The 144,179-nt window shown below is 51.6% G+C and overlaps 1 pseudogene; it reads right to left on the minus strand.

Moving 5' to 3' along the window:
- Positions 1-10,287: 10,287 nt before the first annotated feature.
- LOC142440119 (protein MIX23-like) lies at positions 10,288-90,056 on the minus strand (annotated as a pseudogene).
- Between the last annotated feature and the right edge of the window lie 54,123 nt (positions 90,057-144,179).

Below are 144,179 nucleotides of genomic sequence, written 5' to 3' on the forward strand. Positions count from 1 at the left end.
AACCCGTAGGGCCCTTCTGTCCTGTCCTGTAGGGTCGCTGGGAGCCCGCGTTGCCTGTGTGTTTGGTTATGAGTTTGGGTTGGAACGAACAGTGAACGTGCTCAGCTACCAAAGTCAAGGCTGGAGCTCCCAGTGTACCCAGGGTTGCCTTGACCTAAAGGCAATCTACTTCCCCCAAACAACTGATTGCAAACCTTGTGGAGTACAAGTCTACCTGGACACACGCCTGCCTCGGGTCAGGCTCGCCTCAACCAATTGGCTTATCTTATTCATGACAACAAGGAAGATCACCACTCCTCATGCGCCATGCCTCCTGCTTCCCACCCCCGCGCACGCCTTCCTGTGATGCCCAGGGAGAACTCGGCAGGAAAGTGGACACACATTACTCTGCTTAACCCTCCACGAAACCAGACCATAGAGCAAGACTGCCGAGTCTCCACAGGAGCTCATGCTCTCTGCACTGCCACCAGGGGGCCCCAGCCACATCTACCCTGGGCATGGCAGTGACCCCTGCCTTCACCCCTACAGCCTCCATCCACACAGTAGCCCAAGGGCTCCTTGATTCACACATCAGTGCGATGCTCTCCTCTGCTCAGAGCTACAGCCCAGCCCGTGTGGGCCCACCATCTGCCCCGCCCCTGGCCTGTGCCCTCTCTCCTCTCCTCTGGCTCCTTCTACTTCATCGAGGCACTCTGTGCTTGCAGGCCTTCCCGTTGCTCAGTAACTTACCACTTGCCGCTGCCTGCTCCCCAAAGATTGGCTGGCTGGCTAGCTCCCTGGCTTCCTCCAAGGAGTGCTGCCCGCCTCCCCCGTGAGGGCCCCTGGCTTCCCTCCTCCCACCCAGCACCCACTGCCAGGACCTCCTGTCTGCTCCGTCTTTCCCTCGGCTGGAGTCCAAGCCCCCCGACGCCAGGGAGTCACCTACACTGTTGGCAGTGACCCCTGTGGCCAGCATGTGGTCAACCACACCAAACTCACTGCCATCCAGTCCATTCTGACTCATCGCTGGCCTCTAGGGCAGGGCAGAGCTGCGTGGGTCTCTGAAGCGGCAACACTCTTTATGGGAGTAGAAAGCCTGGCTTTTCTCCTGTGGAGCCAGTTGTTTTGAACTGCTGACCTTGCAGATAGCAGCCCAACCCACAACCAGTCTGCCAACCAGGGCTTATAGCACAGAGCAGACTCTCAGGAAACCTTTTCTGGATGGACTGTTCATGGCACAGAGCCAGCTTCCTCTAGGGACTGCATTCTATTTCTGGGTCTTTGGGCTCGGCCACCAAGGTGCTGACTTCTCACCTTTCCATCCTCCCAAAGGCCGCCCAGCCACCCGGGGTCAAAATGCTGTGGCGGATGGGAAAGGCCTCAGATCCTCTCCTGCCTCCCCACCCTGCCTGCCTCCTCCACAGTGTAGTACTAGGGGAGTCGGGGACTGAGGCCACTCTCTGCAGGCCCACTGGTGTTCCTCTGGCAAGGGCCAAAGAGAAGGCTCAGCCTGAGCAGCAGGCAGAGGATGGACTGGTCCAGGCGTTTCCTCCCAGACATAGTGCGCCCCTTAGAGAGTCACCGAACCCCTCCATCTGCTGCTCTCTCCTGCCAGTGCAGGTCTCGGGCCCTCCCCGGTGGCAGAGGCATCACTCTGGGTAATCACTTAGGAGCCGAGGGACATGCAGGAGTACTTCAAGGACACTTGGGACTGCAGGCTGCAGGCTGGCTCTTCTTTAAGTTCCTAACTCATTATCAGCCTGTGACTTAGGCTCTGGGGAGAACCGGACTTGGTAATAAATAAAACCATGTCTCTGGGCTAAAAAAATAGGCATTGTGTAATTATAGAACAAAGTGCATATTGTTTTCTGGAACACGAATACTGGCTACAGAAATCAAATGTACTTCATTGGATGTGAGAAAATTACTTAAAAATTGATTTATAAGATACTACATAAAACGCAACCTGCAATCCTTCCTCTCCTGAACGTTCTTTGAGATGCGTCTGAATGCTGCTATCAATGCTTGATTGCCTCTCTGTAATTGTCTTTTTATGGATGGCTTTCCCCCTTCCCTTCCTCTAATGCATAGAAATGTATTAGCAAAATCAAGGTTCCTTCCAGAAATAAACAGATGCCAGATTAGACTATTCTTTGTGTTGATGCACACTCGTTTTGGGGTAAGAGACAATTTTACTTAAAGACATGGTATTCGACTTTTAAAAAGCTATTTTCTAAGTACCTGCCTTTAATAAAGAACGTAATTAGATGAGACTTGAGCATTAAACAACCTTTAAGCAGAGGCGGCATGGGGGTGTTGTCATAGTGACGCATCTGTGTCAGGCGTGAGTAATATGAAAAGGAGCCATCCGTTCTGAATATTTAGTGACGCAATGTGAAGCACAAGGGTTTCAAGTTTACGTTAAGGATACTATCTATGTTAGGAGTTAACATTGCATTCAGACGCGTTTCTTCAGAGCTTTCCTGACTCGAAGGGAGCCCTGGCGGTGCAGTGGTTACACTTTGGGCTGCTAACTGCGAGGTCAGTGGTTTGAAACCACCAGGCTTTCTACTCCCACAGAGAGTGACAGTCCCACAAACCCACAGGGCAGTTCTGTTCTCTGCCCTGTCCTACAGGGTCGCCATGGTGGGCATCGACTTGATGGCAGTGAGTTGTTTTGAGTTTTCCTAACTCTGTCTTCTCAGGAGATCTCCGGCTCTCATTGGGGAGGAAAGAGACAGGGCGGACACGTGTCCAGTTCCCTGGAACAAAGAAACCAAACTCTCTGTGGAGTAGAAAGCCCCGTCTTTTCCCCGAGGAGTTGCTGGTGATTTCAAGGTGCTGTGAGCAGTCCAACGAGCAACCACGATGCCACCAGGGCTCCTGGCACGTGCCCCAGAATCCTAAACACTTGGACACAGTGGACCCCACATCGAGCCATTCACAGAGCCTGTAGCGCCAGTCCTCAGAGGCAGTGCTCCGGTGAGCATACATGCCCACATCCTGACCCAAGCAAAGACCACATACATGATGCACAGAGCCACATGGGCAGGCACAAACTTTTGCCTAGACTCACGGTAAAGGTGAGCTTGCCCAGGCACACCTGTACCGATTCCCTGGTTCTCTATAGCTGGCCTCTCTGCCTGACACAGGCCACCCCCCCCCACCCCCCCCCCCCGCTGGTCCCTTCCTTCCAGCCCCTCCTGAAAGGGCTGCAGGACGGATCCTCTTCCTCAGAGCCCTCCACAAACCTTGCCTCTGCAGCTCGAGGCCCGGCCACACACCAACAGGTTTCATGTCAGCAGCAGTGGGGCTGTCCTCCCGCTGGGCCCCCTGATGGCGCCACAGGGAGGGGCCTGGGTTCTCTGGGGCCCGGGGAGCCTGTGGGTGTCCGCTGGCTTAGCCGACTGTCACAGGGGAACACCTTCATCTTCTGTGACGCCCGTGACACTCCCCTTGGGGCCCTTGCCGTGTGAATCCCCCAGCTGAGGGCCTCGCGGAGGGCCCCGGTTCCTTCCTCTATGCTGGCCCACACGCACAGCTGAGACAGCCAACTGGCATTCCTGCCGTTCTGGGAACACTCCAGGGAGGACTTCATTAAGTTCCCTTCCACAGCTCATTTCAGGAACCAAGAAGGCTTGCAATGAGGGATTTCCTCCGGACATGGTGTTTAAAACCTGCAGACGCTGTCGGAGGTGGGAGGGGAGGGGTTCACCACTTTGGAGGGAGGGAGAATGGACCATTTCCATCAAAGCCCAAACGGGCCCAGCCCTTCTGAGAACTGATCTTACAGACAAGCCTGTGGGTAAGGCTTGCCCTGCAGTGTGGTCTGCAGGAGGTGAAGTGGAGGGGAGGCCCACGTGAGCCCAGACAAGGCAGGACGAGCTGGTGTAGAGATCCCACGACTGTGGGGCGTCCTGTGACTGCCTTCCACTGGTCAGTGAGGGCTCCTTGGAGGGAAGGACTTGGCTCCGCGGTGGCCCAGGCACACGGCTGCCTCCACCGATGGGGCATCTGCAGGGAGGCAGCGAGTTCTTCTGGGGCTCCATCTAGGAGCTGCAGTAGAACCTCCCTGAGACCTTAAGCTTTTGAAAGAGGACCGCCATTGACCCCGGGTCATTCTTTGGCACTGATACTAAGCAGGGTGGGTGGTATTCCTGAGGAGGTCAGTGGAAAAGCAAAGGCCAGGAGTGAGTCACCCCCCTGGGTTGGTGTACCCCCGGGACTGGGCTCCCATCTCTGTGAGCAGTTCCCGGCCACGTTCATGACCAATGAGGTTCATCCAAAGGGCGAGGAAACAGGAGAGTGAGAGGCAAACAGAGGTTTTGACACATGCCGGAGAGAATTGGTCAAAGCCTCCGAGTGCTTCAAGTACAGTGTTTTCCAAGATTTTAAAGTAAAATGTACCCAAGCCTTTAATGAGATTATTTTAATGCAGAACCTCCATCCACTGTCTATCGTGTTGCAGCCAGCTCTCCATGCTAATCAGACGCCTCTCATCTTCTCACAATGGATTCATGACTGGTTCAGATAAAGACAATAAAAACTAAATGAGTCATGAGCTCTTAAATCATTTTCTTTTGGTCTTTTTAATAACTTGCTTTTAAAGAAGAGCCGGCTGAGAGTATATGCTTCATTAGAATTATTTGTTCCTGGTTTTACACCATTTAGGCATGGGAAAGAGAAAGAAAAAAGAGCGAACCTTTTAACACATCCTTCAAACACTGCCACAAATACTTTCTTCTAATGGGTTTTGTTTTTCTGCTTTTATCATGTACTCTGCCTGGCGACATTTCAAAGTAGGGAGGTTGGGGGTGGGGGGGACAAAAAGAGCGACTCTTTCAAGTCATTAAAAATATACTGGGTTTGTTGTAAGCCGTAAAAAAAAAAAAAACTGAATAGAAAAATGTTTCTTTTCCCCCGAGATGATTTGTGGCCAGGCAGGCCCATGTTGGTCACAGCGCTCAGCTCCTCTGGGCACAGGCCAGTGGCTGCTGAGACGCACAGTGCCATCAGTGCCCAGTCTCCATTCAGAGAGAGGTCTGGGCTATGTCATGCACCTGCATCAGTCACCCTGTCCTGGGGCTTGACTCTTTCTAGCTGAGCCCAGGGAGCTCCAGCAGGGCCCACGGGCTGGCTGCAGGCCTGAGGGCCAGTTCCTACCTTTCTGAGGTACTTGGCACCCCTACTACCCACAGACCAGCCAGGGGCCTGGCGCGCCGCCTGGGGGCTGCTTAGTGTGTGTGGCAAGAATGGCAGCAGCCACACCAGTGTTGCCCCGGGGCAGCCTTTTCCTGAGGTCTTTGGGATGTCTCCTTCCTGCTTCTGCCCGCCTCCCGGGTCGGCCCCGAGGGTCATGTGGAACAGGGAGAAGGACAGCTATGAGGGGACATCGCTAGTACAGATGAGGGGGACACACAGGCCAGGTTTGGGGACAGTCACCACTCCACCCAGAATGGCTAAGTGGCTTGCGTGGTCTGAGAACTGGGCCTCTTCATGACCAGATCCCCGAACTGAGGATGGAGGCCAGGGCAGGTGGGCAGTGTGTGCATCTGCCACCCCTGCCCCCCGCCCAAAGCTTGGCTCTTAGCCTGAAGGAGCTAGGGGCTCTAGGGAGGCCCTGTTCTGCAGGGCAGGCTGAGCGAGGGTGGACGTGTGAAAAGTGAGGGGCCGGGGGCATTCTCTGACTTCTGTGAGACCTCCCTCCCTGGACAAGGCTGCTGCTGTTTCCAAAATGCCTGGCTTCTGCTGGGATACCTGCAGCCACCAGCCTCTCGCTGCCCACTAAGACCGCACTGGGGGTGGCAAGTCCTTCCTGAGGATCAACTTTCCTCGCAGCTCTGTGTGGCAGACACCTGCCCCCTTTCCCCTCCTCCACATGGCACTGAGTTATCGGAGAGAGCAGGGCCAGGCTGGACTTTCTGGAAGCTCAGATGGCGCCATGAATTGAGCCACAGTCACAAAGAGGGAGGGCCCCCCCTTTCCCCTGATAGATGGCTGCCCTGGGCAGCTCGGGGCACAGTTAAGGAGAAAGACTCCCAGAGTCCCAGCAGGGCTCCCCTCACGTCTGTGCTCCACTTTATTTGGAGACTCCTGGCCCTCCTTGAGGGGCATTTGGAATCCTACCCTGGCAGTGGCTGGAGAGTCCTCAGGACACACATCTGGCCCGAAGCCAAATTTATGGCTCCGCACTGCTTACAAGCCGACGGCCAAGACCCTTGAATGGAAAGCTTTCAAGGCCCTCATGGTCAGGTCTCAAGCTGCCCCTCCAGTCTCCCCACTCTCTCGTTTATCAAGCACCCCAGGCGGGAAGGCTTCCTCCTCGCCAGCCTGGAGGACCACACTGGCGCTTGTGTGTGGCTCCCTGCTCCCACCACCTCACGCGTAGGAAGTGCGGCCGAAGGCCAGGTTCCCGGAGCTCCATCCGGACTGGCTTCCATGCACACCAGTCATAGTGCGTCTGACAGGGACGTCTGTGGGCTCGGGCCCCTCCCCATGCCCGCCCCCATCAGCTCCTTCCCACTAGGCTTCGACCTAGTGGGGAGGGGAGCACAGTCACTTTTTGATCAAATATTATTCTGCCGTGCAAGGCGCCCTCAGTGTTTGCAAGTCAGAAAAGTTTAATTACATGTGTCATTAGCATGGCATTCTGTAACAGCGCTGTGACTGAGTTCATTAACAGAATTCTTAACAGATAAGACAAGACAAATTAATATTTTGTTGCCCATGAAAGCTTCTCATTAAGAGAGGAGCAGGAAAGTGATTAATATTTTGTTGCCAATCAAGATGTCTCACACACTAACAAAGCAAGAAGCCCCCGCCTCGCCCTGCAGTGCGCGCTAAGCCCCCTGCCTTGAGATTTGTGGGTTGGCCTGCTTCTTGTCTGTGGCATGTTCCCATGCCAGTGGCTAGTCACTGTGCCCTGATAGTTGAGCTCGGAGAGGCCTGGGCAATCCCGAAACCTCTGCTCTAGCAGTGTTGCTCAGAGCCGGTCTCCTCTCTGACAAATTCTTGTTACAAACCTGCCTCATGACTCCTGCTGCCTTGGCTCGGGCCCAATCCAGGCTCCTGCCCCTGCTCCCAGGGTGGGGCGACCTCTCACGAACACCTGTGTGCCAGGCACGGAGCTGGTCACATCGAGCACGTACCCAGCCTGAGACTGCCCATGCACAGAGGTGTGCTAACTCGCCCTCCCTCAGCCCCCCTGCCCACAGGGCTCAGGAAGTTGCCGCAGGTGGTTGTCCCTGGGGGTCCCTGCTGGCATGGACAGTGGTGGCCCTGATCGTGGGCTGCAGGGCTACCTTGGTCCCATCTGGTGGGGGAGCCTCCCTGGAGACACTGGCAGGGAGGGGCTAGAGCGATGCAGCACTAGCAGCGGCGACAGTAAGGAGAGTGACTGTGAGGAACACGAGCTGTACACGCCTCTTCTAATGCGCCCCTCGCGATCGTGTGCTGAGAGGAGCCCAGGTGCACAGTGGCCACTCGCTGGGCTGCTAGTAAAAGGTCAGCAGGTCGAAGCCACCAGCAGCTTGGCAGGAGGAAGACAGGGCTTTCTACTCCTAGAAAGAGTTAAAGTCTTAGAACCCCCCAGGGGAGTGCTACCCTGTCCTCAGTGTCAGTGAGGTTGGGGTGGCTGACTCATGTTCTATAGGCCCCTGGTGGCACCCTAAGATAGGCGTTAAGCTGCTAACCACAAGGTTGGTGGTTCAAAGCGCAGGAGATATATGTTTTTCAAGATTTTCCACCTTGGAAGCCCTACGTGGGGTCAATATAAGCCTGAACCAAATTGACAGCAGTGGGTTTTATAATCCTATGAATGGAGGTATGGTGGCACAGCGGGTTAAGCACTGGGCTGCTAACTAAAAGGTCAGGAGTTCAAATCCACCAACCACTCCTTGGAAGTAAGATGAGGCTGTCTGCTTCTGAAAACAACAACAACAACAACAACAACAACAACAAACCATGTAGCCTTGAAAACCTTACATAAGGTTGCTATGACTCCGAATCTAATCGTACGATTGAGACACTATTATCTATCCCATTACACGGATGAGCAAACTGAAAAGCTAAGGATCCTCTCCAAGGTCACTCACTAGCAAGTAGCACAGCAGGGACTTCAGCCCAGTCCCCTTCGACTTCCTTGCCTGCGCTGCAGACCAGCTGCCTTCCTCTCTGAGAGTGTGCGTGTGCATGTGAGCTGGCTTGTGAACACGCAGGTCCACACAGGCTGGAGCCCAGCAGGGATGGCTCGGACCGGCGCCCTCTCGTGGGGGTTGCTAAGAAGCACCAAGCCCTCCTGTTTGTGGGCTGCTGACTTGACCACAAGCAGCAAGTGTTTTGTAATGAGGGGCCATTAATCTCTTGTTGCACCCACAATTACCCAAATTGCTAACCTTATTGAGAAAAGCAGAAATGCAATTGAGTTGGCGCTCGAGGCATGTACGAGGGAGGGGAAGAACACTCATGATAATTTAATTAACTGATGGCAAGTACATTAGGGGGCCTTCTGCTGCCGCCTTTATTTCTCACAGCTTCTAAGAGGAGCACCAAGTAGTGCGCAGGGGTGCTCAGACAGGCACGGCGCCTCGTCTTGGCTCCCATTCACTCCCTCTGACCAGATGGCTCTGTAGCTGATGTCCCCATGTCAGAAACATGTGCCGAGAACCTTTGTGACACAAACCTGTGCACCCGGTGTACACACAGGCCTACTCGTTAGACAGCTACCCGTACCTGCTTGCTAAGATCTCAGACAAACCCTGGCTGTTTCAGGCTCAGAGGACGAGGATTCCGCACACTCAGGCCCCCACCAGGGTTGTGCTGGCACGGCCAGTCAGAGATGTGCATGACACAGACCCATTCACCATGGTGGGGCAACTGCAAGGAAATCATCCTGCCCGGTATGACCAGTGGGGAGCAGGAGCACAACCTCCGGAGCGGCTCTTCTTCCCAGATGTGCGCCCCAGGATCTCCAGGCTCAGTTAGGCAGGGGTCCTGGCTCCAGGCTAGCCTGCAGAACTCCTGCTGGGCCTGTCTCCCCAGTCTCAGAATCAGAGGGACCATCAAAGGCATGGAGTTTAGTTGCCTTTGGTGGCTAGCAGTCACCTCACAGCATTGCTGGCTACAGTCCCTGGCTCAGCTTGAATGACTCTAAGAATGGGGAGCTCATTGCCTCCTGTGGTAGTTCACTCCATTGCAGGGAAGTTCTGATGGTTGGAATGGGGTTCCAGCTATGAAGCTCTCCTTTTGGGGGTGTATCTTGCTCCTTGGTGGTAGTTCAACACATGGGACCACACAGAGAGCTCCCTTGGCCCCAGTGCCTATACCAGCCTCTTAGAGATGCTAGCAGAACTGACCACTCAACCAATGCACTCGTCTTCCTCCTCTGGGTCAAGCATTCCATGGCACAGCAGCTGTCCCGAGCCAAGGAGGGGGTCCCTCTCCTGCCTGAGACCTGTCAGCTACCTTGGCAGCTCCCTACATGGGCGACGCTGTCTCTCACATGAACTTCTGGGAAGCCACTCCACCCCTGGGCCAATCAATGCACCTGCATTATTCCTTCTAACCCTCACTGGCCAATAGGCGGCGATCATGCAAATGCTTGACAAGGAGAATGTTTTCTCACAGGTTAATTCACTGAGGGTTAAGTGAGTTAACAACCTGCTCAAAGCTAGTGCAGCAGGAGGGATGGGGGTGGGGAGGTGGATGCTGGGGCCCCCAACCCAAGCTGGCTGTCTCCCCAAAGAACAGAAATACTCCACCTGCTTATTATGTCAGGTTATATGGGCTCAGCTGCCCTCTTCTTCGACACAGAACCACTCAATTCAGCAAACCCACGCCCTCACCCAGCGCATGAGGCCATCAAGGCAAGGTGCCTTGACCTGCTTTCCCTCCACCTACTCACCTGGCACCTTACCTCCAACCAACCTGGCCAAAGAGTCAGCTCACCTCTGCCTTCCATGGAGCATGCCTCTGCCCTCATGGGCAGAGTCCACATCCCACCCAGCATTAAGGCCCAGCATCCCCTCTGAAGCTCCCCAGCCAGATGGGCTCTTCCTTGCTCTAGAGAACCCCACCTCCTGCAGGGCCATACCTCTCTCCCGGCCATTCCACTAAAGTCACATAGCTCCCCACACACAGACCATTCCTCTCCAAGCCCTCCCCTCCAACCTTTCCTAAAGCAGGCCCCTCCCAGAGGCCTCCTGACCCAGCACGGCATCTCTGGTCAACTCCCCTTTAGCTTATCCTGGGCATGGCCACCCGTCATATGGCTACCCCGCCACTGCTCTCTGCATATGGGGGGCTTGGGTTTCAGGCCTGAGAGGCAGCAGGGATGGGGCGTTACGACGAGAGAACTGCCCCTGTCACTGCGAGTAGTACGGCCTTCTTTCACCCAGAGAGGCCCTCAGCTTAGAACAAATGACAGGTGACTTACATTGATGTCTTCTAAGTCCAGGAAGTTCAGGGTCAGTCCGTTGCGCTTCCAGACGATGGGTGGCCGCAGGTCTCCGCGGACAGCACAGGTCAGCACCGTGCTCAGCCCCACCGTCACTGTGGTCACTCTGACCCGCTCCTCAGGGGCCAAGCTAAGCTGAATCACTTCTGCGGAGAAGGAGAAGACAATCAGCTGCAGACCCAGGGCGATTGGCTCATGGGGAGGAGCCCAGGTGGGGCTTCCAAGTTACCGTATATACTCATGTATAAGCCGAGTTTTTCAGCACATTTTTAATGCAATTTTGTGGTAAAATTAGGTGCCTTGGCTGGTACTCAGGTTGGCTTATACTAGAGAATATATGGTATCCACAAACCAACTAACCTGCCCCGTTGAATTGACTTGTTCTCAGTGTCCCTTTAGGACAAACGGACTTGCTCAGAGGGACTCCAAGGCTGTAACCTTTATGGAAGTAGACTGTCTCCTTGTTCTCCCATGAAGCAGCTAGTGGGTTTGAACTACTGACCTTGTGGTTAGCAACCTCATTTTGACCACAAGCGCCACCAGGCCTCCTTTGTTTACAGCATTCACATGGAATTTATAGATACACATTTTTTTCCTGTCAGATCCTTTAAGGGCTCATGAGTCTCAACAGGCCACGAGCCACCGCTCTAGGGTATAGGAGACAGCTGGGTTATGACTCTGAGCCGAGATGTGAGCTGCTGGGGTCTCATGGGCCATCGCAAGAGACCAGAGAGCCAGCTGTGTGCCCCTGCTCAGAGCCCCCCCAGGCTTAATGAAGTGCAGTCAAGGTCTGCTGGGTGGGCCGACAGGCTTCTCATCCATCTGGGGCAATTTAAAGGTTGCACTGTCTGAAGTCTGGGAATGAACTAGCTGACCTTTGAAGGTTCGTTCCTGTCTGATGATTCTGGGGACTTGGGCTTGGACTTGTGCTCTTCGACCGCGTGTGGCAGCCTTTGGTTTTTGGAAGTGAACTCCAGGCTGCACAAATGATTAACCCTTGCCGTTTCACACTTGATACCTGGCATTCAGACTGATCATTCTTCAGGCAAAAAGGGAAGGGCCTAAATATGCCCCTGTTCTCATGTTTTAAAAAAATGCTCAGGATTTATGGGGGGGGGGGGGGAGAAAAGAGAACTCACCAAACTCAGGCTGTTCAACTGTCAAGATGAAACCAGGCTTGGGGAGCAGTCTCCAGCTTGCTGATGGCCCCTGTCTCCCCTGTTCTGGGCATGGGGCATTAGCAGAGATGAGGTTTGCTAGCGCCGCATGCTTGGGAGCTGGTAGCTATTCAGGTATGCCAGCAAGCATGCTGAGAGCTCTCTTTGAACTGGGAGACCCTGACAGGTGTGTCCCCACAAACTGGAGTTGGGTATTGGGCGCTGTGATTCAGGGGTTCCCTAGGAAGCAGTGGTTGGTTTGTTACCACAAGAGGCAGCTGTGCACTGTACCTTCAGGGGCAGGGCAGGCCAGAGTCAAGACCATGGGGGTGGGAAAGGAAAGGGGTCACTAGGCCAGGGGGAGGGTGCAAGGGCAGGAAGCAGATTTGACTGTCGGGAAGGAGCGCAGTACAGACCAGCTTGGTGAGATGGACATGGCCGAGGCCAGCCTAACATTTCACCAACATCAGCGTGAGGCCTCTCAGGTCCTCTCTTCGAGCATGAGTCCTGCGGCTTACTGGAGAGCAGGATCCAGGTGAGGAGAGGGGGAAGGGAGAAGGAAGTCACTAAATGGCCTAGCTCCCAGAGTCCTCTGCTGGGGTCGGCCCTCTGCTCAGAGCCCAGAGTCTCCTTTCTGGGAGTCTCCACGCGGGTGGGTGTAGGAGGAGAGGAGGCCGGTCAGCCAGGAAGATGAGGAAGGATAAGGAGTGAGACACTGGGGTGGAGGAGAGGAAGATCGAGGTTGGGTGGGGGGGGCTCTTCTTCTACCTGTGAGACTGCATGTGGTGGGCAGAATTATGGGCTCAAGTTATGCCCGGGGACTTAAAATCTGCCTCTGGGTGGGGGCTCTGCACTTCGGCATTCTAGGTCTGCAGACCCGACCACCGGCCCGGGACTGACGGAACTGCGTGGTGTGGGGTGCCCGTGGGGCGGATAGCGGCATTCCCAGCTAAAAGGACCCGGGCAGCCTGCGGCCGCCTGGCACAAGAGTGCACAGGCCTCACCTCGGCGAAGAAAGGCAACCAGAAGCTCTCAGAGCAGAAAGCAGAGACCGCCAGCCTGGAGAGGTGCTGGGGCCACGGGGTGGGATACCTGGCATGCTACAACTCCCGGCTCAGACTGGGCATTTCGTTGCATCTTTCTCTCAGTGGCCAGTGGATGACGCCGGTGAAGAAGTCAGGTTAGCGACCCAAGACTAGTCAGTTGCCAGGATGGCCACAATAAAAAGACCAAATTGACAATCAGGGTGGTGCACCTGGAGGAGGCACAGCTTGCCCTGGGTCCTAGAGCTGCTGTTTTCAAACGTGGCTCCCAATCAGCAGCATCACATTGAGCAAGTGTGAAAAAAAACAAAACACCCAACTCCTGCCCAGCACTGATAGACACTAGATTCTAACGAGTATTCCAGGGGCTTCCATGGTACCCTGAGACCTGAGAACCAGTACCTTAGAGCAGTGGGTCTCCACCTTCCTGATGCCGCGGCCATCTCATAAAGTTCCTCATGTTGTGGTGACCCACTCCCCCAACCATAAAATTATTTTCATTGCTACTTCCTGTCATTTTGCTACTGTTATGAATCAGAGGACCCCTGTGAAAGGGTTGTTTGACCCCCTAAAGGAGTCTCGACCCACAGGTCGCTGCTTTAGAGGTTCTGGAAGATGGAAAAGGGGGTAGGGTGGGGCTGGGCAGGCAGGTGGGGTCTTCCAACTCACTGCCATGGGGTTTATTCCAATGCATAGCAACCCTATATGGCAGGGTGGAACGGCCCCTGTGGGTTCCAAAACGGCAACTCCTTCCCGGGGTGGAAAGCTCCTCCTTTCTCCTGAAGAGCCCTCGTGGTAGTGCGTCACCACCACACCAGCAGGCTGCGGGAGCACGGCCCCTTCTCTTGGAGGCCCAAATTATATTTTTAGAGAAAAGGGTTGGAAAGGGCCTATGTGGGTAAAAAAATTCTATGAACAAACCAAAGGCCAAACAGATAAAGAAAAAGGTGGGCCCGTGGGCCCCCTATGTGAGTGCTGGGTGTGCATGTGTCCTGAGTGCACCCCGTCTGTCTGTGTGAAGACCGGCACTTTACACGGCAACACCCAAGCAAAATTAGAATGCATGGATACGGACAGAACCATCATAATTCTGCTCCTGTCAGCTACACAAATATTAACCAAACAGCAAATATTTGGATCATTTAAAGTTTAATTAAATGAATGTTTTATTGGATTTAACTCATGTCAATATTCCCCAGTTCCTTTTAAAAATCTGAAGAGATTTATGGCTCCCAAGCCTCCTTTTTCAGCCTCAGCCCCTGCTGTTGATTATTCAGCAAGCCTTTGGTGGGCGGCCCTCCTGGCCCACTAAGTGGGGGTGATGGGTAGGCGACCTCCTGGGAGAGGGAGGACGAGACAATAGAAGGACGTGGGTGTCCAGTGATCAGGGCAGAACACTGGCGTAGGAGACATGCTGAGTGGCTTTTGTCCCTGCCTGTCCTTGGCCTTCAGTCTCATCATCTGTAAATTGAGGGGTTGGGCTTGGTGGATCCAGTGGGGGGCCCATCTCACTTTTGGGCTCTGGGACTCTGAATGGGTGATCCTCAATGGACGTCCTGTGGACACCCTACTTGGCTGCTGCCAACTGTGCCTCCACACGCCCCCAGGGCCATCTGCCTCTGCTCTTTGCCTCTGGAGGGACAAGCGCCTTCTCCAGGGGCGGCACCAGCAGATGCTCCTCCCACTGAAGCTTCCTTCCGGAATCTTCCTCCGCCTCAACAGCCAGAGTGCAGTGCTGGCCTCACCCCCACCCCCAGTTAGGCTCTGCTGCCTGTAAGTAAGGCTGCTTGTCCCCGCCTGCCTGTCAGTACATGGTTTGTCACTGCCCTGCTCCAAAGCCACCAGTGGCTCCCTGTGGCCCTTAGACTGGCCAAGTACAGCTCCACAGCCCTGCTCTGGCTTCCACGACTCGTCCTGTTCACAGGCCTGCTCCACACAGCTGAAGCCCTGTGCTATGACAACTGGCATTGAGAAGCTGCTTGCCAATTGGGTCTTCAGGATGGGCAAGGGAGTTGGGGGTTCTCACAGTTTGGGGAACCCTTGCTTGTGGGCCAGTACTCTTGATATCGGTGACCTGGACACTCAGGATCAGCACTGCCCAGCCCCCTCCTCTAGCTCCAAGATCCCAGCTTCATGCTCACATCTGTCCACAGGGATGGCCTCCTGTTTACTCCCACCTGCACCCAGCTGTCTCTGCAGCCTCGACTCCCCTTCTCTACTGGAGCGGGTCTGAGAAGCTCGAGACCCATCAGCCGACAGCAGCCAGGTGTATTTCCCTCCTAGCCTACCACCTGGCTGCTGTGCTTGCTTAGGTCTCCATGCTGGAGCCCCTCTGTGAGTTCTTGTGAAGGTGGGCTGGGGAAATGGCCCTGTCTCCAGGAGGCATCCATCTCCCCTTAGCTTTTGGGACGTGGCACACCAGGTCCCCCAGCAGACCTGGGTCAGCCCAGCAGTGGTTACAAAACACGAGTTATTGGCGCGGCAGCTCCTCCCACTAAGCGCTTGTTTCCTCAGGGTCACACGGCTATGATGTCACTCAGGTTGGGCTGCTTAATACAAGGCAGACCTGGAGGGAGGGATCAATTCAGGGAGCTTGAATAAGGTGGCATGTCGGGCAGTGGGAGTGCAGGTAGGACTGCAGGATCCTCAGGCCCGAGCTTAGGGGTCTAGCAGGCAGTAGGCCTGCTGAGGCCAAGTCTGGCCAGCAGCCGGCCCCTGGGTGGCTCAGCCTCTCTCTGTTCACTTCAGACGTGAGCAGTTGCACACCCCATTTCCCAGACACAACCTTGGGCCTCCTCCAGCAGACATGCGGATGTCCCCCCTCTTCCTTGGAGCTGGGTGAGAAGGGGTGGCAGCCACGGGGATTAATGGGATGACCACGAGCAGGCAAACAAACATCCTTCCTGAGGCCCGTTACAAGGGCAATCGCTGGAGAACTGGGCTTTAGTTTCTATTACCAAGCTCCCTTAATCTCAGGTGCTATTTCTCACACTGACTTGAACTCAATGAGACACTCATAGACTCATCAGCACCCTGGCAGGCCGGACTCTGGCGCTGTATAGCCATAGAAATCAAATTCCGCCAACTTCCTTTACAGCAGTTGATTTCCTTGGGTCAGAAACATTCCTGGGGCACATCTCCACCTGGACTTCTGTCATTTTCCACACAGTGTCCTGGGTGGAAAAGACCCTGCTCAAAGGCTCCATCATGCTGCCAGCACATAGTTTTTGACAGAGCTTCAAAGGCCAGACTCAGGCTTGGGGCCTGTTTGGAATTCAGGCAGTTTGGAGAGGGGACCCCAGACCAGGCCCTCACATACTCCTGTAGTGGCAGCCCCATCTCCCCGTGTTCTAGCTGGAACACAGGCACTGAGGCTTCGGGGGAAGAGTGCTTATCTTGCTTAAAGTAGGACTGGGCTGGAAGGCAGCTTGTGTCATTGGAGGCTAGCGTGTTGCTATGGTGTGAAATAGGTTCCACGGAACTTCCAGACTAAGCCTAGGGGGAAAGGGCTGGCAATCTACTTCTGAGCACCAATCAGTGAAAAACCTACTGATCACACTGCTCTGATCTGCAACTGATCATCGGATGGGTGGAGGGGAGGGGGCTAGCACGGGACTGGGCAGTGTTTTGTTCCACTGTGTATGACATGGTGGCAGTGAGAAGCAACAAGTCTGAAACAGCCCCCTCAGGTGACCTGAGATCCGTCAGAGGAGCTGTGACAAACCCCTAGGTCTGGGCTTGCCGGGTGTCTGGGCCGCACTGTGACGGTGCCTCATGTGAGAAACAGGCAGAGTGCATGTGTGCCTGGTGCCTGATGGCCTGCGGGGGCGCAGGCACCACCTCACCCTGTCCTGGACCTCGGACGTCACCTGGTGTTGGCAGAGCCGATGAGGTGGTGCCCTGCAGTCACCGGAGGGGGCAGCTGCAGGAGGAGCTGGTGCTTTCTGTCACCCTCCCTGCCTCCTGCAAACCGGCAGACTTCCTCGGAAACTCCCGGGTGTCAGCCTGCAGCGGTGGCTCTGGACCGGCCTTCTCGTTGCTCCCTTTCACATCGGAAGAGACACACGTGGGCCCCAAACTTCCAGGAGCTTGATGCCTCATTGGATTCTCATGTTCTTCCCTCGTTCTAGTCCACCTGCTAGGTTCATTTGGGGGCTAGTTAATTACCCACAGATTTGTAATGCACTCCTTTCAGCCGGCTTCTGTTCACTGTGGTCCTGTAGCCGGCGGTACGGTTTACTTACCAAGTAAAAGCGTGCAAGCTGCAGGACGGCACAGGTGGGATGGTTGCATTCCTTTTATATCCCCGGCACGTCACAGTCTTCTCAGTGCACACAGGGACGTAAATAGGTTTGATCAAATGAACAGTTGGACAGTATCCCTGCGATAATTGTGTATGCGCGTTTGCTATGTGCCAGGAGGCAGCGGGAATACACTGCTCAGCCCAATGGACCCAAGGCCTGGCAATCTGGGGTCCGCCCTGCGGAGGGGGTGTAGGGACCTGCAGCTGTCCCCAGTTCCCTGGCCAGGAGTCCAGACTCCTTCAGTGGCTGGTTCCCTTCTCCGGGGAGAGCCCAGCGGTGGTCCAGTGCTGGGTCCTGAAGGGTAGGCGTAGAAGGCAGGGCCAGGTCCCCAGCTCAACAAGTGTCAGCCTGGGACTCAAATCATGAGGGGCTAGCTAACTAGCTGGATGAGACTGGCGAGGCCCCTGAGACTGTGGCCCTTGGTGACTCTTCAGGTCAGGAACTGGCCTCACCCCCGCTGGCTCAATTATCTGTCAAACAACAGATGAGTTTACAACACGCCCTCTGGGATGGAAAGGGCAGCATGTACCCCAGGACAGAGCGCAGAAGGGCTGGGCAGGAGGAAGGGATGGAACCAGGAAGCACAGGGAGGGAGGAGGTGGAATAGCTGACGTTACATGGAGGGGACCGCAGTGGAATCAGGTGTGTGCGGATGGCTGGAGAGAAAACTGAAGATGGCCTCTGTGAACCTCACCCAAGTCGTGGTCAAAGTTGAAGAGAAAGGAAAGCCAGCCTGGTCTAGTGCTGTTTTGTGACTGCTGTGTAGAGGAGAGGGAGGTCAGAGCTGGGCTTGGTGGACATCACTTTCCCAGGATGCCCTGAGGTGTCACAAGGGAGCAGGCAGAAGAGGGGGATGGGTGTCCAAGCTTGGGAAGGAACAAAGAAGCGTTCAGTATCAAGGTGGCAATCCCAGAGTCCCCTAGTCAGCAGGGTGTGGGGGTCTCATATCCTGCACCCTTGGCCCGCTGTTAGCCTGGCTCAGCCACATGTCTCTCACACAGCCCACGTCTCTCCCCAGCCCGGCGCTTTCTCAGAGCTGGGACCTGGCTGTCCATCCTAACGCGATCCCGAATCTACGCCCAAAGGCGATGGTACACTTCTGTGCAGGATGGAAGAGCATCCTCGTCGCTGGCTTTACCTTGGAGACAGTGCACTATTGGCTGTGCAAAGACACCGTTGTTCATTGCCACTGAGTCAATTCCTGCTTCTGGCGGCCCCTTGAATACGCGCAAAGCTGCTTCTCAGGCTTCGCCAGACTGTGGCCCCGCGGGAGCTAGGTTTGTCTTCCTTGGTGCCTCGGGGTGGGCTCAACGTGCCAGCCTTTCGGTGAGGAGTGGAGGTCTGATCTGTTTGCACCACTCAGGGGCTCCAGCTATACCCTGGCTGCTCAGAACATACACAGACAGAGGAGCTCACAGGCTGAACCCAGAAGCTTCCGGACAAGCTGTCAATGACGATGGCTATTCTCCAACCAGCAAGAAGATGTCACGCTGTGCGTTCCCAAAGGCTGTTCCTTTTCCTCTTTGCTGCATCCTCATTAAGAGTGTCACTCACCCTCCCGTGGAGCCAGGAGGGGCCAAGTGATGGAGCTGACCAATGGCATGGGAATATGCCTGGCCACACCACCCACGCTTTCCCCTCCCCTCTCCAAGAGATCCTGCGGTCGGGAGTTCAGTTGGCAGACAGAACATGGTACCCTCATTGATGTTGGGAAGAGCTGCCCGCCAAACAGACCTGGGGGGATGAGGCATACATCTTAACTGTGAATGTGCCTCTTTGGGAGACAAAGAAGACACTTTATATTTTTACTGAAGAAATTAAGTGGAAGCAGCCTCATAGAGGCCAAGTCACCCAATCAGAATCCTCTGAACTTCTTGACAAGAGGAAATCCAACTTCTGCCTCAATTCTTCCCACACACCCCACTGCCTTTTCTTCTTTCACTATTGTCTGGGTCCAGACTCCCTGCCTATTAGGGAAGGGGTCTCAGAGTAGGCGGTGAGAAAATATACATTGAACAGTAAAATTAGTACTAAGGATGGAAAAATCAAGATGCCAAGAGAGAACTAGCAGGGGAGGCCAACTAACATGTGGTAGGAAGTGGAGGTGGAAGTCAGGGGCAGTCTCTCCGAGGAGGAGACACTTAGGTAGAGATCAGAACCACATGAAGAAACAACCCGTCCACAGATGGGGAGATAGAACATTCTAGGCAGAGAGAATGGCTGGTGCAAAGGCCCTGGGGTAGAGCAAGGGCTGCTAACTCCAACACGAGCAGTTTGAAATCTCCAGCCACTGTTGGGGAGAAAGACGGGACTTTTTACTCCTGTAAAGAGTTACAGTCTCAGAAATGCACACGGCAGGTCTGCCCTGTCCTATGGGGTGGCTACGAATCGGCATCAAGTCGATGGCAGTGAGTTTGTATTTTAGTTTGGGAACTGGAGAAAGCAGCCGCTCAGATAAGACAAAGGGATACTGCACGGTATAAAATCAGGAAGGTGTATGTCAGCGCTGCAGTCTTTCACCACACGTGTTCAAGCTGCATGCTGAGCAAATACTCCTAGGAGCCAGACAATAGGAAGAACTCGGCTTCAGGGCCAGAGGAGCCTTCTCAACAGCCGGTGATAGGAAGATGGCACAACCTTGCTTCCTGAAAGGTGAAAATCAAGGACTGCAGCCACCAGCATGGAGTACAACTCCACGTAAAGACAAGAAAATCACAACTGGACCAATAACCAACATCACGGTAAACGGGGATGAGACGGAAGCGGTCCCGGAGTTCCTTTTACTTGCTCACGGAAGCCGTCATTAAGAAGCCACACGATGGGTGGCACTGGGCAAATCTGCTGCGCAGGCCCTCTTTACCACATGGTCGAGCACCGGATGCCACCCGGAGGGCTGAGGTGGGCCTGACCTTAGCCACGGTATTTTCCACCTCCTCATGTGTAGAAGAAAGTGGCCGGTGGATCCGGAAGACTGCCGAGGAACGGGTAGGCTTGAATGATGACGCTGGAGTGGGGGGTGAAAGCACCGTGGATGCCAGGAGGACACACAGAGCTCTCTTGGAAGAAGCGCAGCCAGAGGGCTCCCTTAGAAAGCCAACGTTCCCTCGCATACAGTTTGGACATGTTATGGGGAGAGACCAGTCCCCGGAGAAAGGCATCATGCTTGGAGAGTGGAGGGTCGGAGAAAAGAGGAAGAGCGTCGAAGAGATGGATTGACAGAGTGGGGCAATGACTGGCTCTAGCCAGACGACTGTGGGGACTGGGCAGGTCACCGCGAGTCGGAGCAGATAGCATCTAAGAACCGCTTTTGATCAGAAACGGAGGTTAGACAGAGTTCTGTTTGCTGGTCTCTTCAGTGACTAGCTATGGCCTACGAGTGACTGACCAGGAAGAGGCGCACACACGTCTTCTCTCTAGGCCATTCTTGAAAGTTCTCTGGGTGGGGTGTGTGCAGTGGAGGGGCAGCCTGGGCAGTGCAGCGAGCCACCCAGTACCTTGTTCCATTGCCCCCTGCCCTCAGAATGGGGGGCACGGCTTCACACATGCAAAGGAGAGAAGCCACTTGGGAGGTCTGCCAGCGCAGGCTCGAATGGAAGGCACGTTCTGTTTAATTGCTCTTTCTCTCGAGAACGCCAAGTCAGGGCCTGCTTTGTCAACAGGCAGCAGCAGACTTTTGGGGAGACGGTTTTACATGTTTTTGTTTTCAATTCCAATTTCCTGCTCGCTCCACTGGTCGGATTAATTCCCGAGGAGGAATTCCGTGCCCCGGAGCTCCTGCCAGCTACCTTCTTCTAAGAGAGACGCCCATTGCTCAGGCCCCCTGGTCCTTTTGGAGCACGTCCCCTCTGCCTCACCCCACCCCAGGGCCTTAGCAGGGGGGTCTCCGCACCCAGGGTCCCTGCTCTCCCCCAGTGCCCCTAGGGGCCCCCTCCTCACAAAGTAAACCGGTAATGTGTCAGGGAGCTCAGCTGCACCCACTTGATGGATAGGGAGGTGGTCGGGGAGGATGCATCCCTGGCGGAAGTGAGGCAGGGCTGTCATTTGCTGATATGGGCATGAGCTAGGAAAGGCAGGGTGGGGAAGGGCAGAGGTGAGAACAAGGTTTGTAAAGGAAAACTACTATGTGACCACTACCACTCCCCGGACCAGCTCCAGGGGTCCTCAAACGCGGCCCGCGGAGGACATTTGTCCAGGCCGCAGGGTGTTTGTTTTACTTCAAAATAAGAGATGTGCAGTGTGCATAGGAATTTGTTCATAGTTTTTTTTTTTTATAAAAGTATAGTCCGGCCCTCCAACGGGTCTGAGGGACAGTGACCTGGCCCCTGGTTAAAAAGTTCGAGGACCCCTGATGCTAGAGCAAACAAACGCACTGAGAGCCAGGCAGGTGTGGTTACCAGGGCTGGGGGAGGGGGCAGTGGAGATTATGGGCTCCGAGTACTGGGTTTCTATGCGCGGGTGATGTGATGAAAACGTCTACAGATCACCAGTGGTGACAGTTATGTAACACTGGGCGAGGGTGGGGCGGCTGCAAGGATAAGTTCTGGAAATCACAGCTGGAGAAGAAGGCGATGAGCTGGGGCTGTGTGTGGGCAGGAGTTGGGCTCGGGAGGCCCGCTGCCGTGTGGAGTCTGGATGTTAGTCTAGGCGCCATTGCGGGAGGGGTTTAAGCTGAAGACTAAAGTGACTCCCACCTCTGGGCATTGGCTGAGCCAAACCCCCTCCCTGGAAACGGAGAAGGCCTGGGGTGGGTGGTGGTGGGGAGGGGTGGCCCAGGTGGCTCCATCCTCCCCGAGACTGTCCTGTGCAGTTCCAGGCCGGGGGTGGGGTAGGGTGGGGAGGCACCGCTCTTCATGTGTGGGCTTTCAGGACAAGGAAAGCATTCTCAGACACCCCACGCCAGCTTCCCTCTCGTTTCTTTAAGCAGGTGTGCGCCACGCGCTCACTCCAACAGCGCTTCCGGACTAGGGGACTCAGGAGTGCTACTGGGGCTCTTGGCGAGGGGAGGAGGGGGGCAGGCAGAGGGGTGGCACACAGGCTGGCACTGGGGCGGGGCTACCTGGAGGAGTCAGTTTCAGAGATCCAGGTGTGGCCAAGAGGCCAGCAGATTTGGGGTAGCAGTCGGGTGTGGGATACAGGCTCATATTGACTGAATGAGGAGCGTTGGGGTCTGGTCAAGTAGGTAGGCTGGGGGAGTAAACCCCTAAGCACTATTGTTATTGAAGCCCTGGGCAGAGGGGTTGAATTGTGTGGGTCTGAAGCAGGGGTGGGGTTTGGCCTGGAGGGCCAACTTCTAATTTCATCAATGTGTAAATGGCATGTAGAGCCATGGGGCCAGCGGAGGTCAGTGGGGCATGTGTGCATGCAGAGTGGACCTGAGCCCCAGCACTGCCAGTGTTTAGAGGGGGGGTGGGGGTGAGAGAAACCACTGCTGAGGAGGATGCATCTCTGCTCTGTGCTGCGAAGGGTTCAGGTCAGAGCCCTTTCAGGCAGGACCACAGGCGGTGGCAACACGTCTGGCCCCTCGCATGTCTCACCGCATGTTGGGGAGAGAAAGCCTCACCAGACAGAGAGAGTGGGAGGCAAAGAGGCAGAGAGGAGCTGCTTAACGGCGTTTTGCAGCGAAGGGGAAGAGAACACGGAGGAGATGGTGGTAGATGGACGATCAAACAACAATAACCTGGCTTGTTTTATCGAGGATGGGGTTCTTAAGTCAAGGAGAGAAGGGGTCATTTCAGAGAGCAGAGTGAGTGGGCTGGGGCAACCCCCTGGGGGATGTGGAGGTGCTGAGGCTTGTAACAGAAGGTGGACAGAGAGTGTGGGGTCAGGCGGGGATGTCAGGGAGTGGCCTGGTGGTGCAAAGAGGCCTTTTCTGGTTCTCAGTCCCTGCCATCGAGTTGTTGCCAACTCAGCGACCCCACAGGACACGGTGGCGCTGCCCCTGGGGGTTTCTGAGATGGTCTCTCTTTACGGGAATCGGAAGCCGCCTTTGTTTCCTGAGGGAGGAGCAGTGGGTAGTTTTGAACGGCTGCCCTTTCTGTTGGTAGCCTGACATGTGACACTGTGCCACGTGAGTGCATCTTCAGTGGGTGTGGCTTTGTTACAACGGGGCAGGAACCGATGCTGCTTAACACCTGACAAGGCCCAGGCCAGCCCCACCACACAGACTTATCTGGTCCAGTTTGTCCGTACTGTAGTCATGGGGAAACTGGAATCAAAGAGCACCACGCGGGCAGTAAGAATCCTCACTTGGATCCTCCCTCCACCCTTCTTGTTCCTTAGGATGAATGACCTTCCCACTGCCCTGGGCACATCTGGGTCAGGACTGGGCAGAGCCCTGTGTTAACTCACTCATGTCTCTAAGGCCAGAGTCAGGGGCTGGGCATCCCCCTGCTGCTGTTCCTCACTTCCCAGGTTGACACCTTGTCCCAGGGCCTTGCTGCAGGAGGGAGGGAAGGAGGTGCTATCATAGATCAGCACCCTTTTACCCAGGGCTTGGGGGTGGGGAGAACTTCCCAGCAGAGCGCAAGATGCAAGATGTGAGGGAGTGGCGTTCCAAATCCTGGGGTGTGCAAAATTCCCGTCTTGTATGGGCTGTTTCTCTCTTGGACTTGTGGAGCTGCTCGACATGATCTTTCAGACAGAACCCTATCATGGATGCGTTGTCCAAGGACAGATCTTTGCGAGACAAGCCTCGCCTGCTTCCTCTCCACAGGCTCCCCGCATCTGTCAGTGAGGACTCTCCACATCTTGACCCATGGCAAATTGCTTCTTGCCTGCTCCCGCCTGCAGAGCACGTGCAGCGGAGTCTGCCTGTGGGCTGAGTGAGCGGTCCATTTTAAGGACGAATGGGCCAGAATCGCGGCCAACTTCTCCCTGTGCTGACAATGACAGCCAAGCCACCATCACACCCAACTAAATCCACCCCTTTCTCTCCACACACCCAGCCGCTGCTCAGGGTCACAACCTCCTTCCTGGCACCAAGGCGCCACCAGCAGCTGTCAGGTCCGCCCCTCCCTTACAAACAAGAAAGGAGCCTTCCAGGCCCCGGGTTCTCACTCACAGACCAAGAAGTGCTTGTTCCACTGAACATGGGGTCCCCATAGGGGGAGGGAGGTCTACTCCATGACCACTACCAACAACAACCAAGTTTTAGTTATCTGCCTCTCTGCCCTGCCCTTGGCCCAGCCTGCCTCTCGGGGTAGCCCAGGTGAGGAAACTGACTGCCCTGGACACAGTCCAGGATGCAGCTAGGGTTGGCATGGGGCACAAATCCCCGACTGGGAGGAAGTGCCACCATTAAAGAGTCCAGGTGAAACTGAAAGGATGGCAGAAAGGTCTTCCAGGACTGGACACATTTGTCGTTTGGTGAGTTTTGGACAAGTGCACTTGAGAGGGACTCTGGGGGTGGGGTGGGGGATGCAGGCCACCCAGCAGCACAGTAGGGCGGCAGGTCTGGATCGGATGCTGTTGGGAAGGAACATGGCAGGCCAGAAGGTTATGGTGGCAGGTTCAGCATCTGGGTAGGATTTGGGGTTCTTCTCAAAGCATTGGCTTTTCTTTTGTACATTGTGAAAACAGGCTCAGGCTCAAAGGCAGCAGGAGAGTGGCTTGTTTGTAAACAACAAACACATCAATGAATCATGCAGATGCCCAAGACCCCCACTGCCCAGCCCCCTCCTCAATCCCAGGGCCCTTGCTTCCTGCTCATATCTGGCTGTGAAGGTGTCCTCCCTGGCCACTCTTACCCCATCTGCATCAGGATGACCCTCTGAGACTTTTCCTCTCTGCAGGCTCTGAACCCCTTCTCCACGTTGCCCCATCAGGAGGAGAGGGTCTGAGGAACTTGAGGGAGTTGGGAGCTCAGCCGACAGCATCAAGTGTGTTACCCTTCTTGCCCACCACCTGGCTGCTGTGCCCACTCAACTCTCCATGTTGAAGTCCCTCTGCAGGGTCTTGTGAAGGAGAGCTAGAGAAATGGCCCTGTCTCCAGAAGGCGTCCACCTCCCCTCAGTTGCACACCAGGCTCCCGGCAGACCTGGGCCATGGTTACAAAGCACAGAGCCATTTGCGAGACAGCTCCTCTTACGGCTGTAATTCTTCCAGGGCTAAGCATGGAGCCCAGTAACGCCCTCCCTGGTGAGACAAACATGGCGAGATTGGAAAGCAATCATGCCTGTGTACACAGCTTCTCACTCTCCCCCAGTGTCTGAAGGCCAACTGCCACTGGGCCCTGTGTAGCCCTGGGGGAACCCGCAGCAATCAAACCCTGGCATTCCTAGCTGGGCTCTCTGAGACCCGGCGCTCTGATGGTTACTGGATGGACTGTCCCACCTGAATATAGTTCTTTCCTGGACCCAGCCTCACTGGCTTTTCTGAGGCCTTCCGCTGCTTGCTCACCTGGGGCTCTCCAAGTCTGGTCACCTCCACTTCCCATTCCTATTGACCCAGCCTTTCCTCCACTTCCATAGCCACAGGCCAGAGTCTCACCACCGACCCTGCCTCTTCCCCACTCCTCACATCACCTGACAACTGTTGTGTGTGGGGTGTGTGTGTGTGTATGGGGGGTGTGGCTCAGGGGAAGGTGACCTGGAGTCAGCTGTAAGCATGGCTCAGCCTCCACTTCCATCCTAATTCACCTTCCCATACTTTCTGCGCCCCCCGCCCCCCACCTTCCCACTGGCTGCCTCCTCACTCAACATCCTCTTCCTTCTCTTAAAAGCATGTCAGTGGCGTAAATACCTGCACCAAACATTGCATTTTAACCACTTTCCAGTGAACGGGCCAGTGATGTCAATGACATTGGTCATGTTTTACAACCATTACCACATTCCCAAAGTTTTACACCACCTCCAACAAGAACTTGGGGCTCCCTGAGCAGCTCTTCTCTAGTCTTCCTCCCTCCCCGCCTCCAGCTCCCGCCAACCATGGATTCACTTTGGTCTCTGTGCATCTACCTATTCCAGAGGCCTCATAGACATGGGAGCACATGCGTGCCCCTTTGAGCCTGACTTCTTTCACTCAACAGGATGCTTTCAAGGTTCATCCGTGTGCCTTCCTCTTTAAGTTGGACGACGTGCCCATTGTCAGTATGGACCATGTTTTGTTGGTTCGATTGTTTAACTCTGGGTAGACATGCATGCTGCTTCCACCTTTTGGCTGTCAGGAATAATTCTGCAATCTGCCTCAGCTCCTGCTTTACAGTCTTTGGAGTGGAGTCGTGATCTTTCAGTGCGAGGCCACGTGACCATTCCACCAGGAAACCTGGGGGAGCTAGGGGTACACAAACAGCTGCTAACAGAAAGGCATTCTCTGCCACCCCAAGCTGCTCCTCATTTGGGTGCTGCAAAGATTGCCACCTTGGACCCCCCAAGAGGCAGTCCTCCTCTGTCCTCAGGGTTGCTGTGAGTCAGAATCGGCTTGGTGGCGCACAGTGACAGGGCAATGGTCAACTCCTGGCCTGAAGGGCCACCATTTCAACCTACCTAGAGGCACCTTGGGAGGTAAGTCTGGTGATCTGCTACCAAGAGGTCATGACCTTGAGAACCTCAAGAGCACAGCAACAAACACTGAAGAGGAGGGCTTGCCGATGGCTTGCGTTTCAGTAAGTGGTGTTTCCAATCCATTCAGTGCCGTAGAAGAAAGGCCTGGTGATCTACTTCTGTACCCAGGGACCATCCTGGGACTGAGGTTGCAGTCTGAACATGTGGGGTTGTCGGGCCACTGGGATCAGCTAGATGGATTTAATGACTAAAACCCAACCCAGCCCATTACCATCAAGCCATTTTGTCTCATAGCAATCCTCAAAAAACAAATAAACATACCCCCCCCCCAAAAAAACCCCCTCACTGCCATGAAGTCGATTCCCACTCATACTGACCCTGTAGGGCAGAGAAGAAATAATGTGGGTTCTGAGACTGTAACTCTCTACAGGAGTAGGTAGCCTCATTTGTCTCCCTTGGAGCAGCTGGTGATTTCAAACTTCTGACCTTGTGGTTAACAGCCTAATTAATAAGCCACTATGCCACCAGGACTTCTCCAGAAACTGGATAGGATTGAAGAGAATTACCCCATAGCTTGGTCAAGGCTGTCAGTCTTCCTGGCAGCGGACTGCCACATCTTTGCCCTTCAGGGCCTGGACCAGGGCCAGGGTCTGTGGCGATTAGGTGAGCAAGGTATAGTGGGCGCACACTCTCTTAGAGGAGGAGAGAGAACAAGAACAGGAACTGGGACTCACCACGAGGACGGGCCAACTGAGAGAGGAGTCCCTGAAAGGACACGCTGGGTTGGGGGCGGCATGGGTAGGGCCCAGAGAGGGAGGTGTCTCTGCTGCTTTCTATTGCCTCCTCAGCACCTCTCGTGGATGCCTGGCACCCTGCTGACCTCAATAACTACATTGACTTACAGGATAAATGAGCTTGCTAACAGAGGGGGAGGAGGGCAGAAGGACACGACTGAGGCACTGAGGGGAGCTGATGCCGTTGGCATGTGGGTGGGAATAGGGCCCAAACAGGGGCTTCCTCAGTGGTCTTGTGCAAGCTCCACTGCGCTGGCCCCCAGGGGGACCTGTCATTGCAGCTCAGCTCTGAGGGGTGGAGGAGACTCTCCCTCAGGGCAGCAGAGTAGGGAGTGGGGAGCTCAGCTGCCCTTGCATAAGCATGCCACTCCCAGCAGTGAGGCGGGCCAGTAACCACTGCCTTTCTCAAAGGATCCAACTCATTGCCATTGAGTTGCTGTCGACTCATAGCGACCCCATAGGCCAGGGCAGACCTGCCCCCATGGGACTCTGAGACGGTAACTCTACAGGAGCAGAAAGCCGCATCTTTCTGATGAGCGGCTGGTGGTTTCGAACTGCAGACCTTGAGGTTGGCAGTCCAACACTATACCACCCGGGGGCTTTCTTTTGCTGTGATGATTTGGCTGGGACTTTACATACTCCCCCCCCTCTCACCCCCACCCCATTCATAGCTACACACCCAACAGGGGATAATTTATAGTAGTGACTCCAACCAAAACACCAAGTCTTGGTCATTCCCCTCCCCCCCACTCCCATCACCAACCAACCAGGTCTATACTAGGGTGACTGGACCCTTATTAGTGTGAGCTCACCATGTCTACCTGCCATGGCGGCCCCCTGGTTCTCCCTTGACGGACGGGCATTGGGAGCCTGGCCAATGCATGCGCCCTGGCAAAGCCCAGGCATGGGGCCTCTGCCTGTAAACATGGGTGCAACCACGGCAGATGCAGCCAACGTGTCTGTGACCTACCACTGCTCCAGGACACTGGCCTTGGAGGCTGCTAGCCAGTTTCCTTTCTCCGGGCGGAACTGCACACAAGCCAGGAAGTCTTTGTGCTGCCCCAAACAACCTTCTGTTTTAATGAGCCTCCTGTGCTTGTGGGTGGGAGGGGGAACGGGGAACGGGCAATGGCCAGTGAAATGGGCCCATTAGAATGGATGCCCATCAGAACGACGCCTGGCCCTCTCCGTGCGGAGGGTACAGCTGAAGGCAGGGCAGGCAGAAGTCCTGGGGGTGGGGTGGGAGGAGGAGGGTGTGTGCACGCATGCGTGTTAGGACACAAGAGAGGGTCATTGAGCAGAGTCCCTGAGGTCACCCCTAGTCCAAGCCCCTCCCTCCTCATTCCAGAGGGGAGCCACGAGGACAAGGGAGTGATGGCACTCAGGGCACGAGCAAGCACGACGGGTCTTGTATTCCGGTAAAGAGTCAGTCTCTGAACGTCACAGGGACAGTTCTGCCCTGTGCTGTAGGGTTGCTAGGAGTCGGCACTGACGTGAGGACAGTGAGTTTGGCTTTGGTTTGACCTCATTGCTCTCCTCCAAACCCACTCTCAGCACTGACTTCCCCACCCTGGAAGAGAAGGCGGTGACCCAGGTCCCCACACATTAGCAGAGCCTAGGCAGTTTGGGAGGCCCAGGACCTGGGAGCCTCAGTCCTCCTGGGGGCAGAGGGCCAGGCCACCTACTCCGGCCAGGCTCTCTCTGGCTGAGAGTGGGGCCGTCCCTGAAGATGCGCAATTACTGCTGTCCACCTGGCCCTCTGCTCACCATGCAGGCAGGGACACAGACATGCTGTGACTGGGCAGCCCCTGCCCTGAGATAGCTGTGGCCGACTGCACTCTTGGGCATGGCAGCCCCTGCCCCGAGGGAAGCTGGGCCCAGAGCTGTGACCCGAGCTCCCCCGTGGGTCCTGGATCCTTGCTGTGTCTCCGCCTCTGGGAAGGTCAGAACCCTGTTCTATGGGGTGGGGGGATACCTCCCTTTCTACCAGAGGAACCAAAAAGGGGGCCTAGTGTGCCCACCCCCAAAGCTCTCTGAGAGAATGGAGGCCCAATAGCTCATGTAGATGGAGGACTCAGGCAGCTTGTCCTTACCACTGGGAGCTTCCCTGTCCCTACTTCTCAGGACCAATTTTCTGGGGAGGAAGAACCGTAGCAGTAAGAAACCGGGAGATTTTGATTCAGCAGGTCCTGGTGGAGTGGGGAAGTGGGGGTGAAAGAAAGGAAAACAGAGTGTGGGAAGGGGGTGGGGGTGCAGGTGGGGATGGGACAGGGCACAGTGGCTCAGGTACCAAGTGGTCTAAACGCTTTCTGATGGGCATGGGGTGGGGCGGGGTGAGTAGGTGGGCGTGGGGCAAGCATAGAATCAGCAGGTGTTGCCTTTCTGCTAATGGGTATCTGAGCTCTTTGCTGAAGACTGGTTTCCGCCATTGACACAGGCCACCCTCTCTGGCAGGCGTTTGCAGCGGGTGGGGAGTACGGTTGGCACGGAGTGGAGAACAGAATAGGTGTTCACAGCAAGAAGGCTGTTGGGTAGCAGGCAAACCTCCTCAACCTCCGTGTTTCACTGGCCTGGCCGCGGTGCCTTCTCCCAGCAAGCAACTCCTTTCTGGCCCTGGGGCCTATTTCCTGGGAACGATGCTAGCAGCTCACTGGCACCTCCAATGTCCTCAGTAAACCTTTCTTAGGTGGGGTCACCCAGACACAGCTTTGAGGGGGGTCAGGGATGAATGACGGAGCCTCCCAGGTGAAGGGCTCGGGAAACTTCGTCTGTAATTTTAAAAGCCACTTTTGTCTGTCAACTGTGGACCAACTGGTTAAATGCTAGAAGCACCCAATCAAACGGCACTCTCATCCTCCAGACACCACTTAAATTCCTCTGCTGTGCTTGTCTCCGGAGCCAGGAACCCTCCTGACTATTGTAAAGGTCACACCGCCCTGGCCTTTCCAATTCACTGCCCAGTCCTCGGCCCAGCCTCCCTCCCACCTCTCCCTCTGCACATGGAGGGCTACTGCCAGCAGCTGAGGAGCCAAAGCTGGCTGGGGAGGACCAGGGCCTTGCTCTTCCCCCCCACTCACAGGTGGACTACCCAAAAGGCAAGGTAAGCATGGGCTTCCTTGTGTTTAGTATCTATGGCGAACAATTTCACATGGGGTTTACCACCAACACACGTGAAGCTGTTCATCCCAGATGAGTAAGCACAAGGAAGCTCATGCTTACCTTGCTTTATTGGGTATGCTGTCCCAGCCAAGGATCGTAAATTTGAAGAGGCTTTGATTCTGTAGGAAGTTGCTGTGGGGTTGGGAGGGGTGCCAGCCGTACCTAGAAGCTGAACCTTTGATGTGGTGAAAATATGAAATTGTTCACTACACACTAGAGAGTAAGCACAAGTAATGGCAAAGAATTCAATGGCAAGGAATTTGGTTTGAGTTTCCACTGACAAGTGAAGCCGAGGATGTGCCCGCCGGTCTGCGCAGAGCTGGGGGATCTAGCTGAAGGACGCCCTGGTGTTTCTCTCCAGGTGTGGCATCCACGTCAAACACTCACCCATGGGCTCACGCCATGTCATGAGAAGTGTCATGGGAAGGTTGTCACTGGCATCCCCTTTATCTGAAAGTATTGTCCTCTCTCACATGTTTTTATTTTCTATGTGGGGTTTATGTGCTAGTCAATGGCACTAATCTTTACTTGGCCAAATGACTGGTTGACAATCCGAGGTGAGGTCTCTTATGTTTTAGTTTTGTTTGGTCAGTGTTTTGAAATTGTACTGGTTCATCAAAGCCTCAGGTCTGGGGCACAAGTGTTGGCCATGACGTTGTGCTTCTAGGCGGCACTTCTCTGTGTTCAGCCATCTGGACCTGGGGGACCAGGCTGGCAGGGACCCAGGGCTCACAGTTGAGTAGTCTGAGACATAGGGGCATCATGGAGGGGAGGCACTGGGTCTGTCCCTGATCTGGGTGGGTGGGTGGGGACTTGTTTTCACTAGAATCAACCCTCTCAATGAGAAGGTGCGATTTTGTATTTCAAACAAAAGCTAAAACCAGTTTAATGGACTCCACATTTTTGCCAATATGCACTCGTTTCTGATCACCACTCAAGTTTAAAGGGGCTTCATTTGACACTGGACTCTCCTGGGCTGGCGACTAGGTACCTAGGACATAACTGACAAATCCACTTAATTGGCCCCAGAAGAGCTCTTTTCACCAAGAATGGAGGCTGGAGCCCCTGCTGGGGAACATGACCTACTGGGGCTGGAGTTCCAAGGTCAGAGGACAGTGGTGCAGAAGATGTGCTTTAAACTCGGGGCTGCCAACACTGTGCTTCCCCATGCAGGCATTGGCTTGAGAGGCTGGGCTGATGCACATTTGAGCTTCTGGCTGACTTGAGTCCCCGGGAAGTTCAAGGCCTTTGCAGGTTCAACTGGAGGCTGTGTGGACACGGCTCATTCGTCTTTGTAGCCCAACCTCCTCAGTGGAAAATTTCAACTGCAATCTCAGCTGCCTCCCTCCTCATCTGGAGACAGGGAGGAGGGAGGGGCAAGGGTTGCATTTTTCTTAACTTTAGAAACTATAAGACATAAATCTGCCACTTTTATAGTAACACCAATCTGTAATGTTTGGGTAGTGAAAAAACAAAGAGTCATTTGCATGTCCATTAGCAGGAGATTGGTTAAACCGTATATCCTCAAGTATAAACTAAGTTTTTCAGCACATTTTTAACACAGTTTATGTGGTAAAATTAGGTGCCTGGGAAGAAGCACACCAGCCTGCATGATCACGAGGTGCCAAAGGGATCAGTTATCAGGCATCAAAGAACAAAAAATCATATCATTGTGGGCTCACCTCCCTGATACGATCGCTGAAGACAAATGGGTGCATAAGCAAATGTGTTGAAGAAAGCTGATGGTGCCCAGCTATCAAAAGATATAGCGTCTGGGGTCTTAAAGGCTTGAAGGTAAACAAGCGGCCATCTAGCTCAGAAGCAACAAAGCCCACATGGAAGAAGCACACCAATCTGTGTGATCACGAGGTATTGAAGGGATCATATATCAGGCATCATCAGAACAAAAAACCATATCATAGTGAATGAGGTGGGGAGTGCGGAGTGGAGACCCAAAATCCATTTGTTGGCTACTGGACATCCCCTTACAGAAGGGTCTCAGGGAGGAGACGAACCAATCAGGGTGCGACATAGCAACGATGAAACATACAACTTTCCTCAAGTTCCTAAATGCTTCCCCCCCGCACCCCCCATCATGATCCCAATTCTACCTTACAAATCTGGCTAGACCAGAGGATGTACACTGGTACAGATAGGAACTGGAAACAGGGAATCCAGGGCAGATGATCCCTTCAGGACCAGTGGTGTGAGTGGCTATACTGGGAGGGTGGAGGGAGGGTGAGTTGGAAAGGGGGAATCGATTACAAGGACCTACATGTGACTTTCTCCTTGGGGGACGGACAACAGAAAAGTGGTGAGGGGAGACATCAGACAGGGTAAGATATGACAAAAATAACAACTTATAAATTATCAAGGGTTCATGAGAGAAGGGGGAATGGGGAGGGAAGGGAGAAAATGAGGAGCTGATGCCAGGGGCTTACGTGGAGAGCGAATGTTTTGAGAATGCTGAAGGCAATGAATGTACAAATGTGCTTTACACAATTTTGATGCATGTATGGATTGTGATAAGAGTTGTATGAGCCCCTAATAAAACGATAAAAAAAACCCAACTAGGTACAACGGCTGATATTTGGGTTGGCTTATACACGAGTATATATGGTATATTTTATTTTAGCCCCAAATAGAATATTATAAGCCTTGGTGGCCTTGTCAGGAAAGTGCTGGACTGTAACTGAAAGCACCGTGTTTCAAACCCACCAGCTGCCCTTCAGGAGAAAAAGGAGGCTGTCTGCTCCTGTACACAGTGCCAGCCTTAGGAACCCAGCATGGGTCGCTGCGTCAGAGTGGGCTGGAGTGGCAGCGGGCTGTTATGGAGAGCCAGGGAAAGTTGTCTGTATGGACTTGCCATGGTTTGAGGTGAGAGGAGCATCTTGCAGACCATGTATAGTCTTATCCCATCCCTGAGTCGATGAGGTCTTGGAGGGGTTTCTTTGAACTTTGTGTGCATAATTGTGTACAAGTAGTATATCTTCCAGCACCAGCCTGTCAGTTTGTGCTGGGTCAGCTTATGTGTTGCTGTGTTTCAAATGCCAGAGAGACATCCGTGGTGAATGGGTCCTGGGGATTCCAGACTAAGGCAGGCTAGGAAGAAAGCTCCAGAGAGCTACTTCCCCAAAGTAGCCAATGACAACCTTATGGAGCGCAACACAACAGACACGGTCTGGCTCCCTTGCTTTAGACATGATACCCCGAGGAACTGCTCACCAGAAGAGGACAATGTGTTTGGTGAAGCAAAGGGCCAGTGAGGACACAGGGCCCCCCTGGTGAGATGGACTGTCACCGTAGCCTTAATGACGGACTGGAGAATACTGGTGGTCGTGAGGCTAAGGCATGAGTGGGCAACGCTTCACTCTGTTGTACATGAGGCCCCTATGAGCCAGAGTCAACTCAACAGAGCAGACTCAATGACAACTAACAGCAAGCACATAGTACTTTGAAACGAAGGGTATTTTTAATGAAGACAAAAGCAAGCCCCCAGGAGCATCTCTCTCTCTGGGCTGCTTGGGGACCAGACAGAAGCAGCTGTAATTGAGAGATGCCCTTTGAACTTTATGCTCACTGGGTTCTGAGACTTCATGAATCAGACTGGGACACTCATCCAAGCTTTCCCTCGAGGGAAAGCTTGCTCTTAGGCTGGCTGGACTTCGTAGTCCCCAGCATGGGAGTTGGATGACATTATATTTACTTGAACATGGATGGAACTGTAGGGGTAGAATCTAACCTGTCAGCCAGGTTGCAGCCTGAGGATGCCTCCCTGGGGGTGTGGCTGTCCGATAAAGAGGAAACTGGGACGTTCCCTTTCTCTCTGCCCCTCTACCTTCCTGATTGTTGGGATGCTGCCAGTCTCCAGGGGCTGCCCCATGAGAGCTGCCCAACCCTGAGAACTGCCCATGCCAGCCATAAGCCACCACCCCTGGGTCCACATGACTCTCTACCCACTGGCCTATGAGCTTCCTGCGTCCCACATTACCTTTCTGCATCCTTGGCCGGCAGCTTGGTGAGTCTGAATTGGGCCTCAGCTTGCCCCGGGCTCATGGACTTGAGTTGGACTGGGCTACATGCCTTCTTGATACAAGACTGCTTCTTGATCTGAAGTCCTTTCTTACACATACATGAGTGTCCCTGGTTTCGCTTCTCTAGGCAACCCAGCCCAACACATGTACTCCGCATGTGAGCTGACCTGGGGTCTGGGAAGTTCTAGGACGCAGAATAGCGCGCCCCTTATTTCACCGGGCAGCTGCCTCCGGAGCCTGCTGTCGCTTGGGCTTTCGTGGCTATTGGGATGGGAACACTGAGGTTGTGAAACTGAAGGGGAGGAGGGAGTGCAGGGGAGGGGTCTGGAACTAACCACTTGTGGTGGAAACCTCAATGCCCACACACCCATTCTTCTCTCTCAAAGTTCTGAATTCAAGCTAACAGCCCCTCAGAGCCGCTATCTGCAGCAAGAGTGTGTGCCTGGGCCCTCTCAGCAGGACTCGACTTCGTTATCTGCCACATCCAGCGTGGAGATGGGGACGGAGAACACAGCCACTCTCAGTGATTTAGTGGGACGCTTTAATGATGTATTGAAAGCGAACATTGACCCCAGGTAAGAGGTGCTAAACTGATACTTTGAAAGCACACCATCCATTTTGCCCTGATGGGCTCTCCCCCTTAAATCACGCCGGTGTCATTTTATGATGCTGCTCCAGCTACTGAGGTACAGGACTGTGAAATGTCATATAAAAAAGGCAATAAGGAAAAAAATAAAATTAAGTTGTGGGGAGCATGCATTAGCATTTCAAAAATGTTCTGTTGCATTATGCTAGCCTTCTCTCTCTGTCAAGGGGCACCGAGCTCCCACGCTCCCCATAAAGAGGCTGAGCCACAGAACGCAGCCATCCCAGAACCGGCGTGGCAGCTGAAGGGCACAGAGACGGTAATGGCGAAATACATTCCAGACCGAATGTGACAGGACACTAGGGCCACCCGCTTCCTCCAATAGCGGAGACTGGATTGCTTCTCTCCTGGTTGGTTCAGGCCAGTGGTTTTCAGCATTTTGACAAACGGATGTTTTCAGCGTTTCTGCCCCGGAGAAGAAGGGGAGCACAATATCTGCTGAAGGGGCGGTTCTGACTGCAGGTGGCCGTGCAGAGGCGGGTCACTGTGAGCGGGGGGTGGGGGGTGTCACTGCCGTGCTCTGCTCCATTTGCCTCAGAAACTCACTGCCATCAGCTGATTCTGACACATAGTGAACCTAGAGGTAGCAGAACTGCCCCCATGGGTTTCCAATACTGTAATTCTTCACGGCAGTGGTTCTCAACACTTCCTCATGCCGCGACGCTTTCATACAGTTCCTCATGTGGTGGTGACCCCCCAACCATAAAGTTATTTTCGTTGATACTTCATCACTGTAATTTTACTAGTTATGAATCAGGTGACCCCTGTGAAAGGGTTGTGAGACCCCCAAAGGGTCACGACCCACAGGTTGAGAGCCGCTGTTTTACAGGGATAGAAAGCTTAATCTTTCTCCCACAGAGTGGCTGGTGGTTTGGAACTGCTGACCTTGTGGTTTGCAGCCCACCCAAGATGTCACCCAGTGTGCCACTACACCTCCTTTCCCCGCTTGCCTGTGAAACACCCCACATGACTCAAGGCCCAGAGTCACTCGGGTTTCTGGGAGAGGGATGAGCACTCATGCCAACTGGTCCGCCTGGGAAGGGCTTTTCTGAGTTCAACTCCTTGGCTCTTTGAGGTGCACCTTGCATTCTAACTTGGAGTCCCTGTAGAACTGCGGGGTGAGCTCAGCTTTTGGGGTGGTCTGGGAGGACCCTGGACAGGACAGTGACTCCAGAGGGAGGAAGCCCCTGTGGCCAACACTGACCCTGAAAAGTCCTCTTTCCTTCCTGGGGAATTATGGGAACAAGATACCTTTCTAGGCCCGAGTTGGCCGCGTTGGGGGCGGTGTTTAGTTTATAGCACGGAACTCTGGAGACAATTCAGGGCTTTATCTGGAGCTTCGCAGAACGCTGACTTGTTTTTTAAGTGCCCCAGGCTTGATGGAATTCCACTGCATTATTTTCCAATGTGATGCAGAGCAAAACAGGTTCGGTCAGCGTTTTAGTTTGGGGAATATATTTTCATTTGAGGAGATGCCTCAGCTGGCTTCCCCAAAGCACGGGTTTAGGAAGCTCAGGATCTTAGGGCAGCAGAGGGAAGGAGGCTACAGAGGCTGCCCTGACAGCTCAGGGCAGGGGGAGCAAAGACCTCCTTCATGGTCCCACCTGGCTGGATTCATTTATTTAAAAAATAATATATTCCCCTCCAGCCCAGCAAGTGGGATTCTTCCCTGAATTGAATTTTACCCTTAATGAGATGCCACATCCCTTCTGGTCTCGTAACAGAGACCTTGAGAGCTCACTTTTAGTATTTTATTAGAGAGCAAAACCAAACTTTATACTGTTTTCATGCTTCCTAATAATGGCCTGAGTTGTAACCTGAATTTTTATGCAGCTAATTATGACTGCGACACGGGCATGAAAGATTTATATGATCAGAAGAGAAATTACCTGTGTTATCTCTGGGCAGGCAGGGAGGGGGAGTTAATCAGTTTTCTAGGTCACACAGAAGGCACCTGCGAGATGCTGGCCAGTGGCTGGGGTGTGGGTGTGGGCAGGGATGTGGAGGCACACCTAGTGGAGCCTCCCTGGAACTGCAGCCAGCGTTGTCCACAAGGCCTTTGGAAGCAGGGTTTGCTCCCAACAAACCATTCCCCACTTCTGCTTCCTCTGACCCTGTTGTCTACCTCAACAACCAAAAACTCATCGCCACTGAGTCAATGCCAACTTGTACTGACCCTGGAGGACAGGGCAGAACTGCCCCTGTGGGTTTCCTAGATGGTAACTCTTTACGGGAGTAGAAAGCCCTGGCTTCCTCCCACAGACTGGCTGGTGGTTTTGAACTGCTGACCTTGTGGTTAGCAGTCCAACATGCCATCCTATGTGGCACCCGGGCTTCCCTACCTCAGCAGTTCCAAGGAAATGAAAGCACATGGCGGCGACTGGCTTCCCAAGAAGCAAAAGGCAGCTCAACCCAGAGGAAGGGCTAGCAACCTCCATCCCTCCCAACGACAGTAGTCTTTGCCCCGGAAGGTTGTTGGTCAGTTGCCACGGGGTGATTGCAACTCATGACTGTATGCAGTGGCCACCAGGGGTGGCTTCCAAGGTGCCTGTTGGGCAGGTAACTTCGAATCAGCAACCGTTGAGCCCGTCTTTGAGTGCCGAATGATTTGTGCCACCCAGGAACTCCTTCCCTGGAAATGAAGCAAGAATTTGCTTCTCTGTGTACCTTGAAAGCTTCCGTGAGAAGCAAGACTGAACAGGAATGCTATGGCCATTACTTGAGCCCATAGCTGCAGGAACGAATGTTTGCTAAGAGGCAACAGCTCTTGGAAGCATGCCCCCGCGGCGGTGAGGAGGGCAGGCTGGAAAGGAACTTGGAGCGAGTGGTATGCTCTCATGTGCGTTAGGGGCCATGACGTGCGTTCAGGTACCTGGCCGTTTGCCAGGCCCATAGCTGATTAATATACACAGGCTTGCTCATTTGCTCAGCATTATGTTTAATCATTTAATTTCGCAGGAGTTTTCAGATCTTTTAATCATCCTAATATTCTTCTTACTGCAACATATTACTAAGCTGTTAATTCAATTCAATTAAAAAGTGTCATCCACAGTAATTTATTCCATGTGCGTCGTTCAGTGGATACCCCAGATAGTCCTGCATGTTCAAGGAATGATAACTCTTTGGGTTTTATTAGTTGGCAAATGATCTTTAGCATGTAGGGCAGGCCTGGGAAGGAGCGGGGAAGGTCTCCGAGTACCCACATGGCTGCAGCTCTGGGTCAGTTCCCCCATGTGTTGTGCTGAGACCCGGTAGCGAGGAGGAGAACTCGGATACTCTGCCAATACTTGTGATTCCCAGTACTTGAAAACCTACTTGGATCTTCTCATCCTGACAATACTGATTTGGAACCAAGTAGCCTCTACGACCCTCCCTTTTCAGGAGCAGGATGCATGAGGCCTGGGGGTCTTTGAGGGTGGGCAGGGCCTCCCTTGTTTAGTTAGCCATGTACTCTTGTCAGAAGTTTAACCTCCCTGGCTGTCTTTTGGGTTCCTGGGTGGCACAGAGTGGGCTCAAGTGCCAACCTCCGGGCTGGCTGTTGGGACCCACCCTGTGGCACCATGAAAGAAGGTTCTCTGCCTCCATAAAGGGTAGAGCCGGCCACTGGCCATGCACGCAGTGCCGCTGGTCAGCACTGAGTCCGGAGCAGTGGGGTGGCATGCATGGTTGGGCTGCCTTGGGGGATGTCTTCTTTGTTCTCCAGGCCCTCTCAGGCCACTGGCAAGGTCATTTGAGCTGAATATCCACTTTAAGTCTTCTAGGAGGCCCCACCCACAAAAGATGCACAACCAACTAATCCAGGTAATACTAGTTTTAATTATGCACTTTAACCCACTATGTCCCCCGAATTATCATTATAACATGTAAGCAACGCGAAAGTTGTTTAATGTGAATTTTGCATCCTGTGTCCACGGAAGGCTTGGTGATCTGGTGTGGACTTGATACTTGTGGCACATGCCCGCGTGGACTCCCCCCAGTACAGGTGCTCTGTGGCCACATGTGGCTCCCATGATGGACACTTACTCATGCTCTTTGCCTTCCAGTCAATTCTGAGACTCGGAGGCCCTACAGGAGAGCAGAATCTTCTGAAGGGTTTCCAAGAGGAAATCTTTCTTGGAGCAGACAACCTCGGCTTCATCTTGTGCAGGGGCTGGTGGGTTTGAACGGCTAACGTTTGATTAGCAGCACCCAAGCCTTCCTCCACTGCTTATTGGACTGCACAGCTCTCTGTCCTTGGGCTCTGGGGTGCTGTGCGGCCAGGCTGTGTGTGTCCCAATGGTTCCTATGTCTCCTCGGCAGCGAGGAGGGAGATCTTGGAATCAGGGTGACTGACCTCAGGGGCTTTGATTTCAGAAGTTGGTGGCCCTGTTCCCAGAGGTGGTCCCAAAGGGGTTCAGGATAAGGACTGCTGGCAGCTGTTGATCTCCGAGGGTCACTGTACTTTGTGTTTTCAGGGACCCAGCAGGCCCTGGCAGGAGGGGCCAGTGGGAGGAAACCACCATCACAAAGATGCTGCTGCCCCTGACCTTGCCCACCTGCCTCCCTGTTGGTGGGGGAAGGAGGAAGAACTCTTTTATGGTAGCAAGGAGCTCTCGCGAGGAGCGTTCACAGCTACCTTCAGCCATCTGCCTGGGTGCACAGGGCCTCACTCTGGTGTGCGTGTGGTGGTGGTGGGGTGTCCCTGCCGCCCCTCCCCTGGGAAGCCAGTCTGCATAGCTGTTTACCAAGCTCAAAGAATACACTTGTATCCCGGCCTGCTGGGCCCCACAAGAAAAGAAGGGCTCTGCGTGGGAACTCCTCTGTGATGAGGACACTTGGGGGTCTTAGTGGGTCCACTTGGAGAGGGCTGAGTGCCCACTTTTCTTTGGCAAAGGCCTGCGTTACAGCCGTGGTCAGGGCTGAGGCAGGTGTTTGCAGAGATGCCCTTGAGGCAGGCAGCGGAGGGTGTTATTTGGGTCTCACGAGAGTGGCCAAGTGCCACTAGCACATCTTCCAACATGCAGCTGAGAGTCTCCTGAGTGAGAAGCCAGGGACAAATAGAGAGACCTTGCACAATCTTAATGTCCTTCCCTGGTCTCGGGGAATGCGGTGTGCGGTTATTAACACCCCACTCCAGGAAAAGGGCTATCTGTGCTGTTTTTTAAGAGAATAGTAATAAAAAAGGGAAATTAAATTAGCAGCTCAGTCTGAGCTTCAAGTCCATTAAGGTGTCTTCAACTCCATAACCTGTTAAACTCGGGCCACATCCTTAAAGTAGTTTCAAGAGAATAACAGTCCTCTGCCTGCTCCCATTTTGTAGCAGCAGTGATAAACGGGCTTGACTCTTTCCCTCAGGGATGTGAATCCAGGCTCGGAGGGGCCTGTTATGCCAGAGGGCTGGGAGGGCGTGTGCTCAGCCTGCACTGAACTGAGGGTGCTAGTGTTTCCATCTACCCCCACCCCCACTCCTCTCTGCCGAGCACACACTGAAGCCCGGGAATTAGCCAAGTGCAATTGCACGTGCGAGGTAGCCTCTCCAACCCCCATTACATCACGGGAAGATCACAGTGTCTTCCGAGGAAACAGCCCCGAGGGGCTGGCCTTAGGAACACAGACAGGGCTAGCCGTCATCCAGGGCCTGCTGCTTGCCACGGGTGCCCTGGTGACACTGTGGGTTCAGCATGGGGCTGCTAACCACGAGGTCATTGGTTAAAGCCCACCAGCCACCCCAAGGAGAAAGAGAAGGCTGTCTGCTCCTGGCAGATTTTCAGTCTCTGAAATCCTATATTGATCTGGCAGCTATGAGTCAGACCGGGTGGCTGGCAGTGGGCTTGGGTTGGTGCGTGTAGTTTGTAGGTCGATCATGGGTGGGGCCCGCTGTAAAATGGACACAAAGGGCCTCGTGTTCCAAACGGAGGCCCTGGGCGGAGCCAGTGGTTAACGTGCGGGCTGCTAAGGGGAAGGCCGTGAGAGCTCCCCCTGTCTGACCCCCCATCACAGGGGCACCTCCGAAGGAAGGCCTGAGGGTCCACATACAATGGCGTTGCCGTGAGTCAGAGTCTACGCAGTGGCATTAAGTTTCTATTCTCGACGTTGCTCAGAAATAGGAGGCAGGCTTCCGGGCTGAGGACAAAGGAGCTTGAAACAGATTGGAGCCCTTCTTCCTGAGTCTGTGTCCCTGGCCAAGTCCACACCGTGTAGCCAGCGGGGCTCAGCGCCTCATGCGAATCACCTGCCCAGCTCCCACACCACGCCTGGGAGGCAGCTGCTGCTGCTGCTGTTGGTGTAAGTTGCGTGGACCAGGAGTCTCCCCAGGTGTGTTCGAACACACGGAGGTCAACCCGAGGATGGGATCTATTGCAGAGCAACCAAGCAGTTGTGAGGAGACTGCTGTTAAGTGTGGCTGAGTCGGTTCTGACTCATAACCAACTAAGGCACAACAGCCCGGAACACTGCCTGCTCCTCACCATCCACACGCTTGTTTGAAATTTGAGCCCACTGTTGCAGCCATCTCTGTGAGGGCTTTGCTCTTGTTTGCCTCACCTCCATTTGGCCAAACGATGTCCTTTCCTAGGGGCATGCTCCTCCTGACAACACGTCCAAAGTACGTGAGACAAAGTCGCACCATCTTTGTCTCTAAGAAGCCTGCTGGCTGCGCTTCGTCCGAGGCAGATTTGCTTGTTCTGTTGGAACTTTAGTAGTCTCTGCCAGCAACACGCTGCAAACGTATCCACTCTTCTTCGGTCTTCCTTGCTCAGTGTTCCATCGTCATACACATATGAGGTGACTGGAAATAGCATGGTGCACTGAGTCCTCCAAGTAACCTTCTTGCTTCTCAACACTTTAAAGAGGTCTTGTGCAGCAGATTGACCCAATGCAACGTGTTGTTTGATCTCTTGACTGCTGCTTCCATGAGGACCGTCTGTGGATCCAAGCAAGACGAAATCCTTGACACCTTCAACCGTTTCTCCGTTTCTCATGATGTTGCCCATTGGTGCGGGTGGGAAGATGGTTGTTTTCTTCACATTGAGTTGTAGTCCATATTGAAGGCTGACATCCTACAGTCTTGATACAGTTGAGGGAGGCTGCATTGAGGGTGTGACCCATTGTCAGTATAAATTAACAGTACGTGAAAGCTAGCTCACTCCTCCTGCCAGATCTAGACCCTGCATCTGGTTTGTCCGCTTCCTATTACAGCTCCTGCTGATGCCAGGAGCTGTCGGCAGACTGTCAACCTTGGCTTCATTCAGCTTGGCATCTACCGGCAGGAGTAGGCATCCTGCTTCATCTTCCTGCTTCCTGCAGCTATAGGAGTCAGGAGAAGCCTTCAGCTTACATTTGACCCATGGGCTAGAACTGGACAGATCCCCTTCTACAACTGTGCGAGTAATTTCTTGACATACATCTCTTCTATGCATACAAGCATGGCTGTTTTTGCTTCTCCCGAGAACCCAGACTACCACACTCTATGAGTAGGCTGAAGCTGAGAGGCCAGGAGGCTGCAGGAATGAAGGCTTCGTTGGCTGGGCAAACAGGGCAGTGGTGGTGGGTGGGGCTGAGCTCTCACCAAGCACTTGATGAAGTCGGGGAGCCACTGTGTCAGCAGCGCCACGGGCATGCTGTGAGCATTGATGTAGTCCCAGGAAAACACTATCATTTGTCCCATACAATTAATGTTGTTCATTTGAAGTTTATTGGCTTTGCAGTTTGTTTTTTATTTCATTTATAAATTTGTTTTAGCTTTATGGTTGTAAAGAGAGCTCTGTGCACAAGGAGCAGATATCTAGTTTATGTTTGCACACATTTAACTAACATTACACTAAATATAATTTAAGTCAACCTCAAGAAGCCATGATTTTCCCCTCTGTGTGGGGTCTGCATACTGCTCGAGAAGACACTGTCCATGGCCCTGACTCTGGGCTGGCTGAGAACGGGCCACACTGGCATGCTTGAGGCAACAGCCACCATCCTGGCTGGTTTAGGGCCCACAGAGGGAGAGAGCAGGGAACAAGGGAGGGACAGGCAGGTGGCCCTCTGAGCAGGGGGCTGATAGTTGAAAAGCCACAAAAGACCCGTCTGGCTCTGGTTCCCCTTCTTTTACCTTGACCCAGGGAGTCCTTGACCTGATGGGACAGATTCCCAGAGAGGGGCCCTGCCTCAAAGACAGGGAGGCCCCTGCACCCAGGCCTCACAGCCCCAGTGAGGGAACAGCGAGGACACCTAAAGCTGTGTCCCTAATGGCATTGGGCTCCTTCCTCTGCATGGCCTGGGTCCCACACGCCCATAAGAGGAGCATGTTGAAGACTAGGTCCTAGGAGTCAGTATCTCATTACTCTATGCACCATTTCACCCCAAGAAACACACGACCCGACAGGAATGCGAGCCGGAGGCATGTGTAAGTACACATGTTTATAGACGGGTGATTTACAACCGGCCCCCACTGGAAACAGCTCAGGCCCATCGAGTGGGGCACGCTTGTCTCATCATGTAAGGAGCGTTTGCTACAGAGGGGTTTGCAAGAGAGGGCGAGTCTCACAAACCGTTTCGAGGAAGCAGTCAGAGACAGCAGAGTAGATAGTGAGTGATGCCATTGACAGGCAGCTCAAAGCCACGTATGGTTTCTCTGCAGAGTTAGATGGGAGGGAGGCCGTCTGGGGGGGTGGTTGTTGGAGGGCATGTTCCCTTTCTCCCAAAGTACGCTCACGTGCTCGTTCGCTGAGCCGTGCATACCATGCTGCCACGTGAAAAGCAGCTGAAACACTATTACACGGGCAGGGCTATCCCACACAAGGACTAGATGAAGAAGAACAAATACTACTTCGCCCCAGCGACTCCATCTAGCTTCCTAGGAGATCAGACCGCCCTGCCTTAGCCCAGCTTGTCTCCTGGGGAAAGCCTCACTCAGAGCTCCTGGAAAGTAACCTCAGGAAAGTAGCTGGCTTGCAGGGGACTCTCGTTCTCTGGTTCTCCCCACTGTGATTTAAGAGAGAACCCCAGTTCTGAACTGCTACTTCTGTGACGCAGAAGAGGAAAGGCAGGCTGTCTGCAGTGGGGAAGCCATGTGATGAGGCTTCAGTGCCCCCCCCCCCCCAGCCCTCTACGCTCCTCGTGGCCCTTCCCACAGCAGCAGGAGTGTGTGTGTGTGTTTTCTTAAGAGACTTGTGTGGGCACCCCCGTGGGCACTCCTGGGAGCCTGGCGGCGAGCCCAGGCTGGCTGATGCCCAGTTATATGGCCTAGTCAAAGTGCAGCTGAGAAGCTCAGAGAGGTCTTACAGCCACTGGCTAAAACGAACAGTCCACGGGAGATGCCCATGCCTGTCCAACGGCTGGCCTGCATAGGGCTCCCGCATCTGACGTGGCACGTATGTTGAGGACAAAGGGATCTTGCAACTCCTGGCTACCTCTTGTCGCTTGGACGGAGCCTGGCTCTTGGGATGGTCCAGACTCTCCCCTTCAGCTCATTGGCCTCCCTTCTCCCTGGCTCTGCTCCAGTCTCACACCCTGCTCTACGCTCCCTGACAGCAGAGGGTGGTCAGAGAGGGGAGACACCAGGCGGCCTGTTCCAGGCCAGAAGATTCTCCTTGCCCTTCTCCTCCCACTGGTCACGCCTACACATTGTAGCTCCCGCCTTGTCACCCCTTCCTGATTAGGTCACCACATGGTCATTCTCCTGGCGGCCACTCAGGAGGTCCCTGAACCTCCTTTCCTTCATTGCCACCTGCCAATACCCACTGCCTCCCCCCCTCCACCCCCCAGCCTTCCTCAGCGGCTTGGGCACAGCAAGCCCTTCCCACCCCTCCGCCCTTGCATGGGTTGTGTCCATGGGCTGGATGTGTGGCCGGCTCCTTCAAATCCAGAGGCCTCGTAGAGAGACCCTCATCCCTCCACCCCCATCCCACAAGGAGACTGTCTCAAGGAGACTCTCTCTCCCAGGGACTGTGAGCTCTCAAAGACACCACTTCTGGTTTCACTCACCAGTGCCTCCCAGTGGCCAGACTGGTGCCCGGTGTCCCTGCCTGGTGCGTGCCTGCCGAGCAGTGGGGCATGCACTCTGGCCTTGCCTTGGGGTGCTGAGTGCGGGAGTCTTCCCTCCTTCCAGGCTGTCCCCTCTGACTGGGACCCTGAGCCTGGCATTGTGATCTGGGGGGTCACATGAAGTCATGGGCTCACAGTCCTCAAGTCCTTCTAAGCCTCTGGTGACTGTTGTCTAAATCTCCCCTCTCCCAAGAGCTTTTATTTAGGAAGCAAATAATAGTAGTAATAAAAGCAAACATTCCCCGAGCAGCCTGCTGGGCACTCTGCTAAGCTCTCTACATTCACGGTCTTCTGGAATGCTCATACAACCCTAGGATGCAGGTGAGACTGCTGTTCATGGTGTACAGGTGGCTCAGCGAGGTGAGGCAGCCAACTCTGCAGGATGCCTGAGCTGAGCTTCCTAGAGACCGCGGCAGTCCTGGCCCAGGCTCCCTGGAGACCGAATAACGACAGCAAGCGTGAAAAGGGGTTAAGCAAGATGAGACTGCGGCAGCTGCTTTTCCCTCAGCTGCAACTGAGGGCTGGCACCAGGCCCCGTGCTAGTATTTGGCTTGTCCAGGGCTGGGCTGGCTCTCCCCGTAGCAGGCCAGAGGCAGGCATGGCCATGCGGGTGAGCCAGGACTTCCTGTATTAGATACTAGAGCCAGGACTAGTATTTCCCTACTCACAAATCACTGCCAGTGAGTTGGTTCTGACGCATAACAGCCATTAAAGGACAGAGGAACTGGCCCTGTGGGTTTCTGAGACTAAAGCTTTCTGATCTTCCCCCTTGGAGAGGCTGGTCGCTTCAAAGGGCACCACCAGAGCGCTCCTGGTTTCCTTACCCAGTCTGGTTCTCAGCGCCACGGTTCTGGGCCCCCAGGGAGTGAGTGCTACATTTTCCAGTGGTCTGACTGTGTGCAGCCACTGGGGAGTGGGGGCTAAATGAGCCACGACAGGAAGCTGAGAGAATTGGGAGGCAAGGAACAAGTCAGAGGGGCACCTGCTTTGCACGCTTCCAGAACCTTCTCTGCAGTGTCCAAGGGGCTTCTTGATCAGATTTAGGGAGAACCTGGCCTGGGGAGGGGGTCCCAGCAGAGGAGGGGGTCTGAGAAGGCAGGGTCCCTGCTGTGGGGACCACGAGCACTGACAAGCCTTAGCGCATGCTGAGAGCGACGTAAATGCCTCTTAAACATGGGGGACCCGCAAGTGTCTCCCCACCTACCCCGTGTGTCCTGGGCAGGGAAACAACACTATCAGGGGAGAAGCTGTCATCTGTGGATTCCTGCCAGATCAGAGCTGCGTTGTCAAGTTCCAACCCACGTTCACAGAGCAACTGAAATAGCAATGAGAAAACTAAAAGTGCCTTTTGGTCCCGTTAGCGGTACGGCCACTTTCTTCCTCCAGCGGGAAGGTGTAGCAGTGGCCCCAGGGTCAGGAGTAGAGGCCTTCGGGCAGGATGACAGATGGAACCTCTTCATGTCCCTAGGGTCACTTCTGCCCCTGCTCAGCTTGCTCATTCCGCCTTGCCAGTGGGGCCTGCTCTGTACTCCCGATCCGGCTCGCAGTTACGTGGCTTACGTACGCCGGCGGGGGAGGTGGGGGTGGTATGTTACGTTATGTGCTGCTGGGGCTACGTTCTGGTCTAGCCCATTCGCTTCGACTTCTAAAGAGACTGTGCCGATCTTGTTGAGACCAGCAGAACCAAGACCGTTTTCTCAAAGCAAACACCACAGGCCACAAGCTCATCTGACATTTGTCTCTTCTCAGAGACAGCTGTTGACAGGTGTCAAATTCTGAGAAATAGATTTGGGGGCGGAGGGGCTTCGGGCGGCTGTTAGCACAATGTGGAGGCTCTGGGTCCTGGGCAGGGGTGGTGTGTACCCATCAACAGGAATGCCCTGCTCTGTTCTCACCAGGCCGCAAGAGGAGCTGACCGGCTTCCCTCCAAGGACAAGCTCCTCGATCACAGAGACTTCAGCGAGTCGGAGTGCATGTCGTGTGGGAGTGGGAGACCTTTTGCGCCCCCCAGGAGTGGTACAGGAGACCTTCCCTGGGGTCTTCAGCCCCTGAGCCTAGCTGGGGAGGGTGTGGGAGAGAAGTTCTTCAAGGTTCTACCAGGGCCTTGCTGTACTTTATAGAGCCCAACTCTGGGGACTGGCCCTTGGCTGTCCAAATGCCACGGAGAGCTGTGTCCCGACACTGTCTGTAACAACTCCATTGCGGTGGACGGATAGCCTCTCCTTACTTTCCTTCTTTATGAGCTGGGGACCATAAAGGACCTACCTCCTACAGTTTCTGTGAGGATTTAATATGTGTAAGGCATTTCCCATGGTGCCCGGTTTACACAGAAGACTTAACACCTGCTAGTTCTATTGCTGCTAAAGAGGGTCAACGGACCCTAGAATGTCGGGAGAGCTCCAAAGTCACACAAGTAAAGACACCTATTTGGAGAGTTAGCTCCCCCTCCCCCAACGTGATCTCACTTGGGCAGGCGGCGTTTTCCATGCACAGCCACGCCATCCCAGCGAGTCCCCTCTTCAATCAGGGCGACACCTTCCTTCTCCCAAGTGGCCATGATTCCCAAAGGCTGTGCAGAAGTTCAGAGAGGTTGCTGTGTGAGAAGAGAGGATCAGCCTGGCCCTGGGGGAGGTGGGGCCCGTAGTGCTCATGAGCCACACATTGCTCCGGATCCCCTTGTGGTCCCACAGCTTGGGGTCCCGCCACGCAGACGCCCTCTGCTCGACACACAAAGTAGGAAGGGCAGTGGACAGGCGATTCCTAGGAGAGTTTGCAGGACCGAGGAGCCCTGCTGGTGGATGGGGGTACATGGAGGGCTGCTAAATATAACTTTGTTGGTTCAAACCCACCATCTGCTCCTCGGGGTAAAGACGAGGCTGATGCTCAGGTGAAAGACAGCCTCGGCAGCCCTTGGAAGTGGTTCTTCCCTGCCGTAGAGGGTGGCTGTGAGTCAGAATCCACGTGAAGGCAGTAGGTTTGTGAAGGAAGGGCTGGAGGGGTCCTGGTGGTGCTGCGGGTTAAACACTGAGCTGCTGACCCAAAGCTTGGTGGTTTGAAGATACCCGTCGTCCCTCGGGAGAAGGTGTGGACGTCAAGAATGATAGCCTTGGAAACTGCTTGGAGGGGAGCGGCTCTCCTCTGTCCTGCAGGGTGGCGGTCCATTGAACCGACTGGCAGGCCCTGGTGTGAAGGGCTGGGAGGATTCTGCCGAGCAGGCGGGCCTTCCAGACTTTCGGGAGATTTGGGCTTTTGAATCTGTTTGTTTTTACTCTAAGTGCTTGCAGGCTCCCAGAAGTTCTAAGGCACACTAATCACCTCTCTGCCGCCCTCAGACCACATTCCTCCCGGGGGCTTGGGTTAAACATTTTTAGTCCCATAAAAGGAAAATCTAATTTGAGGAGTATTGATTCTAAGTATCTTTCTGTCTCTGTCACTTAAAGACACTGCCACTGCTCTGGACGGCCCCTGCCCTGCTGGGGCGAGGCCTGGACATCACATTCCACACCCAGAGGCCCAGCACAGTGCTGTTCAGCCGGGATCCCTTAGCTTCAAGGGCTCCACAGCTTTAGCTGGCAAATAGATGGCACAGTGGTGAAGCGCTCCGCTGCTCGCAGAAAGCCTGGCACTTAAAAGCTACCCGGTGGCTCTGAGTGCGGGAGAAGGGCTGGTGGTGTCTGGAAAGGTGACATCCAAGAAAACACTGTGGGGAAGGTCCACTGCCCTAGAAGGACATCATGAGTCAGAATTGACCTGAGAGCTCCCCGCAATGATGACTACAGACAGCGGAGCCCCCTCCCTGATGGCGCAGTGGGTTAGGGGCGTGGCTGCCAACCAGAAGGCAGGCGGTTCAAATCTTCGAGGGAGGAAGGCTGGGCGACCTACTCGTTGAAGGACCGCTGCCTAGAAAGCCCTATGCGATGGTTCGGCTCAGTCCTGCGGGATTGCTCTGAGTCAGAATCTACTCGAAGGTCCTTACAAAGGAAACGAAGGATGGGAATGCAAAGCCCTGCAGCACTGGCCGGGCTCTGTCCTGTGGGGAGGCACCGGTGTGGGGTTCTCCCCTGCCCAGGGCGACTGACCCTGGGCTGGCTAGCAGCCGAGGCCTCTGTGCTCCGGCCCACCTCACTACCAAAGCCCCACTTCCCCCGTCACGCCCAATGAGCATGCCCCATTTCATGGCCGTCAGCCTCAGTGCCTCTGCTCACCTAGTTCCTCCTGCCATTTACTCTCAATGCCAAATGCCACCCCTTCCAAGGGACCTTCCATGACTGCCTTACGCAGGCACTCCGAGTCTCTCCCTCACTCTGACCTCCAGGGAAGCAGGATAGTGCTGTGGGAAGCCTTTATGTTTTAGAGTGAAATTTGTCAGGTTTAATGCAAGCTCTCAGACCAGGAATCTGTAGAGTGGAACCAATAACTATACCTGTGATGAGGACAAAAGTATCCCCAAATGGCAAATACAGAAACAGAACTCAAACTCACTGCTAGAGTCAATTCTGACTCACAGTAACTTGACCAGACAGAGCAGAGGTGTCCCTGCGGGCTTCCAAGACTGTAACTCTTTACAGGAGTAGAAAGCCTCATCTCTCTCCCCGCCGAGAAGCTGGTAGTTTTGAACTGTTGACTTTATGGTTCGCAGCCCAGTATGTAACCACGATGCCACCAGGGCTCCTGTTGCAAGGCCTGTGCTACCTACAGTGAAAAATGATTCAGCACCGTACTGGCCCAGAGCAATGACCCAGTAAACAATAGTCACTGCTGTGGTTTGTTTTGTTTTTAAAGTTCATCTTATAATTACATTTAGTGTCCCAGCTCTACCTTTTACCGGCTCCATTGCCCTGGCAAACCTCCACTTCTCTGAGAGTCTGGAGGATACCCTGTGCAAATTCATGAGAGGACAGCGGTCCCTGCCATCCCTGGAACCCCCCCGGGGTAGGCCCCTGGGTATCTTCAGCAGGGCAGCCTGGCGAGGCCTTTGTCTGCCACTCACTGTACTGAGGCCATGCCGCTGCACGTCTGGAAACAGTACCACATCCTGAACTCACAAGACCATGCACAGAACGTGCCCAGCCCCATGTGACTCAGAGCCTGCCACAGCCACAGTGCTCTCAGCCCCACAGCAAGGATCTCGGTAAGCCAACCCTTCTCCGGCACAGAGCATGAGACAGGGTTCCCTTGGCCCTGGATGCTGGGACAGGATCTGCCCAAGAGCTGAGGTGGCCTGAGGCCGGGTGGCCCCTGAGACAGGGCTGAGGTCTAGCTCTGTGGACTTACCCAAATGGAAGTTCCTGGCAGGGGTTTGTGGGGACTGAAGCCCACTCCTCTTCTCTGGGTCTCAAGGCACCTTGCTAACTGTGGATGGAACAGCTGTCAGCCTGGTGTGGGGTCTGTCCGAGATGCTGGTTCTCTGGCCTGGGCTCAGGGATGCACAGCAGGGTTGGTGGGGGGTGCTTTCATGGGGAGCCCCATGTGCTGTCTCTACTCCCCTCTCCCCCAAACAGAGTATCTCTCAGGAGCAAGGCCAGCTTGGTGGCACTGGCCTCCCAGCTGCTGTGAATATCAGAGCAGTCCCAGGAATCCCAGTGAGCCTGAGTGTGGGGCTCCCAGTGACCTCCCTGCTCCTGGGCAGGCAGCCACCCATTCCACTCCAGGTTGATAGGAGAACCGTGGGAGACGAGTGACAGGCCTTCAGCCTGGCCTTGGAGAGAGGCCTGCTGTGCCTGTCCCACCAGACCTTTCACAGGAGGGTGGAATCCATGCACAGTGAATGAGTAAGCCCCACCATGAACCTGACTCTCACCTTCAAGGGGGGCCCTATCCCTTCTCCCTCTGCCTGCCCACAGCGACCTCCCTGCCTGCTCACTGAGGCCCTGCTCAAGCCCATTTCCCCTTTGAAGTCCCAAGGCTCCCTGCTGTTCCCACAGCACCCCTTATCGAAGAACTTAGTATCAGCAATGGAGACATGTGCTTTTCCTTCCTGCGCAGGGCCAGCTCCACATGCCCGCCCCTCCCGAACGAATGGCCTGCGGGGTTCCCTTCCCCAGGAGCCTCACATTTCCGAAGGGTCCACAGGGGTTAAGCCAAAGGACATTATCAATCTCTCAGACTGCATGCTGGCACCAGGAGTGGATAGGAGACCATGCCCCTGCTGCAGTGGGTGGGGGCTCTCTCCACCTGGCGCGGACTGCACGAATTTGTTTATTTCCACTCGCTTTTCCTGTCAGTTTATTTGATGAGAAACACAAAGGGCGCGATAGCTCCAGGAACAGAAAGGATTTTGTCTCAATTGCATTTATATTCAAATAGGCGAAATACATTCCAATGGGGCCAGAGAGCAGCCCGGATGGAAAAGGCCTGGGAACAAACCCTCAGCACGCAGGCGCGGGAGCGCAGGCACCTTTCTTCCTGAGTTGGCCCCCGAAAAAGGAGGCAGCTTGGCGATTAGTTATGGTCGCTCACGGCTCAGGAGGGAGAGGGGTGAATGACTCAGATGGAATTTTATCGCGTGGGAAGGGCGGGGGCAGATGAGACTAGTCACTGTTCTAAGGGATCAGATTGTTTAGGGCTGCTTCCCTCGAGGTGCATTCAGCACCCACACTGGCGCCTTAGCCCCCTGCTGCCCGGAGGAAGGAGGGCACCCAGTAAACCATGCATGGGCTGTGGGGCTGGAGGGCAGAGCGCCAGAGGGACCCCAGGGAGCCTCCCACTGAGCAGATACAGGAAAAGCCCCATGTCTTGAGTTTGCCCACCTTAGGCAGCACACCGGCTTCCTTGGGAGGCTGTCCTCATGCTTGACTCCGGTTCTAATGGACTCATGCTTGCTGCAGGCTCTGTGGACCCACAGCCCTGGAATTTTACAGGATGAAGGGAGGCCTTGCCAGGTAGGCTGGCTGGCTGAGGCAAACCAGAGACCACAGGAACCACAGGAAGGGGGCATGTGGGTCTCACACGGGACCTGCCAATGGCACTCCCAGAGGGCTCCAAGGTGGCCTCCCCGATCCGCAGCTTTGCCCCAGCTACAGGCATGGAGATGGAGAGTCCAGAGGCAGACCTCCCTGTCCGCAGAGTTCCTGTCCTCCACCTCTGGTAACTCCTGTCTTCTTTTGGGAATTTAAAAAAATGTTGTTGTTAAGAAAAAGAACACAACAAAACATAACACTTATTCAACAGTCCTCTATGTACTGTTTAGGGACAGTCACTGCATTATTCAAGCGTGTGCCCCTTCTAGCCCACCTGTCCTGAGACACTGCCTGCCCTGCAAGGTTCCCACTGCTGTTGTCAATTTAACGCCATATAGAGCTGAACTTTTTAAGCACATTAAACTAAAATCATCGCTTGATTTTTAAGAAAACTTCAGAGATATTTTGGGGTTAAGGTTTAAAAATTATCTCAGAGCAATAGTTTCAGGGTCCAGTCAACTTTTGTGGCCCAAGAAAGTCTGGGGCCATGGGAATTTGAAGTTCTGCATTTCCACCCTTCTGATCAGGATACTTTTTAGAATCTTTGATCACAGTGGAGCTCAGCACCACCCAGTTCTGATCTCTGGCAAAGGAGGCAGTTGCTCATGGAAGCAATCAGCCACAATTCCATTTCCTCCTTCCATTCCTGACTCTCTTTCTTCCTATTACTCCAAGCAAACAGAGGTGGATGATTGTGTTGCGAGGCAACAACTTGGGAGATAGAACAGAAGCAGTATATTGGGCCAGTTAGCTAGGAAACCACAACCCAAACCTCCAAACAAGAAACCAAATCCCATGAAGTGGAGGCTGTATATCAACAGCCCGAGCAAGCTGAACTCCTCCACCTTTATGGGGTCATTGTTGTTATAAATATATCTATCATACATGTTTGTCAATTTAGAATTTTACAGGAGTACAACTTATTAACAGTGATTACAGTAATTGGTTGTACAGCCCTTCTCTTAATAAACATGGTTTTTCTATCGCTGTTAACCTCCCCATTCCCCTAGTGCAAGAAAGATGGAGCATTCTACTCCTGGGAAGTGTGACAGTCTTGGAAACCCCCAAGGGCAGTTCTGTCTTGTTGTACTGGGTCCCTGAGAGTCAGCATGGACTCAGTGGCAGTGAGCTGAATTAAGTTGAGATTTCCCCTGCTACCCACTAATAAACTTACTCCTGCAACATTTGCCTTTTCTCGACTTTTTATATAAGCGAGACCATACAATATTCTTACCTGTGGTCTCATACTTGCACCTAGTCCATCCACCCATGGATGTTTCCCTTTCAACATCACTCCCTGTGAGACCCTACTGAAAGGCAAAGATATCAGCAGGCAGCCTCACTGCCTGACAAGCCCACTTAATGAGCTGCCCTCTTCAGGTGTGAGCCCCTCTCCATGGCACCCTTTCTTCCTCTCCCATCTACCTCCTACTCCTCTCACCAACACATGCAACTTCCCAAAGACTCAACCACCCATTCAGAAGCCCTTCACCATTGAATGACAAATGCAGGAAGTACTGTGTTTGGGAAGGAACACGGTGAAAGGGCTGGGAGAAGAGAAGATGCAGTAGGAGTGGTGGTTTGGGGGGAAGGTGGGGAGTTTGGTTCCACTAAGAGTGTCGGTCCCCTCTACTCAAGTACTCCCTCAATACAAGAATACTTTCTTCTATTAAATTGGCTTTCTATGATGCTCACCCTCCCGACACAACCGCTGAAGACAAAGTGGGTGAATAAGCAAATGTGGTGAAGAAAGCTGATGGTGCCCGGTTATCAAAAGATATAGCTTCTGAGGTTTTAAAGACTTGAAGATAAGTAAGCGGCCATCTGGCTCAGAAGCAACAAAGCCCACATGGAAGAACACACTAGCCTGTGTGATCACAAGGTTCTGAAGGGATCAGTTATTAGGCATCAAAGAACAATAAACCATATCATTGGGTGCACACCTCCATGATATGATTGCTGAAGACAAAGGGGTACATAAGCAAATGTGGCGAAGAAAGCTGATGGTGCCCACCTATCAAAAGAGATAGCGTCTGAGGTCTTAAAGGCTTGAAGGTGAATAAGCGGCCATCTAGCTCAGAAGCAACAAAGCCCACATGGAAGAAGCACACCAGCCTGTGCAATCACGAGGTGTAGAAGGGATCAGGTATAAAGCATCATCAGAACAAAAAAAAAATCTTACCACAGTGAATGAAGGGGGAAGTGCACAGTGGAGACCCAGAGCCCATTTGTTGGCCACTGGAGATCCCCTTGCAGAGGCAGGCGTCTAGGGGAGGAGATGAGTCAGTCAGGGTGCGATGTACCACCGATGAAGAATACAGCTTTCCTCTAGCTCCCCCCCCCCCTCTCATCACGATCCGAATTCTACCTTGCAAGTCTGGATAGAGCAGAGGATGTACACTGGTGCAGATAGAAGCTGGAGGCACAGGGAATCCAGGGTAGATGATCCCTTCAGGACCAGGGGTGTGAGTGGTGATACTAGGAGGGTAGAGGAAGAGTGGGTTGGAAAGAGGGAACCGATTATAAGGATCTACATGTGACTTCTTCCCTGGGGGACGGACAACAGAAAGGGGGGTGAAAGGAGACGCCAGATAGGGCAAGATATGACAAAATAATAATTTAAAAATTATCAAGGGCTCATGAGAAAGGGGGGAGCGGGGAGGGAGGGGACAAAAAGAGGACCTGATGTAAAGGGCTTAAGTGGAGAACAAATGCTTTGAAAAAGATGAGGGCCATGAATGTACAGATGTGCTTTATACAATTGATGTATGCATGGGTTGTGATAAGAGTTGTATGAGCCCCTAATAAAACGTTAAAAAAAAAAAGAGTGTTGGTCCCATATGCAATGGCTGGGGGTGATGGTGGCGGTAGTTCAGAGGGCTGTTAAAGACCTGGAGCTGAAAATTTGGTGGCTGGAGTCTCAAGGTGGGACAGGATCCTCCTGAGAGGCGTGTAGAGAGAGGAAAGCTAGAATCAAGGCAGAGCCTCCACGTCCAGGGTAGGTCCTTAACCTGGCTTTGTAAATAAAGTCGTTGTACCACAGCCAGCCATTCCAGCGCCACACCTCAAATGTATCAATTCTTCTTCAGTCTTCCTTACTGAATGCCTAACTTTTGCATACGAGGTCCTGGAAAATACCACGGCCACAGTGCTCCTGAGAGGCAAGGATGGCAAGACTTCATCTTACCTACTTTGGACACACTGTCAGGAGAGACCGGTCCCCGGAGAGGAGGCAGAAAGGAGGCAGGCCCTCGAGGAGCTGGACTGACACTGTGCCTGCAACAATGGGCTCAGGCACGGGGACAATGAATGGGTGTTCGTTGGTGCAGGACCAGCTGTGTTCGTTTTGTTTTGCGTAAGGTTGCTATGGGTCAGAACTGACTCAATGGTACCCAACCACCAGCACCACACAGCCACACTCAAGGGTTTACATATTGCCTATGGCTCTTCCCAGGGAATTGGGTCGTTGCAACAGACTGGTCCACAAGCCTAAAAAAACTGGCCCTTTCCAGAAAGCCTCATGAATTGTCAGATGAGAGAAGACTTCTCCCAAAGGACAGAGGGCAGTAGCTAATGAGGTGGAAGGAACACGAGTGAGCGTTTCAAGGCGGCCGAGGCCAGGAGGGCCTGCTGCTGTAGAGGCTGGGCGTGGATACTGGCGGCAGCAGTAGGGACTGGGGGAAGCCTCTCTTGTTTCACCAGGTGTGAAAGGACGTGTTGGAGTGGGTGACGGGAATGGAAAGGCTGCCCGGAAGGAGCAGGGTTAGGGCTTAGGACCACCTTTTAAGGTGTTTCATGGGATGGGTGGGGAGAAAGAGCTGCCAGTAGCAGGGTCGATGGAACAACCAGGAAACCCTTTGTTTTCCAGACAAAAACCCTAAAAAAAAGTCCCTAAAATAGCTTCCCCTTGCGTTTCCAAATTATAAGTCAGTTCTCATGGCCTCATCAACTCCACAGGTTCACCCTTGGGTCTCCAACTAAGCCAGCGGAGCTGGGAGCTGGGGTGGTGGGGGAGATGAGAAGCAGACTCAGTGCAGAGACTTGGGGTTCACACTGTGCTGTAACTGCCCTTACCTGGGCTGATGACCAACTGCCCCCTGCCTCCCTGTTTCTCCCACCTGGTCCACACCAGGGTCCAGAAAGCAAGTTGTCTAAAGTTTGGCTTTACTGTGTAGCCTTCTGTAACCTAGGGCTCCCTTCTCTTCCTACTGTGATCTCTGGGGGCGTCGCTGGGGCCCAGGCAGCCAGGCCTGGCTAGGGGCAGGCAGTGGGTGTGGAATTTGCCTTCTCCTACAGCCCCCAGCTCTCCTCCCTCATGGGGCCCCTCCTCACCCTCGGGGGTTACTGCCCCACCTCGCACAGCAGGAGGCTGGTGGCCCACTCTAGGAAGGGTTGAGGTAGCCTCGACCATTCCACCTGCCGCCCATCACAACTCATCACGGAGAGCCGGGCCTGGGGCCAGCTGTGACTCCAGGAAAAATGAGTGTGAAGTTAAGTAGCAAACTCATCACTGGAAACACTCATGTTTCCTGAGATGAGATGATTCCCATTAACCAAACACCTTCATTTTCAGAAAATCCATGTTTACAGCTTGCACTGTGGAGCCTGCCCCCACAAGTTATGACTTATATTTTATTACAAGGTGAAAAGAGACAAAAAAATTCTCACATGTTAAAAAAAAAGTCCACGTACTTGTTACAGCAACTCCCAGGGTGTTTGATTTAAAGGGACATTGTCATCTTTAATGTTTTCATCCAGAGGAATTAGAGAGCGCCACCACGATAAGTTAGAAGCTGCTGATTTAAGGGGCAGCGTCCATGGTCTGGCTTCACTGTATTTCCCTTTTTATGGTTCCAGAGAGCATTTTCTGAGAGATAATAATGGTGGGTGATATTTCTCCTTTGTCACATGGAGGCCTGAGAAGAAAATTAAAATAGATCCTCCCTCCCCCCCCAACCCTTTCTGAGGCCATGCCGAGGATCAGGGACGACTGTCCTGGGCCACCTGCAGCCACTTCATCTTCTCAAGACCTGAGCCTGCCTTCCAGTGCCCCTACCCCCTCAGCCAGGGAATGGGCGGCCATCTTATCCTGGTTCAGTTCCGTCACTCTCCGATGCCCACCCGAGCCAATGACCACGGAGTCTCTCATCCTTACTTCCTGGCTGGCCTTTGTCTGCTCCGACCCCTGCCTTCACAGTCAGATCCTCATTCTCCTCCCAGTTCTTTCGCCCTCACTTCCTCCAGCGAGTGTCTTCAGGGCAGTCTTTATCCCGCTCCTTGCTCCCCTGGCTTTCCAGACAAGCCCCAATGCTATAGCTGGTGGCCAACAACCTTCTAAATCTCCCAAACTTGCTTCTCCTCTTGGGGCCACAGCTAGACCATTTCCCAGCTTCCCCTGCAGTCAGGTGTGGCAATGTGACTGATGGGATTTGGCAGAAGGTACGCCCAAGAGTCCTTGCTGGCTTACGAAAGTCTCCCACAAGATATTCTACTCCGCATTCTCCTAGCTAGTGGTCAGATGCAGAATATACAACGAAGGAGCCGGAGGTCCCAGGTGACGGCCTTCCCTCTCTACCTTCGAGATGATGGGAAAGTTACTTGAGTGCTTGAAATTTCCAAAAAAGTAGGATATATATTAAAAAGAGGATGACAACAACTCATCCCTCATAGCATTGCTGTAAGGATTAAGGAATTAATTTAGAACAGCGCCTGGCACATGGTAAGCATGAGAATTCATTAGAAATATTATTACCTAAAATTAATTATGTGACTTGAAAATGAAAGCGCTGCCATGCATCATGGGCTCTGTGGTGCATTACAGGCCCTGCAATGCATCATGGGTCCTGCAATGCACTGTGGGTCATGTACTACATCATGCCCTGAAATACTCTACCTCAGTTATCAGTGCTTTTAAGTGTCATGTGTTGGGTACCAGGTCCTGCCTGCACAGCGGACACCTCCATCACGGATGAGCTCCTGCCCTGTGGGCTTTGAATGATTTTCTCAATTTGCAGTCAGGAACAGGTCTTCCAGGGCCAGTACTGTGTTCTCAGAGTTTGGCCCAGAATTTGCCAGGGGCCAGGTACTTGCTTGGGGCATGAATGAATACATGAAAGCGTTTGCTTCAATTTGGGGCATTTCTGGAAAGTCATCTTTATTCTGTGCTGAAACCCATCTTTACTCTGAGCCAGCAGAAGCTTCCTGACCTTTTCCCTGTGACTTCAAAGACCACAGAGGCTGTCTGTCTCTTCTGAAACACCCTCCAGCACTCTGAGCCATGGTTGTGAGCCATGGCGGGAGGACAGCCCTGGTGCTACAATGCTTACAGAACTTGACTGCTAACTAAAAGGTGGGTGGTTTCTACCTACCAACTGGACCGTGGGAGCAGATATGGCAGTTTGCTTTCTTCAAGATTTACAATCTTGGAAACTCTCTGGAGCAGTTTATTCTACCCTATAGGTTTGCTAGGAACCAGACTCGGCTTCATTAAAGTTGGTTTGATTTGGGTAGGGGTGGTGGCACAGCAATTATGTATTCAGTTGCTAACCAACAGGATAGAAGTTCAAATCCACCAGCCACTCTGTGGAAGAAAAATATATGGCAGGCTGCTCTGTAAAAGGTATGGTCTTGGAAGCATTGGGGCAGTTGAACTCTGTCCTGTAGGGTCACTATGAGTCAGAATTGACTCAATGGCAACAAGAACAGGTGTTTCATTTGACTCTGGAAGCTTGCTGTCCTCTGATGGAGACCCAGGTACAGCTGCTTACCAGGCCACTCACACTGGAATCTTCCATGACATCTGACTGCTAGGATCAGTGACTGGAGTCCAGGAGATGTCCTTCTGTATCCAAGAGACTGAGGCTTGTGCCAGGCTGTGCCACTGTAAGGGGCAAATATTCTCCTCTGATGAAGACCACCTCTGGCATCCTGAGCATCTCAGCGGGCATTGTTTTTGTAGACTATAGAGTGCCTGTAAGGGTCTCCATTTTCTGAGATGCCATTTTTCAAAGGAGCATTCTTGGTGCCAACAGACTAGCCTTTAAAAACCAAACAACTCAGCCTGGGACCATGGGAGGCTGGCTTGGGCTTAGTCCCCAGTCCCCAGTAGCCGCTCCTGACTTCAGTGGAAGAGTGGCACACCACTGTAGAGGTTTCGGCAAGGCCGGGGATGGAGTACCCAAGGTGAATGTGTGCTTGTGCTTAGGACATCAACAAAGCAGGTGACCATTGTCCAAAGGAAAGATCCACAGATGGCATGTGTTTAGGACACAAAAATAAACAAATGCCACCCACAGTGGAAGGAAACTGGCTAATACCAGCTCCAGTGGTTGAGAAGATGGCAGCTGGAAATAAAGTACATGCTGGGTCATGAAGATCTCACATACAAAGTTGCTTAAGCTACGAGGCCCTTGCTGTTTCAACACCTTTGCAGAGGTCTATCCCCTATAATTGATGTCTCTTCCATTATTCTGTATATACGCATGTATTAACCGAGTTTTGTAGCACATTTTAAACTTAGGTGCGTTGGCTGATATTCGGGTCAGTTTATACTTGAATATATATGGCAATTGAAATTCCTTATTTTGGCAGGTCTCTTGGGGTATACTATTTGTAACAAACAAAAAGTGGGAGTGTGTTGTTTAGTCTAATTTTCGCTGCAGCCACCTATTCTGCAATTGGATCCAATATGAGAAATTATTGGACAAGAATACATTACATTAATAGATAGCAACACCACTTTGAAAGAACTTTCTTGTATGTCCATGTCTTCCTCTCCAACACCTTCAGCCAGAAGAACCAGCAACACTCCTAATCATGTTACAAACATAAGGGTATGTGCTTGCAGATATCCTAGGAAACAGCCAATAGATACACTAGTCCCCGATGATGTGCACAAGTGAGGAAACATGAACAAACCAACCACTGCAATGATTTACGTCGTTATTTCTAATTTATATACAGTTATTGCCTAAGTTTTGTAAACAATAATATTTATGACTTTTACTTTAAAATACGTTTGGCATACATGTGGATGCAATCTAGCATGCATTTTCTAGGGTACTAATGCAGATAATAATTTAATATTAGCATAGAAAATGACCAAAAAAGTACTGGAAATATTAATAGTTATTAAACCTGCCAAGTTTTAATTTATTCACAAAGTGCATTTTTTAGTTGTCTTTTGCATGGGACACAACAACATGACTGAATAAGTATATACTAATGAATGAGGTAATAGGTATGTTATGAGAAAGTACAAGCCAATGTTTACTTATCATGCAAAATGCTTCTGCTTGGTAATAATGCATGTGTTTCTATATTTGTCTTCCAAGAAAACAACAAAAGGCATTTATCAAAACCTTGCATTTATATTTGATTAGAATATGGACATATTTCTGCACAAGAAAAGTGAATGATCTTTCTAGGTAATAAATGAACACTGAGATAATAAGTACTGTATACATGCATTTTATTCTCCATTCCCTTGAGGGCTGACTTTCTTTTAAGAAATTGCTATTGCTATGACTCATAAAATGAACTTACTCATCTGAGACTCAATTATGAACATATCTCTGAAAGTGGAATTTGAACAACTCCACAAATAAAGTGTATAATTAAAAGTTTTTTATATGTCACTGATAGTTTCCTTTCCTTTACACTTTGTCCAATTGGCTAGAAGCTCACATTCAGTTCTCTCCACTAAACCACATAAGAATGTGGTACTCTACTAACATGACTTTTGATCTATCGGGTCCTGTTTCTACATAAAGCAAACCAAGCGGCATCTCCACATTGAGCCTATGTATTTGTAATAGCCCTTGCCCTCATTTGGTATCAGCATTAGTCCCAAGAACTGTGCAAACGCAGCATGAAAGGACAAAAAAATAATTAATGGTAAAGTTTGTATGTATTATTTCATGATAAAAGTACTCATCTTCAAAGTGCCCCCAATGAACGTCATATGACAAATGAACAAAATTATTTCCTACTGCTTTGTAAATTATATTTCTTTTTACTATCTCAGACTTAAAGGTCAGAATTGCATTTTTGAAATCCATTGTTTCAACAAATTTTGTGTTACATACAAATTTGAGTGGACATTTTATCTTCTCAATTTTACTTGTTTCATAAATTTTATTCATTTTCAATTACTTAAGTATATTTGCTATAGTGGGACCAACACATTAAAAATGGCATAATTTTCTAGCTTAGGTAAAGTGAAACAGCAATAACCAAGTAGAACACAAAATGGAAGTTCTAAGAAGAAAAAGATAAAATAATTTCTGACTTCCGGGAAGATGGCAACTGAGTAACACATACCAAAGGGACTCCACAGAAATCAGCGCGGAAATTTCACACTGCTGGGCTGCAGGAGGAGCATCAAAAAGATAAGTAGGCACAGCTCCGCTAGGTTTTGAGGGGCTAGGGGCTTTTGGCTTACCAGAGTGGAGACTGGCTAGGGTTTGACCTTAGCCCCACTACCGTCTGAGCAGGAGCCCAGAACATTTGGAGTCCGTGCAGGGGCTTTATCTCAGCATAGCCATAGCAAGCTGCTGCCTCGGGCAGGGATTAAGCCCCTCCAGGTCAGGGATTGGGGCTCAGCTATATTGTTATTTTTATTTCCCTCTCTTCTTTCTACCCCAACCCCCCCCCCCAAACCCCCAGTCTCAGCAGGCTTAGTTTTCTTTCTTTTTCTCTTCCATTTTCTCTCACACGCCACTGCCAACCTCCTGACCACTCCCATTAGCCTAGGGCATTTATGCCTGCTTCACACCCAATTAGTTGAGCTCTACCCTGTGCAGCGTAACCCCAGTCTGGGGAAAGCCTGCCCACCCTTCACGAGGGAATATCCCATCCAACTTCTTCCTGGGGAAATTCCTCCAGCTCTCCCTCTGCAGTGCTTAACATGTGGCTGGGGAAATCTTGCTCACCTTCTTGCCTGTGTGGCTGGGGAAGCTCCTATCAGTCTTTTGTGGTCCCACGTGACTGAGGGAACTTCCTCCCACCTGCTATAGTGCCTCACATGGCCTAAGGCAGTTCGGCCAATACTTTCAAATGTTCCATGCTGCTGCAGGAACCTCTGTCCAACCTCCGCAGTGGTCTACCTGACCAGGGCAATTCCTCCCACCATTCACAGTTCTCTATACCAAAGCAGACAACCCACAAGTCTTCTGTGGCACTCTCATTGCAGCGGGCACCCCTGCACGACCTCTGCAGTGCCTCAAGCTGTTATGGGCCACACCATCATGGCTTCTTGTTCACCCAGTACAGCACCATCCTTGTGGGTCTACAACAACCCAACCAGCATCCCCTTAGAGGACCATCCAACTTGCCCTCCAAATAACAGAATATTGGCTGACTAGGGAAAGAGTGAAGCCACAGGAGAATAAAGTGGTAAGCCAATTCAATGGTGAAATTAGCTTCAGGATGTTTGAAGCATTCCTCTGAGTCTTCCAGAGAGAGCCAGTGCTCGTCGTCTCCCTGAAAAAATGGCACCTAATTCCTCGAAAACAATGCAATGCAAACAGCAATCAGCCTCCATGACCTCAATGAAAAAAAAAGGAGAAACAAAAGGCAATGGCAGAAGATGCCCTGAACCTAAAACGTGTAGAGAAGAAGCAGACATTGTCTGCCACAGAAGGAAGTGTTCAGAATGCTATTTGGAGTCATACAGGATATGAGGAAACAATACAGAAAAAGGATGAAATGATAGAGGAGATAAAGTGCATACACCAAAGGCAAATACAAGAACTGAGGATGAGATAACAAAAACCAGTAGCAGATTCACAGACTTTGCCAACTGACTGGAGGAGGCAGAGAACTGCACCAGTGACCTAGAGAACAGCCAAGCAGACTTTAACAAACACGAACAAAAATCTAATAAGATCAATAGAGAAGCTGAAGAAAGCCTAAGAGCTATGTCTGATGCTATGAAGAGGGACAAGATCAGCATAATTATATTACCAGAGGAAGACACAACAAAGAAGTCATCTTAACAATAGCGAGAGAATCCTTGGAGGAAAACTTACCCGACTTAATGAATGAAAACCAGGCAACCATTCAGGAGCCTGAAAACACCAGCTAGACTGAATCCCAAGAAGAAGTCACCAAGGAACATAATAGTTAAACTATCCAACTTTGAGGAAAAGGAGAAAATCATTAGAGCAGCTAGGAAAAAACAAGCAATCACATATAAAGGTTCCCAAATAAGAATATTCTCAGATCTATCAGCAGACACTATGAAGAAGAGGAGAGAGAGGAGTAACATGTTCCAAAAATTGAAGGAAAACAATTCAAACCCAAGAATATTCTACCCAGCCAAATTATTGATCAAGATAGATGGAGAAGTAAAAGTCTTCCCAGACAAGGAAAAACTCAAAGAATACGTTAGAAAAAACTCAGCCCTACAAAAGATCCTTGTGGACCCAGTATGGGCAGAAGAACAACATTCACCAAGCATAAATAAGAGACCATCACATAGAACCACCTCACCCAGAGGGCAACAAAGAGAAAACGGACCCCAAGATAGCATTGGCTTAAGGATGGAAAGAAGTCAAGAATGAACCCCACACACAAACATGCACAAATACACTGATAAGAAAGGGCGGTAAGAAAACACTCAACACAAAAGGTATAAGATGATATCACGGAGTCCACAGATGGAGATAATAACCCTGAATATCAAAGAACTGAACTCAGGCATCAAAAGACTGAGGCTACCAGACTGGCATAGAGAACACCACCCATCAATCGGCTGCCTACCAGAGACATATATCAAGACTATAGATAAAAATAGGCTGAGAATCAAAGGCTGGAGAAAAGTATACTAAACAAACAGCAATTAAAAAAAGCAGGGGTTGCAATCCTAATCTCCAATAAAATTGATCTCAAAGTGCAAACCATAAAAAGAGATAAAGGAGGGACACTATACAATGCTCAAGGGAATGGTAGATAAAGAACCACCATTTATTTTAAACATATATTCCCCAAATGCAAGACCTGCTGAATAGTCAACCAAACACTCCAAGAAATGAAAAAGAAATCACAGCTTTAACAATTATAGTAGGTGACTTCAATACCCTGCTCTCTGAGAAAGATAGATCACAGGGAAAGAAACGCAACAAGGAGGCTAGAGATGTAAATACTACAATTAAACCTGACATATATTTACAGAGCCTTTCATCCACATACAAAGAAATTCACATTCTTTTCAAGTCTACATGGCACATATTCAAAGATAGACCATATGCTGGGGCATAAGGCTATTCTACATAAATTTAAATACATTGATATACAGACCTCTCTCTCTGACCCTGACCACAGTGCCAAAAGGCTGGAAATCAACAAAAGGAAGCTGAAGAAAAAACAAAAGCAAACAACTGGAGAATGAATAACTCTCTATTGAAAAAGAAGTGTGTACTGGTACAGATCAGAGATGAAATTAGGAAATTTCTAGAAACCAACAAGAATGAGAATGCAACGTACCAAAACTTATGGGATACAGCAAAGGCAATTATAAGAGGAAGTTTCATAGCAATACATGCACACATGAAAAAAGAAGAGAGATTTTAAATTGACATACTGGCACAAAATTTACAGCTACTAGAGCAGAGTCCATAGGACAATCCTACTAATAGCAAAAGAAAAGAAACAATAAGAATCAGGGCTGAGATTCAGGAGAGGGAAAGTAAGAAAACTATGGAAAAAATTAATGCTGCTAAAAGTTGGTTCTTTGAAAGGATAAACAGAATCAACAGACTCCTGGCAAAACTAACCAAAGAAAGGAGGGAACATATTTCAATAGCAAGGATGAGGGATGAAAGAGGGGACATTACAAGAGACCCTAATGAAAACAAAAGGATAATGATATGGTACTACGAAGGACAGTATTCCAATGGATTCAACAACTTGTAAGACATGGATAAATTCTTGGAAAAACAATTCATCCCTAGACTATCACTGATGGACATCAAGAATTTCAACAGACTCATAGCAATAGAAGAAATACACAAGGTTATCAAGGGATTACCAACGAAAAATCCCCTGGACCAGATGGTTTCACAGGAGAATTCTACTAAGCATTCAGGGGAGAACTGGCACCAATCCTACACAAACTCTTCCAGAACATAGAAAAATATAGCAAACTACAAAACTCCTTCCATGAAGCTAGAACAACTCTGATACTGAAACCGGGAAAGGATCCCACAAGAATCGAGAACTACAGACCAATATCCTTAATGAACATCGATGCAAAAGTTTTATATATGGAAGTATATAAAACAAATAATTCACGACAACCAAATGGGATTCATACCAGGGATTCAGGGATGGTTCAACATACGAAAGACCATTAGCATCATTCACCACATTGATATGAAAAACTATAAGAACCACATGATAATATCAATAGATGCAGAAAAAGCATTGGACAATATCCAACACCAATTCCTGTTTAAGATACTCAATAATGGAATGGAATGAAAATTTCTCAAGATAATACAAGCTATATATGAAAAGCAACAGCCAATGTGGTAGTCAATGGGGAAAAGACAAATACAATCCCACTGAAAAAAGAGACCAGACAAGGATGCCCCTTGTCCCCACTCTTATTTAACATCACACAGCATAAGACAAAGGAAAGATGTCAAAGGTGTTCACCTGGGGAAGGAAGAGGTGAAACTATTGCTATTTTCAGATAATATGATTTTATATATGGAAAATCCCAAAAGTTCCACAAGGGGAGCACTGGAAGCAATAGAGGAATATGGTAGAGTGGCGGGATATAAGATCAACAAACAGTAGTCTATTGCACTGCTATACACATTGGATAAGAAGACCACAGAAGAGGGGATCAAATAGGTAGTACCCTTCACAATATTCAAGCACAAATTGAAATATCTAGGGATATACCTGACTAAAAGAATAAAAGATCTATATAAGGAAAACTACAGAACACTATTACAAGAGACCAAGAGTGACCTCAACATATGGACGAATATCCCATGCTCATGGATTGAAAGACTCATTATAGGAAAGATGTCAGTTCTGCCCAAGGCACTATATAAGTTTAATGCAATCCCGATACAATTACCCTCTTCTTTCTTCAAAGAAATGGGAAAACTGATTACCAACTTCACAGGGAGAGGGAAGAAGCCCCAAATTAGCAAAGAACTCCTTAAGAAGAAGGATATAATGGAGAGTTTGCTTTATTTGACTTTAGCACATATTATATAGCCACAGTGGTCAAAATCGCATGGTACTGGTATAATGACAGATACTCAAACTAATGGTAAAGAACTGAAAACCCAGAAATAAAATCATCAGCATACAGACAACTTATCTTTGATAAGGACACAAAAAAATATCAAATGGGAAGCAAATGCCCTCTTAACAAGTGGTGCTTGAAAATATGTATATCTACCTGTAGAAAATGAAGCAAGACTCTTATCTCATTCCATGCACAATAATAAACTCAAGGTGGATCACAGACCTAGATGGAAATCCCCAAACTATTAGGACCTTCAATGAGGGAATCAGGACACACCTGAGAACTTTGGTGCAGGGAATACATAGGCTATCAGAAATAGTGAAAGATACAAATATAGATGAGTCACAAATTAACAAGATAAAACATATATATATATATATATATATATATATATATATATATATATATAAAAAGAATTCACCAAGAGAGTAATAAGAGAGCCCACAGACTGAGAAAACATCTTTAGCAATGACTCATTAGACAAAGGCCTTATTACTAAAATCTACACTACTGTGCTAGCTTAAACAAAAAGTAATTGCTCACTGAAGAGGTGGGCAAAAGACCTGAAAAGAAGTTTCACAGGGGCAGAAATACGAATGGCCAATAAACATATGAGAAAATGTTCCCGATCATTAGCCATAAGAGAAATGAAAAAACAACAATGAGAAACCACCTAACACCCTCAAAGATAGTCCAATTAAAAAAAATTAAAAAATAACAAGTGTTTGAGGGGTTGTGGTGAGATAGGAACTCTCATCCTCTGCTGGTGGACCTGTAGGTATGTACAGCCACTATGGAAATAGATTTGGCCACATCTAAAACAGAAGGAAATTGAGCTACCATATAACCCAGCAATCCCCCTACTAGGCATATATCCAGAAGAGGCAAGAAACAAACCACGGCAGACATCACAGTTCACAATTGCAAGGAGTTGGAAACAACTCAAATGTCCATCAACAGATGAATGGATTAAAAACCTGTTGTACATACATACAATGGAGTACTACACATTGCTAAACAGCAGTGGTGAATGCATGAAGCACATTGCTGCATGGGGCAAAATCACTGCATGGGAGGAAATCATGCTAAGTGAAGTAAGCCGAGCACAAAAGGGAAAGTACAACATGAATCTGCTGAGGCAAGCTTAAAAAAAGCAAAAGGGGCATAGGGAGAAAGGTACTGTATACAGACATTCCTGGGGTTAGGTTCAGGTAGTATGGCAGGGGCCAGACCAAATCCAGGGTTGCATATGGTATCCAACTAAAAAGGAGGGGACAAAAGAAAAAAAAAGGGTAGTGGGGCAACAATAACCTATTCAAGGGGAGGGTATTGTTTCTATCTCCCCAGGGAAAGAGGGACCAGACTTCAACTCGGTGCTCCAAGATGTGAATGCAACATACTGGCATGAAACAAGAAACCAGTAGAGAGGTCTGAGGGGCTGTATCTCCCCCCCACCCCCGAAGAATTTACTCCAGAGGACAGCACTGAAGCTACAGCTCAGGGAGAGGGACATGTCTGATCAGAGCACACGGGAGCAAATGAAGAGGGAGAAAGAATGGATCACATCCTGGCCCACCAACCCTTGAGGATGATATCCCTGGTCAGAGCAGCCAATGCACAGAGAGGACCATATGTCATCCCTCACTGACCCATAACCCTACTGGGGACAACACTGGAGACACAGTGTGGGAACTGCGCTTGATCTGACCCCACCACACCAAGGCAAAACACTAAGGGCGTGCAACGGAACAGCAAGGGGAGCAGAGCAAGGAAGTCCTGAGGGAATACCAAAACTAGACTTTGGGTCCAGGGTGTGCCAATCCATCAGACTCAACCAGAAAACACTCCTAAAGGTCAACAAACAAACCTTGAACTATTTACAGGCTTTTCTTTTTTTTTTTGTCATTAGATTTTTTGTTTTGTTGTTTTTGCTGTTGTTGTTTTGCTCTGTCTTGTTTTGTGCATATTATTCTCTTTTCGGGTCTATCTCGATAAGATAGGCGGGATAAACAATCTGGAGGAGAAAACAATGGGACCGATGGTTCTGGGGGGGACATGGGAGAGGAGGTGGTGGGGGAAAGGAAGTAGTGTTACAAACCAAGGACAAGGGAAAAACAAGTGATTCAAAATCGATGTTGAGGAGGCTGTAAGAGGCCTGGTAGGGCTTGATCAAGGGCAATGTAACCGAGAGGAATTACTGAAACCCAAATGAAGGCTGAACATGATAGTGAGACAAGAAGAAAGTAAAAGGAAATAGAAGAAAGAACTAGGAGGCAAAGACCATTTATAGAGTTCTAAATACAGGCATGTACATATGTAAATATATTTATATATGATGATGGGGAACTAGATCTATGTGCATATATGTGTTGGACAGGGTTCTCTAGAGAGACAAGCCAGATTGCTAGTAATTATATATAAATATATTTATAAAGATAAATATATAATACAAGAATTGAACTGTTAAATCATATACAGATAGATAATACAAGAAATTAACAGTTAAATTATAAAACAGTGAGACACTAGCAGTCCTTTAAGGCTTGAGAGCCGCCAGTTGCCAGTCCCCTTCTGTAGAGAGAGCTGGGCTATATATACCCAGGCAGCAAACAGCAAGGCAGGTCCCCAACTGTCATCAACTGTTGGCCCTCAGCTCCAGAGATGAACATTCCAATCATGTGGGCTTAAAGGTGCCTCAACTTACAGCGACACAGTCTACAGGCTAGGCATCCCACAGGTAGTGTACCCCTTTAAATTGAGGCACAGAACAAGCAAGGCGAGGCTCACCGAACCATTTATCCCTCTGCCTTTCAGTTAATCCTACTTGTGTTTATCGGCCAGGCTGGCACAATAAACTATCGCAGTATATTTATGGGTTTAATATTAAGGTAGCAGATGAACATTGGGCCTCCACTCAACTACTCCCAAAGAATACTTTGTTCTATTAAACTGGCATTCCATGATGCTTAGTTTCCTGACTCAATCGCTGAAGACAAAGCGGGTGTATAAGCAAATGTGGTGAAGAAAGCTGATAGTGCCTGGCTATGAAAAGATATAGTGTCTGGGGTCTAAAAGGCTTGAAGATAAACAAGCAGTCATCTAGCTCAGAAGCAACAAAGCCCACATGGAAGAAGCACCAGCCTGTGTGATCATGAGGTGCTGAAGGGATGAAGTATGAGGTATCAAAGAACAAAAAATCTTATCATTGTGAATGAGGGCGAGCGCAGAGTGGGGACCCAAAGCCCATTTGTAGACAACTGGACATCCCTTTACAGAAGAGTCACGGGAAGGAGACGAGCCAGTCAGGGTACAGTGTAGCAATGATGAAACATATAACATTCCTCTAGTTCCTAAGTGTGTCCTCCCACACTATCATGATCCCAATTTTACCTTACAAATCTGACTAGACCAGAGGATGCACACTGGTACAGACAAGAACTGGAAACACAGGGAATCCAGGACAGATGAACCCCTCAGGAGCATTGGTGAGAATGTTGATACTGGGAGGGTAGAGGAAAGGTCAGGTATAAAGGTGGAATTGATTACAAGAATCTACCTATAACTCCCTCCCTGGAGGACAACAGAAAAGTGGGTGAAGGGAGATGTCATACAGTGTAAGACATGACAAAACAATAATTTATAAATTATCAAGGGTTCATGAGGGAGTGGGGGTGAGGATGGAGGGGAAAAATAGAGGAGCTGATACCAGGGGCTCAAATAGAAAGCAAATATTTTGAGAATGATGAGGGAAATAAATGTGCAAATGTGCTTGACACAATGGATGTATATATGAATTTTGATAAGAGTTGTACGAGCCCCCAATAAAATGATTTTAAAAATTTGTTAATCCCTAAAGGTCATTCTACAATTAACTTCCTCTTAAAAACACAGTGAATTAGAACAAGCTTCTTCTATTGAATGCTTGAGTTTAATGGGTACAAATTGTATTTGTATATAACTAGTGTTGAAATTACTAACAGTAATACAAATTTAACAAAATCTGTTCTCAATTATACCTCAATTCCTGTGTTTTTAAAAAACACTAATAATAGTGTAAAAGTACAACTATTTAAGAGTCTGAAATTGTCACATTTGCAGAACCCATAAGTAAAAGAAATATAGTTCCTTCTTTGTGGATTTTTTTCCCCTCTAATGATGTAAACTGTTGGATTGAAAGAGGGCCAAGTGATTGTCAACATCAAAGTGGATCATTTGAAAATTCATGCCAAAAATTTCTATATGGTAAATAAACAAGACTCCATATCTCCAGAGTGCAAAGCGATTGATAAAGGGCTACTGTAGTTCCCATTGGTAGGGGCTGGATATTGCTTGATTTAGTAATTATTCAGGTCAAAATTATTTAGTTCTTCATTTGTGATGGATTCATGTAGTGATTAGTGCAACTCGATCCTGAGTGATAAACATGAAGACACACTGAGCTTGGTTGTGTTTAAACTGGAGACCCAGTTTTAGCTTAATTTATGAGCTGAAAATACAAATGAATGAAGAGTGGTATTGGAAAGCTGTCTGCAATGAGTTGTTGCTGTCATTTTCAGAATTACTGAATGTGGGCTGTCTTTTTAAAGAAATGACGTGTGGGTCCCCACAAAATGGAAATTTTGGTGGTTTATGTAAACTTGTTGCTCAGTTTGGTCCATTTTTGGCAGGTTATATCTCAAAATATTATAAAGCAGGAAAGGGCAATCCAAAAAATATATATATATATCTAAATCAGTGTATAAAGTACTTATAAATTTAGTAAGTGATAAAGTTTCATGAACTATTTTCAGTGAAATAAGTATAACTTAATATTTCAGTTTTTAGATTCATTTTGTGACCTTTCTCAAATAGATCAACTAAGTATTATTTTAAGAAGCATATCTCCCAAATATGGAAAATCTACTTAATAATTTATCATATTTACTAGCTTTAAAAATCATAGTGGTAAAGAAATTGCAAATCAAGTACTTCACTAATTAGGTAAAATTTGAGAAACTGACTTCCAAAGTCCGCAGCCAGTCCTATGACAATGATGCCAACCTGGCACAGCATGACAAAGGGATGCAGGAGAGAAATTTAGAATGAAATGAGTGTGCCATTTTCACACCACATTTAGAATAAAATGAATATCCATATTCACTTTATCTTGTAGGAGGTAGCACCTAGAATAGATTAGTGTCTGGAAGCAGTTGCTTTTTTCCCTACTGTTCAATAACTCTACACATATTTTTGTCATCTCTAGTTACTATGTCAAAAAAGAACAGTTTAAGATCTCTCTTGAAGTACAATTCTATCTCATATATGGAAAAGCAAGCCCAGTAAACACAACTATTATTCAAATTTATGCACTAAAGTTAGTGATGAGGAAATTGAAAAATTCAATGAACTTCTTTAGTCTCAAATTGGCCAAACATATAACCAGGATGCACTCATAGTTATTAAGGCATTAAAAGCATTAGCAAAAAACAAGGCCCTAGGAATTGACGGAATACCAACTGCAATATTTCCACCAGCTGATGAGGCACTGGAAGCCTTCCCTACACCGTGGTAAGAAATTAGGAAGACCAACCGACTGACCGAGAGAGATCAATATTTGTGCCCAATTACGAAGAAAAAGGACCCTACAGAACGCAGGAATTATTGAACAATATCATTATTATCACATGCAAGTAAAGTCTTGATGAAGATAATTTAAAAACAGAACGAAACAAAATGCTGCAGTCGATCACTCGCTAGCTGCCGGAGCTTCCAGCTGCACTGGGAGGAGGGCATGGAGGGAGGGGTATCAATGCAGACACCGCCACTTGATGAAAGTAGAGGAGCCCAGAACGATGCTTACTTGTTTCATTGGACAGGCAAAGGCATTTTACCATGTGTCTCATAACAAACTAGACAAAATATTGCCTCAAATGAGCTTTCTAGAACACTTTATTTTGTTCATGATGTAGAACCTGTTCATAGCCAAAGAGGCAGTTATTCCAACAGGACATACCGCAGAGTTTGAAACTAGGAAGGGCGCTCATCAGGGTGTGTCTTTTCATTATACTTATTCAATCTGTACACTGGCACACGATCCAAGCCACGGAGCCATATGAAGAAGAAGGAAGCATCAGTCTTGCAGGAAGGCTTATTAGCAGCCTGTGGTATGCCGATAATACAACCTTGCTTGCTGAAAGCAAGGAGGAGTTAAAGGACCTGCTGATGAAACTCAAAGGCTGCGGCCTTCAGTGTGGCTTGCAACTCATTGTAAAGAACACCAAAATCCTCACCGCTGGACCAACAGACGACAGCATGGTCCACAGAGAAAAGACTGACGTCGTTACAAATTTCATTGTCCTCGGATCCACAGTCAATGCTCAAGGAAGCGGCAGCCAAGAAACCAGCATATTTCACTGGGTGCTTCTGCTGCACAAGGTCTCCTTAAAGCGTTAAAGAGCAGAGATATCGCGTTGAGGACCCACGCTATGGGATTTTTAAATGGCCTCAGATGCATGTGAACACTGGACAATTAATAAGGAGGGGTGAAGTGGGATAGACGCATTTGAACTATGGTGTTGGTAAAGAATATTGAAAGTGAGAGGAGCAAACACATCTGTGACCTTAGAAGGGAAGATGGCAGGATGTCATTGCACATACTTTGAACATCTTATCAGAAGCAATCGGTCACTGGAGAAGGACATCATGCTTGGGAGAGGGTCAACCAAAGAGAGAAGACCCTTAATGAGATGGACTGATGCCGTAGCTGTAACCATGGGTTCAAACAGGATAACACTTGTGCATAGCAGTAATTGTGAGGATGGCATAGGGCCGAACCAGGTTTCATTCTGTTGGACACAGGGTCACTGTGAATTGGAACCAACTGGATGACATGGCAGCGACAGCAGTGACAACTCACTGATGAGCTGTTCTTAAAATATATTTAGGCAATGAGCAAATATTAAAATGTCTTACTAATACATGCTGGGAAACACATGCTGCCACAACAAGTGACATCCTAACATGGTACACTTATATAATAGATACCTACGAAAATATTGCTGAAAACCAGATACTAAAAGGAGAGAGCAAAAGAGATGCTGGAAACATTGTCAACAAAATGCAAATACTAGAGTACATATTTAAGTTGCGTATGTGGGAGAATGTGTTGCAATGTTTTCATAGGACAAGTCAAACGCTAAGATTCAGAAGGAAATTTAAAGATAGGTTTTCCCCAGGCCCCCAGTCATTAACAGGGTTTTCATACAATGTAAGAGAAGACTCTGGAGAATTTGAACCCCCCCAAACCAAATATTACTAAATACTGATCATCAAGCAGTCCAGCATCATTGCAGTGTTAGTCAGAAACAGGCACAGGATCAGAAGTGCTCTAGAAGCACTGCACGCCAGAGATCAGTTCCTCATAGCCACAAATGACACCATCTTTGACACACTTGAGCCTGGCCCCGAAAACCAGGCAAAGTGGATTAAATTCTTTTAAGTAGCTTTTCCTTCTTCACCCGTGTTGCTATTGTCTTTGATGACGAATGCATGAAGGTTTCTGAGAGATCAGTGAATACTTATCCTGATATCAAACCTTCATGGAGAAGTGTACCAATTTCATTCTTACTTGAGGACTAAGCTTACAGGCCCGAGAAAGACAGTTTTTACATACGCACATATGATTCCATAATAGAAGATAAAATACAATGCATATTTCCCAGTGAGGAAATTGCTTTACACATATTCCCAATGGTACTGATCACCAACTGCACGACAGAACATCCATTCCTCACCCGGAAGAGACTCCAAACCCCTCTGTGTACAATGATACAAGAAAGACTCAATTCATTATCTTTATCATGCATAATGTAGGCATTGTTCGGCAGCTTAATTGCGACACAATCACTGAGGAATTTGTAAGAACAAAGAATGGAAAACAATATTTTTTATTATAACATTAGAGATAAAAGAACCACCTGCAAATAAAATACAGTAATTTGTTAGTGTTTGTTTTCTGATCATTACATTTTCTTTTGTGGCATCTTTTCATTTGTTCACTTATAATGATGGCATTTATTACAAAACAAGCAGCAAAACTGAAGCCTGTGCTGTTTTAAAGCAAAATTGGCCAGAGTCAATTTTTCACTGTGGGAAGTCAAGAGAATGTTATATTGAGTGTTGAAATGGCCAAGTCACTGACTCATTTTCTTTGCTGTAAACTGCATGGAATATTATGTTTGTAGACAATGTGGCATGTACTAAAAAAATCTGCATCCACTAAGAGTTTTATAATCGACTTCATCTCATTCTGCTATAATGCCATATTCCACTTTTGTGTTCAGTTGTTCATACTGTGGTCACAACACACGTGTATGTGTAACTCATGCATCCCAGTGGGATGTGTGAGTGAGCAGCGTGCACAGAGACGACCACTGTTAGGGTTCTCCTGGGCCTAGATCTGGCCCTGGGCAGGACCCAGGTGGACAGATATCCTCGAGTCCCTCCCTCCTACGCCACAGCTACCCAGAATCACTCATCAGCTGCTTTGAGCTTCCCCTCCTCCCTTCTCTGCCTCCCAGTGTAAGGGCCGCTTTGCAGGCAGGCAGGCTGCTGAGTAGCTGGGTATGAAGAATCTAGTGCACAAGCAGCCTCTGAATACCGAGCGGACTGGGGGCCTGGGGGCCCGGCTCGGCACATGCCTTCAGTATCAACTTAGCGAATGGAGGGAAACAGCCAAGGAGAAGCCCAGTGACTTGCTTGTCCAGCCCTCTCCATCCTGCTGAAGTGCTGCTCCCTCCAAAGCTGCCCCTCCAACTCCCATCCCTCCTGCAAGTCTGGAGGCAGGAGGCAGGTCACGGCCATAGAGAAACAGGGTGATTCAAATCATGTAACAACTACGTCACTGCCTTAACCGCCTTAAGCATAAAAAAGATGGACCAAAAGGTAACTGATTACTTCATACGGTTACTACTTATATAGAGGTCCATGGCCAAGGGCATAATGAACATAAACTTGCGATTTCAACATTAGGAGGCTGCCCAGCCACCCACCTTAGAGAGAGCCGATGCCATTTAACCACGGACCTCAACAGAAAATTAGCTACAGGATCTGTGGAACCGAAGTGAACTGGCTGACTCCCACCACCGGACTAGTGGTTCTGCGGGGCTGGGGGGGGGTGTCCCCTGAACGAAAACCCCAATACGTTCAGCTGTGCAGGACAGCCTTGTTTAGGATATCTCCCTTTAAGGTGAAGTGAGGGCAGGTGCGGCCACTTCCGCTCCCGGTCAAAAGCCCACCCTCTTCTGCTCACCATCGCCCCTCTGCAAGGGCACATTAAGCGCATCCTGTTTCTTCCAAACCAGAAGCCCTCCACCAACCACCAGTCTTTCTGCCCAAGCCCACCCCTCGAGGCCTGGTGACAGCCTGGCATGCTGGTCAGAGCTCCCCCCCCCCCCTCCGCCTACTCTCTTCCTTCCGGAGCCCTGCTGCTGTGGGGGCCTGGGGCGGCCAACCATAGGGCCTGCAGTTGGACAGCAGCTGCAGACCCAGGGGAGACAGAGGAGACTTTCTACTCCATAAAGAGTTGCAGTCTTGGCAAGCCCCAGGGGCAGTTCTGCCCTGTCCTGTAAGGTTGCTATGAGTCAGCACTGACTTTAAGGCAGTGAGTTTGGGGTTTTCTCTTTGGATTCCTTCCCTTTGGGCTGCAAGTGTGGTCCCTGAGCATGTCTCCTACAGGGAGGGAGTCTGGGTGTTCCTGAGTCCACCTCTACACTTGCCTAGTGGCACCTTCAGGTGTCCAAGTTGACTGGGCCCTAGCCCAGCTTTGGGTGCTTTCTCAATGCTGGATTATTATGCTGGTGGCATAGTGGTTATGTGTTGGGCTGCTCACGGTAAGGTCAGCAGTTCAAAACCAACAGCGACTCCGAGGGAGAAAGATGGGGCTTTCTACTTTAAATAGTTACAGTTTCAGAAACCCACAGGGGGCAGTTCTACCCTGTCCCATAGGGTCGCTATGCATCGACTCAATGGTGGTGAGTTTGGGTTTGGGGTTTGGAGTCCTTTTAGAGCAGTCGCTGGGTAGCACAATGGTGAAGCCCTTGTCAACTAAACTAAAAGGTTGGCAGTTCAATCGCATCTGGGTTACCCTGGAAGACAGGCTGGGGGATCTACATGTGAAAGGTTACACCCTTGAAAACCCAACAGGCAGTTCTAATATGCACATCAATAACAACTAACCACAACAGTGCTTTAAGGCCCAGCTTCTGGCCTGTCCGGCTTGCTTGGCCTGAGCCGGCCACCCCATACAGGGCCCCAACTTCATGGAGAAGCTGCCTATGCAGGGCTCAGCGGAGCTCAGTGCAGCGCCTCTGCCAGCTGTCAGCCATACAAAGGTGTCGGAAGATCACCCTGAGGACAGCACATGTGAATGCACATGAAAGGCAGGGAGGAGGCCGACTATCCTCACTATCCTGCTCCTGACTTTGAACTCGCTGTCAAGCATCACCACGCTGGCAAGCAGCGCTGCATAGAGGCAGGCTTCTGAAGATGGAGACCAACCAGGAGGTGGGGCAGGGCGGACCAGAGGAGATGCAGCAGTGCCTTTTTCTTGTGAGAGCTGAGGAGGGGCTTGTGTTGGAGCAGAGAGTGTTGCTCTGTGGGACAAAGACAGCTCACACAGAGACAGCTGTTCCGAACACCCGCTCTGCTCCTAGCGGCCTGCTTTCTCCTGTGCAACTGAAGCCCCTGTCCCAAAGAGCCCTTTCCATGGGGCGAGCTGAAAGGGGCCAGGCAAACAGGTGTCTGAAGGCTCCAGTGGAAGCGAGCAGCAGCAGCCACCTGTGGGTGGGCAGCCCTGGAAAAGGCTCTGCCACACTGTGTCCATCTGCTACCCTGCCCAGAGTCACTTCATGGCATCGTTCAGAATCTGGACCTCAGTGGGAGAAGTCGGGCGGATGGATCCAGCTTTGAATCCGGGCTCTGCATCAGCCTTTGTGGGCTGCTCGCAAGCCCTACCTCCCCGGGCCTCAGGTTCCCTTTTCCTTGCCTACATTTCAGCGGGCACAGTGCTGCCTCATGCTGGCTGCACACACTAGAGAATGCCCCAGCATGGTTGCCAGGGAGCAGCCAGCCCTGGAGAGGCCTTGCCGCTCGCTAGCAGCTGTTGGGCTGAAGAGGTTTGAGAGTATTTGGGAAGAGATGAGAGCCCAGAGACGCCACTCATGGAGGCTGGAGCAGCCTGCTTCTGCTCCCCCCATCCCTCAAGCACCCTCCCTGCAGATATGGAGAGAGCCCTCCAGGGTGCTGTCCTCCCTCCACTTACATACTTACACACACACACACACACACACACACACACAATGCGATTTACCATTCCGACAAGTGTACAGTTGTTCTGCCTGAAGCACCTGTCTGAAGACAAAATGCTCGTACCCCTCTGCAGAGGGACGGCGCTCCAGGGCACGGCCTGCAGGCTGCTGGGGCACTCAAGCACCCATGCGCGCGCACCCGCTCCCCCTGGCAGATTCAGGCACACGTGGGCAGGATGCTGAGTGGATGTCCTGTTGTGCTACGGTCCTGACCGCAGCCAGAAATGGCAGAACAATGACCCAGTGCACTGGATTCTAGAGAGTGACCCTGGGCCACTCAGCACTCATTCTTCCTCCCCGCCCCCAGACACGAGCTCACTAATAAATCAGGAATATGTAGCTTTCCCGACTGTACCACCCCAGAATCCAGCCTGTGGTTCAACAAACTTGTGATGAGCCCTGGCCTGTCCCAGTCTGATCCTGCATTCTGCATGGCCAAAGGAGGCACCCTTCTTCATCAAGTCCAGCCGTTAGTCCGAGGACCTCAGAGCCCCACCAAATCCTGTGTGAGAGACGGGTAAGACTTGAGCCTGGGCTTGGAGTATCTGGCCATTGGTAAGCTTCCCTCCCTCTGTGTGTAATCAGAACAGCCGTTCTCTCATCCTTTCACCAGGCTGCCCACAGGCCTCCCTCTTCCTGTTAATCAAGAACACAAAAAGTCAGAAAGACCAACTTCCATGTTCCTCGTGGGCTCAGAGCCACCAATGTGATGCTCAGAGTGACAACCAGGTGGTATCTGAGCCCACACACTTCCCTGCATCCTAACCTACCTCTGGGCTGTCTACGAGGGGTTTCAAAATGTCCATAGGAAAAGGGAATTAAAAGACGACGCACAGTTTCCACGAACTTTTAAAAGCTGTCCTGAATCTCTAGCCCGGGACCCTCTATGGGGCATTTGGTAAGGACTTGTCAGGCACTGACTGTTCAAGAGGGATTAGGAGGTGACTCTGTCCTGCCAGGCAGAGGAATGGTAGCTCTGGGGGAAACCTGGGTCCCACTGGGACAGCAGTAAGTGCACAGAGCCAGGGTGGGGATCTGTCCCTGTGGAGGGGTGACTTTGGGCTTCAGGAGCCTCTCTGTCAAGTCAGTGATCCCCTAACTGGAACCACCTGGAACCACGGTGGGCACTGACCCCAGCGAATGCCACGCATGAGTAGATGCCCTCCCTCTCTCAGAAGACCCTCTGATGGCCTGCTCTTCATTTTCTCCAGCAACTGCTTCAGCCACTCTGGACACTCTTCCTTTAGCACAAAAACCAGCCCACCACAACCTTTCATCTGATCAACACATGTTTATTCAGCACCTACTTTGCAAACATCAAGGAGCCCTGGTTTCTCAGTGGGTTGTGCGATGGACTGCTTACATCGAGGCTGATGGTTCAAACCCACCAGCAGTCTGCTCCAAGGTAGAAATTCAGTACCCGAAACCCTAAGGAATGCTTCTCCCCTGTCTTACAGGGTCGCCGTCAGTCAGAATTGACTCAATGGCAGTGGGGTTGCTCTCTCTTCTTTGAACATATCATCAGCGAAGACCAATCACCAGAAAAGGACCCGTGATCCTCAGTCCTTACCCATAAACATACTTTTGTCAAGTGGATTCTGACTCCCTGTGATCCTGTTTAAAGCAGCAGAGCAGCACGCCTCGCTCCAGTTTCCGAGGCTGTAGATCTTACAGCAGCGGCAGCCTCAACGAGAAGAATGGCACAACAGCCATACCAATGGACTCTGGCCTGGCATTGTGGAGGGGGCAAGGGACCAGGGCTGCGCTTCCGTCTGTTCTGCACAGGCTACCAGCAGCCAGAAAGCCTGGATGGCCACTGACAACAGCACATGCCAGCACGGACATCCACCCATGGAGAGTTCAAAGCCGCTCTCCTCTCCTGCTTTGCTGACCTGCCCGTCAGCAGGAACCACGGTCTCCCGACACCCCACAAAAACAGTCCCACCTGCCCTCAGAGACACCCCACCCAGTCCCCTGGGTCTGTGACTGCCTTACATCCTCTGCTGCTCTCCTTGTCACACACCCTCGGTACCGTGGCCTCTGCCTTGGTTTCAGCCTCCCAACCACTGTCCCTGGCCTCAGCCAAGAGGAAAGGCCCAGGAAGGAGCTGGGCTCTGGCCTATGGGGCTGGAGAAGCGCTCAGTACAGGGTACTACTATGCAGAAGGAAGGACCATGGCTCATCTGCTACCCGAGCCCCTGCTTCTCCCCAGGAGTGTGTGAGAGGAGCCCCTCTCCTCTCCAAGGACAGGGTACCCTCTCTGCTCTCCACACCCTCTCTGGCCCCAGCGCTTGATCCTCCAGCTACTTCCTGCCAGCAACCACCTGGTGTTGGGGTCTCTGAACACCCCTAGCCTAAGAATGGCCGACATGCTGCCCACTCAGTCAGTTTCTGGGCCCCCTGGGAGTGGAGTGTCTCTCTTGTACCCTTGTTCCCTACTCCTCCTCACACTAGTAACACACTTTATTCCTTGTAAGGCCCACACACTGGGCCTTGGGTAGTAAGGAGGGGAAGGCAAGATCAACAGGATCCGGTCTGTAAATTCTGGGTGGATTCTGTCTTGGGGGACACAGATGGAGGGGGGTGGTTAGCTTCCAGAAACAGGTGGAGGGGGACACCTCGAGCACTGCCATCATCCCTCCATCCACACCCCACTGAGATGAGGGCACTGTTGGCAGGCGGGGCGGGGTGCAGCCTCTGTCCTGAGCTTGCTTTCTGGGGTCTTGTTGGCTTCATGAAGCTCCCCTTGGAGGTGTGGGTTCCTGGTGGCCTGGCCATCCCTTTGAGCCTCACTGCACTGCTATCCACGGGAGCAGGCTTGGGGAGCGATGCTGTGACCTTCAGCGCTTAAAACCATGTTGAAGTCCTTTGACATTCTCACACAAGCTTTGCAGAAACACTGAGATTTACGAGGACAATACAGTTCTATCCTAGTAAAAGGCTGACATTTAAATTGTTCTCATTTTATATCTTTGTCATGAAAGCCTTTGTTTCCTCTTCAGCCATTCCTGGGTGTTGTGGGGGTGTTTACTAACAGACAGGCAAAATGCCGAGTTTCTCTGTGGGGTACATGGGGCTGGGCTGTGGATGTAGAGGCAGCTCTCCGCCCGGCCGGACAGTGATGGACAGGTATCCTGCTCACCCACCCTCCCTCTCCCTCCTAGAGAAGGGCCCTAAACCAATCACCAACGCATCATATTCTAATGAGTTTTCTTTGCAATTTGTATATAATAGATTTTCAATAACAACCTGTAATTAGTTCATTTTCTGTGATTCAATTGCTCTGCACCGAGGCCATTGACAGCTTCCAGCTGGGATGCTCTAAATGGAAAATGCTTGAGAACCCCACTCCCGACAATGGCTAGACAGTGCTGGGCCCACACTGTAGCTGTTAGGAGCCGACCTCGGGAGACGGAGGAGACACGGTCTGTGCCCATGTGGGCAGCCAAGGAGGAACAGGTGGAGGGTAAGCGGGCAGCCAAGCATCAGCTCCGGCTCCATGGTACGGTGAGGACCCCAAGCTCCAGTCCATAGCCGGATATATGCATTGTGGGGGGCATGTGGGTACTATCTCTCTATCTCAGCCCCCCTCCCTGCTCTCCATGCATGGGGGACTGGGGTGAGAGGCACTCAGTGAGCACCCACCCAGAGGCTTCCAATGGCTTTCCTAGCACTGTTGGGGCACTTGGGGCACGTGCGCTCCTGCCCTCAGCTGGGCTTCTGTCTTCAGACAGCAAAGGAGATTCTAGAAGGAGAAGCTTTTGGCCCAGAACATCCCTTCAGGACACTTCACCCAGCCCTGCTCACTCCACTGGAGATCTGACTGCTCCAAACAAGAGAGGCCTTCGAAGGCCAAGGCTGAGGCTGAGGCCAGCGCTCCGCTCTGCAGGGACTATCCTGCACCCCCCGGCCCCCCACCCACACACATACCTTGCCTTTGGTCCTCTGAAATCCCATCTTCCTACCACATCCCTCCACGAGGCAGCCTGCTCATCTCCTCCTTCAGGACCACTTGGCCCACTTGCCTGCCTGGGATGCCTGCCTTCTCCCTCTTTGCCTGATCATCACCAAGTCAGCCTGTGGGTGTCAACTTCCATGTCCTTCCCCAGGCAGAGAACCCGACCCTGGTCCCCAGCCCTACACTTGGTGATTTTTCAGGCTCAGTCCTGCTTTGTTAACTGGCTGCTTTCTCGGCTCCCAGATGCCTCCTGTCACCCAGCCCCTCACAGATGTGCTCGGTGTGGTCTTGCTCACTTACAGCTGTGAGCCCGCCTGGAGCGTGCCGCAGAGTGGGCTCTAGCTGAGGCTGCTGACCACCTGTCAGTACATCTGCCTGGTTTCCCTCCTTCGAGGTACCTTTTCTCGTGCAAGGTCTCCTTATTCTGGTCAGAGTCTCAGATGTTCTGAGTGGCTGGCCTGTCCCCTTATGCTGGGCACTCCAACCAATGGCTGTCACAATGAGAAGTCAGAGGGTCTTCCTAGCTCTGCCCCGAGGTCCTCCTGCCTCTGCTGGAGCCTCGGCCACACTAGCTGTTGGCAGGCACACTGGTGACGCAGCAGCGGTGCTCAGGCACGGGGCCCTGGGAAAGCGGCTGCTTCCCCCTGCTGGCATGGACTTGAGTAGGGGAGCCGAGCTGTGGCTTTGTGCACAGCTGCCCTGCCAGGCCCAGCTTAGAGGCCCGAGAGCCAACAGGTTCTTCCTTTTTCAGCCAGGCAGATTGTGGCTGGAGGCCTCAAAGCCTCAGCTTGTATTTTCCTGTTTGTAGGTGTCTGGCTTTGCCGTTGTAACACAGGAGGGATATGACCAGGCAGCTCAGTGGGCCCTGCTGCTGTGTCTTGGGTGCTAAGCTCAGAGGAACCCCAGGCCTGAGGTCTATGCCAGTACATTATTTCCCGGGTGCAGGGATTTGCACAGAGACTTCCTGGGGGAAGCGCTGTAGCAGCCTCCGGCTGGGCTCTGTGGCAGCGGGGCTGGGGAGCAGCCTGGGCAGGAGCCTTATCTCCACACACAGTTGTCGGCATGGAGGTAATTAAGCAGCCGGGAGGGCAGGCGGCCACCAGAACACTCATCCTGAGGAGGGCTCAATGGCCAATTAGTGGCCGTGGGAGCCGGAAGGAACTTAATGGGATGAGCCGATTTTGTCTTCATTAAGGCAACATTAGGCCCTTGTGGGCAGCAGGGGTCACGCTACGTCCCAGTCGTTCATTCATCCAGTGGATTAGGGATGTCTGGATGCTGCGGCAGCCACACGAGGCCTGGCGGGCCTGGCTGATGCTCTCTTCCCACCAGTCCTCCTAGAAACCAGTACCCATTTTCCAGCAGGGGCAGTGAGGCCCAGCTTAACCTCTGGTGAAAGGACTGCCTGAAGTCACACAGCTCGTGAGTGGCAGAGGGATTGAGCTCAGGTCTTGGGTTCTGAAGTTCACATTCCTAACCAATAGCCAATGGCCTTACTACTCTGAAGTCTACAGCACACCCAAAGGGCACCCAGAGGGTGGTGGGTGTGGCTTGGTGGAGGGAAGAGAAATCGAGGAAGACTTCCTGGAGGAGGAGACACTTGGGCTGAAGGTTGCAGTTGGGGAAGTCTGCTGTGGGGACAGTGAGGGCCTCCGCACAGGCGAGTGCTGATGAGCTGTCAAAGGAGTGGAAATAAATCCGCGAACTGGTTCTAAGAGTCCTGGTTCTGCTAAGTTGTGGTTCATCTATAAAATGGAGATATCTATGCCTTGTGCTGGCACACGAACAAGGTTAACGGTTGTTATACTACATAACAACGGGCGTTCGGAGAGCCCATTATCAATGAAAGAAACCATCTGGATGGCACCCACCGGTTCCCTCTAGGCTGCCAGATGTGGTTCTGAGGTGGGCGGCCCCGCAAGCTCACAGAGCAGTCTTCTTCAAGAAGAGGTGTGGGAGAGACCGACTGGTGCCGGGCACATGTGGGAGGATAGCCACGGGGACAGTGCGGTTGCATGGCCTTGCCTTTGATGGCAGGATGGCGAGGACAGCCAACCAGGGCCCTGCTTCTCCTGGTCATGGAGTTGCCCTGGAGGCAGTACCCGGATCAGATGGAAGCCTTGTTTTGCTTTCTGCTTGCCTTGCCTGTGGCTGACAAGGGCCAGAGGGGAGGGAGGGGTTTGGGGTCCCAGCGGCCAGCTCCCCTCCTGACGCAGGCCCGCCTCCTGGAGCCGGTGAAACCCTTTACCCGCCCCTTCGCTTGCATCCCACACCTTTGCTGGGCTTGCTCTCACAGGATTAATTAAAAGGACAAGCATCTTTCTAAAATCGCAGAGCAAACTTCTAATGAATTGAAGGCAAGAGAAAAATTCTAATGTTAAGCAACATGTTTTCCCTGCGATCCCAACGTGAGCGTTCAGGGGAGTGCAGAGACAGCGCGTTGCTGAGCAGCCTGTGAAAGGAGAGATGTGCTGATGAACAGAGACTGCCAGCTCCGTGCTCACCGGGGGCCTGGAGCCGGGGCCCCTGCTGCATAGTGCGCACTGCACTGGGGGGCCGCTGAAGGCGCCTGAAGAGAATGCTTGGGTGACACATGGCAGAAGGGAGGGTGGCCCACTCCTTCCTATTTCACTCCTGTCACAGGATGGATCTGGGCGTCTGGGGCCTTTCTGCGCCTGACTGACGGACTGAGAGAGAGGGCTAACAAGCCATGGCCACCCTGGTGCCCTCTCGATCCCTCCTCCGGGGCCTGCCTGTTCTTAGAGCTAGGGTGGGGGTTGGCCCAACATGGTCTCTTTAGCCACATGATTCCTGGCCTTGCCCTTTGCTGGCTTTAGACTGTGGCAAACACCAGGCTAGCAGGCCAGCCAGCTGCAGGTGAAGCCAGAATTTGGGAAAACTTCCCCCCCCCCCACTGCTTCTCTGAGGGAAAATGCCCCAGACACATTCCTTAATTGAGCATTCCAATCTATTGCTGAGCTTGGGGTCCCACCACGGACCCACATGGTCTCGTATCCAGTGACTCGGGTGAAAACAAGAGACTAGAAAATCCAGTCTTACTGTCTCAGTCTCAGCCAGCTGGTCCGTTCCAGCCATAAAAAAAAATGAAACCCAAAATGTTGTTGTGGAAATGTGTGAGCTGTTCCTTTCCGGGCTTTGGAAAGTGTTCTTTAATGCCCATCGATTGCTGGATAATACGTTGTACCTATATGTCTCATTTCAATTACCTATTTAAAATTCACTGAACCATAAATCTATTTCCCGGGCTATGGGAATTTCGTTGAGAGTTCCGGCGACTTTGAAAAACCATTGATCCTCCAGTGCTCCGAGTGGCTGCATGTCAAGCCTTGATAGCTGGGTGAATGGATTTTGTGGCTTCCTTAATGGCCGCGAGTTTACATTTTATTGCATATCTATTATTTGGGCTGTGCTGTGAAGGATGGTTTGGCTGCCCAGTTCAAAACAAGTCCAAGGCGACAGCAGAATCCAATTTGCCTTAAAAATGATCATCATGAAGCTTTTCAAATAATAACCAGGAATGAAGGAAGCAGACATCACATTGCCCTGCATGAAACATATGGCTGGAGGTGAAGCGGTGGCATCCCTCCCTTCCCATGGGACTTGTGGTTCTAATGACCTTCATGAGGGAAGCCAGCGAGGCCTTCCCTTTCACTATGGGCAACAGTAATGCTTCTGTTTCCGTGAGAGTAAAGCCAATAGCTGCCTCTTTGGCCTGAGACTGATGGACGGGAATCAATTATTCTTGCTGTTTCTCTGGCTTGGTGGACAGCTCTCCCTCAATCTGCTGCCTCCCTGCTCTTTTCTTTTCTTGTTCACATCCTTTGGGATGAGAGCTGTCCCAGGGTCCCCATTTGGGGGAGGGGGGTGCAGGGGACAGTGCAGGGAGAGGAGACTGAGGATAGGAGAGAGGACCAGTGGTGTGTTGGCCAAAGTGTAACAGGTAGCTCTCTGAACAAACGTTCTATTGTGATAGCCCTTTATGGTGTGAATGCTTGTGTTGTCAATCCTTTCCATGTAGCCTTAGTGTGCTACCCACTACTTACATAGGGCTACTAACTGAAAGGCCAGCAGTTCGAATCTACCAGCTGCTCCATAGCAGAAAGATGACGTTTTCTGTTCCAGTGAAGACTTAAAGCCTTGGAAACACATAGGGGGCAGTTCTACTCTGTCCTGCAGGCTAAGAGTTGATGGCAGTGAGCTTCAGATGATTGACAACTGCTTTGCAAAAGTTCAGAAGATTTCCCTATTGGCTTTCATGAGCCGACTCTAGGGATCTGTTGATACTTCCACATATTCCAAAAATTGGAAACCAATTCCAGGGAGCAAGCTCCTTGATCCACCAAGCAATCACCACCTGCAGCTGGTTAAACCTACCTGTCATCCACGACTTACTAGAAACTACTGTCAGCAGATGTGAGTTTTAATGGCGGAGGGCAGGAGGAGGATGAAGGACCAGGCATGGTCACAGAATATCAGGCAAAGCTCCCCAGCTAATAGTTGGACTTGGGTCCTCAGCAGTAGACTTTGGACTGGAACGGCAACACTGTCTCAAGTTCACAGACACTCCTCCTGGGGAGGAGTCATGCTAGCTTCTCTCCTCTGGTGCCATTCAAGTGCTGCTTCTAGTCGCCACAAGAACCCCTCTTACCAACGGCGCCTCGGGGCTCCCTCTCAGGGCTCGTGAATGTTTGGAATCACAACAACTTAAGACAAGGTCAACGTGAAGCAGAAAGACCTTTCTGGAAAATGCAGCTCTTGGATGGGGAGAGGGAGGAGGATGCCAGGACTTGGGTGCAGATGCTCAATGCCCCACGGCACTTCTTATACCTACCTCTCAAATTCCAGGCCCTAAAGTTAGATGCCCTGAACCTGTAAGGCACACTTAAGGGCATGCTACATGGGGGCATGCGTACTCCCTGCTGTGTCCAGAGCCTGAATGCTGACACCCCAAGAAGATGTTTTAGTTCCCTGTGGCCAAGAATGACCCCATCCAGCCCCATGTTGGGACACAACACTGTCCCTGTCACCCTTCCTTGCTGATGCCTGTTTGGAGCCATCTCTCATCTCTAGGGACACTTGTCCCACCTCTGTCTAAGCAAAGTCCCTCAGGCCTAGGTCTGAGGACAGCCCACTTACTCCTGTACACACCTCCTCGGGACCCTGGAGGGCTACCTGGAGGGCCTCCTCTGTTTTCAGATTGCATGTCTATTTTTTGTTTTTCTCTAGGATTCTCCAGTTTCTGCTCCACTTGCCCCTGCCCATTCAAGACCCTGGTCCTTCCTGAGGATCTGCCCCCTCTGGCCCGCCCACCTGCTCCCTCCCCCATGTGCGGCCACGGAAGCCTCCACTTGCCCAGCAGCAGCCTCATGGTCATGCTTGAGTAACAGTTGGGTCTGCTCACATGCCAGGAGCAGGGCTTTTCTCAGAAAGGGAAGGGGGCACACTCATTTCCTGACCCCCCCATAGTGTCTCTTTTCCTCGTTTCTTAAAGACAGGCTTGTGGCAAAATCAAATCCAACCGCTTTTCCCCTCTGTAAGGAAACAACCGTGAGCAAACCGAGAGCATGCTGCAGGCCCCGCCACCTGCCACCATCCTGGGGCCCAAAGCAGCCCCTGGGCCGGACTTACGGAAGGCGGTGTAGAACTCTCGGAGGGTCAGGGAGCCGTCGCTGTTGTAGTCATCGAAGCGGAGGAGATCGCCCAGCGAGCACCCCAGGAGGTCCTCGTCCAGCTCCTGCTCCTTTGTCACATGCTGTGGGGCGAGGAGGGAAGCAGCAGTGAGCTCGGTGTGATGGACACACCTGGAAAATCTTGCTAGGCAAGGCTATGGTCACAGGAGAAAACTGAGGTCAGAGAGGGAGAAGGACCTCCATCAAGGTCACACCGTGGCTAGGATAGCGTCTGAGTGAGTGCTCAGGGCTGTCCTCTCTTACCCAAGCAGAATGCAGACAGCCTGAGCTAGCAACAATCCCCAGGCTACCTGGTCTACCCCTTTGTACTACAGATGGGGCAACAGAGAAGGGGTTTAATGCTACATGCCAACAGCAGAGGCTGGAATCAAGTGGGGAACTGAGGCTGCTGGGCTCCCAGCTGCAGGGTGCCCATTAATGCCACACTGCTCCTCCTGGTGGCACACTAGCTCTCACTAATCTCAGGTGGTGACGCCTAGCCACAGCTCACCCCAGAGGGCAGCTGCCTTTATCCCATCCCAGGCCCAAGTTCCATATTGTTGCTGCCCTGTTCTCGCAGAGACACAAATCCCGGGCCTGGGGAAGTGGGCAGGGGGCCATGAGTGGTTCGTGAGGACCCCTACTATCATGGGCTGCCCAGCATGACCCCATATGCCCAAAGGTGCCTGCTGCTGTTGGTGGTGCCACTGAGTTGCTTCTACTGTCATAGCAACCCAGGGACAACAGGATGAAGCCCTGCCAGGTCTTGCCCCATTCTCACATCCCTGCAGCCATGGTGTCTCTCTGGAGAGTCTCCTCTTTGTTGCTGACGCCCTACTTCACTGAGCATGATGACCTTAGCCCAGGACTGGGACTGGGACTGGGCCTGGGACTGATCACATGCTCAAAAGTTCCCCCGCCTTGCTCTACTTCTTTCCACTCAGACGTTTGTTGTCCTGGCATTCCATGGGACTTTCATGCTTCATCAAGCATCACTCAGAGGTTCCACTTCTTTACGGCTCCTTACTCACTGTCCAGCTTTTGTAAGCAGATGAGGCGACTGAAAAGATCATGGCTTGGATCAGGAGCAACTTAGCCCTCAAAGTGACCTGTTGGCTCTTTAACCTTTTCTAAAGAGGTCTTTGCAGCAGATTTGCCCAGTGTCACACGGCGTTGGATTTTGTTTCCAGCCGTTTTATCGGCACTGCATCCACATGCACACGATTCAGCAGTTCGAGCACACCACAGAGAGTTGTGCAACCATCACCACATCCTTTTGGGAACGTTTTCTTCTGCCTTATATGCATTGTTACTAGTGCAATTATTTTTTAAATTGTGGCAAACATATCCACAGTGAAACATTCTCCAATTCAACAACCTCTACATGTACACTTCAGTGCCAGTGATGATGCTCTTCGTGTTGCGCAACCATTGTTGATAACCTTTTCCAAATTATTCTACCCAATTATTTTATTAACATAAACTCAATGCCCCTAAGCAACCGCTCTTTCTCTTTCACCCACAGTAACCATCGGTCAAGTTAGATTTCTATTTTTTTAAATTTTTAGTTTTCTTGATATAAAATTCAAATATCATACATTCCCAGAGTTGCTTTTAAAAAGAGTTGAATATACATCATCACAATCAGTTCTAATGCTCCCTCCCCACTCCCGCACTCATTGTTTGCTCCCCAATTCCCCGCATGCGTTTGATTTCCGGCTTGCTGCTTCCAGAGGTGTTGCTTATTGGTCCATGTGAATTGAAATCCTTGATAACTTGGAACTCTTCTGAGTTTATCATGCCGCTTATTTCTGTTTTCTTGATGCTGCAGTGTACTTCGTGCTGAAGGCTGGGATTTTGTTCCTCATCAGTAAGTGCTTCTGGTCGTCCAGGTTGCCAGTCAGCAGATTGTCCCATCTGTATGACTCAGCTTGTTAATCAGTCTTTCTATCTCAATGCTGCATTCTTCTTCAGAGAGCACAGCCTGGATTACTTGTTCAGCACAGAGGTGGTGAGAGCAAGTGTGGTGAGAGGATACAATACTTTTTTCCCCCTAGAAAATTATTTTAATAGTTACAAAACATTTTTTTCACAGAATCGGTATACGATACTAATTGATAGCTCTGTAATTATCAGAATCACTCATGTTTGAGGTCTTGGCTTAGTGGGTCTGATATCAGCAAAAGGCCTTCGACTTTTGGCTCAGAAATCACTCTAGGAAGCCCATCCTGTTGATGTCTGCTGTGCTGAGCTCGTATGAGATGGCCTGGTCCTTTAAAAAACAGCTTCTCTCTTGCACTGTTCATTCTTTGGAGGCTTGAAGTGAATTCGGCAGCGTTCATTAAACACCTTCCAGCTCCTGTCATGTACTACTTCATCAGTGGTCAGCTCTGACTGCATCCATTTCAACTTGGTCTGTTCTAAGTTGCTTTAATAATGTTAAATCATCCAAATTCTTTTCTTCTTGTAGGTTTCTTACTACTGCTGAGGTCTGAACTATACAATTTTTTTATGATTCTTTCCCTGGAATGAGCTACCATCAAAGACTGCCAGGTTTGATGAGCTACCATCAAAGACTCATAGAGTTGTTTACAGAGGTTTGGCTGGCATCATTTTCCCCTGCAAATAAAGCTGTTGGAACTGTAGTGTTTAATTTGTGTACTATTCTGTCATCAATCGTCCTCATCACCTTGAGTAGCTCCTGGAACGCAGTGAACGCCTCACAGTTCATACCACCAATGGGCGCCACCATATTGGACATGCATGAGGCCCCCACAGTGGGCCAATCAGAGCAGATTAAAGGTGGCCACTTCACTGCCTGAGAATAAGTAGACCGAATGGGGATCAGTCGCAAATTTAGCAGAAACTTCTTTCCTGGTCCCCAGCCTCAGCGAGGCTTGCCACACTGAGACCCCTTTCTTTATGTCTATCTTTTTGACATGCTGACTTGGAATTGATCTAGAGTCAAAGACCAAAGAATACCAGAGCTTGAGGGGTTCAATTATTCCAACCTGTCCTTTTACCAAGAAAAGGAGAAGATATAATCCCAATGGACACTTTCCCTGATTTTAAACCACATAATTTGTAGTTTCCCCGTGTTCCATTCAAATGCCTGCCGTTTGGGCTATATAAAGGGTCTACAAGAGCACAAGGAAGTATTTAGGAATGCCAATTCTTCCCAGTGTTATGCACAATTTGTTATCATTCATAGTTTAATGCTTTTTAATAGTAAATAAAATACAGGTAAATATCTTTCTGGCATTGTCTGCTTTCAGCCAAGATCCACCTGACATTAACAATGACACTGTTTGTTCTATGTTCTCTTCTGAATCTAGCTTGGATTTCAGGCAGTTCACTGTTGATGTAGTACTGTAACAGTTTTTGAATGATCTTCAGCAAAATTTTGTTTGCCTGTGATAATCATGGTATGCTTTGATCCCTTTTCCCCTTTGGAATGGATGGCAAGCCAGTTGTCTTTAAATGTCTACCACAGACACATGGGCACTGACGTGTGCATCCACGCCTTACTTTTCGCCAATGCCTTCAGTGAGGCTGGGCCTTTCCCTTCAGTGCCATCTCCCTTCAGTGCCCCGGGAGAGGTTGGATGCTGAAATGTTCTTTTTGGTTCAGTGACGCTGTGAACTAGTTATGCTTTCTTTTTTATGTTTTCTGCACTAATATTTTGCCCATGTTGTTGCTGTTCTGTGCTGCCAGGTTTGTCCCGATCCAGAGTGACCTGCTGGACAACAGGAGCCACTGCCCAGTCCTGCGCCACATGCAGGATGCTTACGTTTGAGCCCATCCTTGCAGCCACTGTGTTGATCCATCCTCTTACGGGTCTTCCTGTCTTTTGTTGCTCTTCTGCTTGATCAAGCAAGCTATCATTTTCTAGGGATTGGTCTCTCCTAACATGTCCTAAGTACACGAGACAACGTCTCATCGTCTTGGTTTCTAGAAGCATCCTGGCTGTATTTTTTCCAAGACAAATTTAATACTTGTACTATTCTTCTCCAGCACCATCATTTAAAAGTGCCCATTCTTCGTTTGTCTTCCCTATTCAGTGTCCAACTTTCAGATGAGATCGGGCGCATTCAGGTGGTATGGCCGTAGACTGTCCAACTTTCACACGCATCTGAAGTAAGTGGAAATAGCATGGCTTAGGCCAGGGCATAACAATCCTCCAAGGAACATCTTTGCTCTTCAACGCTTTAGGAGGATTTTTCACAGACTGGCCCAGTGCAATACCGCCTTTGCTCTCTTAACTGCTGCTTCCATGAGCAGTGATGGTGGATCCAAGCAAGATTTTGCCCACAGAATCCTTCAACACTCTCATTTGAGGCTTGATTTTGCCGTCAGTTCTTGAGAAAGTGTGTCCTTCCCTTTTTCTAACTGCAGGTCTTTGCACGTTTCATTATAAAACATTGTCTTCTCAAGCTGCCCTTTGGCAGCTTCTGTTCAGCTCCTTTACGTCATCCCTTCTTCCATTCACTGTAGCTCGTCTACATTCAAGTGCAAGTCTCTTCTGACCCGGGTTTGATCTTGGCTTTCTTCCGTGTCTTCGGAACGACCTTTTGGTTTCCGCATGCGTGATGTCCTTGGTGCCATTCCTCAACCAGTCTTGTCTTCCGTCACTAGTGTTCGTTGAGTCAAACCTCTTCTTGAGATTGTTTCTAAATCTAGGTGGGATAGATGCAAGGTTAAACTTGGACTCTCAAGGACTTGTTATTTTTCAGCTTGAACTTACATATGTGTAGTTGATGTTCTGTTCTGTAGTCAGACCCTGGTCTTGTTCTGACTGATGAGATTGAGCTTCCCCATCATCCCCAGGATGTGACTGTGGTGGAACGAGGACTAAAGCACCTGCCTGCTAACCCAAAGGTAGGTGGTTTGCACCCATCAGCCCCTCTGCAAGAGAAAGATGTGACAGTCTGCGTCTGTAAGGACTTACCGCCTTGGAAATCGTATCGAGGTAGGACCATGCGGCACTCTAGGGTCAGCAGGAGTCAGAATGGACTTGACAGCGGTGGGATGGGTTTGTCTGGGTTTTCAGTTCTTCAGTGTCCAGGTGTATATACATCATTCATGTGATTAATAAATATATTTGTAGCAGATGAGCCGTGCCATGCAGAATTCTATCATGTGATCTCCTGCATGTTATTTTCACCAGTTACTAATCCTTCTTCATTTCCAACTTTCAAATTCTGATCCACAGTAATTATCAATGCCTCTGGATTTCATGTTTGATTAAGTTCAGACTGCAGAAGTTGGGAGAATTAGTCACTTTCTTCACGTCTGCCACTAGTGGTTGGTGTGTGAATTTTAATTACAGTCCTATTAACTGATCATCCTTATAGGCTATTATTGTATTACTGATAGCACTGTCCTTGATGGTAAGTCTTGAAATGTCCTTTTTGATGATGAAGGGAGCACCATTCCTCGGAAACTTGTCATTCCTGATATAGCACACCTTATGACCGTCTAGTGCCAAATGCCCATCACCAATGCCTAGGATTGCTCTTTATGCATTCCATTTCCTTTCTGCTGACTTCCAATTTTTCTAGATCATACTTTGTACATTCTGCATTTTGACTGTCAGTGGAAATGTGCCGTTGTTTCTTCTCAGTTGCCACACCAGCAATGGAAGGTGCTGAAGGTTTCACTCAATCCATGTTATTAAGGTCAACTCCACTATTTTGAGTTCCTTCCAACCTGGGAGGCTCTTCTTCCAAGGCGACAGCAAACCGTGTTCTGCTGTTCGTCTCAAGGGTTTCCCTGGCCAGTTAGTTTAGAAGTACACTGGCAGGTCCTTCTTCCTAGTCTGTCTTAGTCTGGAAGCTCTGCTGAAACCTGTCCACCATGGGTGACTGCCGGCATGTGAAATACCAGCGGCACAGCTTCCAGTATCAGTGACACGTGAAGCACCACAGTGCGACAAACTGACAGACGGTGCCTCCAGGTGGAAACTGCAGTCATTCCCACCTGCCTGAAGCTGGTATGTAGGAAAGGAGAGGCCTTGCCAGGAAAAGGCTCAGAGGAGGCCTCAGAAGCGAGGAAATGGTTTTATTTTTTCAGGGCGGGGGACAGAATCATTTTCTCTTTCTTTAACATTCTCAGCATGGCCTGCTATATTAAAGGCAGTTTAATGTGATGATGTTAAAAAATGACCCTTCACCTGACGCGTGAGAGTGCTCAATAAAAGGGAGATCAACCATATCGCCCAGATCAATCCTCTGATGATGGAAATTTCCCTTCGTCTGCTTCTGCATTGGAAATGGATGTACTTTTCGGAGGACCAATGCATTTCTCATGGTTCCTGTGATGCTGTGTGAAGGAAAGGCTCATTGTAGCTGTGCTGTTTGGCAGATTTATGAAATGGACTTTAAATACATTAAATTTTTAAGAGGAAATCAGAGTCCAATTACCACACTTGTTAATGGCTTCAGGTGCCTCAGGGTGCATCTCTGCCAGGTGAGAACAACATGCCCAGAAAGGTTCTGTTTACCTGGCAACTACATGGGAGCTGCTTGGGCCTGCCAGGGGTGCCAAGAGCCCACAGATGCCTCTGTGCAGGGTTAAGCCCTGAGCTGCCTGCCCTGGGTGCACTCTGCTGCAGCCTGTCGCGTAGAGAACTGGCAGGTGGTTCTTGCTGCTGGCAAGTGAAACTCATAGGACTGGAGTTATTCTGGGAAACTGTTTTTCCCAGGGCACTTGGATCAATTTGGAGTCCTGCCCACCCCCTAGGGTCTTAGTGTTTCAGGGAGCTACTTGCTGATGAATGGATGGCATGCTGACAGGGTGGTGCCTGGGGCTGTGGCAGCAGGCCTCCCAGTGTAGGTGAGCAACATGGAATCTGTGATTCCCAGCATGCTCCTAGCAGCAGGCTCTGGCCCAGATGTTCCTTACTCAGACGTTGTGAGTTCCATCAGGCCCTGGTGTAGTGGGTACATATTCAGCTATTTAACGCAAGGTCAGCAGTTCGAGACCACCGGAGGCTCAGAGGGAGAAAGATGAGGCGCTCTACTTCTGTAAAGAGTTACAGTCTCAGACACCCATATGGGCAGTTCTACCTGGTCTTATAGGGCACCAACTGGGTGATGGTGAGTTTGGTTTTATCACATCCTCAACATTCAACACAACGTTGGCAAGCAAGTTGCTTGACCTCTTGGAGCCTCAGTGTCTGCATCTAAGAATATCTATGAAATGATGCTAACAGTATGACCTATAACACAGCAGAGGATGGTTGAGAGGCTTAGAGAGAGAATAATCATGAGGATGAGGACGACAGTACATCCCCGCCATCAGGTACTGAACAGCTCCAGGATGGTACAAACAGTTGACAGGCTGGCTGTTTGAGTCCTCCCAGAGGCACCTCAGATGACAGGCCTGTGGATCTCCTACCCAAAACGCAGGCATGCAAAACCCTCTGGAGTGAGGTTCCCCTCTGACACGCTGGGGTCGCCACGAGTTGGAAGCAACTTGATTATTACTGGTTGACTGGTTACCATTTACTGAGAACTTACCATGTGCTAGATACATCCTGCACCCCCTCATGTGTCTTGGCTCATTGAACCCATACAGGGAAGCTGTGAGGTTCACAGATGAACAAATGGAGGCACAAGGAAGCAAGGCCATGCCCTATGTGGCCGGAGCCAGGACTTGAACTCATGAGTTGCATTCTCAGCCACTGTACTACCAAGCAAAGGTCGGTTCTGGGTTTATGACTGCAGTGGGTCAAAGGGTGGGTCCTCCCCAAAGTAAGACCCATGAGCTGATCCTGGGGGCCTGTGGAGATGACCATTTGGTGAAAGGGTCTTTGCAGATACAATTAAACTGACAATCCCCTGATGAGATGATGCTGGATTATCCTAAGGGCGCTGAATCCAATGACAAGCCAGTGACAGGGAATGCCTAGAGACAATGCAAGAGATGAGGAAAGCTCTCTCTTTGGAGGGAGTGGGGCTCCGTGGACGCCTTTGATTTTAGAGTTCTGCCCTCTGGACACGTGAGAGGACACGTGTGCTTCTTCAAGCCCCACATTTTGTTACTGCCGCCTTAAGAAATGAGTACTATTGCCCCATGAGTAAAAGGCCTGGCAGAGTGCCAGGCACCACTAGCAGCCCAATACATGGTGGGCTCTCCCACCGCACCCCTTCTTAATGACCTGGCCACAGTCTCGATCAGTCGGTGGACACTTATTATTCCCCAAGGAAGAGCCACTTCTCCCCCCTCTGCCTATGAAGCCTGATCTATCCCTGCCTGCAGACCTGAACACCTGCTGGGAGCGGCTTGCGCCCCAGGTTCCCAGAGCCCACCGCAGAGCAGGAGCCACGGTGCAGGCCTCTGGGCTATCTGAAGAGGTGGCCCAGTCTGACAGGACCCGCCCTGCACTGGTCTAAGGAGATCCCCAGGGGCAAGGCTGCCCTTTCCCAGGGTCCTTTCTGTTGCTAGAGCCGACTGGCCTCCTCTGCCTTGGGCCTGGACATAGGCAGGAGTGCTGTGTCCCATCCGGCAGCCCTGGGAAGGGAGAATTCACTTCAGGGTGGAATATAGTCCCATTTGGGAAAACTCTTAGGGCAGGCCTCTTTGATTGCAAAATGAACATCTGAGTGTGCATGGGGAAGTGAAAGGCGGCACATTCCCGCCATGCCCAGAGGCTGGGGTTTGGGGCCAGGGCGAAGCAGAGCAGGTACTCTGCCCAGGGCACTGGCCCCAACCTAGGTCTGCTGGCAATGGGCTGCAGTCTTGTCGCTCCCTCCCTGTCCTCATCCTCTCCCAGTCTCAGTAAAATGTGGTTACCCCTACCTCAGAACCAGGGCCCTGGAGGCAGGTGGGAGGGCCACAGCCTGATTTGGGGTGAAGCAGAACAGGCTGGAAGGGCCTGATGAAATGGCCAGCAGCTTCAGATGGCAGCAGGAGGAGGTAGGCAGTCCTTGGGGGTGAGGTGCCTCAGAAGGACCCCTGGCAAGCAAGCAGGCTGTGGGTTGGGCTGAGTGTGTTCGAAACCAGAAACCCTGACACCACGTATAATGGAGTCAAACTGGGTGCCACCGCTCCCCTGGCGGCGATCTTTTCACAGCAGCAGGTTGCCAGGCCTTTCTTCCTCGGAAGGGCTGGGTAAGTGTATAATGACAACCTTTAAGTGAGGTGTCAAGCACAAGCCTTTGGCTCCATATTACACCACAGTAATCAGGGCTGTGACCGGGTAGGGGCGGTGACAGAGGGGTGAGGCAGAAACCACATGCTGCCTCTTAACCTCCCAGCTGAGGAAGTAGAGAACTCAAGGAAGAAACAGGTTGATTTGCCAGTGAAAACATCGGAGGCCAGCTCTCTGGTTTCCAGGAGGCGGCCCGAAGCCCCCTCTGCGTCCTCCCCACACAGACAACTACAATGACAGCAGGCAGCTCCTCAGCTGCCTCTCCCTGGTTCTCTCCATTCCCCCTGCGGGATGAGCCCTGGGTTCCTCCCTCCCTCGGAGTCCACTCTGCAGCGGGGTACCTACCTGGGCCAGTTCAGGACCGCTCAGGTGGCCGCTCTCATCTGCATCCAAGTCCTTAAACAGGGACTCTACCAGGAGGCGCTTCTGAAGGGGTGGGTCTTGGTTGCTGCCTCCGTCCAGGAGAGGCTTCTGGTGGGCCTGGAGCGCCAGGAGAACCTTCTTCAGGCGGGCGTACGTGGCCATGGTGCATGTATCACCTGTGAGAGATGAAGCGGTTACTGCCAGGAGGCAATGAGGCGGATCTCTTCATCTCAGAGGTCGTCCCCTCCACCTGTCTGTCCATCCATCTCACACACAAATCGGGCTGAGCATTTGCTGTGTGCATGCACAGTGTAGCCGGCCAGGCCTGTCTATCCGTCTTTCCGCCCCTCCATTGCACAGGTCCTTACAGGGTGCCTACTATGTGCCCGGCTCCAGTGAGGACCAGATGGAACGGGGGCATGACCCAGGGAATTCACGGCTCCACAGCCAGCCCCCATTCCATTTTCTAACAGCAAGTGTAGCTTGTACGCCTTAATCCCCCCTTAAAGGCTGCCTTTGAATTCTTGGCCTCACAGATTAGGGAGTCTGAGTTAACAGGACTAATCAGCCTGCTTAAATTAATTAAGTACACTCCCAGAGCTGGAGTACTTCAAAACAAACATGTGCGAGTAGGCCTATGGCAGCTTTACAGAAAGGAAGCCGAGGCCCACAGCCCATCTCTCGGAGGCCTTAGTCGAAGCCCACAGCCCATCTCCCGGAGGCCTTTTATCACAGGCATGCGAGCTCAACGGTGTCAGAGCCGCCTGGTTTTGGCAAATGAGGTCTGTGATGTGCTGTGACATGACACACTTCGTCTTGCTCGTGACGGGTCACTGGCAGGAACACCCACAGCGCAGGGCCTGTAAACAGGGGCCACGGGGATGTCAGCAGAGCAGGGACCCTCCAGCCTCCCTCCTGACTTCCCTGGGGGATGGCGCTGTTGTGCCTGGCTTTGCTAAGCCCTGGAGAAGGGAAGTGAGTCCTATGGAAAGTGGTATGAGGGGCTTGCCCCCTGATTCCTGGGCCCATTCAGGCCACCAAGGGACAGGCGCTGGCTGGAGAGTGAGCGGAGAGCCATGGGGAAGAGCGCGGGCCCCAGAGTCCCGGGTCTGCTGCTGCGTGGCTGGGGAGCCATGACACTTTGCCTCCGTGACTTCATCTGGGAAGTGGGGACAGTCTTGGCACTTCCCACACAGGCCTGTGATGAGGAAGATGAAAGACAGGTGCATTCGGTCAGCACCAGCTTGGCACTAAATGTTGGTGTTGGGTCCATTTCAACTCAAAAGGACCCCTGTGGGTGGGGCAGAGTGGAACTTCCAAATGAATTCTAGTTGGCTTGATGCCACTCCACATCGGTCACCACAACAACCCTCATGGATGAGGGATTGCCAGTCCTTCCCATGGAGTCTCTGGGTGGGTTTGCGCTGTCAACCTTTCAGTTAGCAGCCACGCGCTTAACAACTGTGCTACCAGGATCTTCAGCGCCCCCCCCCCCCCAAGACTCCTGCATTATAGCAAGCAGCTCTGGTGGCATGGTGGTTACTTGTTGGGCTGTGATCCCCAGATCGCCAGTTTGAAATCACCAGCTGCTCCGAGGGAGGAAGACGGTGCCACTCCTGTAAAGAGTTACAGTCTCCGAAACCCACACGGGCAGCTCTACCCGCCTGCAGGGATGCTATGCATCATGTTGGCATCGCCCCATAGACAGATAGACAGACAGACAGATAACGACTTTCCTCATGCCATTACCAGAATCACATTTGGTGAGAAGCAATAAACAGGGAGGCACCTTGGCAGGGAGAGAAGGAGGAAGCCTGTCAGTCTGTCTGTCTGCGTTCTCCCCCGCCCCCGCCCCTCAGTCCGAGATGGCCCAATCACTTTCTCTTGTGCTTGTGTTTGTTTCCAAATTTTCTCCCAATTGGGGGCCAATTGATTCCCATCCGAAACAGATGCCCACTGCCATTTCCATGTTTATTTAGACAAAAATCAATGGCTGCGCTCAATATAATCAGCACTCTTTGTTCTCTGGGAGTCTCCGGGTTCTGCTGTGTTTCCACCCCCTGTCTTGCTCGCGTCCTTCTTCCAGCTCAGAAATGCATTCCTGGAAGGCCTCAGGGCCACCAGCTTGCAAACTCAATTCCCAACTCAGTATCTTTGCCCCATGTTGAAGCCAGTGGCCTCAGCCCACTCTCAAGGCATTCCTGCTCAGGGCAAGGTGCGGATGGTTGGCGTGGCACAAGATGAGGCTGCACAGGGAGGTGGGGGAGCTCAGGCAGGGCCTCAGAGGCCATGGCTGAGAGTGAGGGGCTCGGTGGCAGGCTGTCTGGAGCTGTAGACCACAGTGTTTGAAGCAGTTCCGAGGGTGTCGTGGTGAGGCTCTGTTGAGGGTCAGTGGCTCAAACCCACTAGCTACTCTGTAGCGGTTACAGTCTCGGAATTACTGTGGGCAGTTCTAATCTGCTTGTAGGATCACTGCGAGTCACAATCAACTCGACGGGAATGCGGTTGGTACTGGTTTCTGGCTTTTCTGCAACCCCTGTGCTGGGCACTGGGGGTTTGGAGAAAGCCGAGTGGGCCCTGCAGGGACTCTTCAATCCTTTACCCCGGGAGCAAGGACACTGTCTACTCCCGCCCCCTTAGATGAGCTCGCCTCAGCACAGTGGGAGAGGCGTCGTGGTGGAGAGGAGCTTGGTTCAAAGCCAAAACTCTCATATAGATGGTTTATCTCCAGGGGAAAGAACCCCCCCCACCCCCGCCCCCACCCTGCCCCACCCCCGCCAGCTGGCTCCTTGCCTTTGCTATCTGCATTCTTCAGGTGGGGCGGGGGGTGGGGGTGGGGGAGAATTTCCTTTTCTGCCCACTCTGACTCCCAAGGGCAGACACTGCCAAGCTGTACGCCTTCCTCCTTCCAGCAGGCCTTGGTTTCCAGGAGGGTCACCTTCTGAGCACCGTGTGTGGGAGCGACAGTGACTTTATCAAGTGCCCGTTGCGGCATCTCATTCACAATGGTGGGCTCACACAGGGGTGAGTCATGGCGGTGGGGCCGTGGGCATCTGGGAATTTGTCTGGGGTGGTCTTTAGCTCAGGGCTCCCACTCTGCTGTCAATGTTAAACTTGTGCGTGTATAACAGACATCTGTAGCTCTACACACATATACTCACTGTCATTGAGTCGTGCTAACTCATAGTGACTGTAGGGCAGGGTAGAACGGGCCTGTGAGTTTCTGAGATTGTGACCCTCTAGAGAATGGCTCTCCACCTTCCTAATATGACTCTTTAATACAACAGTTCCTCATGTTGAGGTGACCCCCCCAACCATAAAACTATTTTTGTTGCTAGTTCATAACTGTCATTTTGCTACTGTTATGAATCGGGGGACCCCTGTGAAAGGGTCATTGATCCCAAGGGGTCGCGACCCACAGGTTGAGAACCGCTGCTCTATAGGCACAAACAGCCTCATCTTTCTCTTGCAGAGCAGCTGGCAGTTTTGAATGGCCAACTTTGTGGATCACAGCCAATGAGTACCAGCTACACCACCACGGCTCCTATACATACACGTATATGCAGACATCATGGTTGGTAAAGGGGGGTGGGGGCAGCAAAAAGGAGGAAGGCCTCAAGGAGATGGACTGACACAGTGACCGCAACAACAGGCTCAGGCATGGGACCCATCGTGAGGATGGCACGGGACCAGGCAGTGGTTCTTTCTGTAGTGACTAAGGTCGCTATGGGTTGGAACCGACGCCATGGCACCTAACAACAACAACATACAGTGACAAATACCTCTTACTCATTGAGGAACACCTGGACAGTACAGATGAGTATGGAGGACAAGAAATCAGTTCCCTCCCCAGTAGGTGATGTGTCGGGCTATGAACCACAAGAGCGTAGTCGGAAGCCACCAGCTGCTCCTCAGGAGAAAGAGGAGGGCTTTTTGGCTTCTGTGAGGACTGACAGTCTCAGTCCTCACTCTGCTCTGTCCTCCAGGGTCTGTGTGAACCGGAATGGTCTGGCTGGCGGTGTGTTTCTGTGGGCCATGCCCAGAGGCAGCTGCAGTTCAAGAAAGCAGGCTCCACTGGGTGAAGGTGGGGGCTCTCTGCACAGGTGAGACAGTCGTTAGTAGAGTGAGCTTCTCATCAGACTGGGCCTCCTCTGGTGCATGCGGCCCTGGCCCCTGGCCCCAAGATCCTCCGTGTTCTTCCTCATCCCCTTCGGCAGTTTCATTGTACCTGGTCATAACCCGGGGCCACGTCCTCCTCATCTCACTGTTCACCCAGAACGGCACACAGGTGATTTCAACAGTGGGAGGGAGAACCACAGCAGACTTGGCCATGAAGATGCGTGGGGGCTTCAAAAAGTTCATGGAAGAAGTCCATTAGTTTTTGATTCCAGTTTTCCCCCTTAAACTTTTGGAAGCCATGTCCTATGCTCTGCCCCAGGGCCTTTGCACCCTCTGTTCCCTCTATCTGTAATGCCCTATACTCAGATTCCCACCTGGCTTCCCTTTCCACTTCAGCCTGACCTCTGTTGATTACCTGATCAGAAAAGCTGTTTCATCTAAGCTGGGCAGGGTTCAGTCTTAATCTTGGACTTCTGTCTTCAGGGATAGGATACTCAGCAAACCCCACTGAGCAGCCTCCCCTGGGGGCTCTAGCTGGGGACAGGCTCCAGCACAAGCTGAGTTGACACTGCCAGACTGGAAGAGCACTGGATGACAGGGAGTCAAGAAAGACAGAAGCTGGCCTGCAGTTGCTTCATTCCCTGGCCCTCTCTGCTCCTTACCTACCTGAGGGCCACAGTAACCCCTTCACCCATGGACAGGGTGGCTACAATCCAAAAAACGGTGTGAGAGGACTTTGAAAAACCCAAGTTGTCAATCAGGCCTTGGTACCCTCTTAATGAGATGAACTCATGTCCTTCGAGATCATGGGTGTATCCTGGTGTCTCTGTCCCCACCTGTTGCCCCGTACCTCGCACATGACCAAGAAACCAAACTCACTGCCATCAAGTCCATGCAGACTCTTAGTGACCCTGCAGCACAGGGTAGAACTACCCCTGCGAGTTTCTGAGGTGGTAACTCTTTATAGGAGTAGAAAGCCTCATCTTTCTCCTGAGAAGTGGCTGGTGGTTTCAAGCTGCTGACCTAGTGTGAGCACTAGGCCACCAGGAATCCATTGTGCCTGGCACATGGTGGCTACAACATCGTCGTGTGTCGATAAACAGAGGTGGGAAGACCCCCTGGACGTCCCTCCTCCCACCCCCTCCCTCACGGACATCCCTGGAGCTCCTCAAGGAGGGAGGCTGATGATGACAAGCAGCCCAGGAGCCCCTCAGAAGGGTCCAGCTGCCCTCTGGCCTGCTTGGCCAGCCCCTGGCCTTGGCCTTGCCATCAGCACGCGTGTGCTCGTGGGGGCTCCCCTGCTCCCAGACCAGGCCTGCTTTGGCAGATAAAATATTGATCAGCCTGCTGAGGAGCCCAGAGTGTGATCCCATTTTCATGTCAGAACTTGGTAATGAACTACATTTATCAAGCCCGTTCTCCATGAGAAAGGTCAGCTGCAGATCTGGCTAAGTTGTTATGACACCTCATTAATCTAGTTCCCTCAATAATTGTTCCTCTTTGAGGATTCTAATGTTCTCCCCTTCCAGCCACACTCCCTCCGCACAGGGAGATGATCACGGCGGGCGCCCAGGCACGTCGCATTTCACTTTTGAGCAAGAGGAGATAGGGAGCAGGTAGCAGCAGCCTTGGGAATTAAGTGTCCATCAGAGCAACACTGTAGCGTAGAACAAAGAGAAGCCGGGGAAACAGTATGAATATTCCAGCCACTTCTCAGCTGCCTGCTCCACCACGCCCCCAGGGACCTCCTTTGCCAAAACCCTCCAGCCCCAGGGGCGGGTGGGCCTGGGGGGCCTCTGAGAGGCAAGGAAATGGGTGTGTTGCTCTGCCAATGGGGAGCGCAGACTCTAGTTAAGAATGAGCCAGGCAGTGCGGTCAAGGGCCCTTGGTGAAGGCCAGGGTTTGGGACCCTGCTGTATAGGCTGGTATGAGAGTGGGCTGGAGAGCCCTGCCACCAGTGACGGGGACGGGGGCAGGGTGCATCTCTCCCTGCCTCTGCCTCCGCCTCCTCCCCGTGGCCATTCCGTCATTAAGCCCTTCTCTCCAACATGGCAACCCCCAACTGAAGAGCCCTGTCTCCCTGCCCCTCGGTTGGTCCTAGCCTGTAGTACTTGCACAGGCACCACTGGGAGGGTGGCCTGGCACTGGGCAGTGCTGCTTTCTTCGTGCACGGGATTACTAGGGGTGGGACCGACTAGATAGCCCCCAACACAACCACAGGTTCAGGAAAGGCTCTGTCCGGGACTGAGACCCGAACAGCCTCCATCGGCCACCTGCGCTCTCTGGGAGAGCTTTCTACACAGACGGGATGCTGGGCAGGAGAGGCCCAGAAGTCCCAGGGCCACTAGGAAGACACCAGCTCCTGATGGCCTCCAAGGTGCTGGAAGTTCTCTGCGGGGGCAGCACTGCGTTTCAGGAGTGCAGGTCAGGGAGGCTGTGTCTTAGATGAAAGCGTAGCCATTCGAGTCCACTCAGTGGCACCTTAGAAGAAGGTCTAGCAGTCGATCCAGAAAAAAAAATCAGTCACTGAAAACCCGTACGGCGCCCACTTCTACTCTGATGTAGCAGGTGGAGTCACCTGGTTGGCAAGTGTGGCATTTCAGGACTCACTGCTATCGAGTCAACTCTGACCCTCAGAGGACCTACTGGCCAGAACTGGCCCTTCTGAGTTTCTGAGATGTCACATCTTTAAAGACAGCCTCATCTTGGCGTTAGCAGCACAGTGCGTGGCCCACTATGCCCTTCAGGAGCTCCCTGTGAATCCCAACTTGCACTGACAGAGATGCAGGATGCAGAGTAGCTGGCATCCGGAGGAGCTCAGTGGCATTAGTCGTGGGTGGTGGCGGACCAAGTGGCAGGGGAACAGGAAGGAAGGGAGGGCTAGGGTGGGTGCTGTTGGGCTCTGGAGAGTCATGCCCTGAGATGCCAACAGGTGGGGTCCGACCATCTCCCCTCCCACATCTGGAGCCACATTCCCTGGCCCCGGGACCTTCCTCACCCTGGCAGGGTGGTCCAGTTCTATCTAGACTGGAGCTCAGAGCCTGAGACCACATCTAGTTAACTCTAGAGCAGCCCTTGGACTGGGTGCCCACGCCCGTCCTCTGGCCAGCTGCCAGTCTGCTCGCAGTCTGTCATCTCTAGGCACCTGATAAGTGATGTCATCTGCTGCCCAGTCAAAGCCGAGAGCTTCGCCACCCAAGCAAACACTTGGCTTCATCGTCTGGCACCAACATCACTGCTAAATACAGCTGTGGTCCCTGGGCCTCCGCAGTGAGGCGCCTTTCGGGGGTCTATCTGGAAACTGCGGAGCTGTGCAAAGAGCAAGTGGCCTTTTACTCCCAGATCTAATTTATGAGCCGCCCTACCTTTACTGGAGTTTAGCTTAAGAGGAACAGATGTTTCACTTGATGTAAATTCACGAACATTAACCATCTTCCTGCCACCATTTCTGGGGAAATTCAATGCACAATACATGATCATCTTTTGGTGACATGGAAGCAACCATGGTGCTGTCTCATGGTGGGTGGTGGGTGGGGCCACACCACTTTGAACATCTCAGGTCATTGCTAAGCACAGGAGAGATGGCCTTCTCTCTCGTAGAAGATGACATACAAACAGGTGTATTCAAAGTCAGACCATGAGATGACCCACTCACCGTCCCTCTGGGGCCTGTGAATTCTCAGAACCAGCCTCTCACAATGCCCTCTGGAGACGCTTAGCACGGTTTCCACCAGCCGATTCCCTACCATTCGCCTCCCACTCCCGCAGGGAAGCTGCTCCACAGGGGCCCGTCTCCTGAATTTTTCACCCAGTTTTCAAGTCTGACTTTTCTGCCAAGGCCTAGCTTCATGGGGGGCTGCTTCTGTTCACCTCCAACCACATTGTCCTAAGGAGCTCTTGGTCCTTTAAGCCTGTGTGTCCTGTCTCCTCCACAGGCTGAGCTCCCTGTGACAAAGACGGAACGCTCAACACCTTTTCATCTGTTGGCAGAGACCCACGGTGGATGCTTCTGCTTGAGGTGGAGGGGCTGGAGCCCTAAAGCCTGGCTGTGGGCCTGAAGGACAGTCCACCTCCCACCTCTGGGTGCTCTCTCATTCACCAGTCCCCTTACCACTGGCAATAGGCTCTTGTTAGATGGATGGGAAATCTCAGGCCCAGGTTATCAGGACCAGTGCTGGGCCATAGGTCGGCTTAGTGGCAGGTTCAGGATTAGGACCTGCATCTCCTGCCTCTTGGTTCTTCCCACCAAATGAAAGAAAATGACAAGCAGGACCTCCTTACTCCCCCACGTGATTCCCAATACAGGCCTACTCAAGGAAGAACAAATGCAAGGCACTGCTACTATGTTAGGGGGGAAAGCAGCTGTCCAGAAAACCCTTCTAGCATGTTCTTAAACTTTGGTCTGCATCTAAGTCACATGGGACACTGGCTAAACATGCCAGTACTGGCTCTGGAGAGGCCATGGAGCAATTCCAGGGTGTGTCTGATGCCGACCATCCACTGGGCACACTCTGGGAAGCCTTGTTGTTCTCCGGCAAGACTTACTTGGCTTGGGAGCTAGCGGGCCTGTTGGGAGGGGCCTGGAAGGGATGCTTTCTGGAGTTCAAGTCAGGAGGAAAACCCAGGCAACTCTTAAGAGGGCACCTGCACCTCAGACAAGGCCCAGTGAGAACCAATGAGCTCCCTCACTCCCCACCCCAGCAGGCACTGGGAGCTGAGGCTGAACTCAGCCGCAGGGGAGGTTGGGCTGTGCTTCGCTGAGTTTAGAAGGCCCTGCAACATGGAGCGGACATGCTTCTCTGGAGGCTGGACTTCACAGATGAGAGGATTCTCACAGTCACCTGTTGGCTCCTGCATACCAAGCCCTAAGCATGTGGGCACTCTGGAAGACAGGGCCCACTGAGGGGAACAGAAGCAGAACGACTTGGATGCATCCCTTGACTTCCCAGGGCCCCTAGACCCAGGCGAGCAAACTCCTCAGTCAGGTCCCAGCAGATCTTTCCCGGGAGATACCCTATGGGTGTCCCAGCAGGTTTAGAAGGTTCTGGGTTGAAGGTCCAAGTTCAATTTGGGACCACAAACAGAATCTGCACATGGAAGGCTCTCTACACCGTACACCTGGGGTCCTGCAAACATGCTGCCTCTCACCTCCTTCCCCCTGCTGCGCTGGACTAGGAGCAGCCAGGCCTCACTGAATGTGCTGCCTGAATGTGTGACAGAACCTCCTCTGTATTTTTGCCCCAGCATCAGGTGATTTAAATGAACAAAACCACCCAGGCCTTTGTTAGCTAAGTGGTACATTTGCTCATGAACAGCTGGTTCAGTTGATGTTGCTATACAATCTGCCAACTGACATTTACAAGCCTCTCTGTTATTCCTATTAGAGAAAGCAAAATTGGTTGGATCCCTGGGAGAGGGCTCCACAGCCACTTTTTTATGGTTGACTGGCACATCCATCAGGGGGCCCCAAAGTGAAAGAGTAATGTTTGAAAACTTGAATAAATGTTAAGAGTCCCCTGGCAGGAAGGACTTCTTTACTGTTAGCCTACTAGAGAAGGTACCCTGGCGGCATAGTGGGTTAGACATTGGGCTGTTAACTACAAGGTCAGCAGTTTGAAACCACCAGCCACTCTGTGGGAGAAAGAGACTTTCTAATCCCATAAGGATGGGCAGTCTCAGAAACCCACGGGGGCAGTTCTACCCTGTCCTACAGGGTCGCTACAAGTCGGAATGGACTTGAATTTGTTTGTTTCTTATGAGTCCTAAAGAGGAGCCCATGGGTTTCTCTTACCTGCCTCACCCCAGCTCCTCCACTGCCCTATCTAGAAGGTCTCCAGGACCACCCCACCCCCACAAAGGAGAAGTAGTGGTGCAGGACCAGGTGTGGCCGCCATTGGGGAAGTTGGCATAGTTGAGGGTGAGGGTACCACTACACCTCCTATTCTAGTCCATTGATTCAATCTTGGAGATGTCCCTGGGAGACTTGATTTCCCCAACGGTCCTTAGGAGTGTAGTTACAGTTTTCTGTCCATTTGAATTTGTGTGCAAGTGTCAATCATACAAATTGCCAATTAGGTCACACCCGGAAGGGTGGCCCATTTTTATCAAGAGAAACACTGGGGACCCCTCCTTTCTCTCTCTTGCCATTTGCCCTCGTTCTTGCTGGGGCCCTGTGTGAGCCCCCAGGGATGGGCGGCCCCGCGTGGGCCTCTGGTCCTGTGGCTCGCCATGTTTCCAACAACCTTGAACCCACAGGACTGACTGACAGGGCTGTGATGTCCCTGCATGCTGCTTCAACTGGCTGCAGCTCTGTGAGTCTAAAGAGCGTTGCAGCTAGCATTGTGCCTGCGGACTTGAGTTGGTCTGGGCTGTGATGCCTTCTGGAGATGTAAGTACTTGATAGAAAGCCCTTCTTTATACGTGGATGAGTGTCACCGGCTATGTTTCTCTCCACAGTCCAGCCTAACACAACAGGTCTAACCCAAGAGGCACCCTGCTATGGATACGGTCGCCCAGGGGAGTGAGTGCTTTATGCAGCTCAGGTTTGGAGCGGGCCCTGACCCCGCTGAGCAGTGAGTACAGCACCATGACACAGCAGGGTCTGAGGGTTGGGGTGCCTGTGTGAGTGCCCCAGAGCCTCTGGCTACCAAGCAAGGGGGAAAGGCAGACAAAGCGAGCATGCTGCTCAGACATGGGTGCAGCATGCAGCCGAGGAGCCTCTGTCAATGGTGTTCTGGGATTTTACGGGGGTGCTTTACTTGCTACAATGGTTGAGGGGCTCTGGCAACACGTCAGGAACCCAAATTGTAAAGTGGTTAAGTGTTTGGTTACAAACGTAGGGGTCGATGGTCCAAAGCCACCAGCTGCATGCTGGGAGAAAGATGAGGCAGTCTGTTTCTCAGGAACCCTCTAGGGTCCTAGGCCTCAGACCTGACGGGATGGCAATGGCCTTGGGTTGGGTTGGGCGCTACTTAATTGCTTGGCTGCTAATCAACACCAAAGCAAACTCTAGTTTGCCATCGGGTCCATGCTGACTTACAGAGGCCCTACAGGCCAGGGTAGATCTGCCCCTTGACTGTAACTCTCTATGGGAGTAGAACGTGCCCCCCCCGCCCCCCCCCCCCCCCCAAAGGCTGAGCATAACCACTAGGCCACCAGGGCTCTGCTAACCCCAAAGCCAGCCGTTCAGGCTGCTTGGAAGGGGGATGGTGGGACAGCCTGCATATGCAGAAAGCCCTGGGGAGCCAGGTCCCTATGAGTCAGAATCAACTAAAAGGCAAGCAGTGCATGTCACGGCCCCTCTGCGGCCTCCAGAGAAGACCCCGGGGTTACCAGGCACGGCCCCTGGGAAGCCCAGCTGGGTCCCCGGGGCATTTTGACTTTAGAAGTTGATGCAGTGGTGGAGAGCGGCCTCAGAACGATCGTAGGCAGCGGGCTCGACAATCAGTGTCATTCCACGAATTGTTCGGCGCCAGAGGTTCGGCTCCGGCAGGGAACGTTCTAGAAGTTTCCTTTACCTTAACCTGCTGGGTTCTGCGATCCACCATAATCCCAGTGAACAAAGAAACATGAACAAAACAAAATCCCAACACGACCAGGCTAGGAGGCAAGCAACTATCTGGGGAGAGCTTGGGGTGTCCCTGAGCTGGGGCTGCCAGGTGGGGCGAGGCCCTCCTTGCGGTGTCTGCAGGCCGCCCTGAGGGCTGACCTGGGGGTGACACAGGAAGCTGAAGTCAGAGGGCCCCAACAGCGTGCAGCGTCTGACTGGAAGTCCGGACGCTGAGCGCGTTGGGGCGGCCTGGGGTTAGGTTGGGGGGTGGGGGGCTGCACTGAGAGCCCCTCCCTCCGCAGTAAATTGAGTTATTCCGGCCACATCGCCTCCTCCTTGGCTGCTCCCCAAACACCGCTAAGGCAGCTGCCGGGTCGGTTCTGCGGGGTGCTGCCGCTTCCTGGATTCACACGCTGGGCAGTGGCCGGCCCTCACCTGGCCCTCTGTATTCATCTGCGGGCGGATCCTCCTCGCCGCCGCCTGCTCCGCCAAGTGCAGGATTCGGATGCGCGGGCTCAGGGCCCCTCAGGGCTCCTGGCAGAGGGCAGGGGGCCGTGCGCCGGGTGGCCGGCTTGGTCGGAGGTGAGGTGCCCACTGGCCGGGCTCTCTTCACACCCCAGATCTGTGCGTGTGCCCGCGGGTAAGGTGCGGCCCGTACATGTCACTGGCTCAGTGTGCTTTGCCTCAGCTGCAAGCCCGTTTCATTGAAGCCCGTCTTTCAAATGCCAGCTGGCGTTTTCCTAAAGCACTTCCCGTGGGATGAGCAAATACCTCTGAAAAAGCACCCGTGGGACTCACAAGAGGGTGCTTTGTGACACCGACGAGTGGATTCTAACAACAGTGGCCCCGTAACCTGGAGCAGAACTGCCTCAGCTAGACCATGATTTTGGCCCCATCTTTCTCCTGTGGAACAATTTTAATTCCTGGGTTTTCGTGGCTTCCTTGGGGTTAGCAACTGTGTGCCTAACCACTCTGAGACTAGGGGACCGTCATAGTGTGAGACCCCGAACTAAAGCAGGGGCCATCAGTTAAGCCAAGCATGGTCTCATTTAGATTTTAACCCTCATGGTGCTGGATGATGAGTAAACTCACTGCCATCAGTCAATGCTGACTCATGGTGACCCTGCAGGATAGGGCAGAACGGCCCCTGTGGGGTTTCCCCATGACAACAACTTTCTCCTGCTGAGTGTGGCCAGCGGTTTCGAACTGCTGACCTTGTGGTTTACAGCCCAATGTGTAACCACCAGGGCTCCTCCTGGAAAAAGTTTCAAGAGTGTGGGGTGAGAAACCCTACTTTTCCTTTTTTGGGGGGGTTCCACAACAAGTGATACAGGGTCAGGGGTCCAGAGAACATTGGGTATAAAGCCCTTCCACATACACACACACACATCTGTGGATTTGGGTGTGCACCTAGTAACGCTCACAGGTCCTAGACTAGCAGTCCAGTCCCAGCCTTGCCCACCCATCCCATTTGCTTTTGGGAGCCTGGCACACGTTCAGCGCAGCCGCACTGCAGGCCACGGGCCCCAAGGGAAGGGGAGAGGAGTTTGAGAACCGCATAGACAGGGAGCGGCTGAAGGAGCTGGGCTCCGGCTTCCTGGCATTTGAGTCCACATTCATGGGGCCCTTCCCTGCCCAGCGCTGCCTCGCTTATCTTCAAATTCCAGCCTGCTAGCTCTTGACAAACCCTACAAGAGGGAAATAAAGCTGTGCCTGAGCGAGGAGACTGCAGTGAGAGGGAGAGGCCTGAGTTTTCTATGGCCTGAAGAGGATATTGAAACGCTGCCCAGGTGCAGGCCTCTTACTGGACAAGATTTAATATCATTACCGACGGGCAGGCCTGGCCGCCTCCTGCCAACAGCCTTGGCTCAGAGATCCAGGTGTCTTGGCTGACCAGTTCATCCAGTGCCTGGAACAATGAGGGCCACCCAGGACCTTGTGATTGAGAGGGGTGGCTCACCGCCAGTCCCCAAGGGACGTGTCCCCTCAGCGAAGCTGAAACCTGCTCAGTGATGGCATCTCACATGAGGGAGATAGGCCTGTGCTCCAGGCAATACCTCAGGGGTTTGGAGGCTGCCATTCCAGAGTCACGGGAAAGAAACCCTAGAAAAGCCCGGGTTATAGGATGCTCTTCAGGACACAGGGCTGCCACAGTGCAGCTGCTCTTAGGAAGGAAGGTGGGCTGGACCTCAGCCTGAGCCAAGGGGGATGCTGAGTGGAGAGGGGTCCTTAGTCCTCATGCCTGAGTCCTGACCACCAGGTCTCAGGACACAGCCAACACATCTCAGTCCCATCTCTCCCTCCTGCTCCCCCCCACCCCCCTGAGTTAACCATCCGAAAGTCTGGCCAGGAACGGCCGAGCGCACGCTGACCCTGGGATGCTTCATTAGACCCCTAAGCAGTTGCCCAGAGCTCTGAGTGCAGCCTCCCATCACGGGGGTCTGCCAGGACTCACCGCCTCTTCCCTCACACACTTATATACTCCGGCCCCTGCTCTATCTGGGGGTTAGGGGATTCCTCTGAGTGAGAGTGGGGGATTTTGGTCACTTCTCTCTTAGTTACTTTTCTTAAAAAGTGACTCGGATAGGACATTGGGGATGTGTAGTGTGCGTGGGCGAGACTTTGGGGCTCAGTTATATTCAGCTTCTCCGTCTAGACATGCTGGTCCCAGAGACGATCCATTGAGCAATGCGGTTAGGACCTGTTTTTCTGTGTGCGCTAGACTGAATGACGTGCTTTGGGCAGATACGACCTGTGTCCTTGGCCAAGCACAGTGGGGAGAGATGGGTGGTGAGGGCTCACGGGACAGCATCATGTTTATCTGGTCAGAAAACCAACCTGGACAGGGCAGCCCTTTGGCTAGGCACCCCCTGAGACTCATTGTCTATGGAAGATTTGTCTGGGGTCTGGGATGGAAGCTGGGTGAGGCCAAGTGATGGGTGGTGGGATGGAAGAAGGAAGGCCAGACCCCCTTTCCCCCCGCCCTGGAACACCCTAGCTTCAGCTATGCTCAGGCCCTCCACTCAGCTCTTGAGAGGAGTCTGGCCAGGAGCTAAGGCAGCGATTCTCTACCTCTGGGGTTCAATTCTTAACAGTAGCAAAATGACAGTGATGAAGTAGCAATGAACATGATTTTATGGGTGGGATCAGCACCACATGAGGAACTGTATGAAAGGGTCAGGGCATTACTAAGGTTGAGAACCACTGATCCAAGGTGATCCCCTCACAGGCCACCGTCCGTCACAGGCAAAACTCCCTAAAGCATCCTGGTGGGCCCTGTGTGCACAACGATCCCCCAGGGGAAAGGCTGGGCTGGTGGGGGCAGGGGCTATGGGAAGGAGCTGCTCAAACCACTCAGTGCAGGTTTGACATGGGTTCTGGTTCCAGAGGTGGCCGCCCTGGTGCCCCCCTTGGACATAGACAGCTGGTGATCTGGGTGCCTGTCACTCAGAGGCCGAGCTCATGTAGGGCAGGTAGGGCAGGGCCCTGGGCTCCACCTGAAGGAGCCTCCACTGAGCAGCTTCTATTAACCCCATGGGGCCCAAGGCCCTGCCCCAAGCCTGGTGGACACCAAAGCGATGGTGGGTGTTCTGGGGTCCAAGGAGGCACTGGGTGAGGAGTGGAAGGACCTGGAAGCCACAAATATGAAAGGTGTCCAACTGAGGCTGCTCCCTGAGAGAGGGGGGGAGCGTTTGTGCTGATGGGTTGAGTCACTGCTATCGCTCAGCGACCTCCCAGGCATGTGCCCCCCTGCCCAGACCTCTGCTACCACCGACCAAGTGCTGGCATGCTCTTTCTCCTACCTCCCCCCCTTCCCGGCTCCCCAAGGTGAGGGCCGACAGGATGGCCTTTCTCAGCCATGCTGTTTGGCTCAGGCGGCACAGAAATGGGAGCAGTATGGGCCACCACTCATCAGGATCCAGCCGGTCCTCCGCCTCATCGCAGGTCCAGTTACATGACTGGCCTGTGGGAATGGACAGTGGAGTCCTCCCTGGACAAACCCCAACCATCTTTTTTCCAGGTCTGTGGGTGCTCAGACTCCCCCCAAAAGCACCTCCCTGTCAGAACCCTCCCTGCCCTTCTGGGCACCGCCACTCATTGCGTCTTCTCTCAGAAAGCCTTCCGCCCCTCCCCCCTCTCTGGAATGGTCAATGCCCAGCCACTGACTTTCAGAATTCCCTGGGCAGGACCATGCTATGGCAGTTATATAATATCCTGTCAACTTGCGAAGGGCTGGAGTCTAGCCTGTCAATCAGGTCATAGCCAATGAGGCCTCTATGTGGGCATGACCTTCTCCTGAGGATTCTGGGAACTCCTATCTTCCGCCCTGAAGGCAGGACACACACTCTCTCTGCTTTCTCTTCCTGTGAGACATTCCTGTTGACAAGCCCCATGGAACTATGCTGATGGCAGCCAGAACCTTGTTGCTGGAGGAGCCAGGTGGAGACCCACGTCAGTGCTAAGATGCTGCTACTGCCACTGGATCCACAAGACTTTCCAGCCACTGGCCTGTGATCTTCCTGCATTTGCCATCACTGTGTGTTTTGTGTGAGTCAGAAGAGGAGTTTGCAGTACTGGTACTGGACATATGGGCTAATATTGGACTTATGGACTTGATCTGGACTGGGCTGGAACGTTTTCTTAATATACAATTACTCTGTGATATAAAGTTCTTTCTTACACACATATGAGGCTCGCTGGATTTGTTTCTCTAGTCAACCCGGACTAACACACATGCCTTGGAAGCAGAGTGGGGCTGAGGACCCCTGAGGACAGGAGGGGGTGTCCCCTTCTCTGCAGTCATTACCCTCACCACACCCACGAGCCGTACTTGGGTCCTGGGGGCGTGTCCATTGATCCCAGGTAACTCACAGGGCCCGAGCAGAGGGCCGTTGAGTCCTGGGAGGGAGGTGATTTATAACCCCTCTGCACATCGAGCTTAGGGAGCAGCAGCCCCGCAGCTCACCCCTGCGCTGTGAATTCAAGAGCCCGTACATTTCTGCCCACGCTTACTGTAGCTCAGGAGCCCAGGTTGAATGTCCGCCAAAGAGGCACGGGGCCAAGACCTCTGGACCCTAACTACTCCGTGGCCGGCCCTGCTGGCCATCTTGGTCCCCAGGAAACACACTGCCATCCTCCCCCAGCAAAGCGGGCTGCCCAGTTGGGGGAGGAGGTGGGAGGGACGGGGGGCAGCCAGTCTAGATCGGCCATTATGCTCTGTCCTGATTCACACACGTACTGCCACCCCCTCTCCCCTCAAAAGCTGTAGGCTGTGAGGCACTCGGCTTGCCAAGTCCAGGGCCAGGCAACGGAGCTGAGGAGAGTGAGGCTGTGGCCAGGACTACTCTGGGGATGGTCCAGCTGGGCTGTCCCTTCCTATTGCCTTTACCAACCCCTCCTGCCTTGACTACAGTCTCCACGGGAGGAAGGCATGAGTCATGGAGTTCATCACTTGGCCCCTCTACCCAGGGCAGACTGAGAGGATGGCTCACAATGTTGCTGTCAGTACTTGTCGTTCCGGTCCCCATGCCCCCTTCAACATGTCCTCACCTGCCTCCTCAATCCTCTGGCACCTGGGTTCCCCAACCCCAAGCAGCCCTAAGCCAGGGTGCCCGGCCCTCCCCTCTTTCCAGCCAGGTCTATCATCCCCCTGGAGTCATTTCTGGCCCCCTCTCCTACACTAGTCTCTCGTGAGCCCCCCAGAGCCTCCACACCCGGCTTCCAGGGTTGGCTGACAGCAGACCTCAACGCTACAGCTGTGCAGTGTGTACCATCTCAGACTCCCAAGATGTCTGGGGCCAAACGGGGCTGCCAGAGCCTGGCCTGCATGATTAGCTCTGTACCCTGCTGCTGACCTGCCCTCTCACCACCTGGCCCTCTGGCCCCCTGGACTCAACTTGGCCCAGCAGAATCTCGCTGGGCTTCTTCTGCCTCTCCCAATCCCAGGGCTTTGGCCACGGATGGGGATTCAGAACATCCGGGGAATGGTATGCCTCATCCTATCTCAGAAACGCGCCCTATCGGAGAGCAGCCAACAGGCAGCAGACACAGGCCCCTCTGGTCTTCGGGATGGGCACTCCCTGCTGGGGTCCAGAGCCCTCACAGGAGAGTGGGGTGTTGTAGACAAGCCTGACTGAACCTCTGGATAACCTGTGCCTGAATGACCAGGCAGATCACGGAGGACAATCATGATTCCATTTCAGGGAGTGTTCCCCCCACTCCCCACTCCCCTGGGACCCAAAAGACAGAGCCAGAATGACATTTTCCAACTCAGAATCGAGCTGCGAGGAACCACTGCCACTGTCCCTGCACACACTTCCCCCCACTTTTCATGGACGTACTTTCTAGCGACCTGCTCCTTTCATTGGGGTACATTAGCACCCACTCAGAGGGCCGGCCACAGTGTCCAGGAAGGGATCCAAGCCCGCTTTGCCGGCCCGTGTCTACTGAGGAGCTGCTGTTGCGATTACGGCTTGTCAGTGTCTTGGTGGCGCTAAAGGAGGGCGGAACATTCTGTGGGACGAAAAGTAAATCTACAATTAAGGAGTCTGCCGGCTTGAAAGCAGACCTGCTGCCTGGGAGGCACCAGTAACGATGACGTTTCTGGGGACCCCACTGTGCGCCAGGAGGTTTTCTCTGGCCAGTGTTTCACAGGGAGATCGCCAGGTCCTTCTTCCTAGTCTGTCTTAGTCTGGAAGCTCCACTGAGACCTGTCCACCACCGGGGAACCCTGCTGGCATTTGAAATGTCGGCTGCAGAGCTTCCAGCATCACAGAAACATGCAAACCCCCATGGAGTGGCAAGTGGGCAGATGAGTGGCAAACCAACGGAGCCTTTGTACCGAATTGCACTGATGGACGTCGAAGCGTTTCAGGATGTAGGAGACAATCAAAAAGTGATACTATCGAAGCAGGAGTGTATGCTTCACTGCAGGCATTGGCAAAACAACAACAACAACAACAACAACAAAACACCCCAAAACAGAAGTGGCTCCAGGAATTGACAAAATGGCAATTGAGATGTTTTGACAAATGGTGGTACTCAGGACGTGCTCACACCTCTCTGGCGAGGTGTTTGTTAGACAGCAGCCCGGTCCACCAAGTAGAAGTGCTCCCTCTTTGTGCTCATCCCAAAGAAGGATAATCCGACATCATGCGGAAGCTCACGCCTCATATCCTTGCTATCACCCACAAGTGAAATTGTGCTGGAGGTAATTCCCGCATGGTTGCAGCCGTGTACACACAGAACTGCAAGAAAGTCAGGGCGCATTCAGAAGAGGATGTCGAGTGAGAGAGAGATGTCACTGCTGATGGGGATGGATTTGGGTCCGAAGCAGAGAATACCAGGAAGCTATGAACCTAGGTTTTATTGACTGCACAAAGGCCTTTGACTGTGTGGATCATAGATGTATGGAGGACACTGTGGAGAATGGGAATCCTAGGGCATTTAGCTGTGCTCCTTGGAACCTATAGACAGGCGGTTCTCAACCTGTGTGTCACGACTCCTTTGGGGGTTGAATGACCCTTTCACAGGAATCGCCCGATTCACAACAGTAGCAAAATGACAGTGATGAAGTAGCAATGAAAATAATGTTATGGTTGGGGGGGTCACCACCACACGAGGAACTGTCTGAAAGGGTGGCGTCATGAGGAAGGTTGAGAGCCACTGCTGTAGACCGATCAAGAGACAGTTGTCCAAACAACAGGATGATTCTGCATGGTCTAAAACCAGGAAAGGTTTATGTCATCCGGGCTGTACGTATTTAATCCGCATGCAGAGTGAATCATTGTTAGTGGGACTCTCTGAAGAAGAATATGGCACCAAGAGGGGAGGAGGACTTGTTAACAAACTGAGATACACAGATGACACGGCCTTGCTTGCTGAAAGGACAGAGGACTTGGAGCCCTTCACGATGAAGATAAAAGACCACAGCCTTCAGGATGGATTACACCTCAACGCACAGCAAACGCGAATCCCCATCACTGGACCAACAGGCACCAGCATGACAGACGAAGTCAACATTGAAGTTGTCAAGGATTTCCTTTTACTTGGATCTTCAATCGATGGTGAGAAAAGCGCTAGTCAAGAAAGAAGACACCCAACTACACTTGGCAAATTTGCTACAGGATTTCCTTAGTGCGCTCAAAGGTAAAGAGGTCACATTGAGGATGGAGTTGAGGACCTTTGAGGACCTTATCCAATCCAGGCGCCTTTCATCACCCGATATGCATGCGACTGAGGACGTGACAATGAATAAGGAAAACCACATGAGAACTGACGCCTTTGAACGACACTGTCAGTGAAAAAAATATTGACTCGCCTATGGACTTCTGGGAGAACAAATTCAGCTATCTTGCAAGTACTTCCAGAATTCTCTTCAGAGGAGGGGATGGCAAGACTTCATTTACATCCTTTGCACCTGCTGTCAGGGCGGACCAGGCCCTGGAGAAAGACCTCGAGCTTCATTGAGCAGAGGGCCAGCGGCAAAGAGCACGGCGGACACAGATGGAAACGGACGGCACAGTGGCTGCAACACGCACTTGACCAGAGTCACCATTTTGAGGAGGTTTCAGGGCCAGACAGTGTTTTCTTCTGAGATCGGGACTCTGAGCGTGTATGTGTCTTGAGTCATTCGGGGGAGTTATCTGATGGGGAAAAGGCCAGGGACCTCTGCTGCTCCCGCGGCCAGGAATGGGAGCAGGAGTGCGGAAAACAGGAGTCCTGAAGGAGCCGAATTTCAAGGGCCCGACTTAGTCTTTTCTCTTCAGTACCTTCCATCAAGGACTTGGGTAGAGAGGGGAAGGCCAAAGAGGTCTCAGCGGGCTGCCCAGCCAAGTCCCCACACCTCCTGCTGACCTGGCATCTTCCCACACGGTCCCATGGGTTTCTGGAACCCAGCATGGCCCAAGCGGCACCTGCCGTGGAGATTCTCCCTTCTTTTGCATCCAGATCTCAGCTGTGGGCCATTTTACCCACCCTCACTGCGCGCCCCACTGTCCAAACCACACACCTGCCATTTCACCTGACATCCTGCCCACCCCCATTCAACCAATCCCCAGTCAGACCATTTCTACCTCTCAAATCAAGTACCTGTTTTTCCGACTCCTACTGCTTCTGCTCTGGCACAGAAAGCCCTTAGCCCTCTGCTGGAGAACTCCTACATGCTGGTTGGCCACCTGGGTTCCAATCTTGCCTCCTCTGAGCCACTCTGCCCTGAGCAGCTAGAGGCGCATTTGGCAGCGCAGCCCCACTGTGCTCAAAGGAGAGCCAAGCTGTTCTCCTTGCCCTGCAGGCCCTCCTTCACTGGCTGGGCTTCCTCTTCAGACTCAGCTCTCCCCACTTACGCATCAGTTCCAGGTTCCCTGAGCCGTGGCCAGCCTCGCACATAGGCCCAGCCACCCCCACCGCCCCATCGTACCACCGGCACCATAGCCCATCTGAGCTCCACACAAGCAGCATGCTGCTTCTCTGCTGTGCACTCCACGAGTGCCCGTCTGCTCTCGGAGGCAGTGATCCTCTGGGCCTCCTCTAGCTGTCTGCCATGTCCCTGCTGTCCTCAACTGAGTCCGTGGGTGCCTGGCACCAGATCAGCACCCAGGATGTTGCTGCTGTTAGACATCGTTGTTGGTTCTGACCCACAGCGACCCGGTGTGTAATATACTTGTGCCCCGCAAGTATGTGCTAAAGGAATGAAGGCCTGAACAGATGGACGGACGATGGCTTCTGTCCACATCTGCGCCCCCCGAGAAGCATGGCCTCTAAGTTCCCTTCTGACCCCAAGAGTGGAGGATTCCAGACTCCTCTCCATGCTCATGGTCAACTGCTCATGATTGTGTCCTGCTCACAGGCCTTCCCTTAGATCAGCAGTTCTCAATCTGTGGGTCGCAACATCTTTGGGGTCAAACGACCCTTTCACAGGGGTCATCCGATTCATCACAGTAGCAAAATGACAGTGATGAAGTAGCAACGAAAATAATGTTATGGTTGGGGGGTCACGACAATATGAGGAACTGTATTAAAGGGTCACGGCATGAGGAAGGTTGAGAACCACGGCCTTAGACCCTCCCTGTTCTAGTCCAAACCAGCCCCTTTGCCTGCTCGGGACAGGAGAGACGGAGTGAGCACCAAGGCCAAGCCATAGGTGCTCTGGCCGTGAGCCCTGCCTTCACCTGAGGAAGCAGCCTTGGGACGTGGGGTCTGGACTCTCCTTCGCTGATGGCGATGAGAGGGATGGTGGGGAGCCTGAGGGCCCCGGATACACATCCCTCTCCCTGGTAGTAGCACCCGTGAAGAGACTGTCATGGGAACATAAATTGTTTCACTTCAGAGCAGTCCGTTTAGTGTTTTCTAATGACCGCCATAAACCTCCTACTATATCTCTCAGCCTCACACCACGTTGCGGTGTCTAAAGACATTGGGAGAGAGCCAGGGGCCCCTAAGAGAAACATAAAAATACAGTTGTAGATGAGCCTGCAGCCCATTTCTTTGAAGCTTAATTGATGGGAAAGACTTCTGGCCCGAGCTGTCAAGGCCCGGCGAGCAGTCATTCGATTACACGTCCCCATATCGCGGGCCCTACTAAACTGGGAATCATTAAGCAGCGATGGCAACTACATTAATAAAATGATGATGTGGGTTTGCTCAGGACATTAAAAAAAAGAAATAAAATAATTCACTTAGATAACTCCACAAAAACATACAGTCGGCCCCAAGACGGCAGGAGTAAGTGCTGGCCCTGTGTCAGTCTGTCCTCTGGGGGTGTGCCCTGGCCCCTATGGGCCAAACCAGGGGTCCTCAAACTATGGCCCGCGGGCCACATGCGGCCCACTGAGGACATTTATCCGGCTCTTCAGGTGTTTTTGCCCCGTTTGTTTTTTTACTTCAAAATAAGCTATGTGCAGTGTGCATAGGAATTTGTTCATAGTTATTTTTTTTTTTTTTAAAAACTATAGTCTGGCCCTCCAACGGGTCTGAGGGACAGTGAACTGGCCCCTGTTTAAGAAGTTTGAGCACCCCTGGGCAAAGCTCTTGGGGTTGTTGGTGGTGTGCGGCTCCTGAAGACCCTGAAGCCAGCAGCCTCTGCAGAGACCTGCCAGCGCAGGTGTGTTCCCGCCACACAGTAGGGGAGTGACCCTCATGACAGTGCCCTGAGACCAGGCCTCCAGCCACCACCTCTCTTGAACTACGAGTGGGGAATCGGTGCAGCAATGAGAATCCATTTGCATCAACCAGGATGGCCATCTGCACGCAGAGCTGGTGGAGTCTCAGATCCCGCACCCAGAACACTGCCAGAGGCGGGTCAGCGACCTCTCCTAGAGCTTCCCCGTGGGGTCCCAGCGTCCCTCCGGGCCCCGAGTGTGGGCACAGGGAGTAGTATCGGGCCACTGAGAACTCGCAGGGAAGAAAGCATCTCCCTTTCCCTTCTGTTCTTCTGCAAACCGAGCACACCCCTGCTGCCAACACTTCAGCACAAACTCCAGACCGAATTGCCCCTCTGTGCCCTACCTCCACCGTGGAATAGTCTGCTCTCTGCTTGTCCGGATGCCATCTGTCTGTCTGGGCCCACACTTCGAAGGGTTCTTCCCCGGGAAATCCTCACTATGAACCATGGGTCTACCACATCTTAGCTGCGTGGCTTCGGGTAAGCTATTTAACCTCCCTGAACCGCGGCTAGTACCTGCTCCACCAAGCTCAGGACCTGCTCCAGCTCCGGCCACCAGGTCTCCTGCTGCCTCCCGTGTGAGCTCCCTGCAGGCCTGAGCAACCTCATCTCTGACCTGTGGGCACACTGGGATTGGGAGCAAACACAGGTGGACAGGAGGGAGTGTTGGTATGTCTGCCAGCATTATTCGGAGCTCAGGGGATTTGGCCAACAGGCAATGAGGAAGTGTGGGGTGGGTGAGGGGTGGGAGTGCTGCACCCCCACGTGGCTGGAGAGATCACCAAGGGACCCTCAACAGGGCCATGAGTGGGTTCTGAGGGGACCAGGGCAGGTGGGCGTGGGGCAGGGCTTGGAATCCGGGGAAACAAGCCTGTACCCCCAGCAAAGCCCCGAACCCAAAGCCCCTCCACAAGGGAAGCATGAGGAGGGATCCTGTCCGGTCCAGCGCTGAGCAAGAAGCACCCTGTCTCTTCCTGTTCCAAGCTCATCTCGCAGCGTGTTTACCCTGAACACCCAGTGTAGGAAGAACACTTGGGATCTGTTTTTGCCTGCTGCCTCTGGCGGTGGCTGTGTGTTTCAGTGCGCCTGAGCCTGGGATGGACGCCCTGCGGAGAAGACTTCCACGCATCTTTAGGGAGCACTGCTGGGGGTGTGGAGTTCCTGAGTGGTGCACACAGGTAATGTGCTCACCAAAAAGTCCATCCCTCCAGAGGCACCTGGAATAAAGGCGTGGTGATCACCTCCTGGAAGTCAGCCCTTGAGACCCCGCTCGGAACTCCAGACTCACATTCGCATTGGCTCTCTGAGGTGGCAGCACAGCCAGGGATCCAGGAACGGGGCCAGAGCATGGCCAAGGGGCCTCCTAGCATCTTCTAGAGCAGGGTCCTCAAACGTTTCAAACAGGGGCCAGTTCACTGTCCCTCAGACCCGTCAGAGGGCCGGACTATAGTTTCAAAAAAACAACAAAACTATGAACAAATTCCTATGCACACTGCACATATCTTATTCTGAAGTAAAAAACAAAACGGGGCAAAACCACCTGGCGGCCTGGATAAATATCCTCGGCGGGCCGCGTGTGGCCCACAGGCCGTAGTTTGAGGACCCGTGTTCTAGAGCGCCGTCCGTGTGTGCAGCCAGCCACCGGCTGTTTATTGAGACGCTTGGTGTGCACGCAGGCACGCAGGCACGCTTGCTGGAGCCACGAGGCCCACACGCACAGTGCACCCGCAGCTGCAGGCAGAGGCAGTGAAGGAGGAAGAGGAGGGCCGGTGGGGCTGACCATGGAGCGTGGGAGCAGAGGGGCGGTCCTCCCACGGCCTGGCCACCAGGAGTCAGGAGGAGAGCTGGAGGAGTAGGGCAAGGGCTTCAGCGAGGCCAATGTGAAACGGTGGCTGTCTTAAATGGTGTGTCCCCCAACTCTGAGCGCCTATAGATAATCTTTTAAGTTACGCACCCCCTCCGGTTTTGAGATGGATAGATGTCCCCCCCCCCCCCCCGAAGGCATATTTTTCGTATCTGTGTTTCTCATAATTCCTTTCCACTCCTTGTCTGGTGCTCCAGGGGGCAAGCACTCCACCCTTCACCTCCCACACCCTCACCCCTGCCCCGTGAGCCTTACTCGAGGAAGGACGCTGGGTCACAGTGTTAATAAGCTGCTCAGGTGTGCCCCCTTCAGGTGGCACCCAGGGCATGTGCCCACACCTGCTATAGCTTAGCTCTGTCTTGGCTGGGAGAGTCACTGTCTGCAACAGAGCAAGGAGACATGGCAGCCAAAGTGTTTTCTTCACAGAGCCTGGCCGTGTAGTGGGCCAGGTGTGTCCCTTTGCAGGGAGAGAGGTGAAGGATACAAACCCAGACAGCCTGTCTGGCCACGAGCGCCTCCTCTCAGCCCATAGACGACACTGCAACTGAACTGAGTTGTCAAATGATTACACGCCCAAAGCCCAGGGCAGACTTCAGTGGGATGCAGGTAACTAATGCGCAGCTCTGAAGTTTTCCCGTTGTGGCAATTATGACGGTTAAAAAAATCACTATTTTCAGTGCCCCAGCCAACAAGGCCATCTCTCTTTCTGCACCTCCCTGCAATCACAGCATCCATGGCGCCCCGAGTTTCGTCTTCTTAGTAACCTCCAGAGACTCTTGCACTCTCCTGCTCACGTGTCCCACCATCTCCTGAGAAGCAGAGCACCTGGAATTGCTGGGATAATTTTGTGAGCCGAGTCTCTTCTTCCTTTTGAGGAGAGGCAGGCGCAGGGATCCCCCCCCCCCCGCCCCCTGCTAGCCCATCAAGATGAAGGATGCTCCTGTCAGGTGGATTATGATTATGCATTATAATGAGGGCTCAGGAACTGGGTCTAGAAAAATGCATTTTATTTTAATTAGCAAGAAGTAAAGCAGGGTTTGAAGAGCCCTGCAGTGTAAGGGTGATGTGTTGGGCTGTTTACCACAAGGTCAGCGGTTTGAAACCACCAGCCAATCCTGGGGGAACAGACGGGGCTTTCTACTCTCGTAACGAGTTACAGTCTCAGGAGCTCGCAGGAGCAGTTCTACCCTGTCCTCTCGGGGAGGAGCTGGCTATGCGTCGGCATCGACTCGCTGGCAGTGAGTTTGGCTCGAGAGGTTTGAGAGCAGAGATTCGATTTCCCTGACGGCTCTGGAGAGGCTGAGGTTTCGGGAGCCACCTTCGGTGAGGAGGACAGAGTTGAGACTGGCTTGACCTTGGAGTGTCTCGTCTACAGCTGGTGGCCAGTACCTGTGCCCCGAGAAAGCAGACATTCCTTGGCTAGGTCTGGTCACCCAGCCCAGACGTGGAGACCCTCTGCTGGCCAGCATCTCCTCTCCTTGGAAGGCTGGTGCAGAGCCAGGTGCCTACTTTGGGGATAGGTGAGTGGTCCGGAGCTTCTGATAGAACATGGGATTCAAGGGGGTGGTCAAAATGCCATGCCAACTTTCAGAATCTTGGGGTTGGAGCATCTCAGGTCTTCTAAACCCACCCCAAGCCCACTGCCATCGAATTGCTTCCAACTCGCATGACTTTGTAGAGGGTCTCTGAGGTGGTAAATCTTTACAGAACAGACAGCCTCATCTTTCTCCTGAGGAGCGGCTGGTGGATTTGAACTGCCGACCCTGGGGTAAACAGTCCAATGCTTACCCAGCAGCGCCACCAGGGTACCTTTTTTAAAATCACGCTTGTGTAAGTACACTTTGGGTCAAAATCCTCAGTACATTTGAACGAACACTCTGACCCTCTCCTTGGAACTTAAAGGCTTTATAACTCAGGGGTGCAATTTGGTGGTGTTTGTTTTGTGGTGTTAAAGCGGTGAGAGACGTTTTTATTATGGGCTCTTTCCCATTTACTGGGTTTCTATTTATTCTGCAAAACCCAATTCTGTCTCGTCACTCTGAGCGCAAGGCCACTGGAATTCAATCACTAGACTGTGGATTTCCTCAAGCAGCTTCTAAGGAGTTGAAGCCAGCATCTCAGCAGGTGGCAATAAATATCAAAGTACAGGATGGAAGAGGGAGGCAAAGCAAAAAACCCAATCCAATATGAATTATTGATTAAGCCCAGACGGCCTTCATCATCTCTATGCTAATCCCAGATATATACATACGTATTGCCATTTTCATTATACAAATACAGTGGCATTTTCAGCTGAACAAATAGATTAGGCCATTTAAAATCACAATTTTTCAAGAACAGAAGAACAGCAAATAAATAAAAATATAGTAAAAGGCACACAATGGAAACTGCAGAGTAAGGCCCAGAAATAGCTTTGGAAAATTCGTTGGGTAAAAATGTGGGTGTTTGCATAGCAACACTAAAAAAATTATTTTTCTTAAAACATGCCTGTGATAAAACGCCCCCACCCCTGCCTTTAAATAATATATTAAGATCTCCATTCATTTTCAGTCTAATGGAAACAGACCTTCTTGCTATCTTGATGGAAGAAATCCATTCCTAGGTCTGTTACTTATCTATGAGCTATAACATACTTTTTGCCTGATGGCGTCCTCTCACTGTAAGTAATAAGTACAGGTTTCTTTTCATTGATTCCAGCATTGAAATGAAGGAAGAGCAGGCTGGGCATTCTGCTGAGCTGACCCCGTCACAGGCCCACGGCTCCCTGCAGGGACAGCCCAGCCCAGGTGACTCACTGGGCCTAATTGCAACTCACTCTTCGAAGCTTCCCCAAGGCATCTCTTTCTTCACCTCCCATCAGTTCCTCAAAACCCTGATTGATTTTAGTTTGCTTAATATTTGAGCGTGATTTTCTTCTCCAGCGGTTTGTTTTCCCCAGAACTTTTGACAGCCTTAACGTTTATTCAGAGTCGGCCACCACGCTTGCCTTGTCACGGGCAAAGCGTTTCCGGTTTCTTAATCGTATGTTTGTCTCAGTGGAATCAACTTCCTTCTCTGAGACTATCTTCTGGGGACCTGGGGACTCTGTCTTCTCACTTGAACGGATTACTTCCCAGGCGGGTGCACGCGCGGGGACTTTGTTTTACTATGCAACCCGGGTCAGTTCTGCCGTCCCCTGGACCAACACGTCCCCTGATCAGCTGGGCGACCACCCTCTTCACAGACTGTGCTAGGATGGGTTCTCTGGAGAAGCAAAACCAGTGGTATATATCATTTATTATATATAAATATATTTATAGAGTCGTTTATAGCAATAACATGACTCACACACTTGTAGAAATGGGTAAATCCAGTCCTGCTTAAGCCCGTGGGTCAGACATTAAGCAGGAAGCTTTTCCCGACTGGCCAAGCTGTGGGCCTGATGAACTAGGAAGACAAACCAGGAAGCAGGAGGAGAAACCAGGAAGATGGAGCAGGAAGCCTATGTCTAGTAGCAGCAGAGGAGGATGACTGCAAGGTCTGTAGTCAGAGGCAGGCTCAGAGGGCTCCCAGGTCGGCAGGCAATTGGCGCATGCCCAAAGAACCAGAGGCGGATGAGCCAGATGGAGGATCAGACCAGCAAGGAGGAGCGAAGTTCTCCACAGCGTTCACTTATATACGAAGTGGGCCACTCTCTCAAGAAAACATCCTCAGAGCTGTGATCTGAGTAAGGTCACAACAGCTTGGTTGCTCACAGCAGATCCCCTCATGGACTTGATTACATTACGGTCGATCTTCTCCTGGGGGAAGACTTCAACTGCCAAACTCCTGAGAATCCTGGCCCAGACACATTGATACAAAATCAAACCATCACATGGATCGTGAGTTTATGCAGGAACCCAAAGAGAAGGCTGGGGACTAAATCAGGACTGGGATGTCCCAGCCCATCCAGATGAGCAAGGCCCCCGTCACTGGCATTATGGCAAGCGCGCAGGCTCCCAGTACTAAAGATTCACTTTATTGCATTGAACGAGAAGGGAAGTAAGGGACACATTTCCTTGGAAGCTCTGTGAAGTGCAGCAATCGATCCCTCTGTGATTGTGAGTGCTCTTGAAACGGTTCTTCCCGCACTGACCTTCCTGGGGATGACAGCAGCAGGACCAGGAGAACCAGGGTCATCACCCCATCCGACAGAACCCTGAGGCTAAAGGCATGGAAGACTCACTTAGAAGATATATATATATTTACTAATTCCATGTTAAAATGTAAACTAGCCATTGATCCAGAAATTTTCCCTAGAGGCCCTCAGAATGTAGTGGTTGTTGGATAGAAGAAACCTTGTTCCAGAAAGAGGCGGAAATGGTTTCAAACAAACGAACACAAAGACCCAACTGGACGCTGTTGTGTCGATTCACGACAGATGGGAGCCCAGAGCGAGTTCAGTCGAACTGTGCGTCATAGGGTTTCAAGCGCTGGGTTTTGGGGAACTAGATTGTCAGACATCTCTCCTAAGACGCCTTTGGATGGACTTGAACCTACAACTTTCTGATTAAGAGCTGAGCATGCTGTTTGTACAACCCAGGGTCTTAGACTCTCTCAGAACGTGCTGGGATTTGCACTGAGCCTGGGTCAAGCTTTCCAGCCTTCCCTGCTGGTCTCAGGTTGTCTGACCACGGCTGGAGTGCCGAGGGCCCCCGCTCTAACATGGGCTCCGCTCCAGGCCACGAGCATCCTGACTCTTCCCAACACTGCTTGGCCACCAAATCGAGACCCCCTCGAAGCTCCACTCTCCTGCCAGGCCCAGAAACTAAGAGGAGAGATATGCTAAGGGAGGCAAAGGTGGGTGGAAGTACCAGGCAGGCATCGATCGCAAATCACTACGTTCTTTGCCAACCCTGTAATGAGGCAAAAAATGTCCCAGAGTCTGAGGACATCCATTAGAGTAAGCGGGGCAGGAACCCCCAGATGTTGGGGAGTGGGAGGCTCATGCCCAGTTTCCTAGGAACCGCACTCCCAAGCAGCGACGGGAAGACTGAAGACCTACTGCTCTTCTGCCCAGCAGCCCCCACCCCTCCCCATCACCCTGCCCTGCCCATATGCGACGTCACTGTCCGTGCTGCTTCAGAACCGTGTGGGCTATGAAGTCACGTAATCTGAGAAGATGGGATATGCTCGCTGCAGCTCGAGACAGCAATGAATTTCACAAATAGCTTTCTAGAAGCCTTCATTGAAGTTCACAAATCAGGCCCAGAAAAACACTGATCCTGCATTCCTGCAGATGGGAGTTGGCTGGCTTCTCATTTCTGGCAAGGCCTTCTGTCATGAGTCTGTCTTTTCATGTGGCGTGGGGTTCCTGGGTCACCCCCAAACAGAAACCAAATTCACTGCCATTGAGGAGATGCTGACTCCTAGCCACTCTGGAGGACAGGCTAGAACTGCCCCAGTGAGTTTCCATGGCTGTCATTCGGTACAGGGTAGGCCAGGTCAGCTTTCTCCAGCAGCGTGGCTGGTGGGTTCAAACTGCTGGCCTGATGGCTAGCAGCCCAGTGTATCTGGCTCCCCAGAGGTTGCCTCAACTTGAAGAGAGCAAACTCTGAAAGAACCCTAACTATTCCTGTTGGAATGTCAGACCCCTGGGTCATCAGAGACAGAAAGAATCCAAGAGATCAGCAGGCCCTCACCTCCTTGACTCATGGGACGAGGAACTCAAGCCTCAAATCTTGTCCAAAGTCATAGTGACTAAACAGCACCACATTACAAAATGGTAGACAATGGCTTCTCATTTCCCGCCAATTATTTTTTTCTCATTCTTTCACCATTAAAATCAAACCTGAGGCTGGGTGTTCTGGCCTCAGGGGAGAAGTATGGTGCGCATAATCCCTAGCTGCCCAACGCTGGGCCCTTGGCACTCCTGTTGCTATTGGCGGTGAGTTAGCAACACTGAGGTGTAACGGGACACTGCCTGGTCCTGGGTCATTGTCCCCATCACTGTGGTGCCGGGATCCAGACTGGTGGAGGTGGGGTCCGCTCATCTCCTTCCCAGTCCCCTTGTTTGAGCTGATCCTCGACTCTATCAAGCATGCTGTCCTCCTCCCCCTCCGGCTGGTCTTTCCTGCTGATGTGTCCAAAGTAAGCGACTTGAAATCCTGCAGCCTCACGTCTCAGGAGCATCCTGGTTGTATTTCTTCTCTAGGAGAGACCATTCTTTGGATATAAACAGCTTGCAAATGCAGAGGACAGGCTTTTTTGGGGGAAATATTATTTCAAAAGCTCTAAAAGCTTGGCTTTTCATGGCAAGAAATAAAGCTATAGAGTCTATAAAATGGAGAGGATCAGCAGCAAGCTGGGGAGAATGCACTGGAATTATAGAGCCAGCTCCTCCCACGAGGGGAGAGGAGGACGGGGGATGAGAACAGGAGAGGCAGCCATTTGTTTACTAGGAAAGTCCTGCTGCTCCACTTCCCCCGGAGGAGACAATCAAAGTGCCATGTAAATTGTAAGCCTGTTAGAGAGGTCCTGTATCTAGCCAGGGATGGCTTGGGAGACAGACTGAGCTGTGGGGCACCCCATCCGGGAGGGAGAATCTGTGGGCAGGTGCTGCCCACCACCCGCTGCTTGCTCTCCGTCTCACTCCCTGCGACTTTTGAGCCCGACTTTCTCAGGCAGGACACTGGCACCCGGTCCCCTCTCCGTGCCGCTTTCCTCATCTGAACCAGGAGGTCGTGCTGGTGCTGACCTCACGGGGCAGTTTTGAGGGCTGAGGCGATGCACCCCTAGCTCCTGGCACAGAGAGATGGCCCGTGGCCATGCAGCCCTTGTCCTTGCTAGCAATGGCACGCTGGCTGTGAGCCGACCCGCTTAGCGAGGCGGCAGCCCCGGTTGGTACACGTGTGTGTGGCCTAATGACAACATCTCAGTCATGATCGCCTTTCAATAACTGCCACTTAGAACCAGGACATGTGAGCCTGGGCGTGTGCAGTCACATTCCGTGAAATCCCTCCACGCTACTCTCAAGCCTGCAGGCCCCCAATGACGCACCTTTTGTGACGACTTCACTCTTCTTTGCAGAGACCCCTGGCCCAGTGTGATTGACAGTCACTCACTGGTGTCAACAACAACAACAAGTGTCCTAATTTCTAAAAACACATGCACAGTTGTGACGTCCCCTCCGGGAGGCATGTGTGCACACATGTGGCATATGCCCTCCTTCCCCTGCAGGCTCTGCCCCCAAGTTGTTTAAAACCGTGCCCAACTGTTCCCATATGGCTGCCTCCCTTCCCCACTGCCAGCTGGTTCACTCGGGTATCCCCCCTTGCTGTCCCACCCCAGAGAGATACTGAATCACACCCTACATTCTAACAAGATCCCCAAAGGAGTCTTCTAGACCCACCAGGTGGTCTTAGTGTAGCATCACCTGGGGGTGGGCGGGGGCCTGGTCAAATTGTAGACTGTGATTCAGTATATCTGGGCTGGAAAGGCAACTTCTCAGCAGGGAGGTCTACTTGGACCAAACCGGTCTGGGGTCCTGCTTTCTCAGCCCCACTGGAAGGAAGACGGAAATGCTGCTGTAGAGGTGAGTGGAGTCGTCACTCCACAGGAACGAACAGGAGGGCGTGTTAGCTTTCTTCTGTTCTGGGAGAGGGTGCCATGCAGATGCCAAGGGCTCTGGGCAAACCCTCTGGGGCCAGCGGAGCCACGTGCGAGCCACTGTCAGGTGAGGGCGACATTGGCTGCCTGCCTTGTGAGGACCTGCTGTCCCAGGAAGGGCCTGCGCTCAGGGACACAGCGGGTCTTCTCTCGAGTCCCTGCCAACCTCCCTGGAGTCCCCTTGCCCTCTGGCCCTTCCTCAGGTTTCTCCCGAGGTTGGTGTGCCTGTTTTCTTTATTGACGTAAAAATTTCCAGCATTTGTTAAGCTCGAATATGCCGCTGACCGTCACCCAACGTGGGGGCCTAAATACGTTACATGTGTTTTGTTACCTCTTTCATGGGAAAGAATTCCAGAGGCAGGTTGGTCTGAGCCTTGTGGTGCCTCACTGTAACGAACCGTGTTGTGGCCCGAGGCTGGGAATCAATCTGATCCAGAGGCTGGGAATCAATCTCTCTCTCTTTCTCTCCCGCCCTCCTCCAGCCCCAGCTCCTTATCAGAGGCGCCACCGCCTCCTTTGGCCCAGAGTCACTCTGTCTACCCCCTGCACACGTGTGGGTGCCCTTAGCATTTGGTCAACTTCACTTTTCTCTCTGGTCCTGATGGGGAGGGAATAGGGTGTCTCAACTATTGCCTCATAGCACCCCCTCTCCCCTGAACTGGTCACAGCAGGAATGGTCCTGCTGGCCGGGAGAGACTAGAGCCTATATGATCACTTGATCTATAGGCGAGTAAAGTGTGTCAGGCACAATACGGTGTATGTGGTCTGAGACTTCAAACCCTGATATGACACTAGCTTGTCATTTGCCTAGCTCACCATTCTGCCATCGGCCCTTTACGTCATTGTTTGACAGAGAGCTAAAGCTTGCCTGAGGGCACAAACGAAATCCCCAACTCTCAAAAATACAATTTAAGGAGAACATTCATTGCGTCTAAACGAGTAAAAGACAAAGGCACGTTTCTGTGTGAGGGCGGCCATTAGCTCAAGGTCGTAATGGTGTTCAAAGGTTCACAGAGAATCAGAGACTTAAATAGGGAGTGGGCAACTGTCACATAAGCATGGCCCGTGGCAGATCAATAGATCCCATGTACAGGACGAACTGTAGACACGGGAACGGGGTCCATCCATTGCTTACAAGATTGGTCCAGGGCCTTCCAGCCAGGACATGACCCTGGACAACACAACGTCAACCCCATAGGGCAGGCTCCATCAGTGACACAACCTCGGGGACCCTGCAAATGGATTTTGGGCTTTCAACTTTGTCTGTAGGCTTCTGCCAACCTAGAGCTCAGAATTTAAGCTCAAATGCAAGCGTTAAACAAAATATGCTCTCCTTCCAGGCAATCACATGGAGGAAGGCGAAGAGGAGGCTTCCCGCTTCACTCGATTGGACAGAGTTTAGCTCTGAGGCAGGCTAGGTGGGGGTGGTGCTGTCTCAGGTGACCCTCCGGCCCGTGCCATCTCCCCGCAGTGATGTTTGAGCCCATTGCTGCAGGCATTGTATCTCTCCATCTCGTTGAATGTCTTCCTCTTTCTTTTTTGCAGTACTTCTACTTTTCCAATTAATGACATTTCCCCCCAAGGACTGGTCTCTCCTGAGGCTTTCTAAAGAGTGAAGTCTCAGAAGCCCCCAGGAGCAGTTCTACCCCGCCCTATTGGACCTCCAGGAGCCAGAATTGACTCGATGGCAGTGTTTGGCGAGCTGAGGTCTCTCCTACTCGCGTGTCTCCAACGTGGGATGTGAAGCCGCCCTCACGTCTAAGGCGTGGTCTGACTTTACTTCATCGGAGACAGAGTTGCTTGCTATTCTGGCAGTCCATGGACCTGTCCGTGCTCTTTGCCAACACCCTCATTTATATGTACTGATTCTTCTTAGGTCTTCCTTCTTCCGTGTCCAACTTTCACACGCTAGGACTCCTAGTGACATAGAAAGGGGACCGTGTCTCCACCGCTTCCTTATTGCATCTCCGGCCCTCATGCCTGAAGGCTTCCTGCAGCTTCTAGTGTGGGTTCCACTGTGTTCTCCATCGCTGCGCTTTCTGCCCCTGTGCAGGCCGTCTGTCTGTGATCTCTAGCCGCATGAAGACACTTCTCATTGTCTTGGACGCTCTGCAGTTTCACCCGTCTTTGTTTAGTCTGGGCTCTGCTTTGCTGCTCTCGTCTGGGACTTTCTCAGTCTGCTTGAAATACGAGGAAGGAACACACTTGGAAAAATATGGCCTTGGCAGGGGCCAGACCAAATCCAGGGATACATATGGTAGCCAGCGAGAAAGGAGTGGGGTGGGGTGGAAGGAAATAGAATAAAAAGGCATGGGGAGCGGGGGCACAGGGCGCTAACCCACCCAAGGGGAGGGCATTGTTTCTATCTCCACAGGGAAAGAGGGACCAGACGTCAACGCAGTGCCCCAAGATGTGAATGCAACATGCCGGTATGGAGTATTGAACCAGTGGAGAGGTCTGAGGGGCTGGCCCCAATCCCAACTACATGGACACCTGCCCCTCGCCCCAGAAGAATTTATTTCAGAGGACAGCACTGAATCTGCAGCTCCGGGAGAGGGACATGTCTGATCAGAACACATGGGAGCAAATGAAATGGGAGGAAGAGAGTGGAACACATCCTGGCCCACCAAGCCTTGAGGACAATATTTCTGCTCAGAGAAGTCAATCCACAGAGAAGACCACATGGCCAGCTCCACTATGAGACATGACATCCTTCACTGACCCATAGCCCTACAGGGGACAACACCGGAGACACAGTGTGGGAATTGACCCGATCTAATCCCACCACACCAAGACAAAACACTAAGGGCATGGAACAGAACAGCAAGAGGAACCGAGCAATGAAGTCCCCAGGGAATATCAAAAAATAGACCGGAAAACATTCCTAAAGGCCAACAAACAGTCCTTGAACTAACTACAAGCTTTTCTTTCTTGTTGTTGTGTTTTTTGTCATTGGCTTGTTGTTGTTGTTGTTATTTTATTTTGTTGCTTGGTTTTGCTCTGTCTTGTTTTTGTGCATGTTATAATCTCCGCAGGTCTGTCTAAATAAGATAGGTTGGATGAACAATCTGGAGGAGAAAATAACAGACCGACAGTTCCAGGGGGATATGGGAGAGGGGGAAGTGGAGGAAAAGTAGTGGTGTTAACAAGCCCAGGGACAAGGGAACAACAAGTGATCCAAATCAGTGGTGAGGAGGGTGTAGGAGGCCTGGTAGGGTGTGACCAAGGGTAATGTAACTGAGAGGAATTACTGAAACCCTAATGAAGGCTGTACATGATAGTGGACAAGAGGAAAGTAAAAGGAAATAGAGGAAAGAGCTAGGAGGCAAAGGACATTTATAGAGATCTAAATAAAGGCATGTACATATGCAAATATATCTATATATGAGGATGGGGAAATAGATCTATGTGCATATATATATAGATTTAGTATTAAGGTGGACATTGGGCCTCCAGTCAAGTACTCCCTCAATGCAAGAATACTTTGTTTTATTAAACTGACATTCCATGATGCTCACCTTCCTGACATAATCGCTGAAGACAAAGCGGGTACATAAGCAAATGTGGCGAAGAAAGCTGATGGACCCCGGCTACCAAAAGACATAGTGTCTGGGGTCTTAAAGGCTTGAAGGTAAACAAGCAACCATCAAGCTCAGAAGCAACAAAGCCTACATGGAAGAAGCACACCGGCCTGTGTGATAATGAGGTGTCGAAGGGATCAGGTATCAGTCATCATCAGAACAAAAAATCATATCATTGTGAATGAGGGGAAATGTGGAGTGCAGAGTGGAGACCCAAAGTCCATTTGTAGGCCACTGAACACTCCCTTTTAGAAGGGTTGCGGGGAGGAGATGAGCCAGTCAGGGTGGAGTGTGTCAACGTTGAAACATACAAATTTCCTCTAGTTCCTAAATGCTTCCTCCTCCCCCACTATCATGATCCCAATTCTGCCTTACAAATCTGGCTAGACCAGAGGATGTACACTGGTACAGATAAGAACTGGAAACACAGGGAATCCAGGGCGGATGATCTCTTCAGGACCAGGGATGTGAGTGGCAATACCCGAGGGTGGGGTGGAAAGGGGGAACCGATTACAAGGATCTACACATAACCTCCTTCCTGGGGGACGCACAACAGAAAAGTGGGAGAAGGGAGATGCCAGACAGGGCAAGATGTGACAAAATAATAATTTATAAATTATGAAGCGTTCATGAGGGAGGAGAGAGTGAGGAGGGAGGGGAAAATGAGGAGCTGATGCCAGGGGCTTAAGTGGAGAGCAAATGTTTTGAGAATGATGAGGACAATGAATGTGCAAATGTGCTTTACACAATTGATGTATGTATGGATTGTGATGAGTTGTATGAGCCCCTAATAAAATGACTGGAACAAAATATGGCCTTGGAGATAGACACAAAGCTGGAAGTGGCGCCCCACATACCCCTCTCCTAATCTACAACCCTTTTCCCATCTGAACATAAGACTTTCTTCAGTGATAAAAAAATCCACAGCCATTATCTCCTGAAACATTGTTTCTGGTTCACGTGTTATTTTCACTGTCTATAATCCTCCCATCTGTCATCTCTCAATATTGTAACTGCTGTCTCACATTTCCTTGTCTCTCTGTCTCTAGCCTGCTATTGGGCTATTTCCTCTGCTGTCTTCCAAGTAGTTTTCTCATCAGCTGTCTAGCTCATATTTTGAAATTTTAATAAGATGGCAATTAAATTGTGTTTGGATTTTTTTTGTTAAATTGTTCCTTAGGAACAATTTCTACTGGTTCTTATACATTTAAATATTTAAAAACATTTTCGAGAGTCATGTTTTCAATAAAGTGACATAAGCCCGTAATTTAAAGAGCCTGACAGTGACATGAAGCTTTTTCTGAATAGCAGCAGCAGGACTCTTCCCTACAGTCCAACTCTCCCAGCATTCTTAATTGTGTATGTCGGTTTGTCTAAAAACATCTCCTCTCATTTTTTATAGTGTTAGGGTTTTTCTATTAACTTCTCATGGTGAAGAAGAGAACTTGGTTCTTTTGTATGTGTGTGTATGATTCCTCACCACTATAAATAGGCATTACATCTATGTAAATATATACATAAGCTTACACATACACATGTTAGCTTACTATTTACTGTTTATGTCATCAGCCCTTTTAAATGGTGTTCATGGGCCAGTCATGAAGCCCACTGTGGTTGTTTTTCTTTTCTTGACTGTTGTGGTTCACTCTGGAGAGAATTTCGGTTGTAAACAAATGCCCTCTCTGGAGAGGGAGCCCAGCTCTGTTCCCCGGTCTGAGGCGTGTTTCAGGGCCTTCTTGATACACAGACGGGGCAAGGCTCCCCTGGTTCTCCTCTGGGGATTAGGAGAGCGGTATGGGGGCACCCTTCCAGCTTTGTTTCTCTCTCCAAGGCATTATTTCCCAAGTATGTTCTCTCCTCTTTGTTTCCAACCACCAGCAAATATCAGTGCTTATTGCTTATGTGTTTGATCAATGTCAGACTGAAGGTGTTGGTAGAATTCTTCAACTTCTGTATCAGTAGCTTGGGTGGTTGGTGAATAAACTTGAAAAATCGTTGTATTGATGGGTAGATATCTTCCTATCACAGACCGCGTTGCATTTCCAGATAAGATCTTGAAATGCCCTTTTGGATGGCGCGTGCAAGCCCAATCCTCTGCATCATTTCATTACCAGCAGAGTAAACTATGCTTTTCCGATTCAGAGTGTCCACTACCAGTCCATTGCAGCTCACTAGAATGTCGATCTTCACGCATCTGCACGATCTTCCTGTTTTACCACTCCCAATTTCCCTAGGTTCATACTTCGGACATCCCAAGTTCTGATTATTAATTGATGCTTGCAGCTGTTTCTTGTTATTTTGAGCCACGCCCCATCAGCAAATGCAGGCCCCGAGGGCTTTACTCCGTCAGACGGCTTCGTTCACGTCCTTACGGTTGACGACACGTTTTTCCTCTGTCATGGGTTGAGTACCTTCCCACCCGAGGATTCATCCTCTGACACTGGGTCTGACACTGCTCCGCTGCCAACCAGCAGGTTCCGGTGGCCCGTTCCTCAGAGACGCACAGCCGATGCCTTCTCGGCGGTCTGTTCTTAGTTTGGAAGCTCGGATGAAACCTGCTTACCTTGGGTGGCCCGGCTGGCATTTGAAATGCCAACGACATAGCTTCCAGCACCACACAGCCACCACAAACTGACAGACAAGTGCTGGTGGGCTCTTAGCTCCACGAGGCAGGGGCCAAGAGACCAGTCTATCGATATCAGTGTCATCCCACCCCTCTGGTCAACAGCCTTGCGACCGTCTTTTCACGCAAAGGACATGGCTGTGGCCAGGCAGTGTCCATGTCCCCTCCATCAAGCCCGCATGCCCAGGAGTGTCATCTTTCCAAAATGCAGCGAGCAGACTGGCAGCAGAGGTGACAGCCGTGCCCGTGATGTGTGGGAGCGAGAAACACTGCTGCCCTCGCTGCTGTGGGCCTCGCACCCACTCTGTGCCTGCTGGCCCCTGCCATGCCGCACGAAAGTCTCTGCCCATTCTTGCTGTCCGCAGCAGACGCAGGGAGCCGGGCGGGTACTGAGTGCTGAGTGCAGGTTTCGCTGGGCCTAAGCAGCTGTTGGTGCATGACCTGAGTGATGAGGGGCTGCGGGAAAGGCAGACTACACCTTCACGGGTGGTCGCAGCCGCGTCAGACGCTCCCACAGCATGATCGGGGCAGGCTCTGCTTGGTACACCTGCACGGTCCGGGCACCGGATACCTGCAGCCAGCCGATAAACCGCACTTAGTGTGGAACTGATTTGACGAGGATCAAATCTGTCCTCGGGCTCAGAAGCTGGAATGGAGCCTTCCAGACAGCAGGAATGATGTCGAATTCAGTTGTCCAAGAAGGCAGGAAACAAATGTCCAGTTCTTTTTGTTTTCTGGACCAAAAAGTTTCTTCTAATCCTTTATTTGAGAGTCAGCAGTCCCTTTGGTTTGACATGTCCCTGACTGGCCTCCTCTTCTGTTTCCGGGTCTTGGAATGGACATGCTGGCTGTGACTTGGTCCTGGGCAGGAGCTCAGGACCTGTCTTCCTCTCAGCAAGGACCGGGTCTTGGAGTGTGCTTTTATCCTTCACAACAGGGGTGGGGAACATTTTTTTTTTCTGCCAAGAGATCTACACTTATAATATTATTCAAAATATTTAGATTTATTTTCTGCCAGGATAGGGGTATTTAGGACATCATTCATGGGCCATACTAAATAATCCACTTAAAAATCCACTATTAGGTCATTTAGTGAAACCACCCCCCCCCTTGCCGGTGATGAAGGGACCGGCTTTTCTGAGGTGAGCAGTGTGATGGTTGAAGAGTTCAGGTGTTCCCCACCCCTGCTTTATAAGAAAGAATCACTAGATCTCTGAGGAAGCATGGGTCCCCAGGGGCCTTCAAGTCATGGCGGCCAGCTGTGGCTCGCAGCTAAAATGTCTTGTGTGACCAAGAATGCTGGCAGGGCTGTGCTCCAAAGGGCCCGATCGTTAAAAACACTCGTGGAGCAGGCCTGCGGGAGGATGAGTTGCACGAGAAGCTTCTCCTTGTCTGCTGTGGATTCTCCCAGGAATGCTCCTGGGCCTGCTGTGCGCCAGGCCCTGTGGACACAGCCGTTTGTGGGGCCGTCAGCTCCTCCCCTCCGTCCATGTTTAGGGGGGCCCGCTGGCAAACTGGCACTTTGGGAGGCCAGGTGGGGCCCGGGACAGGGGTTGGAGGAGGGCCTCCTGGAGAAGGACTCTGGAAGGTGCACATCCCAAGGTTTTTTGGTGGCCAAGGCAACCCCTAACTATTTTGGGGTGAGCCCTGGCAGCAGACTTTAGGTGAGCTCTCCACTTGCCCCATGTGGAGCTGATGCCAAGGAGGTCAGCAGGAGGTGGAGGGGGGGCAGCTGGTGACACACAGCGACCGAGTGGCAGATGACCAGGAAACACTGTGAGAGCCAAGACAGAAGTCACAGGCCAGATGTTTAAAGGGAAAATGAGGAGGGAGTCTGCTGCCACGGCTCTGGGTCTGAGGACCCGCACTCTGCCCGCAGGCCGCCTTGCAGCTCAATAAGTCTTCCCCCTGGGACTTTTATGAGGCAACACAGGACATGCAAATAAGTCCCAGCAGGCCTCATCACAGAGCCTTGGTGGCGCAGTGGTTAGGAGCTGGGCTGCTAACTGCAAGGCCAGCAGTTTGAAGCCAACGGCAGGCTCTTCAGGAGGGAGAGGTGCCTTTCTGCTCCCGTATTAAGGCAGCAGATGGACATTGGACCTCCACCCAAGCACTTATTCAATGCAAGAATACTTTGTTTTATTAAATTGGCATTCCAGGATGCACAGCTTCCCAACATGATTGCTGAAGAAAAATGTGTGCATAAGCAAATGTGGTGAAGAAAGCTGACGGTGCCTGGCTATCAAAAGCTATAGCGTCTGGGGTCTTAAAGGCTTGAAGATAAACAAGCGGCCATCTAGCTGAGAAGCATCAAAGCCCACATGGAAGAAGCGCACCAGCTTGGCTGACCACGAGGTGTAGAAGCGTCCAGTTATCAGACATCAAAGAGCTAAAAACCATATCAGTGGGTGCCCACCTTCCTGACATGACCACTAAAGACAAACGTGTGCATAAGCAAATGTGGTGAAGAAAGCTGACGATGCCTGGCTATCAAAAGCTATAGCGTCTGGGTTCTTAAAGTCTTGAAGATAAACAAGCGGCCATCTAGCTGAGAAGCATCAAAGTCCACATGGAAGAAGCAAAGCAGCCTGTCTAATCACAAGGTACAGAAGGGACCAGTTATCAGACATCAAAGAACTAAAAATCATATCAATGGGTGCCCACCTCCCTGATACGATCAATGAAGACAAACGGGTGCATAAGCAAATGAGGTGAAGAAAGCTGATGGTGCCCAGCTATCAAAAGATATAGTGTCTGGGGTCTTTAAGGCTTGAAGATAAACAAGTGGCCATCTAGCTCAGAAGCAACAAAGTCCACATGGAAGAAACACACCAGCCTGTGTGACCATGAGCTGTCGAAGGGATCAGGTATTAAGCATCAAGGAACAAAAAATCATATTATTGAAAATGTGGGTGAGTGCAGAGTGGAGACTCAAAGCCCAATGGTAGTCAACCAGACACCCCTTACTGAAGGGTTGTGGGGAGGAGATGAACCAGGCAGGGTGCAGGGTAGCAACGATGAAACATAACTTTCCTCTAGTTCTTAAATACTCCCCCCCCATCATGATCCCAATTCTACCTTACAAATCTGGCTAGACCAGAGAATGTACATCGGCACAGATAGCAACTGGAAACACAGGGAATCCAGGACAGAGGACTCCTCCAGGACCAGTGGTGAGAGTGGCGATGCCTGGAGGGTGGAGAGAATGCAGAGTAGAAAGGGGGAATTGATTATAAGAATCTATGTATAGCCTCCTCCCTGGGGAGGGACAGCAGAGAAGAAGGTGGGGGGAGACGTCGGACAGTGTAATATATGACAAAATAATCATAATTTATGAATGATGAAGGGTTCATGAGGTAGGGGGAGTGGGGAGGGAGGGGAAAAATGAGCAGCAGATATTAAAGGCTCAAGCACAAGGTAAATGTTTTGAGAATGATGATGGCAACAAATGTACACATGTTCTTGACACAGTGGATGTATGTATGGATTGTGATAAGAATTGTATGAGCCCCCAATAAAATGATTTAATAAAAAAATAAAATTTTTCTTAAAAACTGAAAAAAAAAAAGAAAGAGTGACATCCTTGGAAACCCACGGGGACAGTTCTACCCTGCCCTATAGGGTCTCAGAACGGAGTCGATGGCAGGGAGCTTGGCCACATCGCCACCACCTGCCCCTTGCCTGGTACAGTCTATCATGAAGCGCTTCCACTCACAGCTGAGCTCATCAGGGCGCTTAAGCCTCTCCTCTCCATCACAGGTCAGTTTTACGACCCACTGCAAGAGCGGGACACAGAGCCCAGATCTTGGTGGGAGTGTGGAGAGGGGCAGACAGGGCACCTGCCTGGACTGGCGGGGTCCGCAAACTGCTGGTAATTGACCTGGGACCACGGAGCAGCGAGGAAGAACACGTTAGAGAGTCGGCTTCTTGGCCGCAGACCAGAGAAGAGCAGCAGGCGTGGGAGCCCTCACGTGTCCCGCTGCTGCACCACAGAGCCCCACCTTCCCTCTGTGGGGCTCCCCATGTGCCCATCGGTCACCTCCTCCAGGGACACCCGCCCCTCCCCCCACTTCCCACCCCTCTGGCTGGATCATCAAGACACGTGCCCCGCTAAGCCATGTGAGCAGTAACAGATAAATAACGAATGGGTGACATGGCAGCGAGTAAGGAAATGCATGGCTGGGGCATCAGCAAGCCCAGGCCTAGTTGTTTCACTTTGAGCTTTTGATAGACTCCAGCGGAGGAGGGCCCGGTTTAAGCGAAGGCACGGAGCTCTGCCATCAGCCCTTCCTTGCTAAGCCAAAGCGGACTCTTCCCCTGGCCTTCACCATAGAACTGCCAGTTGCCACTGTGACGCATTAATCGGCTGCCATTCTGCCTCTGTGACAGCTTTCTCGGACCTCCATGTCCTTTTTAAGTCCGCCAAGCCCAGCAAGTTCCTGGAAGCCTCATGATGGCCAGGCTGGTCGCCCTGGGTCAGATGTGTCTTGGTCTTAGTAAATGCTCTCCTCAAGTTCTGCTTGAGATTTGGTGTCTCTTTTGTACCCTGTAGCACACCTCATCCTGGACTCAGTGGCTTCTAACAATACCGACGTATCGTCCTGGAAGCCAGAGTCTATAGGGCTCAGGCTGGCTGATGCTAAGGTATTGGCAAGCTACTTTCTTCTCTGGAGGTACCGGGGCAGAATCCTTCCCTGGCCTTTTCCAGCTTCCGGGATTGGCCTGTGTTCACGGCCCCTTCCTCCCATCTTCAAAGCCAGCCTGGGCGCATCGCCAAGCTGGCTTCTGTTATCACCTTTCCTCTGCCGGCTGCCTTGCCCTTTCACGTAAAAGGCTCTTGTGATTGCATTGGGCCCACCGGGCAACCCCTCTCAAGAGCCTGCACTTCGTGCCACTGCAGAGCCTCCTTACCCAGTCACAGGTTCTGGAGATCAGGGGGGTGGACATGCTTGCGGGGGGGAGGGGCATCATTCTGCTTCATTCAGCCCCTCAGCCCCAGGCATTAACTGGAAAAGGTTAATTAGAGAAGTTATAACTTCACATGTCCTTCTCTCCGAACAGCACACAGCAGGAGCTGGCTTCTGAAGACAGCCGAGGCCCGGGAGGCCTGGCGTGGAGTGGGCATGAGGAGGGGCCTGACCTGGCTGTGCCAAGGGCTCTCCGCCAAGGCTGAGGCACGGGCTTCTGGGGCTGTCTCAGGCAGTGGTGCCTCTCCCACCGACTGCCCTGCTTGTCTCTGAGGTCCAGCGTGGACAGGGGGATATGTTTGAAAACGTGTTCGAGGTGGCTTTTTGGTTTTTTAAGGTGAAAGAATTTTCTTGCTAGAATTGCTCATAAAGAGTACAAAAGAGATGATTCCAGCTACAGAACAACGTAGAACAAGCCAGACTGTTCAGAAAGAGTTGCCCTTGGCTGGGGTGAGGTGTGTAGAGACACTGCCTGGGGGGGGGGACTTTCTGGTGTGGTGGGGATGCTCCTATGTTGATTGGGGTGGTAGTGACACATCTTTCAAAACCCACTGAACCACTTATTCATTTACCACGACCATGAGCCAGCCATCACTCATGATTAGCAGACATGATTAGACTCTGATTTACAGGACAGCTTCGGGCAGAGAAGCCCCTTTGATTTCCCCTGGCTGTTCTTTTCTATCCTTCTTCCCAGACAAACTCTGCTTCGATGAAGACTCTTCTCTGGAACCATTGTCCCCTCTGCTCTTCTGCTGGCCACCTCTGCAGTATCCCCCCTCCTGAGAGCATCCCCGAAGAACTGTGGAGCACAGGGCAGGTGGAGAAAGAGAGAGAGAGAGAGAGAGAGAGAGAGAGAGAGAGAGAGAGAGAGAGAGAGAGAGAGAGAGAGATAGAGAGAGAGAGAGAGAGAGAGAGAGAGAGATTGAGCAGCATTTGCCCTAAAACCCAGCTCCGAGGGCAGGAAGGCGCGGGGAAGGAAGGCCGGGAGGTGTGGAGGTGGGAAGAGTGCTCGTGCATGGAGGCAACCACAAGCAAGGGCATGGACACATTGTGTCTGATCCGTGAATGGGAAATTAACTTGTTCTGTGAATTTCTGCCCAAACGGCAATGCAGTAAGTATATCCATCAATATGAAAAAACACCTTTCGACCCTGGGGCTGCTGGATCTGGAATTTCCTGACTGACCAGAAGACCAAGTATCCATAGTCAGAGTCTGCCTCCAAACTCTGTCCCAAACATCATCATCATCACCACCACCACCATCATCACCATCACCATCATCATTATCATCATCACCACCACCATCATCATCATCATCACCATCACCACCACCACCATCATCACCATCATCATCACCACCATCATCACTACCACCATCATCACCATCACCATCATCATCACCATCACCATCATCACCATCATCATCATCATCATCAGCAGCAGCAGCAACTCCTGAACAACAGGGCCTTCAGTGGAAGCAGATTGCAAGGGCTTTCTTCCAAAGTGCCCAGTGGACTCCAACCTTTAAGCTCTTGGTTAGCAACTGGGCCCTACCCCATGGACACTCCCCAAAGGGACCCCAGCATCCCAGGACCTCCACGTTCCAAATCCCAGGAGTGGGCTCTGATACAGTGGGCTGCCGAAAGGGCTGCTGGGAAAGCCTAGAGTCCAGGCTGGGCTGGAGATCGAGCCAGGGGAGCGACTGTGGATGCACACACTCGCCCTCTCCCTCCTGTTCCCAATCTTGTCACCCATCTCTCACACTCCTAGTGCAATCTTCTGATACTACAACTCACTTACCTATTGATCACACTCCTAGTATTATCTGCTTAGACTCAGTACAATCCATTTCCCTATTTCTTTTTTGTAAATTTTATTTTATTGGGGGCTCTGATAGCTCTTATCACAATCCATACCTATATCCATTGTGTCAGACACATCTGTACACATGTTGTCATCATCTTTTTCAAAACATGATCTTTCCACTTGAGCCCTTGGTATCAGCTCCTCATTTTTCCCTCCCTCCCCTATGAACCCTTGATAATTTATGCATTATAGAAAAGTGGGTGAAGGGAGACAGTGGTTGGTGTCACACTTACCTATTTCTTACACTCCTAGTACAATCTTCTTACACTTCTAGTAGAGTCCACTGACCTATTTCTTACACTGCGAGTACAATCTCTCTTTCTTTTTAATCAGGGAAAACTTGAGGTGATTTCCAAGGAACTCTGGTGGCACAGTGGTTAAAACACTTGCTACCAAACAGAAGTCAGCAGATTGATTCACCCGGTCTCTCCTAAGGAGAAGATGAGGCTGGCTGCTTCCATTAAGGTTAACAGCCTTGGAAACACTATGGGGGGCAATTCTACTCTGTCCTGCTGGGTTGCAATAAGTCATAGGGATTCAATGGAACAGGGTTTCAGTTTTGGTTGGGTGATTCCTGCCCCTAAACCAGAACCTGGGTTTTCTTAGACTTGGGGAAATCTGTTTTATGATGGGGGATGGGGAGAGTACCCCTCCCCAAAACAACAAAACATTGTTTAATTAAACATTGACTCCAAGATCTAACCTTAATGTATGCCAATGTGTTTGGGCCCAAAGATTATTTTAAAGAATCAACATAGGAAAATATTCTTGCTTTTAATCTCCAGTGGGGTGTGCATGCGTGCGCACGCGCGCGCGTGTGTGAAACCGACAAACATTATGATACTGTCCCTTAGAGTTTGTGTTGTAAAACTTTTGCAACCAACCAGCTTTTGTTAGTTATGAATAACCTGTACACTTGCCAAATTTAATAGGCCGGAAGAGGAAAGTTCCTATTGACGTGATTACATGTAAAAAAAGTAGACTTCTCTTTCCGTCATCCAATTATGTTCTGTAAAAATAAATGGAACCTCAAAGAAGGGGAAACAGTTTAAAACTCTACTTTGATTCCCGGCAGCTGAGTGCAGCATTTATCCTTTAAGAAAAACCCAGGTCTGGAGTAACTGAAGAGGCTCCCCATCTGCTCTGGCGTGACGGTTCACTCCCTGCCATGTTTGCCAGTACCACCTTGAGTGACACCCTTTCACACAAGGCGGGCAATTGCTCGCTTGGCTCGTGTTGCAATTTCTTTTTCCTAAAGCAAAATTTGGGGAGTCAAATCTTTGAGTCGACACTGGTTCAGTGGCCGTCGTGGGATCGAGTGCTGGTTTTTCTCTTCTCCGAGTTTGCAGTTAGGTGCCCGGGAGTCAGCTCTGTCACAGCGACCCTACACACAGCAGAATGGAACGCTGTGAAGTCCTGTGCCATCCTCGCAGCGATCAGGGTTGAACCCATTGTTGCAGCCGTGGTGTCCATGCATTCTGTCAAGGGCCTTCCCATTGTTCGACGACCCTGTACTGTAACACGTGTCTCAGCGCTCTAGTGTTGCTGTACCAGAAACAGCACAAGAGCATGCCTGTAGAAAACAGAACTTTCTGTCTCCCCAGTTCACAGGCTAGAAGTCTGACGTCAGGGAATCTTTCTCTTTCTGTTGGTCTGAGGCAACATGTATCCCCAGTCTTTGCCTGAGTCTAGGAGTTTCTCAGCACAGGGACCCCGGGTTCAAAGGATGCCCTCTGTGTCTAGCTCTTTTTTCTTGGTGGCAGGAGGCCCTCTTTTCATATCACAAAAGAGATTGACTCAGATACAACTTGTGCCTGTAGAGTGTATCTTGCCTATTGACATAACACCTCTAACCCTGTCCACTAACATGTTGTTAGGTGATGTCCTGTCAACTCAAACGTATTGCAATCCACATGCAACAGAACGGAATACCGGCCAGTCCTGTGCTATCTTTCACAGGTCTTGTTGTTATGTCTGAGCCCATTGTTGCAGCCATTGT

The sequence above is a fragment of the Tenrec ecaudatus genome, chromosome 2, assembly GCF_050624435.1.
Source record: "Tenrec ecaudatus isolate mTenEca1 chromosome 2, mTenEca1.hap1, whole genome shotgun sequence".
Taxonomy (NCBI): Eukaryota; Metazoa; Chordata; class Mammalia; order Afrosoricida; family Tenrecidae; genus Tenrec; species Tenrec ecaudatus.